The sequence below is a fragment of the Zosterops lateralis genome, assembly GCF_965231275.1.
Source record: "Zosterops lateralis genome assembly, chromosome: Z".
Lineage (NCBI taxonomy): Eukaryota > Metazoa > Chordata > Aves > Passeriformes > Zosteropidae > Zosterops > Zosterops lateralis.
Window position 1 is genome coordinate 48,444,607 of NC_139800.1, and position 144,179 is coordinate 48,588,785.

At 42.6% G+C, this 144,179-nt stretch overlaps 1 protein-coding gene across 3 annotated transcripts; it reads left to right on the forward strand.

The window, feature by feature from the left end:
• Window positions 1-855: 855 nt before the first annotated feature.
• On the forward strand, window positions 856-61,847 carry CORO2A (coronin 2A; the record flags this gene model as incomplete). 3 transcript variants are annotated; one of them, XM_083883504.1, is made up of 12 exons in its annotated part: window positions 856-995; window positions 39,097-39,297; window positions 44,352-44,468; window positions 49,327-49,476; window positions 49,933-50,112; window positions 50,913-51,029; window positions 53,242-53,346; window positions 53,690-53,786; window positions 55,372-55,484; window positions 56,570-56,660; window positions 56,961-57,226; window positions 58,767-61,846. In XM_083883504.1, 11 exons carry the CDS (start codon window positions 39,097-39,099, stop codon window positions 58,896-58,898), a joined length of 1,569 nt encoding a protein of 522 aa, XP_083739630.1. In that variant the 3' UTR covers window positions 58,899-61,846. The 3 variants fall into 3 exon arrangements, with proteins under 3 accessions (XP_083739630.1, XP_083739631.1, XP_083739629.1); XM_083883505.1 differs by lacking the exon at window positions 856-995 and adding an exon at window positions 4,914-4,950 and having other exon boundaries at window positions 58,767-61,847; XM_083883503.1 differs by lacking the exon at window positions 856-995 and having other exon boundaries at window positions 39,064-39,297; window positions 58,767-61,847.
• Window positions 61,848-144,179: the final 82,332 nt, after the last annotated feature.

Sequence of the window (144,179 nt, forward strand, 5' to 3'; positions counted from 1 at the left end):
TTCGAGAGGATAAATTGGTGGTGTGGTGCCAAACACAAATAAAGCCACTGCTGGTTCAGTAAGCCCCTGAGCTACCAACAAGAAGAGACCATGAAGCTTCCCTTCTTTACCCCTTTTTGGCCTGGGTGGTGTTGGGCTGCCAGGATCTGTATCTTCATATGTTGTAGCTAAGCCCTGTATTCTGGCATGCTGCTGTGGTAAGAGGCACTACTGGAAAGGTTGTTTCTGGCTTAATGTTTAGTCTAAGCTTGAGCTTCTCATCTAGGGTGAAGGTGAGAGCTAAGGGGCAAGGCATTTTCCATGGGTGGAGAGCAACTACACCTTGTAGCAGGAGCTATACCACAGTGGTGAGTTTCTCTTCCAGTCTGCAGGCTGGGCAACCTCCTGCCACCATTACAGACTCAAGGCCTGGGGCTTGCTCTCTTCCCATTTAAGAGCTCACTTGTGGCCTGAGAAGATGCTGAGACTTCTCCAGCTGTCTCCCAGTGCTAAGAGCTCCTGAATGAAACATTAGCTCTGTTTGGTCTAGGGGCATGCCAAGTGCAAGGTTCCCATGACCAAACCACAGTGCTGGAGCTGATATAATATAATACCATCTGAGATAATTTAACCTCTTTCCTAGAGTTCAGTGAGAGGCTGTGGCCTGCACAGAGATGCTAAATCATGAGATTATCTGTGTGCTTTCTGTTCAACCTCAGGAGCTCTCCAGAGGGGAAAACAGCACACCAGGTTAGTGGAAGAGAAAGTATCCCTAACCATGACACATTCAGGGTGAAAGGTCCCCTGCTCTGCTGCAACCAGATGTTTGCTTTGGTCACATGGTCCACTACCTTTGAGATTCTCCTTGTTACTAAATGACAACTTCCTGCAAAGTGCAAAGTCTGCCTTTGAGACTCCAGCTGTTGGATCAGTATCTGCTCTGGTTTTGAGCTTAATTTTCATGACACACAATCTCTGGCACATTCTGGGGTCAAGCTGTTGGACCAATATTCAGGGTAAGTAGAATTAAATTTCAAGCCCCCTTGTAATATCAAAATTGGCCAGATAAAAACTTTCTAACACAGTTTTGAGTATTAGAAAGCAGCATTATTTATTGCAGTCTGCTGGTCACTTGGAGAATCCTTCCTCTAACTGAGTGCCCTGAGCATTGGGTAAATGCTCAAAACTGGGTTTTTATCATACACACTGATGACATACTCATTGGCTATCCCAGCCTACTTGATTTATGTGTATTACTTCATTTTGCATAGTTGCAACCCTTACTGGAAGTCCTTATACAGTTCTCTGGGGGTTGTCTTCAATGTCCAGGGTCCTTTTTAGGTGGCTGTTCTTCAAGCCCCATTCTGAGTAAGCACAATATCATTGCTTTGCATAACTTCTGCTTTGTCAGCCTTGCAAAGCTAAGCTGGCATCCTGTTGTGTTTTGCATGACTTGTTTTGTATAATTCTCCAAAACTACATTGTTTACTTTATTTGATAAGAGTAAATTTTTTTTTCTGTTCTATTGTCCTTATCATTTGGGAAAAAAAAAGTACTCAGCCCAACATCACAATTTCAAGCTGAAAATAATGCCTATATTTTTTTCTTTTACAATGTCATTTTGTTAGTAGAAAAGTATTGTCTATGGGCAGCATTTTGCAGGGAGGAAAAGTTCCAAAGCAAAATTAAAACCAATTGATGTTTTTTTGCTGCATCTTCTAATAACATTTTTCAACATCATAAAAGCTCTAGTACATTGATGAGAAATACCAATGCCACAGACTCTGAAAAGGCTTCCAGTTTTGACACTACCATTGCAATGGTGCTTTACATCAGTTCCAGAGCTGGTGGGTGTTGTGCCCCCATGCCGCCTGCCCCCATACATGTGGCACAGTTAGCACAGTTAGTGATACTGAACTGTATGGGGCTGGAAATAATTACAGTAGGAAAAATGGGAACCAGTGAAGTTTTTGTTAAAGATGAAGCTAATTGGTCATAATTAATTAGCAGTTTCCTCCACGTGTCTCCTTTCAGAACTACCAGAGACATGTCAGGCCCCTTGTCCTCTGCAGGCAGAGATAAAGCAGAGTTCAGTGTTTGCTGCAGCATCTCCCCCTCAGTCCAGATGTACTGGGCTGTGTGCTGGTATAACTTAGCCTTGAATTAAATATACCTAAGGATATCATGTCTGCAAACCGGTCATGCCTTTCCTAGGGTTGCAAGGCATACTGTTATGCAGAAAGCTGGTTTCCTTCTGTTTCTTCTCATCCACTTCTGCAAACACTCCATGCCAGTCAGGAGCCTGCTCCCAGGAAGCTGTGCCCAGCTGGGTGAAGTGCTTCATCATTGCTGCACAGACACCATGAATGTGGCCATGCTGGTGTAGCTCCTGCAATGCAGACCAGCCACAACAGGTGCCAGCTCTGCTCTTCCAGTGGCTTCCCACAGGCTGAGATGCTGCACATGGTTTCTGGCTTAACAGTGGTGTTGTTCTATCAGGCTCCCCTTCATAACCAACTCTGCTGGAGTGGTAGCTTTCCCCTTCTCATTATTTTGCATGGGCCAGAAAGAGATGGGTGGAACACTGGCCTGCTTGGCCTGATTTCTGGCACCTAAGGGTGTGGGATGGCAGAGAGTTACAGAACACACTGCTCCAACTTCTGCTGCTGGATCTCAACAGAAAGCACTAACATATTGGTTACTGGAGGCCCTTTACACAGCAGAAATGTTGTGTGGGAATGCTCTTTCCCACAAGCCACTTTTGTGGACACAGGCTGTCAGCAGTGGTTGCTCAGCTAGGCTCTTGCTACTGGATGACCAGTTGAGATATTTCAGGGAAGAAGAGAGCAGTATTCATTCCAATCACCAAGGACACCCCAATCCCAGTCACCCAGTTTAAGACTGCAAAGGGGACTGGGGAGCAAAACCATTCACTTTGTCAGCACCTAAAACAGCTCTCAAGAATGGCACTTGCACATGAGTAGCACAGCCAGATGCCTACAGTGGACAGGGCTGTAGGTAGAAGAAATCTTTCCCCCTGCAACCTTAAACAAAGATATCTTTATCTCCCTGTCAGTCCTGAATGCAATCTTCCACAGCTTAATCAGGGCTGGAGCACAACATGTGTTAAAGGAAGCACTGGGTATCATCTGTGTATCATCAATACCTGACCCGTCTTGTACTTCTCCATAAGGGGACATGTGAGCACACACTGTGAGGATCCTGAGGAGTACCAGAAGTCATCTCAATTCCTGTAGGCAGGACAGCTGCTCCACTAGTGTCCACAATTTGTGTCCACAGGAATTCCATCCTGTGCTCCATCCGTGGACATTGGTTCTCAGCAATTGTCTGGTGGTGTATCTCCTGAAGTGCCTCAGTCTCCTGGGATGTCCTGGGCTGGCACCTGGTAGCAAAGGATGAAAATCGCTCTTAGGGGTTGCTTGCTGGTTCTGAAATTTGGCTCAACACCCTTGAAGAATTCAATGGATCTGGTCTTTTCACAGGCATAATTTTTCTTCTCCAAAAGGACTTGAGGTGTCCTGACAGGTATGCTAATGACACCACATAAGCAGTCTCCTCTTTTACTAGAGCTGGAGTCTATAGTGAGGAAATGGTCACTGTGTTGGTTGTGATCTCCCCTTGATGGAATTACCTTTCAGTGTGTCCTTACACACTTCTTGTCTCTCTCTCAGCACTGCCAATGCTTATTCTAGTTCTAGTGATTTCAATCCCTGCTATGTTGCCTGTTGTTGCTTTGTTTGAGAGTGTTTGAGACATTTTCTGGAAGGGTTCACGGGGCCTCTATCCCTTCTGTCTTTGCCTACGTCTGCTAAGGATGATACTCAGCTTCTTGATAAACAGAACTTTGCCTTGAGGAGTTAATAATTGGTAACAGCATCCAAGCTATTCTTTGGGCATGTTTTTCTGTTTGGTCCCTTACACTGATCTGCAGCATCTCACTTGTGAAGGAGTCTCACAGTCTTGTCACAGCCGGTAGCTCAGCCCAGAGCTGCCTCTGCTACCCAGTGAATGATGGGACTAAGGTATGTAGATGAGCTAGCTGTCTCAGACTCTAATTAATCAGACAGGACCAAAGTAGTGTTAGCTGAGGGGGTGGCCTGGCCAAAGAAACCTCCTCTGCTATTTCATCTTGGGTGCTGCTGTCTGCTTACCAAGTTCCTTATTCAGGGCACCAAGGAGGTTTGTAGTGCTGCCAAGGTACCAGCTGACCCCAAAGTCTGAGTGTGACCTCTGTGAGAAGCTTTCTAAAGGCATATGCCATCAGTAAAGGGCCTGCAGCTTTGGGCCAGTGTCTCTCCACCTGCCAGGGACTGCCTCAGGCCGCCGGCTGAGTCTGGCACATTAAAACGTGTTGCAGGGGTGCGTGCACTGTTCGGGATGAGCGGTACCTGGTGCTCACACCGAGGATATGGCACAGTGCGCCTGTCTCCTCAGGAGCTCTCCGAGCTAATGCAAGGCCTGTGGTACTCTCTCTGGAAGTGACGGCAAAATCCTGACGCCGTCAGGTCGATCTCGCAGGAGAATCACGCACCCCCACCTTCCACCATGCGCCTCCGGGCACAGAGTCAGGGACCCACCTGCAGCGGCGGCGGTGACGGTGAATGGCGCATCCCGGCGCGGCTGGGCTGTCTCCCAGGGGCAGGGCAGCGGAGGGGCACTCGAGCACCTTGCTGCGGTCGCGAAGGGGCTCTCCCCGCCACAGCACCACGGGAACCCCTCGCTGGCCACGGCAGGCTGCACCCAGGGGCCGGGAACTGCCGCGGGGCTGACAGACCCGGGCGGGCTCTCGGGGGCTCCGCGGGGCCGGCGGCAGATCCCGGTGCCCGCCGGCAGCTCCCGGCGGCGGGGCGCGGCACGGGGGCGGGCCGGGGCGGGGACCGCGGGCGGGCCGGGCTGGCGCGGCGCCGCTCCGCTCCGGTGCGCACGGCAGACCCCGCCGGCGGCGGCAAGGTACGGGGCGCGGGGCTGCGGGCGTGGGGCCGGGACGCGGGCACCTGCCGCGGCCTGCGGAACCCGCGGTGCCGGGGGAAAGCCCCCTCCGCCCGCCTTGTGCCGGGGGTGCCGCAGCTCCCTCCGGCCCCACCCCGCTTTGTGCGGAGCCGGGGCCGCCGCCCGCAGCCGCGGGGACACCGGGGGATGCCTTGGCCGCCGGTGCCGCGGGCCTCGGGCGCTCCCCGGTGCATGCGGCGGGAGCGGGGCGGTCCCCTGGCCGCGGTCCGGGCAGCCGGGGCTGGTCGTGCCCTCGGCGGGCAAGGTTCTCCCGCTCGCCAGCAGCGCCAGGGCTATTCCTGCAGGGAGCTGCCGGCGGGATCTTCTGCGCGGGGTGTGGCGGAGCGGCAGCCGCCCGCGGGGAGCCTCCCCAGCCGGGGGTCTGCAGCAGCGGGGCGCGGAGCAACAGGGCTTCTTGGCGACCCCGCCGACTGGTCGGGAGGGCTGCGCCTCCTGCCAGCCCTGCCGGCCGGTGCCGCCCTGCCAGCCCTGCTGGCACCGTTTGACATCTCTATAACTTCGCTTATTATTTACAGAGAAGCCTTGCCTATGGCTGTGTGTGTGATGGTTTAAATTTGGCCTTTTTTTGCTGGAGTCGGGGGGAATTCGGGTGCTTGATGTCAGGGGTAGGTCACATCTTGCACGTAGCATGATGATGGCCACATAAATGACTCTCTGGGACCGTGATCTCCTGGTGCCACTTCCCCCTGAAGGGGGAACTGGCGTCTTGAAGGGGTCTTATTTTCAGGCAGCACAGCTTTGAAGACTGCTTCTTCCGTGGGTCTGGCTTTGTTGCCGCAGCTCTGTCAAGGGCCAAGACAGGCTGTTGCAAAGGGACGTGTAACAGACAGCACTTTGAAAACCGATGGCCCGGTGAGGCCAGATATGTGCAGTGTCTGAACACATTGTTCACTTTGCAGGGAGTGGTGCTCTCCTTGTCGTGCTCTGGAGCATCCTGTCTGTTCCCGATTCCCACGCCACCCTGCCCCACTCCTTTTAATTTATACTTTCTAAGAAGACACTGTGCTGCAGTCCTTGTAAAGGGTGTTTGCCTGAACAGACTTAGCCTCTTTTGGCCCCTTGGGTGCTCAAGGGAAGTGATTTCTGCAGAGGATTCAGGGAACATTTGGGAGAAGATTGACTGATGGTTGCCTTTAAGCTTCCCCAATGCAGGCTCCCCAGTGGGTTAACAAAGGAGCAGCCTGTGTAGCCCTGCTGTTCCCTTTGTTCTTCCTCTGGCCGTGCCCTCTTTGGAGGGCTCTGATCACTCCTGGTTTGATCAGAGATAGGGAGTGACTGATGGAGGCACCAGGGAGTTCATGTTGTGGTTGTGAGCATTTCAGGAAATTCTAGAGCTTTGGGAGGCAGGATAGGGGAGAGCTGGTTGCTTCTTAGAGACAGGAAAAAAGGAGGTGTTTTCGTCTGCAGTGCTGTTGTTTGGTGAATTAGCGTTATGACATCTATTATTATAGCTTCGATGAGAAGTACTTCAGATTCATTTAATCTGCTACTCTGTAGCAACAAATCAAAGCCCGTTATCTCAGCAGAGCTGCCATAGACCTGGGAAACGTGCAACCCAGGTAGTGGTGATGTTTGGACCAAGAGGCAGACAATTCTGCTGCCTGCACCCCAACTATGCCCTAAGCTCCTCCTGGTCCCTCTCCCTCTGAGGGAAAGCACCTAAGTGTGAATGTGCCTGTTTTGCAAGTCTGAGGGTGAGAGAGTCCACTGTGCCCTGTGTGGCCACTGTGCCTGCCTGCCTGACCAGCAGCACTGACCACCTTCATCCCATTGATCCAGCTGAATGCTGACTGTGCCTGTGTAGCAAGTGGAGTTCCTGCTAGCAGGTCAAGGTATCTCCTGATGTTTTATATTTCTCATTCTCCTTTTCTGCTAGGCTAATTCCTGCCTGTCTTTTAAGTGTGCTGGTTTGTCCCTCTGAGCAAATTTCTTGCCCTGCAAATGCCAGTAATGAATAATATTTTCACATTTCTGTGTCTGCTAAATTTGTTAGTAGCTGGATAATGAGTGGATTTTCAGTTGCTTGAGTCTATGGCAGGTTTCTGTGAGTCTCTTTTTGGGTGGGTTGGCACCAGGTAGGCTGCTGTCTCTGGAAAAGGTTTATGGTGCCTCTGGAAGGGCAGTTCTCTCTTGCCTGTGAGCTGTCTGGACTGCCAGATGCCTAAATGTGGTGTGAGCTATGTTTTGGGATGAACAGTTGAGTACAGAGCAGGTCCCTGTGCTGTAAGCTTCAGATGCTCAGGTGCTCACTTACAGAGGCTTAGGGAGAGAATGGAAGGCTTTAGCATATCCCAGAAAAAAAGGTGATGGTTTGAGAGAGAGACGTTTGCCTTGGGGTAGGCTAAGCTATATTTTATGCATGACCTTGCAGGCTTCTCATAGACTATGGTCAGTTTGCTGCCTCTGACTCTTTTGTATTCCTCAATCCACAATGGCTGCATAGCATGAAGTCTTCATGGCACCCTGTGAGGTCTTGATTTCTCCAGCAGGGATTTTGATGGGAAAACTGTTGGGAAGTGGGTTGTGTTAGCCTGTGTGTAACAGAGACTCTGTGAAGAAACAGTGCAGAGGGAAATTGTCCCAGATAATTTCTGCACCATCCACTCTTGCCTGGTTCAAGGGGACTCAGCAGGTCCTTGACGGCCACACCCTGTTCTCCAGTCTCATAGGAAAGTTTGTTTGAAGTGTTTGCTTCAGCTAAAAAGCCCCACAAAACCCCAGCACCTTATCTGAATATTCCTGACTTCCAGTTATAAACACCAGTGGTCTTACAAGTTAGCCAGTGGGCTGTCTGGGTGGCTGCTGGACCTTGCTACTAAACTGCTGCTCAGAGCCAAGGGCACCTCTGGTGAGGCTGGACAGCAGCTTTGAAACAGCTGTGTCTGGCCACCTCTTGATGCACAGCAGGAGCACAGACGGTCTGGTCTCTTGCTGCCGTGGCAGGAAGGCACCAGAGCAATGGTGGTGAGGTGTTTCACATGTAGTCATTACATGGCTTCCTGTAGGTGCACATTAGCTCTGGCTATGGAGCTGACTGAAGCAAGCAGCCTGCAGCACACTGCAATTATGCTGACGCGCCTTCTGCCTCTCCTCAGGAGAAACAGGAAAGACCTTTACATCATCCAGGAGGCTGTATTGACTGAGAGATTTTGATACTCACAGGGTAGTAAGTAGAAGCTAGACTGGCCTAGTGTTTCCAGGGGTTTCCCCTCTGTGGTATTATAGGCTTGCCAGCAATTCCCTATTTTGAAAATACACCCTGCAGGGCTCTATTAGTGTAATGCTGATGCTTACTATTTCTAAAGCACTTTGAAATTCACGAATAGGACCTTCTGACCATCAGCCAAGCAAAACCCTTTCTAAAGCTTGGAGATATGCTGCTGCCAAGGGTGGGACCAATGATAGTGTGCAGCTCCAAGCCCTGTTCCCTCTTCCCTTGTTGACCTGTTCCCTGCTCTGCTTCACACAGTTTCAAATTTTCCAGAGCAGTGCCCAAAGTTTGGCACCTCTCTCCCTATTTCTTCTGAGATCCTTCAGGGCTCCAGTTTATTGAAGAGTTTCCTTCCAGTCTGGTGGATTGCTTGCTCTTTATCTCTGTCTCAAGAAACATGGACCTACCTGCCAAGAGAAGGTTGCAGCTGATGACTCTGCACTGCCTCTCTCCCTCTGTGGGACCAAATCATCTAGTAAAATGATAAGGAAGACAACGCAGAAGAAAATCCCAGTAGCTGTGGTATTTTTATCGCTGAGATGAAGACAAAGTTCATGAAAGCTGATAAGATAGCTTCCAGGAAAGCAGCTGAGGCCAAACTCCATCTTGTTCTTCCTCCTGCAGTTCTGGGAGCTGTGCTTAAACAGGTGAGGAGGCAATGCTGGGGGAGAGCTCCTCCCAGAAAAAGGTGACTGGGCAAGGCTGTCCATGTCAGGGTTGCAGTAATGAAGGAAATACGAGCCTTGTGGCTTGAGCTTGTACATAAAGTTGAGCAGGGGCAATCGGGAAAAAAAGGTGCAGGGAGGGGCTAAGGCAAATACTGGGCTTACTCCCAAGAGCCAAATTTAATCAACCCTTGCTTTACAAATACTATGATTTAAACTTGCCTTGCAGAGTGCTTGTGAAAAGGGCTGAAATCCTCTTTGGGAGAGTCTGAAATCTCTGGATCTCATGCTGTGTTTTCTGAGAATCAATGACAGGGTGCATGAGAAGTGCTTGGCGGACAAATGCTTTTTCCTCAGACATGGCTCTCTCTGTGGACTGGGATATGGACTGATACAGCAGGGGAATGAAAGCACGTACAAGCACAGGTCTGGGAGCAGCAGGTCTCTCCCAGTACTGTCTGTCCAACTCCACCCTCACCTTGCTTAGCCAGGGAGTTTTAACATGTAGGACATTTTCCAGTCTGCCAACGGAACCCCTGAAGAGCTGCTCCTGAATGCCCCCCAGTGTCATTGTCACGCCACTGATCTGTGCTGAATCCTGTAGGATTCAGCTATCCTGTTGATATCTGTGCAGTTTTGCTTTCTGGGCTGCAGCAAATTTGACGAATCTGCCAGCGCTGTTCAGCTCTCAACCACCTTTCATATGGTTATATTGAGGTTATTTCAAGCCAGTTATTTAAACCAGTGTGTCACATTGTTTTCCCTAAGCAAGAATACACAAATCTTTAAAAAATATAAACCATATTGCCTTAGAAGAGCATAGCTACCATTTTGCCTGAATTGCTGGCACAGTTGCAGTGCTTGTTTCTAGGAAGCCTAAAACTGATGTTTTTAGGAACACCGCCTGTAATGTGAATCATGCCAGGGAGGACCAGTCTTCTTGGGATCCTTGGTATCTGCTCCATAAAAGGAGCTTGTGCTGGCAACAAAATTGCAAGGTAATAGGCACAGAGAATCCAGACAGCTCTTTAGTTGCCAGAGACAAGTAGAAGAAGTCGAAGATTGTCTTGCTAACATCTACTTAAATGTAATTAGTTCACATTATTTTTCTCTGCCATTTGCTCTAATTTAATTTGAATACCAAAACACACACATAGAGGAACAAAAACAAAATCAGAATAGCATTGCTCCAAGTTCCTGCTCTTGTAATATTCAGCTTCTTCTACATACAGAGGCTCTTTTCCTTGCAGTCAGGGAGGAGTAGAGTCTGTGTTCTGACCCCTCCTGCCTGTGGTCATGGCTGTTTCACTTTGAATTTGCAAAAGGTCTTTATGTTAGTAACTGATGCTCGAGTCTTAATTGAAAAGATTGATTTTGCTAATAATAGCCTGACATCCTCCATAGAAATCTACTGGAATTCAGTGTCGCACAGTTTTAAAAATCATTTATTTAAAGGGTTAATAGATATTGAAGAGTTTGACATTTACAGCCCCTTGCATCTATTTGAGGCTCATGCCTCTGCCCTACATTAATCTCCTGTGCAGTAGTTATGGGTGTGATGCATCCTGCCAGGCAACACAAGTCTTGGAGCAGAAAAACCCAACCCCTCTATGCGATTTTATAGATAAAAGCTCAAGTGGAAAGTTGATGCTTTTGTCTTTCTTGGTCTCCTAGTTGTATTTTGGTGAACTCTTGGTTTCTGTGGAATTTAAAAGATCAAAATTCGCTTCTATCTTTATCAGTAATGGATTCTTCAGTTGGGCTGACAAACCACAATGAGAGCCAGTATCTGGAAGCAGAAGTTATTACTTGGCAAAATAATAAGGCAATTGTGTTTTTAGCAGCAAAGAGGAGGAATCGTGGGAAGAGCTTCCCAGGATGATGCATTGCTAGAAACTTGAACAGGATGATCACCTGAATAATGTCACTCAGTGCAGACAGCAGAGGTCTCTGGAAGTAGGTGACATCTCTCAGTCTGCTATTAGCCAAACAGCGGCTACCTGGCCTCCTGCAGAAATTTCTTTTCTCCAACTTGCCACTCCTAGAGCATCTCACCTCACAGAGGAGACCATACATGTCTCTCTCCAAGTACTCCGCATATTCTGCTGGGCTTAGGGCCCCATAGTGGTATTCCTGTTCCCTAAGACAACAGCTAACCTCTCCTGAGTTATGTTTAATGGTCGCTAGAGGGATGACAATTTAAAGGCAGAAATCCTCTGGGCCAGTTTGAACATTGACTGTAAATGGAGGACTTTATTTGCTTTGCCAATCTGAAGAGGGGGGGTAAGGTGACCTCATGGAGGCAGAGCACTGTGTAGGACCAATACCTGCTTTTGTGATTGGTGTGTGATGACTGAGTTCACATTTACCCAGACAGGGGCTTAGCAGGATGGTTTTCTTGCCTTTACCTCTACCCTTGGAGATTTTCAGAATTCATGTGAACAAGGCCATGAAAAACCTGGCTTGACTTAAAGGCTGACCCTATTTTGTCTGGAATTTTGTGCTATGGACCATCAGAGGTTCCTCCCAGCTTAAATTTGCCTCCTTGCCTGTGATTTGGTTGTGATATTAGAAGAAAAAACCTGCTAATGATATTAGGAGTGGAAGTCTCTGTGAGTTAAAGCAAGAAAACCCATAGCTAAAGTCCACCTAGAAAGTCTGCCTTGGTCCTTGTGTTCTGTGTTTCTTTCCCGATGTTCATGATGCATGTTGAACTTGGATGAGTGGTTAAGAACGCTTAACTTTCTCTGCAGCACACATACCTGCTTTATAGGTAGATCCACTGAATTAAGAAAAAATATCAAAGGATATCCTTGAGTATATTTTGGTCATCCTTGAGGTTTCAAAAAAAACTATTTCACTAAAGCTCATCTTGCTTTTAGCTTGGGAAATCTCTTTTTTTTGAGACCTTTGATTTGATGTCCAGTTGTCTGTGGGCTGTTACTAGAACAGGGCTTCTTAAGCCTGATTGAGAGAATGCATTTAATGTGTAAAGGGGGAACTGACAGTTTCTCTGCCTTCTCTTTCTTTCAATTTTGAGAAACCAGTCATTATTTTATGTATGGTTTTGTATTTTTCAGAAGAGTTTTACAGTGTCTTACCTACATTTCCTTCACTGACATGACTTGCAACATGAACTTCTCTGTGACTTCATGACAGCTTGTCTTACATATATATATATATATATATATATATATATAAAAGGCAGAATTCGTACTCCAATTTCTGCCTGTCTTGCAGTCAAGCTCAGTTGTGTGAGTTTGGAAGTCTGAAGGCATAGACACCATACATGGCACCAGAAGTGTTTCACACACCTTTTGTTGTGGCGTTCTGCTTCCACTGGTGCCACTGGTCACTGCCAGTACAGGCAGATGTGGAACACAGTGGTTTTAGTCTATTAGTCTGGAAATCTGCAAGTGTATTCAACTCCTGCAGAAAAGCAAAACTTCCCCAGGAAATCCAGATTTTTTTTTTTTTAAACTGTTTCTAAACCAACCCTTTTACTTTCATATCTACTGTGTCATTAGCTGCTGTCCTTCCTACGCCTGGAGTTCCCTGACATGACAGTGTCATGTAGGGCAGTGGTAGCACTCACCTGCAGTCCTTGAGCCTGCGCAAGGAGCCCTCTGTGAGACTCTTCCCACTTGCTGTCATCTCTGGCTAAGCTAGGAGCACAGTGCTGACTCTCCACTGGCTCTGACCAGTCTTCAGAAGTTTTCTGGAGCCTGAAGTCTCTCTGGTAGTGGAAAGCCCTAGACACAAATGTAATTTCATGACTGCATATAAGATATCCACAGAAAACTGCATATTCAGATAGCTGCAATGGGGCCCAGTGTGTCCTACCCAGTGCTTTACTTCTCACTCTTCTTCACACAGACAGTCTTTGTTTTTGCTGCCTAAGGCATGGAAATAGCATCTCAAGCTGCCTGGCCTGCATTATGTCAGGAATTCAGAATTCTGCTTTAATTTACAGCCAAATTTTAAAGGCTGTGCTACCTTTTTTTTTTTTAAAAAATATTTTTTCCTCCTTCCTACTGCACTGATATATAAAAAAACCCCAAATGTCTGGATACGTCTATAGTGCGACTGGGTCTTCAATGCCTCATGCAAAACTAGCTTTCTGCAGCTCAGTGGAGACCTGGTGGTGCAGAAGGGAATTCAGAGAAGGACAACTGTTTAGCTTGGAAAAGGTACGTCTGAAAAGGGATGTGACATGTGGCTTTTCACGTATGGTGGTATGATGGGATGGAGAGTTCAGATAGGGAGTGATTGTTCCTCTGTTTATCATTGCCCAGGAACTACAGGATACAGATAAACAGTGGAACGCATTGACACAGGATGTTGGGGATGTGGTTCAAGAAAAGCCATTAGATGAATCTGCAGGCAGAAAATCCATTGGGGTGGCTAAACAGATAGATAAGTCTTTTGCTCAAAAAGTCAGAGAGGCACAGATGCCCAGAGCTGGCTCAAAGGCATAGAAAAGATCAGTTTGTCACTGTGAATATCAGCTATGCTGGAGAAATAGACTGGCATGGAAAGCAGCAGTGGTAGAAGGAGAGAGAGCCTGTTGCAGGGAGGTCTGCTGAGATGTGAAGGCACTTCCAGGGGTGCTCGCTGGCTGGAAGGGTTGAAGAGAAGGCTGATGTGGTGGGACAAAGCTGGAAGATCAAAACTCATATCAAAACACATACTAGAGGAGATACATGAAGAGGCTGGCAGGAATGAAGTATACAGTAATTAAATTACTACTGTTTGGGAGGAGAGGCTGATCTTCATTCCTGAGAGGTGTGGAGATGGAGAGGTGTGAAGAATGAGACTGGTCACAGAGGAGAGCAGTGGTGCTGAATCAAATGATCAGAGATTGAGGAACACCTAAAAACAATGTAAGAGTGCACTCGGAAGGGAGGAGGTAAAGAAAATAGTCTGTATGAAGAGAGGTAAGGTTGAAGGTCAAATAGAGAGGGATGTCTATGCAAAATGACTCACCTCTCTGCTAGCTGTAACATCTGTAGTTCAAGAAAAGCAGATTTGTAGAGTGAAAGAGGTAATACTAGGGCTTTTTATATCTACAGGCATTTTGGATGTTTTAATTTGACTCAGCTGGTCCCATTAGCAGATGGAGAATACTGGGTCCTGATCTTGGAATGATTTTAATTTCAACTGGAGGGAATCCTGTCTGCATGTTTCAAGATGTCTTTGCAATGCAAACTGGAGTGCAGTGAATGGCAGCAATAAAGAGATTGGCTCCAAACCTGTGCTCCAAGTCTGAACCAAACAATACTTTTGTACTTGCACTGATGGAATCATTTCAGAGCGATGGCAGTGGTTTCCAGAAACTGTATATTTGCCAAGCCCAGCAGGTGAATGAATTGGCACAGAATCTCATTTCTCTGGCAGGGAAAACATGGGTAGTCTTCCCACTTAGTCAGCATCAATCAAAGCCAGACTGAAAAACAAAAAGCAAAACTCAACCTGCTACTGCTGCTCTAAATGGTTTATTTTTAAATTTATGATATATAGTGTACCATACTCACAATAGGGTGACATCAAACTGGAGACCTGTCCCTAATGGGCTTCCACAGGGCTCCATCCTTGGCCCTGTGCTCTTAAACATCTCCATTAACAACTTGGATGCAGGACTGAAAGGGATACTAAGCACTTTTGCCAATGACACTAAATTGGCAGGATCTGTCGACTCCCTTGACAACAGAGAGGCCCTGTGGAGAAACTCTGATAAAATAGAGGACTGGGCAACCACAAACAGTGTGAAGTTTAACAAGGGGAAGTTCTGGATTCTGCACCTGGGATGGGGCAAACATGGATGTATGTAAAGACTGGGGAACAAGAGACTGGAGAGTAGCTCCATGGAATGGGACCTGAGGGTCTTGGTCAATCGCAAGTTGAACATGAGCCAGCAGTGTCCTGGCAGCCGGGAGAGCCACCTGTGTCCTGGGGGGCATCAGGCACAGCATCACAGCCGGGTAGGGGAGGGGACTGTCCTGCTCTGCTCTGCTCTGCTCTGGGGCAGCCTCACCTCAAGTGCTGGGGGCAGTTCTGGGTGACACAATGGAAAAAAGACATTGAACTATTGGAGAGTGTCCAAAGAACACCAATGAAGATGGTGAAGGGCCTTGAGGGGAAGCCATATGGGGAGCAGCTGAAGTCACGTGGTCTGTTCAGCCTGGAAGAGGCTGGGGGGAGACCTCATTGCAGTTACAACTTCTTTGTGAGGAGAAGAGGATGGTCAGACACTGACATATAGACTCTTGTGACCAGTGACAGGACTTGAGGAAAGGGCCCGAAACTGATTTAGAGATGGTTTAGGTTGGATATCGGGAAAAGATCTTTACCCTGAGGGTGGTTGTGCACTAGAACAGGCTCCCCAGGAAAGTGGTCACAGCACCAAGCCTTACAGAGTTCAAGAAATATTTGGACAATACTCTCATACGGAGTGACTCTTGGGGATATCCTTCGCAGAGATAGGAGTTGTATTTCAATGATCTGGACAGGTCCCTTCCATCTCAGCATATTCTATGATTCTATGGTGTGGTGGAAGAAAGCATTGGCTCTTGTGCCTGTGACATCTGCCTCTGACACACTCTCTTGCTGGCTCATGCTCCAGATAAGTGGCACCTGCTGTTAAAAAGCTCAAAAGGAATTTTCTGGAGAACAGAGAGATGTCAATTCTGACTTAATCAGCCACTCAAAGAGAAAAGCCTCAACTGCAATCATAATTCCACAGCCACTGCATGGGTGTGAGAGAGTTTCCCACACTTCTCTTTTGTGTGGGCCCCTCACTGTTTTTTGCATGCAGAGGATGCTGTAAGGGAGGTGGAAGAACTCTGCAGCTATGGATTTCAGAGAAACCTCTGATGCAGCCTACTGCCTTTCAAGTCCTGCTGTCATTGCCCCCAGAAGCACAGGGATCATTTCCCTCTAGTTCTGGCTCACGACTGCGAAACTCTCAGCTGTTTCTTCTCTGGTCTGTGGTAGTAGGTACTTCTGTCCTTTGCTGCCAAAACCATTTGCTAACAGAAGGGTATAATTCTGGGAGGGCAGTTAGCGAGCCAGACTCTCTTTAGCACTGACAATGTAATAAGGAGACCAAGAATGCAAGCTTGCATCTGGAGGGAAGTAGGTCAGACATTAGAGAAAATGGCATCCTCAGGAGGGCAGTGGGACCATCATCCTTGGGGATTTTGAAGGCTCCACATCTGTCCTGATTTAGAGCTATGGGTGGGCTGACTGTGAGGCTTAACTGGAGACCACAGAGGCGGGGTCTCTTACACTGTGCCCTTGCATATGTGGTTGTGCTTTTCTTCCCGGACAAGTAGGAGCCTGGTTAGTGCTCGCCACCACCTCTTTAGCAGTTTTCATTTCCCTAGGCAGTTTCAGAGATGAGATATAGACTTGGTGTCACTGGCCAGTATATCATTCAAGCCTGTGTACAGAGCTTCAGCCTTGGGGGAATGCAGTGACATTCAATGTAAGGGCTGTATATTAAGACATTCAAGAGAAGTGTGTAACCTCCAAACCCTGACAGAACTCAGGAGAAACATCTGCACTTGGTGTATTTCCATTGCCTCGCCCTCCTGCTGGGCACTTCAGATTTTCTCATGTATGTGTTCTGGTGGTACCCACAACTGCTCAGGTAGGCAGAAGAGGTTTGAGAAGAAATCTGGCTAGCCTAATGGATCCCACTTGGACTCCTGTGGGTAAGTAACCAAGATACTTGGATTCCCTGAAGGTGAACAGTCTTGAACCCTTGAACCAGTGATACTGAAGGAAAGCCTTTGCTGCAAGGAAAGCCTTCTGTACAGTAGCCTTTAGAAGAGATACCCACTCTGCCAGATATCTGCAGGCATGGTTAGATCTCACAATAAAGACAGGGACCAAGTGTCCTTGTCTTCCCAGAGAAGATGGCAGGATACTGAGACCCAGCTGCATCATTTTGTTGGGGAGCTGAACCTTGGTTTCTGAAACCCAGAAGCCAGCTTGGTCTTGAATAGCAGGAAACATCTTTCTGTGAAACAGGAGAGTGAAAGCATGGCGTTCTAGTTTCAGGAGAAACTGCTGAGCTTGCAGAGTGTCTGATGATGAGTTTTTCCAGGCTGCCTTTCTGACAAGAAATGTGGCAATGTCCCTGAAAGTTCAACTTAAAAAGTTCCTTTTTAAGCTGAGCTTTTGCAGGTGGGGGAGGGTGGGCAGAAGAGGCTTCCAGTTTTTATTGTTCTTTGAACCAGGATTGTTTTATTTGCTTTTCTTTTATAATGAAGCAGGATCTTGCCAGCATATAAAAGGTCTCTAAGGTGGAATTTGCCATCTTGTTGAATTCAGGAGCACATTAGTACTCACAAGGAAGTTGATAAGCAATAATGTTTTCTTTGCTGCCCAGGTAACCAGCAAAGTGAAAGAGGGTATTGTGTCTGGAGAATGCTGCAAGTTAACTTTATCTTTCTGTACAAAGGCTATCTTGGAAAGCTAGAGGTGAATCAGAGGAAGGTGGGGCTTACTCTCCAAAGAGACTGGCATTGCCCCATCCTCTGCTTTGGTAATACTGCCTTCTGCCCTTCCTGAGAGCTCTGATAAGTCTAATGAAACTGAGCTGAGGTTTGGGGTTATTTTGAGTTTTGCTAGTCTTCACACTCCCATGATTCACTATGTGTCACTGTATTCACTGGTGTCCTGTAAAAGCCATGTTGACTGAAGACATTTATGTCCTCAACTCACTATGTTTCTTTCTGTCGGAGCTTGCAGTGTGTGGCACCACATGAGGCAGAAAAGGGAGTGGTGAAGGGACAGGTTGAACTGCCGAAAAAAGGTGTTACCACTGAGTGTGGAATCATCCCTGCAGTATTCACCTGTGTCTCCTGGGATGCACAAACTGACTTTGCACTGACTGAACACAAGTGTCTTCACACGCCCTGAATGGTCTGTGCGCTTCAGCTTGATTTCTAGTTGACGTTGCTTAAAAATAAAGAAGAAACTTCTCTTGTGACCAGGGGTGATTTATGGTGTTTTACTCCCTGTGCCTGAGTGAGTGGTGTGATCCTTCAAGAAGCAGAGCTCCAGGTGCTGTTGGCAGTGGAGTAAGAGTGATGGTGCCTCAGGCTCCCTTGCTCCAGGGTGAACCACTTTGGTAGCTTATGGGAAGAACGATGCTTGTCAGGCCACTGCAGGGAAGTCCAATGTCTTGCAACAGACCCTCCATGGGCACTTCACAGCTCCTGGGCTTTCTAAGCAAGCTGGAGGCTCCAGTCTGCTTTATGCCTATAATGAGGGTAAAACCAGCCTACCATGTAATTTAAAGAAGATAAAAGCCAACATCTGCCCCTGATATGCAGCCCCTCCCTGCAGCTCCTGAAAGGAGCAACTCTTGTGAAGGCTGTGAGGGTCCTGGTAGGGTAACTGCAGCCTGAGTTTCTCCACAAGACTCCAGATAGGCACATTTCCCAAGGAGGCCAGGGGATCTCCATCCTTGTCAGTAACCTGACATGTCTTGCTGTGGACTGAGGACAAGACAGGCTCAGGATCTCCAGAAGTGCCTTCTGGCACATTTTCATGGGATTCTGTGTGCTTTACTGTTGTAATTTCTCTTTTCTTCATTCATTCCAGGGAGACTCAAGTATGTATTTGGTGCCAAGATTGGAAGTGACCACAGCAATAAAATAAAGAGCAGGTGACAATTCAGTCAGTACTTCATGATGTGCACTTCAAAATGTTCTAGGGGTTTCTACTCAAAATATAGTCTTGGATTCCTCACCACATCAGGTGACAGGAGAGTTTGAGCCTCTTCAGAGCTTCCTGAGGCTGTGGTCTCTGCCAGTTTTTCTCTTTGCTCTTTGCTGCTCCTCACCATTGTTGCTGACTGTGCTGGGATGAGTTAAAAATAACCTGGCTGAGCTATTTTTATGAAGCACATCTGCTTCCTTGTCCATCACCCTGCTTTGCCAGCATAGCAGAAGAGCACAGAAGAGAAGTACTGGGCACTGGGGATGTGGCAATAACATGGACAGGTGTCATCATGAGGATGTTATGCTGGATGGGATTTGGCATTGCTACCTGCCTTGGGGAGTGCATTGTGGTTTAAACTTGTGACTGAACACAAGTGCAGCTGGAAGACTCATCAAGGAGGGCCACAGGATTTTTGCTGTCTCAGCCTTGTCTTGTGAAGAGTGGTCTTGTTTTGCTCGCCCCTGGACATATGTGCTTAAAATTATTTTGAGGTTCAGAACACTTGGTGTATCTTCCAAAGTAGAAAAATATGCATTTTGCCAAGCTTGGGACCTGGTCATGAATTTGCTCCAGTTGGGCAGCCTTGGGTTCCATCATTAGGAAGATGCTCTGAGACAAACCATGTGGTACCAACTGGTGATGATGTTTGTGGGATGTGTGGCTGCAGTAGGTTTCTGGAGCCTTTGTCTTCAGTACAGTCTGGGTCTCTGCAATGTTTGCCTTCCCTGGCCTAAGCCAATAACTGGGGGATGCAAAAGTACTGAAATATCCTTCTGTTTATGATGTGAGCAGAAGATGTCTGTGTCAGTGGAGGAGCCACTGTTGCACCTCTCCTGAGGCTCTGTCCATATGGTACCTCTGTGTAAGCCTTGATCTACTGCCAGCATGGTGGAAGGGCTGACATGTCTCCTTGCAAGGACTCACCTGAGACCTCATGCCCTGCCCCAGCCAGTGTGCACGAAGAAGAAGGGGCAAGAGGGGCTCCTGTGCACTCAGGATCCTGTTTTGTGGATGAGGAAATCAACTCGTTATTTTAGTTTTGAGTGACTCCTTCGCCTTCCTATTTCATGTCCTCTCTACTTGTGCAATGTTTATTCTACAGGCAGAGCTGTTTGTTTTCCACAGCCAGCTTACCAGGGCACCATATTTAAGTATCTATGCCATCCTGCAGAGTTGCAAATATTTTGGAGTGTTATTTAGAGCTGGTTTTTCTGATGAAAGACAACATTGCTAGAATATGTTTTTCTTTGTGATCTTGCTTGCTGCTGTCATTTTGCTCCCCAGCGCTGCTGGATCCTGGTCCGTCTGCAGTGGTGGCATGCCCTTCCTCAGGCAGCCAGCAGCCTGCATGATGTGCTGCTGTCTATGGTGACATAAGCGGTTCCCACAACTCCTGATGGGCTGCCTGGGAGAAGGGACCTTTGTGCTTCTGCAGAGGAGCAATGCTCAGACCAGCATTGGTAATGGATGTGGACAAAGCGCTTCTTTCCATCACCTCTTCTGCTTCTGAAAATACAGATTGGAGCATCTGACTGATGCTTGGCTCGGTGAAGGCTCTTTCCCCTTACCTCATTATGGGGTTGCTTTATACTGCAGGAGAAGGATGTGGTGTGTATGCTGTGTGTCTGGTGAAGCCACCATGTCCCTCTTGGGAAGGGCCGGCTGCAGGCTTGGAGCTGCTTTTAGGAAGAGACACGTGTCTATTTCTGAAAGCCGACTGAAACCTTAGTCTGAGCTCCCTTAATCTGAGCCCCGGAACGGTGGGTGTGGATTCTTATGGAACAAAAGACAAAGAAAAGCAATTGATAAAATCGAGGCCCATCGCAGGATGGCTGATATAAAAGGCTGGCTCCCAGCTGGCCGATTTAAAAGCTTCCAGTTTTGGTCGCAGATAGGGTTGTTTTTCCGATATGCCTCTGAGCAGCTGTAAAAAGGTCCTGCTGTCCGATAGGAAGGCGTGCTGAAAGGTTTTTATTTGCTACTGTGGATTGATTGGCGTACAGATGCTCTGGAAGACGTGCTGCATTATTCATGTGGTAGATACCGTTGCTAAAAGCTAATGTACAGCCTGGAGGCTGTGAGGAGTGGTACGGTCCTTTGTGTGTTTCTTGATTCACTAGAGAGCCTAGACTGTTCTTAAGCTTTTTTTCTGAATACTGAGATGGATAAAGCAAATCGAGGAATGTGAGATCACTTAGTTAATGGCTCTCCACCTCCTTTCTTGTTTACAAAAACTATTCGCAGCTTTTTTTTTTTTTTTTTTTAATGCATTATTCATACAAAACTGCTTGCTAGGCTGGCCCTGTTTGCAAGACTTCATCAGTAACTCAGTTTTCTTGTGGCACCAGCTTAAACTGCTTCCCTATCCTGGCTCAAGTGTCTGCAGTAAATGTCCCAATTTGGATTCTCCGTTAATGCATATTCAATGGCCTTACCCATGAGATTCCCGCTGCTGTACACAGATGCTGGGGCACCCAGCAGCAGCAGCAGGGCTATGGGACACAGGTCCTGTATTTCTGCACACTGTCTGCAGTAGGAAGACCTCACGCAGGGTTCAGCATGCAGTGCTGTGGTACACGGGCCCTGTTTTCGTGTGAAGAGACGAAACTGCAGCATGTAGGGGCAAAACTACAGTGTATGTGCTTGTGACTGCACTGCCTGAGATCCTTTTCTGGAGACTGAATACACAGAAGCCAGCCTAGGAACATGTTTTTCTGTAGCTCTCTTTGCTGACTTGGCAGCTGGCTGTCATGCGACGGGGTCAGGATGTCTGGTGGTTAGTTCGTTAGTTTCTCTATTTGGGGACTCTGAATTGATAAATCTCACCTCCAAGGCAACGTTTGCTTCTCCAAGGATTTTGCTTCTCAGACCACAGTTGTGGAAGAGACATCGATGCATGTATCCACCTGCCCTGCATTAGGTGCAACCAAGTAATGAATCAAGAGGTGAAAGCCACCATATCAGCGTTGTTTATTTTCCTTGTAACAATAAACGTGTAGCCTCTGAGCTTGTACTATTGTTTGAGATGACACGTGGAGATAGTGTTTAAAGCTCTGAGTTGCTGTATAATTATATGGTCTGGTTGACTTTGGTTCCAAAGGAATTTATTACTGGTAATTTCCCCTTGATAGTGGTGTGGCACAGAAGTGGAATTTGGATGGCAAGGTGCGTCTAGGGGTGTGTCACCTACTTTATTGCATTTATGCCTAGGAGAGTGTCCATGGCTTTGAGGGGGACCCAGCTTAAGCTGAGAGGCTCACAAACCATTTGGTGTGATAGGTTTGTCTAAAGCAAGTTCAGAAATGAAATGATCTGTTCTTATTTGGCATGAGCCAGAAGGTGTCTGGTGATGAAATTCTGGGGGCTCTGATTTTGTCTTGAAGCAGCAACTCAACATATACTGTGGTAGAACAGGAAACTGTTTCTCATGTGTGTGTCTTACAAATTGTAGATAACACTGACATTCCTCTGTTTGCCCTCAGGGTTGCCTTTTTAAGGGTGTACTTGTATTCCGTCTTTGAAGATGGAAGCATGTATGGGTGGATTTTTGAAAAAAAAAATAAAAAAAGCAAACTCAAAAATGTAAACCTGAGAGCATTAAATTAAATTAAATTAAATTAAATTAAATTTGTCGCTTGGATGAGGGTGGGAGCCAGCAAACTAGTCTGTAACATGGATATGGCAAGTGGACATACCAGGGCAAGTGGCTTGCCCAGCGTAGCCTAGCATATGGCACTTCTCCTATGTGCTTATGGCCCTGCTCTGACTGTGCTGCTGGCTGCAAGGAAGGGACTGGAAAAGGACAATTATCAGACATGCTGGACTTAAGAGGTATATGACTGACTACTTGCAAAGGTAGTGCATAAATGTTCTGAAGAGTGTTCTCAGGGAGCAATTCCCCACCTCTTTCCTGGGCAGGAGAAGACAATTTCTATTTTGAAAATAAAGAGCTATGGCTAGAATAAGGAGGATAGTTAGTGTTATCTGCTGACCTGTAAGGTATGAGAGGTAGTTGCTCTCTGGATTTCTAGAGCTGTTGCTTTTCATGTACTGCAAAGCACAGACACCTTTGCTTATCCTGTTACTACCACTGGGCTTTCCAGGCCTGTTTATGTGGGAATACATTTTCAGCAGAAGCTAAAGCCTGTAATTATATTAATACAATCACACCAGTATTGCTGGTCCTCCTTGCTGTGCAGAAACTAATCCAAAAGAAGTACTTCTCACAGAGGGAGCGGAGAAGATGCTTTCATCCCCATCTTGCCTTTAGAGAACAAAGACGCAGAGGGACATTTGCTGGTGTGCAGAGCAAAACCCAGTGTAGGCAGAAGCGTGAGACTGCCTGGTCTGCAGAGGGCTGCGAGGTTGTACAGTGCTGCAGGCCTGACTTTCCATAGTAGGAGCAACAAGACTTATTGCAGCCTGAGAAGGCAGGCTGTGGCAGGAAGTGTTCTCTGGCTCACTGATTCTGAATCTGGGCTCCTGGGTGTTGCTCCAGATGTCCAGTCACAGATGAGACAGGAGGTTTTCTCTTGCTGCAGATAAGGCTTTCTTGAGTGCTCTGCTAATGATACAGATGCTTGCTGTGCTGGACATGGAGCTTAGTCTTGTGTTGGAAAAACCTGCTCCCAGAGCCCCAGGAGAACAAAAGCTTGGAGATCCTGATGAACTTGCACCCCTGGTAGGCTGTGAACAACAAGCACTTTAATGTCCTGCATGCAGCCCAGTCTGGGGATCCCAGTGGATTCTTGGGATACTGGTTGCTTAGCCAGTTAGTTGCTGCCACGGGGATGGCCTGTGATCATCTTGGCAGTGTAGCCCAGTCTGGTAGGAGTCACAGCTTCCAATCACACTGGATTCTTCTAGGGACAAATGCAGAGCCCTCCTCAAGCCTGGCTGAATTCCCCTGTAACAGCAAGAAGGGATGAGTGGTACTTTAGACTACAGTGGGGCAGGTGATGTTGGACCGTGCTCATGGAAGATGTGTGGGGACCCCAGTCAGTGTGAGCTGCAGCACACATGAAGAGCTGTCTGAAATTAACTCAGAGCAATTAACAGGTTTTCTTTGAGGACTCTCCAGAGGATGAAGGAGATTGCTGAACTCTAGACACGGGGAATCTTGAGCCTCTTTATAAGGAGGACATCAGAACAACAAGAAGTGGAACACATGGGAGAAATAATGAGATGAGAAGGGCAGCATGAGCCTGGTGAAACCAATCGTGCCAACACTGATTTTGTCTTCCAGAGGGTGGTAAGCCCAGTGGATGTGGAATCATTCATCTTGACTTTAGAAAAATGTTATCTCATGCAATTAAGATAAGGGAATATGCACTATGTACATCTGTGTGTGGTCAGGTATATGTAAATCTGGTGAGAGAATTATAGAGGCGAGCTTACATGACAGTTTGGTATCAGAATGTGAGGATTTATTGTGAAGAATTTTGCAAGGTTCTTCCTGATGCTTTTTGTATTTTTATTAGCAATTAGGACAAAGGAATAAACAATAAACAGGAAATCAGGAGGAGCAGGAAGCTTGCAGAATGACAGGGCTCTGGTTTGAAACTGCCTTGATGAGCTTAAGTTAATGGCATGGGAAAATCAAGATGAGGTTCAGCAGAGAGATTTGGGTCTTCAGATAATGTAGTACTATCATACCCAGTGCAGTTCTGCAGAAAAGCATCCAAAGGCTGCATTTAATTCCAACACAACCCAGTGACATGCTGCAGAAAGATAATGATAAATATGAACTAGAGAATATCTGGTAAAATTTCCAGGAAGCCTTGGATGGTTCTGTCCATCCATGTTAGTGGAATAAATGTATTCTGCCAGTTTTAGGTGTAGCTGCTCTGGTAAAATGCAGATGAACCAAAGAGAATGGAAGCATGGAGGACAAATTTGTCAGTTGTTCAGAAAACATGGTTGACAGAAGGAGAATGAGGTAAAAACCAGGGAATACTGGGAAGCTGTGTGTAAGCTGTGGAGGAAATCTTGCTGCGGTAAGAAGGTAGAGTCTTTTGCCTGTGATCTGGCTAAATAGAATAAGAAGCAAGAGACACTGCACAAAAGGAGATTAAATTTTGACAGCAGAGAAAAGATGCATAATTGTAAAAAAATGCAGCTGTCTGCTGGGTTAAGTTTAGCAGGATGATAATGGTCTCTCCATTACTTAAGAATTTTGGAAAAAAAGTCCTTAGGGGAGAATGTAGAAAAATTAATTAGAAGGACAGGAAAAAGTATGGACTCACAAGACCTGTGATGATCTTCTTTTGTTCCATGAATTTATGCTTCTTGGAGGACATGCAGGTGTGTATACAGGGTGGTAGAAGTCTATTTTGAACTCAAGCCTGCAGCACTCAAATGCAGGTGTTTCTCATTTTTCACAAACCACTTACCCATTTGAGGACCTTCTTGCTAACCTCATGCTGTGGTGAGGAGCTATCATAGTACTGGAATCTGAATATACCATGTCATGGTGATTTTGGGTTTTGTTAATGTGGTTTGGCTTGTGAAGCCTGGCACGGGTTTACAAAAGCTGGGCACACTCTCCATCTTTCTCACTTTTATCTGTGTATCTACCATGTTCCACTTTTTACTACTTTGATGTCATTCTCCTTTTCCTAGCCTCCCCAGAAAACCTTCTCATTGCCTATTCCTCATCTAGTTGGTCTTGAATGAGAGAGTTTACACTGAGATCCATCTGTTTTTGTTGCTTCACGTCATTTGTTTGAGTTGCTGCTTGTTTTCCTTCCCCTTAGCATGGCCCATGTGACGAGTTCCTTGCAGACAGTGTTGTGTAACAGGGATATCTCCCATCTTCTTCACACTGAAAGTTCTGGTCAATGTTCACTGTACCCGTTCATGATCCTCACCGAAGAGATCACTGCAGACTTCCCAGTATGACTGAGGGTGGAGGCACCTCTGGAGTTCACCTAGTCCAGCTGCCATCTCAGAGCAGGTTCAGGGTGTTGTCTAGTTGGGTTTTGGGTGTCTCTAAGACTCCACAGCCTCTCTCAGCAACTTGTGTCTGAGACAGGCAGAGTATGTGATCACCCTCAGAAGTCTAAAAGAAGTCTAAAAGTTCCTTTTTACATTTAACTCTCTGATCAAGCTCAGGCTGAGCTGCCTGTGGTTCCCCAGATCCTCTGTCTTGCCCTTTTGAAGGTAAGGATGATGCATTCTTCCAGTCCTCAGGGATAATACCCCATTGCCATGAGCTTTCAAGAAAAAAAACAGGAGTGACCTTGCAACAAAAAGGTTGACCCTCAACTCCTGTGGGTCCATTCCATCAGACCCTTGTCCATATCCAATCTGTTTAAATGTTCCCTGATCTGATCTGATCTTCCTCCAACAAGAGTCAGTCTTCCTTGCTTTGGATTTTCTGGATCTCTCAGGGCTCCAGGGTGCCTGAAGGCTGATCTTAGCTGTATAGTCTGAGGTGAAGAAGGCATTCAACGCCTCAGTCTCAATGTCCCTCCTGCTTTTTCTAGTGCTCCGTTGCAACAAACTTCCTCATTTGTGCTTGGAACTACTTTGAGACACAACAGAGTTACAGAGTTATACATCAGGGCCAAATAAAAGTTTCACATTTTCTTTAAGGAAGTAGGTGAATGTGATGCATTTCCAAACGCTGTATACTCAAAAGCTTTCACAACCCAAGTAAAGGAATGCTTAAAATGAGAAGGGACAGCATGACCCTTTCAACACAAAATTGGGATGGCTCTATTGAGGGCTTGGCCTTGATTTATTGATATACATTCTCATGGTAAGATCTAACAAGTTGTCACCAAGCAGGAGTGGGCAGGAGAGAGGAGCATTTTCCTTTATGATAAAGACCTTCCTCATGGGGAAGCAAGAGCTGCTAGTAGGTTGAGGTGAGCATTGTGTCAGACCAACAAAGCAAAAGGATGTCTTGTCAAAGCCTCCACCACTCTTTTACCAGCCTGGCAGTGCAGTAATTCCCTTGGTGTTTTGAGGGTCTCCTCTAGTTTCTACAAACCAGGGACTGCCTCCCCACCTGTCTGGTGGTGCATAGGACTTGGTATTTTGGAGTACACACATGTAATTAGTACCTCTGGGATTGAGAGTCACAAGCCCAACCCTGCTGGCTTCCTTCTGGCTGCTGGTGAGTCCTCTCTGGAAACAAAGAGACAGTACTACCTGCTCCTGAAAGTACTCCCTGCTCTGCTGGCTCTCCAGGTCATGCATGCCCACACCATTCAGTGTGGGCAGAAGTCTGTGGGGATAGGCCAGCCTAGGGAAGGTGGTGCAGGGCATTAGGAGAGTGAGAGAGTCTTCCTTCTGGAAGTTTGCAAGGTGCAGCTGGAGAAAGCTGCGGCCACTGATTTCTCTTAGCCGCAAAGTTAACTCAAAGTTTATCACACATGTGTGATAAAGCTGTCCCTTACTGCCACTTCAGATGAAAGGGGAGAACAGGATCAGGATGAGGTCTCGTTAAATCACCTGGGACTGATTTTGGTGTGGGGATGAACAAATGATGACTGGACTGTTCTTCGGTGGGCTGACTTCTCATGCCTGAGCCAGGTCTGTGTTCTCATAAGTCTGTCCTGTCTTCCAAAACCTTTTTGGGATGAGCACAGGCTACTTGAAGAAAGCTACACCTTACTACAATAGTTGATTTAGCAAAAGCAATAGGTTTCTCACTCTGCTGTTTCTAATGAAGCCCTTTTTGTCTCCATGATAGCTGATGGCAAATGAGGACACATAGGATGGGAAGTTGCTTGTACTAAAAAGTGACACCTGCAGACTAGCACAACAAACAGACAACTTTCTCATTGCTTGTTTGCTTTGTGATCACTGTGCTCCTCTCACGGTTGCAGCCGGCAGCTCTTTCTCTGCATAAAGCAAGAAGAAAGGGTGAGAGATGCATTTGGAGCAGTGTGAGGTTGAAGGTTTTAAGGCTGTCTGGAAGCGAGAACTACCTCTGCAGACTGTTTTTTCAATGCCTATCTCTTTGCATGCTCTTGCTTAACCACAAGGGAAGGGTTGCAGTACCCAGTCCTGGGGAGAGAGATCTTTGCCCTGTGAGGGAAGCATAAATAGCATTATTCAAAGTAAATACAATTATGTGATGTGTTTGTATTTGCCAAAACTGTCCCAGTCTAACTGTGTGGATGTGGGGCTTAGTTGTCTTAGTTGATTAGTTAGCTGCTAAAAGCAGCCGTATCCCAGTGAAGCTGCTTGTATGTGAGTCTTTCTAGTGTGTCCCATGCAGGTGACAGATATCTTCTACAGGATGTGTGAGACACATTAACCTTGCTAGTGTGAGATATGTACTGCTCTGCAGTGCTTCCCTGATCAGAGCTGTGCCATGTGCCCTGATGCTGGCTTAGGTAAGAGCAGAAAGTTTTGGAGCGGCCTGCTTAGCAGATGTTTCTCTGCCAAGATTCATCAGGAAGCAAGATGCAGCAAGAGTCACACCTCACTGATCAGGAGAGGGGACAACAGTCTGCTTAAAGCAGAGAGACACTGAAACCAGGACCCTGTGCTTGTGTAAAGAATGCAGAAGCTTGGTTTGAGAGCAAGTGGCACATGTCTTCCTGCTTCAGCATAAATCTGTTGTGGGGAAAGCAGAGTGAGGAGAGGGGAAGTACTTTTTACGAAGCTCTCTGGTACAGTTTTCTCTGTATGGAGCCATGTTATGTAATTTACAGGGCATGTAGCTGGCTCTTAGGCAGAAAACCAGCAGTATTTCATGATATATTAATTGCCTTATTTAAAATGGCAAGATGTGTTTAACTGTTTCCTTTCTACAAGTCTTGGGGTACTGGGAATGGGGATGTATCCCTTCTTTCCAATACATAGCTTGGTGTTCAGTGTGAGGCAGTACTGAAACTGACTTCATGTACATCTTTTTCTTGTCATCTGGATGTAAGCATTGTCTGAGTGTCATTGACAGAGAGAGACAAGATAGCTGAAAGAGCTTTTTGAGTCTCCCAGTGTGACTCTTCTTACCTTTTGGCATCAAGTTGCCTGACTTATTTTTGGATGGGGAGGAATTGATTTTGAGAGAATAAGCAATGTAGAAGAAAAGTGGAGGGGAGGAGAGATTTTAGCGGAACAGGAGAAGGATAAGATAGATGAAATGATGGATGATTTCAAGAAAGAAGGCGAGAAGGGACCAGAGAAAATAATGGATCTAGGCAGATTCCAGGAATGACAGTGATTCTTACTTCTGTTTGATTTTATTACTTGGAGCTGAGTGGAGGTAAAGATTTTATTTCATGGACTGGTGGTACAGAACTGAGAGAGGATGTGTGTCTTCTCAGGAGTTTTCTAGCTGTGTATCTTTGTGCCACTTCCCATCTGCTTTTTTTTTTTGCATAAAGTTGGAAGTTTGAATCTCTGTGTCTTCTCCTTGGATGCTTGCAAACAGTTCTCTCAAAAGACTTGCAAAGCTGCTCCTAGGGGTTCTTTTGCCATAGAAATATCACTTAAAAATGTTTAGGCTGAAAAGGAAGAGGCACTACCAATGCAATGCAAGTTTAGCGTTCCCGAGGAGAAGGTAAAAAGGGAAATGAAGTTTTAATGCATTTGAGATTGAAATGCTCATTGTAACTTTCAAAATCCCCCTTATTAACATTTGCATTCCTTCTTTTCTCCCCTTTTAAACTCTTTTGATCCTGCGTACAAGAGAAGGAATAAGGACAGGGTGTATTCTGCTTTTCAAATTACCTCTAACTTTCAAGGGATTGATACCTCTGAATAGTCTTTCATAACTTTAAATTCTCTTGATTCTCTGGCAGTAAGAACACAGAAGAAAGAGAATCCACCTTGGCAGGCTAGATCACCTGAACATCTGAAGTGCTTTTCATATGGCAAGTAAGAGGTATTGGTAAAGTTTGGAAACCTGCTATGAACAGTGTAAAACAGTACTTAAAAGTTTTTTTGGTAGACTGTCATGTGTATGTGCTTTCCCCTGGAGTGCATTGTGACTAGGTCTCTAGAGGTTTGGCTGGATTTCAGCCTGTGTCTCCCCATGCCAGGGCAGCTTTCATGCAGGAATACATGTGGAGAATACATGTAGAGAACAGGTCTTGAGGACAAGGGAGACTTCTTGCATGAAGATGGGGGAGTGTGAAGCAAACATAACCATTATTAATTCATTGGCATATGTTTCCACTCTGCTTAGAGGTGTGCAGCACAAGAGAACAGAAAAGAATTATTTGGCATGGGGCATGTACCATGCAGATGATGGATCTGTGCAATGGAACCATTGTGCACTAAGTACTGGAAGGCTCTGAGCCCAGGTGTTCTCACCAGTGTAAGCATATTATTGTGGGTTTGGAGGGGAAAGGGTACAAGTTTGTCTCTTCAGGAGATGCTGTGCCAGATTCTGGTCTCTTGAAGAGCTCTGTCTGTTCCTTGATAATTGCAATGGTGTTTCACAGATTTCACAGAATATTTATTCTGAGTTGCAAGGCACCCACAAGGGTCATCATCAAATGCAACTCTTCAGTGAATGGCCCATATGATCCAGAGACCAAGAGCAGAGGCAGGCAGTCTGTCCCTCTGTTGCTTACCTGGAGGCAGACAGAGCTGGAGAGCTTTCTGTTAGAATTTACAAACCGTTACTTGGAGTAAAAATACTGCATTGGCTTGAGTGCTGCTTCTGCAATTCACACAACCTTTATGTGCCCTGCTTCCATGCCAGGACGGTCTTGTGAGAGATTCAAAAGATTAATCTAATGTGATGCTCTATAGGCAGTGATCTTGTGGTTACATGGGCTTAGTTGGTACAAAACTTGAAAAAATGGTTTGAATATCTTACAAGTGATAGAGTAAAAGGCTTGTTTCTGTCACTGGAATCAACTGTGAGCCTCCCCTTCACAGCCTTGAATCAGTGAAACAGTGACAAGTATTGACACAGGGGACAGAAGGGGTCAAGGACTTGTACCTTGATGGATGCATGTTGGGTGGATGCATGCTGGGTGCTGCCAGGACCCTGCTGTGCAAGAGGTACAGAGAGGGTGTAATTCATGTCTGAAGCCAGCATGCTCCCACAGAAGATGGATGCTGGAATGGGCCATGGGCAGCTCTGGGCATGGAGAACAGCTCCCTGCAAACAGGGAGGTGATTTCTAGCTTGGTTAGCTTGAAAACCTTTTTGGTGCCAGAGACCTCAGAAACCCTCCTGAAGGAGCTCCACGTGGCCTTGACAAGAGCAGAAATTTCTTGAGCCCACTGGACTTGTTCAGCTCCTGTGAGTTCTCCATATGGTGTTTTGTACCACTTTGAATGCTTTTAGGTATCCATTTCCTTCCTTTACCATGATGTCATGTGATCTCTGCTTTTGAAAGTGCCACCCCTTTTGCTCACCATTATTTTCAGGTCTGTATTTGGATGGGCTGGTATTGTCCCTCTACAACTCTGTTTTGCAGTCTCATGGTTATTGAGATAAACCTCAAGGAAATAAGGTCTGCTTGTTTTTACAATGCAGTGGAAAAGGTTTCAGCTCAAACTCTGCATCAAACAAACTGAAATTAAATTTTTGGCTTTTATTTACCATTGTATTGGCTTTCATCTACCATTGTACCACTCTTAATAATAACAACCCTAAAGTGTTAAAAACCCTAAAGTGTTCCTAAATCTTTGGAAGGAGCTACTCTGGCCAGTTAATGGTTGGAATCATGGCCATTGCTAAAAAGCTTTAATTACCACTCAGCTCTTGGTACCATAATGAAGCAGATTGTTCTCAAGTAGCTATTGAGTAGCCAAAATTTCAATTTTTCTCAAGTAGCCAAAATTTAAATTTTTAACATCCAGGGACAAAGCAGCTGAATGCTGCTTGAAATTTTGGGATTAAGTACTGCAACTGAAAATTGCTTAAAATGGAGATACTGGGTGCACTTCTGAGTGGGCTAGTGCAGCCAGGATGAGTGGGTGTACAGCCCTGCCACACTCCGGACATAGCAGACTTATTGCACATGAAATTAAAATTATTATCTGATTTCTTTTCCATCTCTGTGAGTCTGTTTTCTGTCCAAATCAGGAGCAGCTGTAGCTCTGTTGTCCTTGCTAGGCTTTTATTGAATCTGCCTGGGAAATGCCAGGAGAGATTAATGCCATTCTTTCTCCCACTCCTATGACTGATAAAAGTTTTGCTGTTGCCTAATTGGAAACTTCTTTGATGCAGTTAAAACACATGCCTTTTTGACTCTCTTGTCTCGCCTAGACTTTGAAAGCAGATGATTTATATCCTCTTTGTACCAACTTGTTCTGTGTTTGAAGCCTACTGTCATGGCTTCCCTCCTTCATCGCCACCCCAAAGTTTTTAGGATTTCTTAGCAGGTCTCACAGCTCTGGTCTCTGGTCCATACAGCTCTGCTCTGAATTCTTCTCTAACTCTCTGGCACGTCCTCAAGAGCAGTGCCCAGAGCCGAGGTCTTTTGTCTAGTGTTCATGTTGCTGGTGATTGAAGCACAAACTGAACAGAAATCCTAGTGCAGGCCAGTGGGGTGGAGCGCAAGCACACAGTATACAGCATCCTCTTGTCTGCACTCTTGTTACAGGTCATTTCTCTCCTGGAAATACAGACAACTCATGCCATGACTTGGTACTTCAGCACAAAGGCAGTCTACCTCATTTCTTGCTAATATTTTCAGAATAGGGAATATGCCTGGAAGGACAGAAAATACTTGGACAACATCCAGGTTGGTGAATAGTGGGGTTGTTCAGCCTTTCCTCTTGTATAAAGTCAGTGAAAAATTGTCACCAGTACTAAGCTCATTGTTGAATTGGGATGGGTGACAGCAGACACTCTTGGCTCCAAAAGAGTCATGATACTGAGCTCTTGGGGTTCATTTGGCAGGTTGTGACCTAGTACCTGACAGTCCTCCTCTGTGCACCTGGGAAGTAGAAAATGAATTGCCTTCCTGGCAATCAGCAGTGGGATGTATGGAAGTCCTGGCTCCCAAGTCTTCTGGTGCCATCATAACTAGAGATGTGCATGTCTATTCACAGGGGAATGAGGCAAGCTGTGCTTCATAGCTGTGCCTTTCCTGGGGTGACGTGGTCACACTGCCCAGCTGTAGTTCCCTGGGTGAGCAGAGTGAGAGATCTAATTGCTGCCAAAACACTCCAATTCCCCTCCTTCAGTGTGTGATGTGACCCCTTTCATTTGTACTCTTTTTCACCCACATCAGATACTTTTTACGATCTGATTCTGCTCAAGTGCCTTGTTCTGGTTTTTGGATGGGCTTGCTTGTGTTTTCATAATGCCTATCCTCCCCCGACATTAATTTTCTGCTCAGAGTAGGAGAAATCAGCTTGTGGATGGGGCTGAAGGTGTCAGACCACAAGCAGTTCAGGATTGTGTGCTGGAGAGGTCACCTCCTAGCAGTGTGTGGAGCCGCACCCAAGAACTGGTATTTATAGGAGATAAGGTGCCCATCAATCTTCTTTCACGCCTTTCCCAGGATGTAAGGAAAATAATTTCCTGGTCTGCTCCCGGCACTGCCAGGGATGTAAAAACCACTAAGGATATCAAAGATGAGAAATGATAGAATAAAGTGTTGACAAAGATTTGAATTTTTGCACTATTGGGACTGACTTTGCTGCTGTGAGTCTTTCACAAAATACTGTGGTGCCAGAGTAGAGGGTACTGTGGGTTTGATCTGGATTAAGCTATCATATGTCTGGGTTTCCTCAAACATATTTCACTTTTTCCATGTGGTTATTTTGTCCCGGACAGAGATAAATTCATCCAGAATTTGCAAATGTCGTGCATGTAGGTAGTGGGTTGACCCAGGCCAGATGTCTGGCACCCGCTAAAGCTGCTCACTCACTCCTCTCTGCAGCTGGATGGGAAAGAAAATTTAATGAAGGGTTCCTGGATTGAGATTAAGGAATGGGGAGTGGTCATTCATCAAATAGCATGAGGGGCCAAACAGGCTCAATTTAGAGATACAAAGTGAATTTGTTACTAACAAAATCAGAGCAGGATAATGAGAAGTAAAATAAACTCTTAAAAACACCCTTCTGCCACGCCTCCCTCCTTCCAGCTCTACCTCCTACCCCAGCAGTGCGAGGAGAATGAGGGTTATGGTCAGTTCATCACCCAAGGATGCTCCCACTGCTCAGGGAGAGGAGTTCACCTGCTGCACATTGGGGTCCCTCCCACAGGAGATGGTTCTCCATGAGCTTCTCTGATGTGGATCCATCTCACTAGTCCCCCTCAAACTGTTGCAGTGTGGGTCACTCTTCCATGGGGTGCAGTCCTTCAAGGACAGGCTGCTCCAGCCTGGGAGCAAGGCCCTTCTCTCCACAGGTCTCTCACAGGGTCACAGGCTCCTCCAGGCACCCATGTGCTCCAGCATGGGCACCTCCACGGGCTGCAGGTGGATCTCTGCATCCCCTGTGGATCCCCACGGGCTGCAGGGGCACAGCTGCTTCATCATGGCCTGCACCATGGGCTGCAGGGGAATCTCTGCTCCAGTGCCTGGAACAACTCCTGTTCTTCCTTCTCCACTGACCTTGGTGTTTGCAGACTTGTTCTTCTCACATGTTCTCTCCCTGCTCTTCTCTGGTTGCAATTGCAACTGCACAACTCCTTTTTGTTTTGAATTCTTCTTAAATATGTTATCACAGAGGAGTTACCATCATTTCTAATTGGCCCAGCCTTGGCCAGCAGCACATCCATCTTTGGAGCCACCAGGGATTGGCTCTGCTGGGCATGGAAGAAGCTTCCAGCAGCTTCTCACAGAAGTGACCCCTCTAGCCCCTTGCTACCAGGCCATGCAAAAACAATACAAGATGCAAAAGGAAAACTGGGAAGATGTTGGCCTATGGTGAAGCACATGTTCAGTCAGTTGTACAGGCATGTGCCTGTTTTTTTGGTTCGACATTTCCTCAGGAGTAGTAAATATGCTGCAGCCTAGCTCTCCTAAGAACACATTGAAGTGCTGCAGACATCCCTAGGCTTCATAACCCTTCTAGGAACTCACTCCTTTGGCAAGAGCTAAGACATTTGCAGCTATGTTTTGCAGATGAGTCATGAAAAGCTAACTTTTCATAAACAGCCATGTAGAAGAGTAAGAGCTAAAGCAGAACAAAGTCCCTTCAGTGATACTTCATTGTATTTCCAAAGACAAGTGGCGGAACCAGAGTCTCAGTCTTTAACTGCCTGTTCTTTAGAGGTCACACAACCACTTTGATGGTCATGTTTGGTAAGCGCCAAAGAGCTGAGTAGGTTGTGCGTGAGGGTATCAAAATATCTCAGTGGTTTTCTAGGCACCCTTTCAGGTGCCAGCAAGAAAATTCCCACCTATTCTGAGTACTGGACTGAGATTTGCTATGGTTTGCATTTTGATCTCGTAATTTCAGACCCTACTGCTGAGCTCTGTCTTTAAAAAAAACCAAACCATCAAAAAAACCCAACCAACCAAACAAAAAACCCATCATAACCAAGCAGCAGGTTCTTAGTTGATTCCTTTCTGCTCTTACTTCCATGACCTATTGCTGGCTGCACTTGCTTCATCAAGCTTTCATGAAGTTTCCTCTGCTCTGTAGTTGAGACTCTTACAATCAGATCTGCCTCTCAGAGTTGTCCATGTTACATCATTCTTTCAGAGCCAAGACCCAGGAATGCCTGCAGTGAGAAGCTACAGAAATTTAAACTCAGTGTCCTTGCCGTATCTCCTATGGTTGCATTATCCTGTTTACAGAGACAGAGGAGCTACTTCCTCTCTTTATGCCAGCAGTGAGGAATTCCAAAGCAAATGGATGTATCTTATTCTATTTTGTGTGAAATACTACGCATTCTTTCATGAAATAGGGTTTCCAGTGCTAGGGTTGCACATCTTAATAGTCAGAGGCTGTCTGGAAACACTGTCCAGCCTGAAAAGACTGGTATCCAACCTGGTAAACAGACATCTAAGAAGAGCTTGTAGGGATCTTTGTATCCTTCTCCAGGAACTCTTGACAGCTTCTGGAAAAGATCTACTTAATGTTTTTTGCTGGGAGAGGTGGTACTGAAAACCAAAAGGTCTCAGGGTTTGGTCCCTGAGAGCTGAGTGAGAGGACATTGCTAAGCACAGTCTTTACATCAACTGTATGGTTGGAAATACATGAACAGTAGTATAATCTGCACTATCTCCCTCCATCCAGGTTCTCCCCTCCCCCACAGAGAGGCTGGAAATACTGGGAATTAAGTCAGGATGATGAGGAGGGAAGGCAGGAGGCTGATTCCTGGATTGCAAAGGTTATGCTGCCTTCCTTCTTTCTCCAGGATGCAAAGGACTCTGCACTACCCTGGCAGAGGGTCAGTAATCCCTTCAGTCACTTTTATCGTTTTGTCAGTTCAGGGTCAGTCTATGTGGTGGCATCAGAGGCCTGAGCAGGAAGTGAGGGAGGTCTCCTGCCTCTTTGACCAGAGAGAGGACCCAGACCTCAGTTCCAGCAGCCTCTCAAAATATGCTGTCCATGTGTGCTGCCCAGTGTGCATGGGTGATCTGCATGCCTCTGTTATGGGCACCCTGGCATCTTACTGTCCCACAAGAGGTGCAATGGGCTGGAGATCCCTCAGCTCTGGCTTCAGGCCTTACCCAGTGCTGGACACACAGGATTTTCAGGTCCTTGGGCTCTGCCCGTACATGCTCACACAGCTCAAACATGGCTGTGCAAGGAGAGACCCTTTACACTGGGGCCAACCCTCCAGTGCAGGGAGAAAACTAATGCTGTTACTCCAAAAAAAGATTCAGGGAAAGCATATTGTTTCATGCTTTTGTGCAAAACATTTGATTTCCAGACATTATAAAATGCACAAATATGCCTTTTAATTATTTGGAGATGATAGTGCCAGTTCTTGCAATGTAAAAGCAATCCTGTCTTACTGAGAAAATATTGGTATATTTTTCATCACTTTCTTACCCCTCCCTCCCATTCCTTATACCTGTTGCTCTTTGCACTTTTTTGAAAATGGTTACCTATCCAAACAGCAGTTTTTATGAAAGAGGAAGAAATCTGTGGTTATCACTTCCTGTCAGAGGAACAGGTGAGAAAGCTGAGCCTGCAAGGCACGCTTCAGGTTTATTGGGTTGAAAGTCTGCCTGTATGGGTGTGCGTCTTGGTACGTTGGCAGTGGCATTTTTAGGGCAGTCCAAGATACACATGGCTGAGATCCAGGGGCCCTAAAATCATAGGATCACAGAACAGTTGAGGTTGGAAATGATCCCTTGAGATCATCTAGTCCAATCCTTTTCAAAGCAGGGTCAACAACAAAAGTTGCCCAGGACCATAGCTCCAAGGATGGAGACTCTATAATGTTTTGGACAACCTGTGCTAGTGTTGGACAACCCTCACAGAGAAAAAAGTGTTTCATTGCATATGAATGCAGTTTTCTGAGTTTCAGTTTGTACCCATTGCTTCTTGTCCAGTTGCTGGGCACTGCTGAGGAGAGTCTGATTCTGTCTTCTCTACTACCTCTTCTGAGGTATTGGTGTGCATTGATAAGATCCTTCTGAACTTCTCTATGTGAAGAGTCTTGGTTTTCTCAATAATTTCTCCTGTGTGCTTGGTGACTCCTTTTTCCAGAAGAGGCTTGAAACTTCAGACCGCACACTCTCTCCCAACTCAAGAGCAGTGTAGCTAGAATTTCCTTGCAGCCAGGCAATTTAGTTCCTTTTGAAAGATAATAGTCCTGCTGTAAGAAGGAACTACTGCATACTGCTGCATCTGGACAATACAGTGATTTCTGCCCCCCCACCCTGTGTGAGTAAACCTAACCACTAAAAGTGTAATGAGCATGAAATTATTTGAGAACACTGCACCTCTGGGGCTGTTTGGGGAGCTAGCCAGTTGCATATAACCTCAGCTTGTCTTCTGCCTCTAAACATCTCTTCTTCCAAGATCAGCTTTCAGGATTGCTGCTTCATTTTCCAAATAACTTGCATTTCTTCATTTTTGTTTGGCACAGGTAACTCTCACTGTATAAAAGATCCTTTGCACCTAATATTTTCTGTGGAAGAGATTTATTCAGCTAAAAATATGGACAAATCAGAGATAACATATGTAAAACATGCTAAGGTAAAAGAGTAACAAAGATGACTATGAAAGCAACTGGTGATCTGCCACGACTCTTACAGGCATGTGTATTTGTCCAAGGTGGGGTTGGCTCTGAGCTGTGTCAGTAGAATTGGGAGGAGGCAGGAAATAGGATAGAACTTGTGTCTTAGTACTGCTCACAGCCCAAATCTTCTAGTGAGACCCCACCTGGAATAGTGCATACAGCTCCCAACATAAAAATGGCATGGAACTGCTGGAGCAAGTCCAGAGGAGGCCATGAAATTGGTAAGAGGACTGGAGCACCTCCCGTATGAAGACAGGCTGAGAAAGCTGGGGGTGTTCAGCCTGCAGAAGAGAAGGCTGTGGGGAAACCTCACAGCAGCCTTCCAATATCTGAAGGGTTCTACAGGGAAGACTGCAGGAGAATGACTCTTCATCAGGAAGTATAGTGGTAGGACAAGGACTAATGCATACAAACTGAAGGAGTTTCTAATCTATTAGATTAATTATTATTCATAACAATTATTAGTTAATATATTAGATTAGATATTAGGAAGAAATCTTTACTGTGAGGGTGGTGAGACACTGGAACAGGTTGCCCCATCCCTGTTTGAGGCTGGTTTGGATAAGGCCTTAAGCAACCTGGGAAGTGTCCCTGCCCATGTCAGGGGGTTAGGAATTGGATGGTCTTCAAGGTCCCTTCTAACCCAAACCGTTCTATGACTGTGTGACTCTATGATTTAGTGAAATCAGTTACATCAGTTCGATTAAGCCTCACTGCTCTCAGTGAGAAGGGATTCTTATGTTTAAGACACTTCATGTGTCATTTAAACACCATTTAAAATGCTGTCTGTCAGAGGGCTGTAGTGCAATTATAAACCAGGCAAACAGGACATAATTGTCTGGAAAAAACATCAACTGTTTACAGTGACTGTAACTGTTCCTATAATCTGTCAGACTTCTTTTTTTCCGTTCATGTGAGCAAAATTTGGAATAAGTTTTGGTCCTGAACCACCTGAGGGCTAAACAAAGCATGCATCCAGACTAGCTTGTTCCCTCATCCTCTTTCATGCTTTCCTTGCCCAAGATGCTGTATTTTTCATGCCTTCTGAACTCTATTGTACCAGAATTCATCTTCTCTTAAACTTGCAGCCATGTGGCCCTGCCCCAGCAATAGGGACTGCTGGCACATGCATAGCCCAACTGGCTGGTGATGCTGAGAGCTGTCATTTCTTCCCTGCACTCTCCTCTCTCCATCAGAGATCTGCTACAAGATTATGGCAAAGGGGTGAACACCAGAGAAAACTGTCTACAGCTTGCTCTGGCTGAGGCTTGGTGTGAGCAGCCCAAGTGGAGAGGGTGAGCCTGTGGTGGGGAGAGGGGAATGGGGTTCTGCAAGCCTTGCCAGGATGTCTTGTCCTTTATGCCTTGGGATGTTGTGTTTTCTTCCTTGCAGATGTCGTGGCACCCGCAGTACCGCAGCTCCAAGTTCCGGCACGTGTACGGCAAAGCTGCCAGCAAGGATAAGTGCTACGACTGTGTGCCCATCACCCGCAACGTGCACGACAACCACTTCTGTGCTGTGAACCCCAGCTTCATCGCCGTGGTCACTGAGTGCGCGGGCGGTGGTGCCTTCCTTGTCATCCCCATCAAGCAGGTGAGACCCCCAGCGTGAGCTGCCTTCTGAGAGAGCGTCCAGAGGCTGGAGGAGGGACAGGTTTTCTAGGGAGCTAGATTGCAGAGAATATTCAGTTAATTTTGTGGCCTGAATTGCAAAATGATGGCGGAGGCCCCAGTTGCCCTAGCAGGTGACTCTTAGCATGTGTGGATTTGTATGTCTTGCATTGCTGCTTGCAGATTTTTAACACCTTGCTTCATTTTACAACTCATTTGCCTTTCTGTATAATCAGCATAATGTGCTGTTCAGATGTTCGTCTCCTGGGAGAAGCTCCAAATTAAAAAGTATTTAGTGGATACAGAAGGCAAAACCAGAAAGATGCTTTGGTGACATGGATTCAGCCATGACCCAAAGAGAATATGTTTTGTTCTGTGAAAGAATGGAGACACAGTTATCAGGCAATGAAGCTCTTAAACTTCAAGTATTGATGCTGTGAAGTCTTCCCTTTCAGAAACAAATCCCATGTATATGAGTGTTGATGACTTAGGATCTGATGAGAGGGAGAAGGTGGCCATCTGATGTTTTTTGCTTCAGTAAAATTAGGCATGCACTGATGTGGATTAACTTCAGTATGAGATTAAGATCACTCTGGAATCAGGACAGAACAGATGAAAGGCAAAAGTTCAGCCTTTAATTAAAAGTTAATTGATGGTGTTATTGCAATGCCACTTTTTCAATATATATTTGCTAAGGATGAAGGTGAACTGGTTGTGCTTGAAGAACCTAGCACAGTTTCCAGCCCTTCTGGACTTCGTTAATTCATTCTTTCAATGCTGGTGCTGTTTAGAGACTGTCCTCCTAAAATTAACCACTACCCCGTTTTTCTTGACTGAGTCACTTTGTCCCTGCAATGATGGTTTGTTGAGGCTCAACAACTTGTCTTTATCACAAAACTGCATCTGTAGGCAGACAGCTGTTGACTGTGGGGTGTGGTGTGAGACCAAGTTCTCAAAGTGGTGGCAAAAGTAGCTGAAGGTGCTTGCACTGCTGACTATTAATTTTTCTGTCTTCTCACCTCTTCTCAGCTTGGTTAGTCTTTGTAGTAGTTTTTCCTTCTTACACCTGCTCAGATACTCCACCCAGTTCTGAAATATTGCATGCAGAAATCAAAGGCATGGTAGAACTAAAAAGATACAGAAAAGCATAATTAAAGTTTGTCAGTGAGAATGTGAAAGTACTTTCATATGAGGAAAGACTTTGCAATTCAGGTGTCAATCAATCTGGGAAAAAGAGGCAAATGAGCAAGGTGTATAAAGCTGTGAAGAGAAGAAGTTTAAAGATTAAGTTTCTTGATTTGTTTGGTGAAGGGGATTCTGGAGACCAGGGAGCAGACTGTTAACAGTAGATGTAAATGCTGCTGCAGCTCAGATATAGGGCTCACTGTTCTGGATGCTGATGAGTCTGAAAGGATTAATGTCTTCAAAACAGAGCTATGGAGAGGAGTTGGTCCCTTGAGGGTTAACCTTTGGTTGTGGATCAGGGAAATTAGGTGCTTCACACAGCTGTTCTCTGAATACCATGCTGGGGGTGAAGCAGCCCAGCCACCAAAAGAAAGGGATTCCCTGAGTCAGGACTTTTGATACCAGCTACTTTGTTTTGTTTGAAACACCTCCAAAGTAGTACCATCTGGTACGAAGCAGAAACTTTTGACTTGTGCTTCTGATGTGTTTTTTTGTGGCTGCCATCTGCCCCTGTGAAGGTGAGCTGTGGCAGTGTACTGGACACCTGGCTTGTGCCCTCAGCTGCCAGGGCATCAAAGGCAGCCTGTTCTGGAGGTGTGTCTGGGACAGTATTATCCTCTTACAATGGACAGCTGACTGTGGTTACTTTTGACTGGATTCACAGGAAGCAGACGCATCCTAAGTGTGACAAAGTGTGGAGGAAGAGATCAAGAGCTAGGATGTCACACATTTGGTCAAAGCAAGAGATAGTAGCCAGGACAGGGAGGGCTGCACTTGCTGGGGAGGATGAACAATCTGTTCAGGGAGCTGTTCTTGTCCCTCCCTCCAATGCTTCTTTTAGTTCATTCTTCATGTGTTGCTACTGGAGGGGCTGCCTATCTAAGGAATGAAGCCTCAGCTTGCTCTGTTTAACTGTACCTCCTTGCTTGTTTGTTTTACCTCCTCTCCTGCTGTGTCATAGACACCAAGCTCTCTCATCTCTCCTTGAATAAATACCACTTCTTTCTTTCTGAACCAGTCTTCTTCTCTGAGAGCCTGGGGGTGAGGTAGGGCTGGGGACAGTGGAGATTATGTAGAGAGTAAGTTCTTTGCCCTAGATAACCATTCTTTCAGCAGGCCTTTGCATTGAACCGTATAAGAAACTAGGTGAATATTTGCCATCACTTTGGAAATAGTCTGTTGCAGGGTGTGTCAGTGACGTCCAGGTGAATATGCACTACTGAAACCAGCTGAGTGGAATGACAGCACATCTGAACAGAGAGGGAAGGGGCTGTGGCCACGGGGGCTGCCTGGTGCCCAGAACAGGCAGGGTGACTGTAAATCTTACAAGTTTGAGGAGACATAAGCTCAGTGACTGTAACCGAGAGACCAGCTGCTTTCCCACACTGTGGCCTGCTGTGGAAGTGCTGGAGAAGTGCATGCACAGCATGACAAGGAAAGAGCTTGACTGAGAGGAAAATTTTGTGGCCTTCATTTGAGAGATGAAGTCCTGCCTTTTTCCTTCTCAGATGACCAGTCTTGGTTAAGACCGCATCTGTCTCTTCCTCTGCCGCAAAAGGAAAGTGAGAACAAGGTCCCAAGAGACAGGAGATTATTTGTGCCCAGGTCTGCAATCTCCAGTCTTTCAATGTGTCAGTACCAGGTGTGAAAGGGAGGACATCTGTGGCTGTGCAAACCTCCTAGACACAAACTCCTCTCCCTTCTCTCTGGGAACATGGACTGTAAAATGAAACAAATACTGACCCCTCTGGCCTTACGTAACTGACTCATGTGTGAGTGCTGTGCTGGTGCCCTTTAGGTGCAGAGGTGGGGCTGACCTACCTCACAGTAATCTGCCCTGAACAAATCTGCTGGGAGAGTTTTGACAGGTGTTTTTTGTCAGTGAGCTACAAGCTTTTCAAAATGCTGGAATTTTAGAAAGGGAGTGGTTGAAAACCTGCTCACTTTCAAGCTCTGCAGGCAACTGTGGAAGTCGGGTACCACTTCATGGAATGACAAAACATGTAGTTATTGAAATAGCTTTTGATGTGTAGGATGAAATTTTCTCCAGCAGTGATGATCTTCACTTCCACATGCAGATGTGCATCTGAGACCAGCAGCTCTAGCTTTATGTCATCTATGTTTTTTAACTCTTGGGGGGCTCATGTGTGGTGAGTCCTGCTCTGTCTCAGGGCTTGTAACGGGGCAGGTGAGACTGGTGGCTGAGGGAACAAGGGCTCCTTTTCCAAAGCCTGTTGGAGAAGCTGGGAGTGGGTTGAGGGATGGGTCAGGCAAAGTGGGTTTAGGACAGCCTGGGAGTCTCCCAAAATGCAGTGGGAAGCAGACAGGCAACAAGCTCTGGGAGGGGACAGAGTTCCCTTAGGAATCAAGGTATCTGTGGATCCAGCTGTCCACTGCTTTTAGTTGTCTTCTTGAAGCCAAGCTCTGAAGCCTGCAAAAGGACACCGTGGGTGGAGGAGTGCTTCTTATTAAAGGCTTTTTTTCTTTCTTCTGCCTTCCCAAATCTCTTTGCATTGTCGCTGTTGTAAAGAGGAAATGTTTTAAACTGTAGTTTTAAAAAGCACAGTATTTTACATTTCAAAGGCCTTTGGATGTTCCATTTAAAGCAGATTAGTCCCAGTTTATGCAACAAACTTTCCAGTGAAGCCAGAATAGTTACACACTGGTGTCCTGTTCTGTATTCAAAATTGCAAAAACCTCCCAAAATTATAAGCTGGGAAAATTATATCCTATCCACAGCCTGGTTGGGGGCACCAGTGATTCCCTTCACCTCTGCTCTCCTAAGGCCCACCTCTGGAGAAGTGTAGAGAGCAGGACATCTACAGAAGTGTCAGGTTTCTAGGAGAGTGTACATTTGCAGTCATTTTGGCCCACAATTCTTCCAGGTAGGAAGCAGTAAACTGGTACGTGTCACCAGCTTGCCGTCATGTGTCCCTTCTTAGGTGGCTGACTTTTTTGTCTTGAACTGATGCCTGGGGTGAGTCATACTCCTCCTGCTTCTCACAGAGGGAAGTAAGTGTTGCTTCAATGTTAATAAAATCACCACCACCCTTTCTACCATTTAAATATTCAGACTTGACTCTCATAGCAGAGACCATGCCGGCAGTGTGGGTTTATTCAATGCAATACAGCCCCCATGTGGCACAAGGCTCTCAATACACCTTAGGGCACTTTGTGTAGGATTTGTACCAGTGCAGATGCCATCTGCAGATGGCAACCACAGATAAACTTGTGAGGGTTTTTTTGTTGATGTTGTTTTTTGGTTTTTTTGTTGTTTGCTTTTTTTTTTTTTTTTAAGAGTCTAGAATACTGATTTAATTAGGTGAATGGCTGGATTTGAACACCATCAGAGAGAAATAGCTTGCTGAACGTAAAACTTTGTGATTTGTAATTTGTGTCACAAATAACTTTTTGCTAAACCCAAAGCCTAAACTTTTTTTTTTTTCTGCTTGTAGGAAATGTCTTTTGAAGGAGAGTTTGCTGTTGTTTGTCCCTTCATCAAAAGATCTTTTGAAAATGTCAAAGATTTATCTCATTCATTGATGTTTCTCCTCCAAGTTACATTCTGGTGTCTGAACCAAATGTCATCTTCTAATACACGTGTAGGCATGCACAGAATTCTTTTGACAGCAGCATGTACTTAGGAAGGCCTGGGCAGTCTTTCCGTTCTTTACAATGGTATCATCAAGACTTGACCTGCAGGGACAGCAAAAATCTATTCTTAACAGACAGAGAGGACCCATGGCATTTGGAGGACAACAAGCAGAAAGAACTTTCTTTCTGGAGCTGCCCTGAAAATGTCTTGTAATTCCATGGCTTACCTTAGGTTTGATGATATTTTTTTTTTTCCAGACAGGCAAGCTTGACCCACATTATCCCAAAGTGTGTGGGCACAGAGGAAATGTTCTGGACATCAAATGGAACCCATTCAATGACTTTGTAATAGCTTCGTGTTCAGAAGATGCCACAGTAAGTTTACACCTTGTACTCTGTGTTAGTACCTGGCTAATTGCTTTTTGAAGAAGGAAGTTAAAAGAAACCAAAAGCTCATGGATGAGATGTGAAAGCATGCATATACTTATTTAAGAAGTCAGGTGAGAGTAAGATTCCTTTTTTTCTCCTGAGTTCAGGCCTTGTGTGATGCCTTCCAGGTGATATATCAAATCAGTGTAATGAGGAAGATCTGCTTAGTGGGGCCTTTTGTGTGCCTTTTTTTGGTGTGTTTGTGTGATAAAAACAAAATACAAGTTTAAAATAGAATGGCTATTCAAGTTTAATCTCTTTGAAACTTTGTCTTTACTTTAGAATAAAAGCTTCAACACAACATAATCTGGACCAACTCTTTCAGATTAATTCCCTGCAGAGCAGGTTTGAGCTTGTTCCTGCAGTCAGTTGCTCTGTAAAGTCATGCTGGATCAGTTGTGGTGAGGAATATATGCATCATATTGCATACAGTTTTGCAGTGGGTGCTTTGGCTGAAGTTAGTATGGTTAACATGCAGACACTATAGCAATTGAAAGATTCAAGTAATGTTTGTAAGGGACTATTTAGCTTGTTTCTATACTGAAAGGTCCCTTTTAAAAGGTCTTGTAATAAGTGTGATATTGATATCTTTGATAGTGAGGACATCAAACTAGCTACCATGTTTTTTTCCAGAGATGCCATATGAGATCCCACAGGGTTTTTTCTCACTCTGCCATACAGCATCAGGGAGGTTTTTCCTGTCATTTTCTCTAGCCCTGGCTTGGTTTACATGCTCCGCCATTTTAGTTGTGCCAAAATATCACTCATGATTACAAGCTTTTTGGATTACCTTTCCTGTTTACTGACTTGTCTTTGTTTGTTTGGATACTTCTCTGGCGCTTTTTTTTTTTTTTTTTTTTTTTTTTTTTTTTTTTTTTTTAGGCTTCTTTTAGTTTCTGAACTGATGGCAAAGATTTTATTTTATCTTCTAACCTCTATGCTGGGTTATTATCTTCCAACCTTTATGCTGTCTCAGGAAGTGTGGTAGAGCATGGCTTACTTGGTAGAGGCCACCATGGCAGAGGCCACCGCCTTGGTCACTGTTTTGAGCCTCATATGAGAAATGAACATGATCTTCAAAACATCCCACTGCAGTTACAGCTGAAGGGGAGTTTGGATGGTTTCTTTCACCCCCTTTCTAGGCAACCTGTTCCTGTTCTTCACTCCTCCCATGGGGAATTTTTTTCCTTCCAGTGTAGTTAATGACTGCTATATCCTACCCTGAATTTCAAGACAGAGCCTGGCTCTATTTTCTCAATAGTCTTGTAAGTACTGAAGGCTTTTATCAATTTACCCAGAAGCTATTGCTTCTCCAGACTGAGCAAGCCCATCTCCTTCAGCTTCTACTCACAGGGTAAAGTGCTACAGACTCCTGAGCATCCTAGTGGCCTCTGCTGGACTCACAAGTTTATCAGCATCTTTCTTGTTCTAGGGGGTACAAAACTGAATGGACTATCCCCAGCTTTCCTTTCCAGTTTTCTCCAGAAACTTCACACTGGATCATTCCTCACACTAAAAAGTGGAAACATGGAGCATGTCACTGGTCTCAGCACCAAAAGTTTTTCCCAGGAGTCTGTCTGTTACTGTACTCTCTTTTTACTGCTCTCCCATCCTCATCCTAGCACCAGATATCGTAGGGGTCTTCTGCATTGTGACATGGTGTAGGGACATCTCCTTCCTGCCTGTTCAGTAGCAAGGACAGCAGACTGTGTTTCTTGATGTGACTAATTTTCTTATACCTCGTAGCTAGACTTTAGAGGTCACTTCATCCAAGCCCTACTCAAAGCACTGGGTTGCCCCAAGCCTTATTTGGAAGAGCTGGGAAGATCTCTTAAGGCTACAGATCCTGTCGCCTCACTAGGTCCTTCTTGCAGTTGTTGAGTATCCTTCCAGGGAAAATGAGATGCCTCTGATCTCCAGGCATTCCCATATTGCCATATACATCCATTGCCTTTGATGCTCTCCTCGTGTACCTTCAAAGAATTTAGCTCCATCTCCTCTCTGCCTTCATGCTATGTAGTTGAAAGGCAGCCAGAGACTGAACAAATTGGTTTTTTTCCAGCTCTCCTCAGATTCGCTGTGCTACTGCCTCCTCATCTCATGTCTGCTGTTGGACTCATTCTGTGGGGTCAGCATCTTAACCTGGCCTGTTCTGGAGAGCTCAGATTGGACATACTATTAAGACATCTTCACAGCAGTACTTCCTCTGTTTTAAGAGGTGATGGAGAAAGGTTTTTTGGGAGTCACAGAGGTCTCTACCACTTCCACTGAGCTGGACATAAGAGGAGAAGCCTTGATTTCAGTCTGTTGTTAAAAGACTGGTGCTCTCTTCCATTTCTGAGCATTAGTAAGCCGCTGTGCAAATAAGACTTGTGTGCAAGGATGCATCTAATTGCTTACTGGGTTGGCCTTCCCTTTGAGGAAGGCTACAAGCTTCTGAGTAGATGATGGAAATTTCACTTCTCCCACATTTCTCCAATGTTTCTTGACCATTAACCAGCCTTCCTGGAGCTTCCCTTGGTGCTACCACTGTTAATGAAAATCAGTAGAAATAAAAACTTGTTAATGCTACTAATGTAGCATTAAGAAGCAGACATTCTTTATTCAGCTGGATGCATGAAATATTGTGCATGCTGACTACAAAAGAAACTCCTGTTTATATACTGTATTTTACATACATAGTCACTGATTTTTCCCTGAATAAACATACATACATATAATAATCATTTCCCTCAAATCAGTAACATATTTTCTCTGCATTTTACACATGCATTCTTCTGTCCTGGGGATCTCTTTGGTTGTCCCTGGTGGTCAGTGCAGTGACTCCCAAAGTCATACTTGACTGCCCAATCAAGTGGTAAAAGTTGGCACAATTGGGCTGGTTGCTTTCCAGTTCTTCTTCTTACAGAATGGGCATTGTGCAGTTCCACAGGCCAGTGGTTTTTGAAGAATAGGCATTGTGTTGGCCCACCAGGTGCAGACAATTTTTCATCTGGCAGCCCTACAGCTGTCTTTTGTGGTGCATAGCTGAAGCTATGTAGAATGGTACTTTTGGGCATGGGAAGGATTGTATGTTCTCTGTGAACACCGAGTTCCACTTCCCACTGCTGTTTCAGGCAGGTGTAAAACTGAGGCCAACACAAATGCCTAGGGGCTGAGAGTTTGAGCTTATCCTCTTAACCCTTCTTTTCTTGGGTTTTCTTCTAGGCAGGAAGAGTTCAACTTGTTGAAGATCTGCTCCCCTCTGGTTAGAGGAGAAACTGTGCTTTTTACTTCATTTTATCAGGCTTTCTTCAAGATGTAGCAGGGTAGACAGCTTGTTCATGGTTGGATTGTCCATGCTTGCCCTGCAGGCCTGTGTCCAAGACCTGCTGATTCCACACACTGAAGAACTGGCAATTTCTGCCATTTAATGCAGCCTGAGATTCTAGCCAGGTGCTTTTCTCTGCTTTTTTCACCAACCATTTCACAGCATGAGGAATGGATGCTTCATTCTAGGCAGTCCTTGTCAGCATGAACAAAACCCATTTTTGCCTTTTCTAGTCTCTAGCCCCATTCCTTTTGTGACAGCTGTTGAAACTGTGAAGAATCAGTCAGTCTGATTGTAGAGTGATGTTTACTCTAACTGCTGTAGAAGTTCATGTGGATGCTGCTGGACTTTACAGCCCTTATGTTTCTGGTGAGCTTGATTCCTTATTGGGATAAACACTGCTGAGAAGAGTGCTTATGATGTTTTCGAGGCAGTCCTAGAATTTGAGTTCACTTCTTATTTGTCTTAGAAAGAAGTGATCCTCATCAAGCAAACAGTAGGAGACTTGGGCAGCTGTGGATGATTTCCACAAACTGTTCCGAAGAGTATTTCACTTCAGGCTAAGAACTAGAAAAGTTATGACACAAGCATAGTAATTTTCATTAAGCCAAAGGATTAATCATCTGTTAGCATCCTAAATACGTGCTTCTAGGGTTAGCGTGAGAGAGACTCCTCTTATACCCACATAGATTCAACCCCTCTTGCTGGTTTCCTCTATCGTTTTCTTCCACCACAGGAGGACAGAGCATTTTTGTCTTCATGCAGTGTCTGTCTGGAAAGACCCAGAGCTGTAGGTGGGACTGTTACAAGACAGCAGGCTTCCAGTGCTGAGTGGCTTCATGAAGTGCTGCCCAGTGTCTCTGCTCGGGGTGTCTGCTCTGAGGCCACCTGTGTGGTGTCCTGTGAACTTTGGCAAATGGCTGTGTTGTTTGCAAAGTATTCAGCATCAGTGCAGCTTTCTGTGACACACATTTGTATAGCTGTTGCCTGACCAGAGGACTTATCAGTTCTTTTGCCAGGTAACATTGAATGGGTCCTCAGGACCAGGATAAAGAGGGCCAGTAGAGCAGGATAGGATTGAGCTTGGATCAATCACTGCTATAATATCATAGAATCATAGAATTATAATATCTTTTGGGACTCAGATTTTCTGGCTCCTGCTCAAAGTTTAAGAGGCAAGATCTGCAGGATCAGTGGTTTACTTCTTCCCCTTGGGAATTACTTTTCATAATGGTGCTGACAGGTCTAAGGGTTGGATTGCCAAATTTAAAGAAACCCTGTTAGGACTGCTATCTAAAGATAAACATATAGAGGAATTTTCAGGTCCACAGAAAAGTAAAGATACAAATGACAAGGACAGGCATTAAAAAAAGCCAAGTGCATTCCTATTTAATACAAAGGGAATAGTAATTCCAAGGCAGTTAGTAGCTGTTGGTAAATTCCAAATTAGCACTTTATCAGGAATCTGATGAAGACCCATCCTGTGCCATTCAGGTTAAAATCTGGGACATCCCCAACCAGTTGCTGAATAGAAACATTACCACTCCGAAGAAAGAACTTCTTGGGCATGCTCGAAGAGTTGGTCTGATTGAATGGCATCCCACAGCTGAAAACATCCTCTTCAGCTCTGGCTATGACTACAAGGTGGGTCTATGCTCCCAGGACACCCTGGGACACCCTGTTTGTCTGGGTATTTTGAATTTTTTTTAATTTCAGGCTCTAAGATGATACTATAGAGTTTGGAAGCTTTCTTCAGGGGGAAATTCCATGGTGACCGAAAGGTAAAAGGATATTGCTATAAGTTCAAAATTTTCCCAGTCTTCTGATGAACTTCAGTCTACTCTGCACTTGTCATTCACTGAATTGGATACAGCATGCAATGCCATCCACTTTTCTTTGTGCTAGTGCATACATCTGCACTGATGTTGTCTATTTTTATATATAAAATGTGGTTCCAAAGGAAATTAAAATACTAGACATTCTTAGCTGACACTGGTACCTATACATGTAGAGAAAAGACGAAGAAGTAAATAGAGCACACAAAGTCCCTGGTGAGTGAGGCAGCAAAGGGCTGATTTGTTTTTATTATTTTTGTTCCAGATAATGATCTGGAACCTTGATGTGGAGGACACTATTATTTCAAAGCCAGTCAAGATTCTTGACTGTCATAGAGACGTGGTCCTCTCCATGTCATTCAACACAGATGGCAGTCTCCTTGCCACTGCTTGCAGAGACAGAAAGATACGTGTGATAGACCCTCGTGGTGGAACAGTCCTACAGGTAGGTTGAATTCAGAGGTTTATGGTCCATCTGATCTCATCTCTTTGAGTGTTTCCTCTCCTAGGTAGCTTTATTGCCATAAAAGATGATGCATCTGGGCCCTGCATTGCCCAAGGCACTAAATGGTGCTGTTCCCTTCTACTTTCCACGGAACACTTGCTGTCATTATTGAAAACATGGGTTTTGTATCTTGATACCATGTACCTTGTTCCTTGAAACTTTACTTGGATTGTATTATTTTCATAGGTACCTCCTGCAGCCCTCTGAGGGACATCATGGAAGGGAATGTAGAGATCAGGTGGGCAGGTGGATGCAAGTGTACATATGTCCCCATGATCAAGGTTGTTCTTGTTTCCTGGATTTTGTTGGCTAGGTGAAGCTGGCTGCATTTTGTAGCTATTTGGACAGGTTTGTGTACACAGAAAGTCCTGCCTGCAACTACTAGAGACTGTTGCCTTGCAAATATGGGAATCAATAGTTAGGGAGGTGAGATTGACTCAGCTGGTCAGAGCAGGGTGCTAATAACACCAGGACTGTGGTTTAATCCCTGCATGGGCCATTTGCTTAAAGCTTGGACTTGATGACCTTTGTGTGTCTCTTTCAATTCAGAATATTCTGTGATCTGTTGTTGAGCTTTTGGGAATGATCCTAAAGAGTTTAGCCCACTTTTTTCAGATGCCTGTGAAATCCTGCTCACCATAGTTTAGCTGGGCTGAGCAGATCATTCAGGTAGTCATGTAACATGAAATGTAGCTATGCAACAGATGTTTTACTCATGCAATGTCCTTTCTCTTCTACAGGAAGGAAGCTACAAGTCTCACAAAGTTAATAAAGTCTTATTCCTTGGAAACATGAAAAAGCTGTTTTCTACTGGAACGTCTTGCTGGAATAATAGGCAAATTGCATTATGGGATCAAGTGAGTTGGACCAAAAATCTTAATCATACCAACTTCAGTTTTCTCTCTTTTGCTGTCACTTTAACTTTCCACCTGCCATATACACAAGAATTGATTTATAACAGCAATTCAGAAGTCATCTGTCAGACTCCTGAAAGGTGATAGGTCCTACTGCTGTGAGACCTAACTGAATTTCTGGAGAAGTTTTCAACAGCATACAAAGCGTATGCTGTGCCCATGTCCTGGTTTTGGCTGGGATAGAATTAATTTTCATAGTAGTTGACACAAGGTTGTGTTTTGGATTTAGTATTGAAAGCACACTGACATTTGGGGTGTTGCTAAGTAGTGCTAACCCTAAGTCAAAGACTTTTCAGTGTGTCATGCTCTGCCAGTGTGCAGGTGCACGAGAAACCGGGAGGGAGGATATCCAAGACAGCTGATCTGAACTGGCCAAAGGGATATTCTATACCATAGAACGTCATACTCAACTGGGGGGAGTTGGCCAGGAGCCATGGATTGCTACTCAGGGACTGGTTGGGCATTGGTCAGCAAGTGGTGAGTGGTTGTGTTGTCCATCACTTATTTTTCTTGAGTTTTATTCCCCTCTCTCTTCTTTTCATTACAATTGTTATTGTTCTATATTTTGCTTCTTTTTTCAATTACCGAGCTGTTCTTATCTCAACCATTGGTTTACCTTTTTCTGATTCCCTTCTCCATCCCACCAAGGGGAAGTGAGCAAATGCCTGTGTGGTACTTAGTTGCTGACTGTGGTTGGTTAAACCAGGGCAGCCCACTACAAGAAGAAATTGTACAAAGGACCTCTGTGTGGTTACTGTAGCTCTGACTGGTCTTACTGGAAAACTGGTCCTGGTGCTGGAAAGAGAAATGACTTCTAGAGACGGCCTACTCAGATGAAGCCCTCAATAAAGAAAAGTGTGTTGAGTGTTTTTGATTTCCAATGATTCCTGAGAGTAGAGTACTGAGGTAGTGCTTAATTGGTCATTTCCAAGATGCGATCTCTTGTCAGGATGGCTGCTAGCCTTATGGAACCCTGCTCTCATCTACCCTTTCATATGCAGTGAGGTGTTTTTACTTTGTCAGCATCTAAGTATGTCCCTCTGTATCAACTACCATGCAGCACAATCTTTTGTCTCTTTTTAGTACTGTCACGCTTTGTTACCAGACAAAGCTGGTAGACCAGGCCTATGATTTGCTATGTTTTGGCTATGTTTGGACATAGCTTCTTTGCACATGTGAGAGGCAAAGCACTATGCTGCTGTCTGAAGGCTTTCCACAATGCTAAGCAGTGCTGTGACACTACATGGGTGTCATGTCAGGGTTTTACATGTTTGGTTTAAAAACACAGTGGGAGGATTTCTGAGGGAAGGTATATAAAGCCTCCTTAGGAGCAAGGATTGGCACAGGGACTGCCCAGCAGGCCTCTTTCTCAGGTCCACACTCATCTTTGTATATAAACAGAAGCTCTAGCTTGCTGCAGCCTTCAGCTGGTCAGTTCTGCAGGAGAAAAAAGAGTGTTAAACCTATGCCAGATACGTGTTTATGTGAGAATCGCCACATGGACAACCATAAGACACTAGAGTCTGCCCTGTTGGCCCTCCCAAAATCACTCCCTTCAGCAGTGCAGGGATAGCTTTATACAAAACATGCCAGTTTTACGTATGGAGTGGTGTGCTTTGTCCTCCTACATGGCTTACCTGCAAAAGGCCAGTGGGAGGTTCTGTCCTTGCAAAGGCACCTCCTCGCTGTGCAATGCTGAGACTGCTTGGCTGATGCAGACTGCTTTTGTGGGTGGTGCATTATTGTGAAAGTATTGCCTTGACTAGAGGTTTTGATAGAACATGAGTAAAATTCAGTGTGAATTTTACACCAGTGAATGCAGCTGTACCCTGAAGGCCTCTGCATCTCCTGGGGTCTGGCCTGCTTAGAGGCAGGCAATGTTTCTTACTGTGTCTACCCTGAAATGCCATGAGATGCCTGAGATGTTATAGTGGTAGGAATTGATGTCCTGCCCTCAGTCAAGGCCTGGGACAGAGCACCCATTTCCCACCCACAGAGCTTTGCAGCAGTCTGTGCATGGCCCTCTGCTCAGGGCTGTGGGTCATTACAAAACTGTGCTCACATGCCACTGCCAGGTGGATTTAGGTGAGGTGTCCTGGACCTGAGGTGACTGACCAGTGATTGCAGCTGACTCTTTTTCCTGTGTCCTGCCCAGAATGACCTTTCTGTGCCTTTACTGGAGGAGGATCTGGATGGCTCCTCGGGATTACTGTTTCCTGTCTATGACTCTGACACACACATGCTTTATGTGGTGGGAAAGGTAAGTGCTTTCCATATCAGCAGGCCTTTTTGATTCTGCTGTCAGCCTGTGTTGTGACAGACTGAGGTCAAAGATGCTCCTGAAGCATGTTAGCCTAAGGATTTGAGCAGATGGGATAGGGCCAGAGGGTGCTTCATCATCAGGCCACATCTACCATGTTTACAGGTATACCATGTTTATTGTGGAATGATACACAGCTGGGTCCTAACCTTCCCATATAGGAATTTGAGGGTAAACATTTGGTTCGCTGTTGATCCTGCATGGCTTCTTGGGGCCAGGAATTCTTCTCAGACTGTCATGCTGAAAAGCAGGTCTGGCTGATGTTGATTTTCTTTGCCTTTAGGGTGATGGAAACATACGGTACTATGAGATAAGCCCTGAGAAACCATACCTGAACTACCTGATGGAATATCGTTCTCACTCACCACAGAAGGGAATTGGTGAGTGGCAGAATGTCTAGAATGTCTAATGTTACAAGAGGATTGTGGCTTCTTTATTTTAGAGGCTGCCGGAGTCTAGGACTATCCAAAATACCATTTAGAAAGGAGAATGGGTCAGGTTCGTCCACACAGGTTTTACAGGCGCTTACAGTCAGCTTGGCCCAGCTCACCCAAATATGACAGGGAGTGTTGCAGAGTCAGAGCTTGGAAAGGGCCCTTCTGACCAGCAGAGCATGGGCTGAGCCGTTTTACCAGTTACTGCTGCATCTCCTTTCACATACCTGGTCAAGGTGGAAAGGAGGGTAGTCTGGATTTAAAGGTGGAGAATGCTCCTTGCCATTTGTCAGTTTGCCTCAATATTTTTGTAATTGAAATCTATTCCCACTCTGTGACTTCTCTGGTAACAGATGCTCCACAGCTTAATGCCATCACTTTGTTGCTTGTATACCTTCTTTTTTACTGACATTTCCTATTTAGAAATAGATCTACTATGATTAGGTCACCTCTCCCCCCTTGGAGACCCTTGCTTATTAACCTACGTATTACCCACTGTTTAACTAATCAAGTCATAGAATTTAGCTTTCAGCCCTCAGACCTTATTGGTAACCCTTTCTTGAACCTTCTCCAGTCTCCTCCATGAGTCATATTCCTCTACATGTTTCTAGGATCATTAACACCCCTCCACACTATCTGTGGACACTCCTGCTCTTAGAGGATGTTGGTACAGATATTGGCAGCACTGAATTTTGTGCCTGCAGGTTGCCTTAAAAAAAATTAAAAGAAATATGTTATTTAAAATGTGACTGTAAGTATCTCCTCATTATTCAGTTTTTATAATCTTTCCAGTACAACATCCTTATTTCTCATTGTCATTGTCTCTTTAAAAATGGAAAGGAAGTGTACAAGTGTTTTTAAAAGGCGTAAGTGAATCATGTCTACTTCCCTAACCTGCTTTGTTCAGCTGATCAAGCATACTGCTAAGGTTATTGTACAGAACTTCTTTTCCATATTACCAAAACAAAATACTGTGTGAAGGAGTGGAGTTTAGATTCACTTTTAGATGAACATATAATGTAAAGAGCAACAGGCCTTCTTGTAGAATCTACTGCTTAATGAAGTCACTGTGTTGTAGTAGAAAACTAAGAGGAATAAACCAGGATCCTTTTCATGCTGTGATAAACAAGAAGTCTGTGCCTCAGCTCATTTCTACCCTCTAACAAGAGGGCTGCTGCAATAGTTTAGGTGTCCTGAAATCCCTTCCTAGTGATCCTGATACTCAAATCCTGTGGCATCATCTTCCAGTTCTGTTCTGTTCTGGTCACTCTATTTGGAGCCCATTAGAATGAATAAGGAACAAGAGGCTTAGCATGAAAACCATGCACCCTGTATGTAACAACATAATCTGACAGAAAAAAAAAGGTATTTTGTCTTGGCATTTGCACCACTGAGCCAGTTTTGGATGTAGATGTCAAACTGTGCTGATGCTCTGACTGCTTTCATTGTTTGATGACCCTTTTCACATGGCTGATGACATTAACTTTCCTAAGGAGATTTATACTCCATTTATTTCATGATCTTCCCCCAGGAATGATGCCAAAGAGAGGTCTTGATGTGGCAGCTTGTGAAATTTTCCGTTTCTACAAACTGATTCCAACTAAAAGCCTTATTGAGCCCGTCTCCATGATTGTGCCTCGACGAGTAAGTCAACCTCAGGTCATGTTCACATCCCAGGCAAATATCAGTGGAAAAATGAGGGCACTGCCTCCTCTCTGTGACTCTTGGAGGCAGAATAGGTAGAACAAGATATTTTCTCTCTCCTGGCATGTGGGAAATAGCTGGCCAGTTTCAGGGGCAGCCCTGCCAACAAACCCTGTCTGGGTAACTCAAGAGTTACTCAGGAGTTAGGTCTCTGTTTAATGTCTGACTTTCCAGGACATTCTGCCAGGTCTGCTACCTGTCTGTAAACTTCTCCAATAGAATCTGTTTGACATAATGATGAGAGGGAGAGGGGTTGGAGCTGATATTGGGTGGCATAAAAATATCCTTGTGGAAGGAAGAAGAATCAACCGGGTAAAAAGGAACTATGAATTAATGGGTCTTTACCCCTTGGGTGGAACTGTGTTACAGACAGTTGTTCTGCAGCATGTAAGGCACGACCTATTGCACTGAGGGTAATATAGGACTAAGTCTCAGAGTTGGTGTCATTAGAGAAAGAAACAGGCCTTGCATCTGTAGCTAGCCAAGGTAGCTTCTGTGTGACTGTGTGAGCATAGGTACATGGGAAATGTCAGTAATGTGCTCTCTACTTCCAGAAAGTAGAATATGAAAAGAAGGTATGAGTTCCTTGAATTCAGAGACACAGGAGAACTAATGTTCATTGCAACTCCTAACCAGGTGTGTTCCTCCAGCTTTATCTCCGTGGCCAGTTTCTGTCAGTTGATGATCAGCTGATACTTTGTGACTTGTCCATCCTTTGTATTCATGTATTCATCCTTAGGAACATGATTTCATGGGAGTTGAGTTAGCCTATGTCAACCTCCTCCAGTCTGAAGACCTTACTGGCACAATTTAAATTAGGCCTTCAGATGCAGTTCTTCTGAGTTGAGGTGAAGGAGCAGAGATATTCAGAGCAGGTGAAAAGACTTTATGTCCAAGCTAGTGAGTGCTCATGACACTCCCTGTGCTGAAGGGGAATAAATTCATTTCTCTACCACAATCCAGCATGATCTCTTTAAGCCAAAATCTCACTGACACAGTTACTCTGGACTTCTGTTTGCTTCCAGTCGGAATCATACCAGGAAGATATCTACCCCTTGACTGCAGCAGCCCAGCCGGCACTGACAGCACAAGAATGGCTCAATGGAATTAACAAAGGTCAGCACATGGAGGGCTCCCCAGCCCTTCAGCTCCCTAGGGCTTGAGTAAGCTGCTGCCAGCTCTCTGGCCTATTACCTGCCAGAGAAAGAGGAAAGAAGGAGAAGGAGAGACATAGTAAATATAAACTAAATAGTAAAGAGAAAATAGTAAATATGTCTGGAAACTAAATTAACTAGGCAGCTGTAAATTTTGGAAGCTGCTCCAATCAGGTTCCTCCATGCTTATCTCTGAATGAATTGCTTACAGCTGATTCCTGTGTGTGTTTTGTGAGTGTTTACTTGTCTCCTCCCTCCCTAGGGCCTCTCTTGGTATCCTTAAGACCAGGCTCTGAAGATGTGAACTCCCTACCACAGTTTCTTGAGCCAGAGCCACTTGTGAAAACTACTGACTTGAGCCGGCAACAGGAAGGGGGAGGAAGAATGCAGGAAAAGCAGAAGCCAAGAGAGATTGAAGATGGCAGAAGAAGGCTGAAAGTGGAGGAGAAACTGCCAACAAATGAGCAAACATGCCTCTCCAATGGCTTTGGCATATTTGAGTGTCCACCACCAAAAACTGAAAATGAGGTATGAATGTCTGGGTGAATTGTTGGAGCCACAGGGGACAGATGACAGATGACAAAAGGATACCATTCACGTAGTGGCAATTCATGGAGGGTTTATTTTGCAGACTGGCACCAGTACAAGCTCTTTGTTTTTTGTGGTGCAAAAAGCTTTGCCTGCCCTGAGTGCCACATGGATAGCAGGAATATGGCCCAGCAGCATTCCAGCTGAGAGGGTCTGGAAAGGGGGAGACAGTCAGCGTTCTCACTTCCTAGGCATTCTTGTGGCACAGACCTGCCTGGTGGCTGGCTGGGGACAAGGAGGTCCTTGTTACCTCCAGGTTCTGGAGAAGAAAAGGAGGTTTATGCAGGATAACCCTTTGATGAGAACTGCAGTCAGCAAGCCTGTTGACGCAGCAGGGATTTCTGTGAAAGGAGTGGGTGTAGCCCTGGTGCATCCATGTAGTCTTAACTGCCTGACTGTATTGTGGACCCTGAAACAAGAAAGAGTCTGCCTCTGCAGCTCACTGCTGAGGTACAACTTGTTAGTGCAGTGCTATTGAGGTTGGCTGCTGGCTGCAGCATGCACAAAGGAAAGGCTCTAGAAAAGGTTCTGGCGGCTCCATGATTTGTTTTAAGTCATGGAAAACCTTCTCTTTGTATAAAAATCAAAGCTGGCACAGTAGTGATTTGGTGATACATCTCTGTAGTGATTTGTCAGCCTCTCACTGTTGGCAGCTCAGGGACATTTTCAACTACATGCAATGTGTTTGCTTTTAGGAACCCTGAAATGATTTTCTACATACCTGTACTGAGGTCCCCTTTCATCTCTGCAAGAATTTAGCATGTGCACCTTGATAAGGCAGGAATTTCCACATCTGAATTTCCCTGTGGTGTGAAAAAGGATATTTTCCCACATATTTCTGCACTGGCACCCCAAGGTTACAGAAGCAGCCTTCACAGAGCTGGGTACTCTGCTGCATGCATAGTGAAAGACTATGCTAGTACCTAGTGGAAGAAGAAAAAGGACATACCCCAGGTCAGAGAAGGAGCTGTGTCTAGAGCCCAGTCTAGTGGACAGCAGCAGCACTGCTGATATTATCTGCTCGTTGAAGGCCTCCTGTTCTAATTTTCCTTATTGGCTCAGCCAGGTCCAGGGCAGGCTTTAAAACTAGCTGATATTAAGCTGCGGCCTCCCCTTTCCCCGCCAGGCAGCCGGGAAAAGGGGGCTCAGCCAGCCAAGGCTGCTCCCTGTGGACAGCAGCTCCTGGAGGCCTGGCCCACGGTGTGACCCGGTGGCCCGCCAGAAGGAAGAGAGACTCCCTGGCCTTCCCGGGCTGATTTTATACTTGTGTGACCCAGAAGTGTACACATATATTTAATTGGCCAATCTGACCATCTGTCTTGAAAGTCAGTCACTAATTGGTTTTTACTGCCCATGCTAAGCCAACACACCTCCTCCTTAGGTGTTTCTCTCAGAAGTAATGTGAGAGCTCTGGAAGCATTGTCAGGTTAAGCCTATATTTTCTTAGTGTAAAGTAAATAAGATGTGTGTTTTCTTACAGCTTTTACAGATGTATTACCGGCAACAGGAAGAAATCCGTCGACTACGTGAGTTGCTAATCCAGAGAGATGTCCAAATTAAACAGCTGGAGCTGAAGCTTAGAAACCTCTGCACAGACACAGGCAATTACTGAGCTTGCTGGCCTTTGTACCCCTGGACACAGGGGGAGACTCCAGTTCCTGCAGATTACTCCTCCTGGGTTTTTTACTAGGGGTAAAAATTTGATATTTCAGGCAGCATGGACTTCCCTGGCTTGTGGTGGTCACATTTCCCTAATCATCACCAGACAGTTTTTGATGGATTGCTGCGCTTCTTCAGGCTCCCCTTGCTTGCCTGCTCACCAATGTCAGAAGCTTGTGTATTAATGCTAGTGAGAGACTTTGGAAAATCTTGCTCTTCTGGTCCTGGAGAAGCTACATGTTAAGGTTTAGGAACAACCTGTTTTGCTGCCCCTACACATGATGGGAGAAGGCAGCTGCCAGCTCCTTTTCTCACCTTGGGGCCCAGCAATGTGGCTCCTGTGGCTGCCGTCCCCTTGCCCAGGGAGTCCACTCTGCTGAGCTTCAGAGGCACCTCTAGCTCCACAGAGATCCTTGTGCACCACTCTCACCTCACAGCTTGGCCCTGCCCCCAGGTGGTTTGGGAAAGCCATGGCTGCCCTGACCTGGTGCTGGGGATAGTCCCACTCTGAGTGGGAGGCTGCACCAGGGGTGCCAAGGGCCGGCACTTTTGTGATAGGAAAAGGAGAGTGAGTGTTGGAGGTCCTACTTTGAAAAGGTGGTGGTGTGGGCTAGTTCTCATCAGAGAAGCTGAAGAGTCTCTGTGACCTGTGAGTCAGTGGCCTTCTTTCCCTCCTTCTGCCAAAGACCAGCTGTATACAACTGGGGGTCATCAGAGGTGTGAGGACATTTAAAGCTGCACAGTGTTGACAACAGGGGAATTTGCCAAGAGGGATTAAAAGGATGAGTGGGGAGTTGGACCCCCCAGCCCACTGCAGGCATTTCAGCAATAGTGCTGGAAGTGTTGTGTCAACCGCAGTAAGATCACGGGGCCATGGCCAGTCATGAACAGCCCTCCAGGGCTGCTAGAGTATTGCTTGTCCTTAATGCCTGCAGCTGCTGCTTCCTTAGCTCTCAGGTGCCAGCACCTTGTCCCATTCCTGCAACCATCTACAGCTGCAGGTTCCCTCTTGCCAGCCGTGTTGTCCAGCCCCCTGCATCCTTCCAGGCTGCTCAGCCTTCCTCAGCCCTGTGGCCACACTGATCTGTGCCCTTCAGCACCAGCTCTCTGGCTCGATGCTGGACCTTATGGAAATGTGTTAAACCCAGGCAGAGCAAGCAAACACTGTTTAACCTGTAACTGTGCACCTCTATTGTGGCACATAGAAATCACAGAATCAGCTAGGTCCAGGGGATATGTCTAGGACACATCCTTGTCACCAGATGTGTTTTATCGCCTGCATTTTTTTTTGCTTATTTTTTTCATACAAAATAAATTATTTAAATTATTTCCAAAGTAAAATAATTTTTCTGGGGGATTTTTACATCCTTTTGAGGACTGTTTCTTTGTTATTCTTTGACTAGCATAGAGAATGGTTGGCCACTATGGTTCTTATCCTAGGGTTGTGTTGATTTCAGCATTTATGGAAAAGAAGGTGCTTTCATTTAGGCTTTGGTGAGACTATTTAATCAAAACTTCTTTTTTAGACAGTATGCCTGTAAAAGCATGGACCGTGAAATGTATTTAAATTTGGAGCTTAACTGCAACCACTAATCTTTCACATGGAAAAAACCTTGAGGAAATGGAGTTGTGTTCATAATCTGTGCCTAAATAGTCTTGAGTGATCATTTTAACAGTTTCTAAAACTCCTAAAAGCTTTGTAAAAAAATGTTGAACATGGGGATAAAAACCAAATCTGTGCAATGAAAAGCAAATATAACTGAATAATAAATATATTTAGAGTTCTACTTTTTAATACATGCAAGATTGTTGTTTTATTATTGTATTGTTGAAGTGACTGAATCTTAATCAAGGTCTGAAGAGAATGTCACCTACCGTCTCTTTTGCTTGTATCAAGCTGTGGCCTTACTTTAGTAGGTGGGTTGTACACAGTGTTATGCAGATGGCCCTGCCTTTTTTATATTTTTTCCCAGTGGCCCTTGATGCTGTGAAGGGGCTGCTGTTTCCCACTGTTCTGAATTGCTGTGTGTGTTGCCTTGAGTAAACTCAGTCCTGCTGGAGATGCATTCTGTGTGGTAAGGTGTTTGCTGCTGTCTTGCAGTCCTGGCTCTTCTCTTGGCAGTACACTCTGACCAGGCTCTTTTAGATATTCCACATGAGGAGGGTTTAATGTGCTATTACCAAATTTACTTATTTGTAGATGGAGTATTGATTTAGCAGACTGAAGCAGCATGGAAAATACAAGCACAATATATCAGCTGCACTCTCCAGCTAGATCATAATACAAACGAAATTCCCTTTATGCTTACTGCCATGATGCTGGATATCTCCAATCACGGGGAAAAAAATGTGTGGGCTGAAGCCAGCTCAAGTCTGTAGCTCTCTTTAAAAGCTCATTTTGTTGTTTTTGTTTTGCTCTGATTCCCATGGGCATGGTAGCTGTGGTGAAAATCTGAACAACCATTGCCTGTGCTCATGTCTTTGGAGCTGTTCCTCATGGTAGTGGTTTGTTGATCCATTACAGCTTTGGTCATGGAAATGTTCATGGGTGCATTTGAGATGTAATTTTAAATGTTTTTTTGTAGAATATTTTAGGCCAGTGTAAGGAGAAAAAATGGTGGAAATTGCCAGAGGAAGACTGTGCTGGGAACTTTGGGAATATGTCATCAGGACACTGTGACCTCCTGGCGTCCTGGTCTTGTAAGGAACCTTGTGCTGGTGAGAGTGTCTGGGCAGGCACTGTGTCCCTCCTCAGGGGTTGGTGCAGTCTCACTGCTCTGAGTAAAGCATAGAAAACGGCACCAGCAGGTAGATTAGTGTGGGAGGCAGGGAAAGAGCCTGCAAGTGCCTTTGCAACTCTGGTGTTACAGCTGCTTAACTGCAAAGAGAGAGTAAAACACAGCCCTGCAGTGCTAGCTTGCCTGATGGCTTTAGAGCCACACTTCATATCTTCACCCTCTGCTCCAGGACAGCTGCCAACTGCAGAATAAAACCTAGACAATAGTTGTCATTCTCATTTTATTTCTCATCTTGGAAGGCTGTACCCTTGGTGTGCTCGAGGAGCTGTGAGCAGAGGAGAACATGGAGATGATGCCCCCTCATTTGCCCTGCAGTGGGAAGCAGCAGATCACCCTTGTTGATCTTGGGCTAGGTAGCATCCATCCCTAGCATAGGGTGGCTGTGAGCTTCAGTGGGGCACTGAAGTGAAGTTGCAGTATCTGGAATTGCTTCTTGGATATGCTGCAGCACCATTTCAGAGTAGGATCTCTGAGACTGTGCTGGAGCCACTGCAGTCTGTCTGAAACTTGTCTGTACTGGGTAGCCCAGGACTGGACTTAGCACTCTTCACATGGTCTCACCAGCACTGAGGGTAGAGGAAGGACAAATTCCCCTGAGCTGCTCTTATTGCACTTCTAAATACAACTGAGGATAGTGTTGGTCATTTTTGCAGGAAGCCAGTGTTGCTGGCTCAAACTCAGCTTACTGTCCTGTGGGACCTCACAGGACTTCTCTGCAAAACTGGCTGTCATCTTCACAAGTCCTCAGCATGCGCCAGTGCATGGAGCTACTTCTCAACTGCAGGATGGTGCAATTGCCCTTGCTGTGCTTTATCACATTCCTCCCTGCCCAGCTCTGCATTTCTCCTGTTAAGGTTCCCCCAAAATGCAGCACAACTGGCTGTTGCACCTTTCATTCTTTCCACTTTTATATGCTCTCTAAACTTACTTGAGTCTGTACTGTCCCATCAGGTCACTAAGGGAGATGTTCAACAGCTTTGGATTTGTTTTGTAAACAGTTTTTGTTTTTGGTCAGAAATCCAGGCTGACTACTCCTGAGCACCTTCTGATTCTTCATGCTTTTGAAAATGTTCTCCAGGAGGATTTTCTCCAATATCTTCCAAAGGATTGTATGAGGCTGTAGTTCATTCATCTTCTTCCTTACATGGTTAAATGGCTGAGTCAGCCATTTGCAACTTTTTCCACTCACCTCCACCTTTCAAAGAATACTGAGAGTGACCTTGCAATGCCACTGGCCTTTGCCTGCCTCAGCACACTTGGGTCAAATCCATCTGTCTCCACAAACTTGTGTACAGGGTGTGGAAGTATACCTCAACCTGGTCCTCCCTATTTTGACCCTCCCTAATCTGGTATGCAGCAGATATCTACTTATCTACCTCAACAATATCTGTTTTTCTCTGCCAGCTTTCCCTCTCTTTAGAACCTGGTTGTGTTCTTCAGATTCTCACCATGGCTGCTGTGCTTGTGGAGATCAAAAGTCTGCTATGAACAGCAGCTGTGCATCTAGTGATTCATGCACATTTTCTGCTGAGTCCTGTTTGGGCACAATGGAGAAAACCATTTGGGTGCCTGTGCTCTTCAGCAGTGCCCCTCAAGCCTGCTAGTTATACTTGATAATTCTCAGGTCCCCCCTGGTGGTGTCTTTGGTACAAACATGAAAAGGCACCACTGTGTAGTAGAAAGCTAGATAAGCCTTGGTAGCCTCTGCACAACATTCTCAATGAAAGCCCGACACAAGCAGCAAACCTCCCTAAATGATAAATCTGATCAGCAGATATAGGGCCTCTGACCCCTGTAGTGGACAGCAGTGTCCTCTATCACTTGTCACTTTTTTCCAGTTGTTTTGAGTTGTTCACATGCACTTAGGAAACCCCTTTCATTGGTCCTGACAAGGTGGTACTGACACTACATGGTTAGAGCTAGCATGCTTAAAATTCTGCACCCTTGAGCTATTGGCAATTGCTGCTTTTGTCAGCAAAGTAATCTCTCTTGAGTAAGATCTTTGTGCAGAATAAGAGGAAAAAAGTTCTGAGTTTAATTTTCTGCCTCAACATGGCAAACATGCCCAGTTGTCTCCAAATCCTTGTCTGTGAAAAAATGATGCACAATGATCTGTTTAAGGAAGCTCTTAAAATGAATGCATACATAAATGAAGATTGTTTCCTCTTCTAATTTTCTCTCCTCTTGTTTTTGCATGTTTTATCTTCAGTAGAAATTTGCACATCCAATAACTCTGATCCAACCATAAACACCCCTAAGGATTCTCAGAGGAAGGGGCTTAATAGCAGAAACAGTTATCTGTGTTTTTTGTCTTTCCCAGTGCTTAGCCATGAGATATGGATAGCATATGTGAGGGGCATTACAAGTGGATAGAGGCAGCATAATTTTATTTCCTTTAACAGTAGAGAGCTTGGGCCTTCATCTGCTTTGAATGTTGCCTCATACTTTTCCCTCTGTATTAGAGTGAGTGACTGGGCTTCTGATGGCACAAAGCTCTTCTGCCTTGTGTTGGATTTGATGCTTTTTGTTTTCACCATCTTGACTCATGTGGGTATATTTGATCAGATTTTGAAAGGTCTATGGGAAAATACCATCAATACCTTACCTCAGCTTCAGGTTTATGTGTTTTACATGCCAAAGTTAAATTTTTGCACTGATTCCATATCTCTGCAGGACATGATGTGAACAAATTTGAGCAAGGAACAAAAAATTCTGATGAGTAAACCTGAGGAATAGTCTGTAGGATAGAATCACCAGAAAGGAAAGGCAATGTTTTGAATCAAACCTTACTTCCTGTTGATAGCCTTTACAGAACACATTAGCTTCTCTGACTTAATGCAATCTGGAAAGCTTAATTTCTAGGTCAGTTACAGTGTATCTGATTGTGATGCAAGATGGTTAGCTACATTTTTTTTTGCGGGCCTGGAACTATGGATTCTTCAATTTTCACAAAGATGTTCCTACAGAATTTTTTCATGTGAGTTTATCTGAGTCTTTTACAAACAGTATGTTTAATATGTCCATTCTGATTTGTGAGGCAGCTTCTTTGGGAAGATTTAAAGGAAATTCTGCTCAAGTGCTATTTTCATGAACAAAGGCACAAGATGCTTTGTCTCAGCTGGAAAAGTGGTAGAAGTAGCAGCATTTACAGCACAGTGCAAAATAAGGAACTGATTTTACTTTCTATTGCTGCTGAAAGTAAATAGATTCAAGGAAGGTAAGTGTGTTCCTAAGGCTCAGACACTGTCATTTGAAGTATGTCACATATTTTTCTACCCATAAATTTTTTTGTCTGTTCATAAACCCACAATTGCTTTTGCTGGTGGCAGAGTTAAAAGTGCAATCCTATTCAAGCCAACTACATGATGAGGGAAGGGAAGCACACTGAAAAAGTGAGGGGAAGATGAGAATGCTTGCCTTTTGTCTGAGAGGAGTGAAAAAGGATATAGTTGGCATATCACAGGATATTTTGAGTTGAAAGGGACCCACAAGGATCTCTGAGTCCAGCTCTTAAATGTATGGTCCATCTGGGGACCTTGTTTTTAGGGCCACAGAAGCGAATCATGATTCAAGTTCATACTCAAGATCTTAAAATGCTTTTGTCCCTGACCCTTATGCCTAGGGGGTTGTAACAGTTCTTTAGGAAGCTTTGCAAGCCTCTGGAAGTGAAAACGATAGGCTTGAAAAAAGTTTTTTTTGGATCATCTTAAAGACACAATAAAAAATCACATGTAGACAGTGAAAGTATCAATCATACAGAAAGAAGAAACCTTGGTTTTAGTTCAAATGACCACTAGAAGGGAGCAAATCACTCTGTTCATAGTTCATGAAAGCCTGTTCATCTTATAGTGATGGAACAGGTATCTGAGATCCTTTCATGAAAAGAACGTACAAATAAACACCTGGCTTAAAACATGTGCTTCTCTCCTCATTGAAAGGCAAATGTAGCAGACCTGTTTGGTTATTCATTTGAATTCAATACCAGAAAGGAGCAGGTCAGTGTACCAAATACTAAGCCCTTTCAGCTACTTCAAGATGACCATGCTGCTATAGAGTTTCCTCTCACAGGACCATTTTAGCTGCAGGCTCCTTTGTTTGTGCGGAGAGTATTTTTCTTACCTATCACAACAGCAGGTATTGGTTTCCTAATTTTGGGAGTATGTGGCTCTTGAAACAGTATCTTTTAGACATCAGAAAAGAAAGGCCACCACCCAGTTCCCTGGTCAACTTCACCCTCTTTTTTTTTGCAGTCAATTATTAAACCACTTGAGGGCTGAAGAAATGGAAATTAAGTGTATCAGTCTTTTCTGCCTGTCTTACTGGAGTATGCCTAGGCTCTGGGCAAGTTTTCTAATCCAGTGGGACTACTCAAAGTTCACAGAGCGCTGAATGAAATTTCCTGATGTTCAAGACAGATTCATCTTCTATATTACACCCCTAGAGCTAGACTTGGGAGTTACAGCTTTTACTCTCCCCACCTCCATGTGAAACTCTGCAGACTCTCATCGTTTTCAATGGGACTCTTGTTTCAAAGAGAGGGTGCTTTGAGCAACTTCTGTTCAGGGATACTTTGGTCAAGAGTAACAGTTGCTGTGGTTCAAATACAGGCCCTGTCTTGCAGAGACCATCAGATTTTTCGCAGATTTTTGGTTGCCAGACATGGCAAGTCATGGAAGTCTGTGAAGCAAGGCTTGTAGTGTGAACTTCCTTGAAAGTCTTGTTCCAGAGGGTTTGGTACCCTTTGTTCACAAGACTGACTCTGTACCTGCCATTTGTCTCTAGCTGCAGGTAACCCAGTGTTTCACACTTTCGTACTTTGCTGTATTGCGCTGCTTTTCACACAAAAACCCCTGTGAGAGAACAAAGGTTAGTTTTAGGTGCTTGTGCCTCTTCACAAACTTGCTTCCTAATGATTTGTTCAAGGTGGGGATGACAACTGGTGTTTTTGAGGGCACATTTTGTTCCGTGAGTCTGGGACCTTGAGGTGTTTTTTTGTCTTACTGCCTCCATCCACTGTCTCTTCTTTCAGTGGGTGGTTGCTTTTTTTAAATTTACTATGTAGCTGATCTTTGGCTATGTAATCGATGCTCCAGTCCAAAAGCACAAGACCTTGATTAAATACTTGTTTAAAATAAATTCCTCCTTCTAGATCATAGTGATTCATACCACTTTTTGGAAAACCCTGAGAGTGTGGGAATCAATGCATTCCAGAGAATTTGTGTTTCACTATCAAAATGGTGACAGATCCTTACTTACATCTGTTGCAGCTATCAGTGCCTTCAGCTGAAATTGAATGCAAAGCCAAACAATCCAATACTTCATTGATTTCTACACCTCTCTTTATGTGCTTGACTTCTTCGTGTATAGACTTTAGGTCTTTTAGTGTTATTATAAGGTTGTTCAATTAGGGAAGAAAACCCACACCTTCAGTAAACATTAACCTGAATTCTGTTCTGCAGAGATTTCTCTGCCCTAAATGTAGCATTACCTCAGTCCAGAAGAGGGAACTATTGTTTCACTTATGGTAAGTTCAAGCAAATAGTTCAGAGCATATTCTAATGTGAAGATGAAAAGATGAAAATGGTCTTCTCTAGTGACAATAAACAATGAGGTGTGAAAATTGAGATATTTAGGGGCTTTAACAAAACAACAAAATATCAGAGCATACAAATGCCATCTATCTTTGCTTTTAGAGTATTCTTACAATGGTGATTTATATAAAAATGTGTAAGTATAATTGAACTGTTTACCACAGAATAGGAACACCTGAGTTCACACTCATTTTCTGACATGTGAAATAAATTATATTAATTGAGTTAGTTTTGTAATGTACTTCGGTTTAATTTGATTTTATGCTAAGTGCATGAGCCTTTCTGGGGAACAGTAAATACCCTATTAAAAAATGGATGTCTTCATTTGCAGCTTGCTGCTATAAGCCATTGCCAGAAAGCAGAAAAGAAGAGTTTTTCCTTCCCACAAGAATCTGCTTAAATGAACATTCTGGTGATTCAAACTTAGATGTTGCAAATGCCTCAGTTTCTTTAAGAATTGCTTATTGACACTAATTCTATAGTTTCAGTTGTATTTTTCAGTTCTTGTAAGTATGTGCTGACTTAATTTAACAGCTGGTGACCTTTTAGCTAATGTTTGTCTTTGGAGAAGGGGCTTCTTTCTTACATCTGGCCAGCGATGATGGTATGTTTCAGTTGTTAACTATATTGGTTTTAGCCTATACACTCAACATTAAATAAAGCATTTGTATCCCAACATATTGTAAGTGTTCCTGTTATTGTGCATAAAATTGTGCAAATGAATGTCAAGTAACAAGTGAAGGCACAAGACAAAGTCATTGAACTGCTATCAACTTATTTGGACCCAAGACTGGGTATATAATTTAGGACTGAGAATGTGAGAGAATCGTACCTTAACTGTTGTCAGGACAATGTGTGGACAACATGTGTAGGTGTGGTCTGCCTAGCACTAGTACCTAGTACCTGAAAGCAAGTCTGTATAACTGTTGGAACTGATGCTAGCTGACCATTGATCTGTGGTTAGGTTTGAATAGAAACTGCAGTGCTACCATAAGCTGCCACTTAATGGTTTGTCAGTCAAAGCACAGCAGTATTCTCACTGCTACTACTAAACAACAAGGGAATGCATGCAGACTGATAAAATCAACCCTGTGGCTTTGTCTTAGTCCTGCTGATGTGTTGCCTAATGCGGCAGCTATTTTTATATGATTTTCTCTGCTCTCTTACATAGCCGTCACTGGTTCTTCTTGCTTACAAAGAGCAAAATCGATGAAACATATTTAAGTATAGCTATCTGGGAGATGACATCGTAGAATGACTTGTGGCTACCACTAATAGGGTAAATGTATTTCTTAAGTGAATCCACATAATATCAGCAGGACAGAGTTTCATATGCTATGTGTCAACACTGCACTTTGTAGTAGAGCTAAACCAGTTTTTAGTCTGAATCTGTGAGGAAATATGTTTTGCTAGTTACAATGAGTTTGTTCTCACTCTTTCTGCATTTCCTAAGTGATGGAATCTATTTTGTATGGCTCTGTGTTAGTTCATCCTCTTCTTCATCAGTTCTTGTATCCTCCCATTGATTTTTAAATTTTCCTTAGTAATGGTGACACAGTGGCAAGACAACTAGAGTGGTTTGCCCTATAAACCATAAAACCCCCCTCCACATTAAAATTTCAACTCTTGAATCTTTATGATTGAAAATGATATTCCAAACTGTAAGAACACATCTTAATTTGCAGTTAAGGTCACAAGACATTTCAATGACAATTTAGAGTAGCTCAATTTTTGTCAATAAACTAAGTATGATATGATTCCAGATGATACCTTGGGGCTATATTATAATCTTTCTGTTTCTCTCTTCGTTTTGCATTTATAGCTGTGTTTTTCCACCATGTGAAGATGCTTTATAAGTTTTCTGTACAAAACGGTTTTGCCATACAAGCATACAAATGTATTAAAGCAAACATGATCTGGAGCTCAAGGGAGAGTAAGTGTGGTTGACTCCCGTGTTTCTTCCCTCTTAACTGATTCCAGTTATGCATAGAGCAGAGCTGAAAGGACTGAAGAGGTCATCAGACCATGTCTCTGCCTGAGGCAGGATTAACTGCACCCACACTATTCTGGTAGGTGTTTGTGTGGCCTCTTAACATCTATGATGGAGATGTGTGTCATCTTCAGGTAATCTGTGCCAATTCTTTTCCACCTTTACCCTCAACAGGATTTACACTAATGTCTTGTTTGGATTTTCCTTTCTGTACATTCAGGTTGTTACTTTTTGTCCTATTTGGTGGAACTGTAGAGTACACTATTCATTTTTATTCTGTGATAGCACTTAGCCTTGCCAGAGACTAAGTTCCTCAGTGAAATTGCCCTTAGTTCATTCTCTTCTTCCTCATTGGATTCATTTCACTGATCCTCTGGGTTATTTTAAGTGGTTCTCTTCAAATCTTGTGATGCAACACTGTACACAGGCTCCCAGAAGACAAGGGTGCATTCAAAGGTTATCTTGGCTATAGCCATGTTTCTGAATGCCTGTATGATTATTTTTTACCTATAGAAATGAGTGGAATCATGCTCAATATATTCACTGTAAGCCTCACCTCCCTTTCTGTAGAGCTGCTACGTTCTTTTCTATTTTTCAGATTCTGTTTTCTGTGTATGTGTAGTATTTAATGGATCTCTGTAAAAGCATTTTATGAACACCTTGAAATAAAAACATGCCTGGAGGAATGGGAAGTCAAAATTCAAAATTTTACCATTAAGAACTAGCATGTGAATTCTTTTTTTTTCCTAGAGGTTACACTGTTGTTTTTAATTACAACTGGAAATTCAGCTGTCTTAATTACTGAAATCAATGAACAGTTGTCCAGCTATTTTTTCCTCAACCATTCATGAAGTTGGGTGAGTGCCTACCTGGCTCAAACTTTAATTTTCGCCTCTGATGCTGTTTATAAAATGACTTGATGCCTTGATAACTTGTTCCCTGGAAGAGAGTATAAGAATGATCTGAGGACAGACACCATAGGATGGGTTTTCTTCCTCATAATGAGGCCTCTTTCTTGAAATTTGGAAAGTCTTATATTTCCCTGCTACACATAGGTTTCCTGATATACACATAGTTGCATATAACAAGAAAAAAGATAAAGTACATGCTAAAAATATTAAAAAATGTTGGAGAAATACCATTAAGTGCTGACAGAGAGTGAAGGTAGGAAGGAGCAGGATGGAAGTAAGTCTTCCCTTTCAGTTCTAAAGTACTGACACCTGAACGACACTATCACAGGCTGCAGTGAACTCTTTGACTTGTGACATTCTTCGGTTATGAAAGAGTGCTTATTGGATAAAATTTTAGCCAAATGTGAGTCATCACATTCCTTGTAAAAATAGGTTTTTCTGGATTGGGTAATGTGGAAGATCAGAACAGACAATTTGAAAGTCCCTTTGGCCTTAAAATCATTGAGTGAGCAAAAGATCAGTGATAATACTGTTAACAATACCAAGGGCAAGTAATGTGGAAGGGAAGCTAAAACTGGAACATAGAAGATGAGGGAAATTCAGTACTAATAGACAATATGGGTTCTAAAGAGGGGAGAATGAATAACAAAGCAGAGGTTCAACTTCATCTGCTGGAGTCCGATGGAAGATTGATGCAGATTTCAAAGGTCTATGAATTGGGCTCTTGAAGTGTCCATAACTCATATAAAAACCTAAGTATATACACCAATACATGTATGCACATGCCTTAGTATTTGAAGTGCTTGTTCTGTTATAAATAATTTTGAAGGTTTATTTGGGAGAACTTGAAAATGAAAATGTGTGTTTGTAGGAGCATCTGTGGATGGCAGGGAGAAGAAACTCTGCTGACCTGAGATGTTCTAGAAACACGTGACTTTATTGCAAGGGTTGTGGGTAAAAAGGGCCTTCAGCCACCAGCCTCGGCTGAAGGGAAGGCCCAAAGAGAGAGAGAGGAAGAGAGAGGGGGTATGAGGTAAGGGAGATAGCAGGGGTAAGGGAGGTAAAAGAGCTAAGAGAGTTAAGAGGAGTCAGAGTGGTAAGAGAGCGAGGACCTTGTTACAATACGTTATATCTCCTTTTGTGTTGAATATTCTAATTTACAGTGACCAACTGGCCCAAGATACAAAATCTACAAACTTTGCATGCAGCCTATGAGAACTACTATATTACTATATCATCCTATATTCTAAACTCTAAAGACTACTTTTCTTATCTGCTTTTTCCCTGATACCTTGGCAGGGTGGAGAGGGGCTACATCCTTGGGTCCTTCTGTTTTCTACCCCTCAACCTATCTCCAGCTAATCACCATCTTCCTGCCTGCCATGATCACATCTCAAAGCTGGCTTTCATTTCTGTTTCACTCTCAGGTTTTACATCTCCAGTATTTCTTGCCAGGCAATCATACCTGCAAGCCCTTCCTGTCCCATCTTTCCCAACATGTTTCCCACATCTTTCCCATGATAGAAAGACACTACTACGACTAACACAGTTGTCAAGTGTCAATAATAGTTGCCTGTTTTCTGTACCTGTGGCTTTCTTAAAGATTAAATTAAGTAGCATCTCCTAAAAAAAACCCCACACTATGTTATCATGTTTCAGAGAATAGGTAGAGTTTAGATTTGGGACAGAGAAACCAGGAAATGTGTACTCCACCACAAAGAGAACTTATATACTTCATGGGAATGGTGTGTGAATTATTTCGCTTGTGTACTTCCTGTTAATAGGCAGAACCATCCTTTCTATTGCATAGAATATTTTCACTGAGCTGTCAGAAGAAAGTACAAATATCTCTTCCTAAAATGAGGAAAACAGACAGATTTCACAGAGCTTGATTTTACTTCAATGTGGAAAAAAAAAAGAAAGGGAATGATTTTGGTGGCAATACTCTTCTATTAAACAGGTTCAGTGTTCTGGGTCAAAAGGGTCATCCATCAATATTGCAAAGTACTTAGTGGAGCAGCTGTGGTAGTCCAGCATAGGCAGGTTACAAACCATTGCTACGTATTAGCCATCTGGGAACAATTGGAAATGCCTGCCACTGTCTGCCAGGGGCAGCAATTTGTAGGCGCTATGGTGCATTATGATGGATTAGCTCTGCATCTGAAGGTGTCATGACCCATTTCTCTGCATCTTCTTTGGGATAACATTGCAAAGCGAAGGCTTTTATTGTTGCAGTTTCAGGGTAAGGAATCTAATTTGTAATGATGCTGTAGGGCAGAAGGGAAGAAAGGCTTAAATAGCCGCTGTGCCTGTGTACAAAGCATGCACTTCAGTTCAGCACTTGGCTGCCTTCATGGTTACCTACTTGAGGGAATTCCTTATTCAGGAGTTATTTACATACTTTCATGGACATTGGAGCTGAGCCATTAACACCAGTCTGGGACTTGTTTGCTTCTTCAAGCATTGGTTATCTGCCCTCTCACTCCTACCCCTCCATCTCCAACTTGCTCTGGCTCTGGCTGACTTTCACCACTTCCATCAGCCTTAGGCTACTCTGATAGTCCTTGTCAGCCTAGCCCCTTGCAGTTCCTGCCTCAAGGAAGACACTGAGTCTATGGTATCCTCTATGTGACACTGGCTTGGACACTTGTAGGAAGTATGAGGCCTCCACTGTCTTCACCCTTGTAATGAGAACCTTTCTAAACAACCTCTGTTCCTGAGGATGGCTGATGAGGTAGTTCACCTCATCACATCTCATTGCATCTTGTGCAATGGATAACTAATCTATACAAATATAGGCATACAGACATATTTTACTCTCATGATACTTGCATGCACATGCACTGCCACATGCCTCTCCTGATGTGTATGTATGTACTTTGGTGGCAGACTTTTTTCAGTGTGCAGCTGATCATATTTACATTGTTTCTGAAGCAGGCATCAACAGGAACTTTTGTACTTTTGTTTGCTTATTTGCTTGGGGTTTTTTCTTTGTTTTGTTTTGCTTTTTCAAAAGAGCCTGGAAGCTGTGCATTTTAATTTACTTTTTCAAAAAGCAGAATAGTGTCTGGTTGTATGAATCCCAACTACCCTTTACGTCTAACCACTGTTCTGACCACTATCCAGACCTGTTTCCCTGGAGCTTCAAGGGAAAATAAAATATGGTATTTGTTAGGCTAACTACTTAGACTGTTGCTGGCTGTTGACTGATCTCCCATCTCAAGAAAATAACTACAGTTTACATGTTTATTTAAGTCTTTCAAGAAGCCCTAATTATGTTTAAGGAGGAACAAAGCAGTCTAAAATATCAAGCAGGAGGTTCCTACACTTCCATTATTTTTTTTTTTGCCAGTGCATTTCTTTGTAGAGAAATACAGGACATTTTTGAAGAAAAGGTGAATACTTTCTTAATCTCAGAAAGTCCTACATCTTCTGGTAGGTTTTGTCTTTGTCCCAACAAGCAGAGAATTATACTTTCTGGGATCAGATCCCTCTGTAACTTCTTTAACTAGAATTTGAATCCTGAACCTGAGCAGCAGTTAGTATGCATTACCTTGCACTAGTGCAAAACAAATTTGTGTCTGAACTAAGTTGTAGCACCTATGCTCTCTCAATGTCTTCAGCCCTGATTTCCTGATTACTGATTTCCTCTGAAGTGATGGATATCTAGTACTGTGAAGGAATGATAGCAGTAGCAACAAGACAAGTGTCATTTTGATGGGCTGGCATGAGGGCCTTCTGTCCAGATAATTCTGTAATATTCCATAAGACATTCTTTCCTCTGTAAGACACAATATACAGTCTTAAATTGCAGACTCCTTGTGATAAGAAGATTGATGTTATGTGAACTTTTTCTTTGAAATGTGAAGCATTATCTACTCTTGCAACAATATTTATCCACTCCTATTCACTTATTAACCTTACAGTACTTTTTGCAAGTCCATTGAGAGACTGACCATCAAAAGAAAAATAGGAAATGCAGTATAGATACCAAAATCTTTATTTGTTACTCCTTACTGCTTCACAAGTAAGTGAAATTGTAAAGTTGGGATGGGTGGTAAAGTGGGATATATAAGATATCCCAGTCATTTTATGCAGGTGCTGCGAGATGAATATTGTGCTGGTGACACGAAGGAATGAGTTACAGAGCAAGTGCAAGTACACGGGATATAGGAGAAGACATGCAATGAAAAGAGACAGATCTGACTTACTGCACGCTGCCCTGTGGAAACATGATGTTTGTGTAAGCCAGTGGCAAGTAGCCACAGATAGATGGAGTTAGTGAATGTTATAAATGCAATGGCAAATATCGGATAAATAAAAGACAATTTATTAATAACAGAATATTGAACACCAGAAAAATGAGAAAGCCACAAAAATAGGAAATTGTCAGCACCGCGCTGGGTGGATAGGGGTCCGCACTGGGGTACAAGACTCCCAAATCCACACCGATGCAGCTTTCAGTCCAACATTTTATAGGGTTTTTCTGCCCTTAGGCAGTCCAGGTGTCCAGGATGGGCTGAATAGTCCGAATTTCTTTTCGATGGCCTTCCTGGATCTCGTCAAGTCTCATTGTCTCATTCCGGGAAAGCTCTTTCTTATGTCAATTTCACAGGTTAGTCTTATGCTGATTTCATTTTGCTTGTTGCGCCGGAGAGTTGATGAGATCGCCAGAGAGTTGATGAGATTGGCATCGTCGTCACGAAGGAATTTCTTCCTTGCATTGGCAAGGAAGTGATTCTTATCGAGGTTGGCCAGTGTCTTTGTCTAGCTTGATGATGTTCATCCTGTCTTTGCAACTGAGATTGGCAGGCTGGGGGGGAAACGATTAGCCCTATACTGGATTTCACAATTTTTATTAACATTATTCCCATTACACATCGGATTATTATTTTATACACGAATTTTTACCCGAAATTTATCACAGTGAATACCTGGGGAAAGGCAACTCTTCTGTGGCCTCTTCTTCATGCTAAAAGGGTTTGTGCCTGTAGTGGGATTGTTTGACAAACTTCTGGTGTTCCCTCTACCACATAGTGAAGAAAAGTGTGATTAAAAGAAGCACATCAACTAGATTGAAATTTCAGTGAAAGTGCATGTACAGAGCACTGAAAGGAATGCCAGCTCTCCTTGCTTTAAGCCAATAAACTTTTTGTTGCTAACCTTTGAGTGTGAAAGGAGAGAAGAAAACACATAATTGTTGTTATATATAGGTTGTAATTACTTTTCAGTCTTGTATACAGAATAGCCACCATGCTCAGAGGAAACAATGGACACTTTTACTGAGAGATCCTAATGAGCCAGCAGAGCAACCTTTTTTCAGAAGTTCCATAAGAAAAATGCAGAAAAGGTTACCTGTAGTGGTATGAACTTAACTATTGCCACACAAGATAATGGTGGATTGATACAGTTTAACATGTGGCCAGAGTGTTTTGAGCCAAGTATGTCGGGGGTTAGGTTTGCTCCTTTTTTACTTTAAAGAATTTTTTCCCCATGAGTTACCAAGGAGACTGAATATTGGATATTTAAGGGTACTTGACCAAAACAAAAAGATTTTGTTTTTCTTATCTGTTGTAACCCCAGAAGGGAGGGGGTAACTGCCTTCCCTGATAACAAGTCAGCTGTTAAAAACCGGCTGGGGAATTATCATCTCTTATCTCTGCTGAGTCTTTCACTATCCCCATGGGAATATCTTTTGTTAACGCACAATCAAAGCTCATCAATGGCATGACACATTTCATCACCCTACTGGGAGATGCTCTACTAGAGATCACAAGAGCAACCATTTCTACCTAGATAAAAAGGAGCCACTGGTATCACCAGGCACTCTGGTGTTTCCCACGGGACCCCGAAAGGAAGACCGGACCCATTTTGGGACCCTTGGCTCAACAGGACCATCATCTCTGCTTCCAAGGGAGGCTCCAATCTTCCTTGACAGACACCTGTCTATTCAAACCAAGACAAAGCGTAAATGTATCAATCTCTGAGGGTCCAACCCTTGCAGATTGGCTTAAAATAATTTTAGTGAGACTGCTCTTCAGAGGTGTTTTGTAAAGTAAAAGGTTTAATAAATGAAAAATAGCAAACGTTTCAGAAAACAAAAGAAAAGCCATGGCACAGGTGTCCGAGAAAACCTCTGACACCCTGCTAGAAACACTCCAAAAAGCTCCTTCATTATTTTGTGCTCTTTTTTGAATACTTAATGTTTGAGGAGGGACAATTTGGCTTGCTGCCAGTAGGGAGAGGTACAGGATTTGAAGAGTGGTGACAAGGTCCAACAGACTCTTCCCTCTTGGTACTGAGGCAATCACTATTAGAAGGGTATGGAAAGTTCTAGGCAAACTTCCTAAAATGTCCAGAGGTAAATTGAAACTCTTTTTTAATATAGAGATGCCTCTTTGGGGGTGGGGGATGCTTTACTACAGTGGATTGCATATTAACTCTTGAAGAGGGGCTTATATGTCACAACCATCAATGCAAGCTTGGAAACTGCAAGTCTAAGGCAGACAAAATAATGAAAGAAAAAAGAAGAAATAATCTTAAGTGTGAAAAGCAAAAAACATGCTAAAAGTGTTCCTTTGGAAGGTGCAGAATTACTAACAGGTCTACAGACAAAATGTCAAGGGACGAGGCAGAAGAGGGTACAGTCAGCTCCTGTTTTTGCTGTGAAGGAGCACTGGGGTGGGGACTGAATGTCAACATCCACATTGCAGCCAGGGCAGAAGTGAGTGGACTAGGGAGGGCCTGTGAGCATTCTTTCCTTGGCCTCTGTAAAATAGACAGGACCTAAGCTTGGGCTTACTTAGAAGTGCTAATGGTGCTGGTATTTTTCAAACTGCCGTGGAGATGATGACAGCATAGACATGAAGAGGAAAACCCAAGCTGTGTGCCAGAATAGAAAATAGTGCTTGTGACTGTGAACAGGTGGATGAGGTATGCATGTAACTGTCAGGCTCAGAACATTTAAAAAGGCACAGGGGTGTTTAATGTATCAATGTCTGGAAAATTAGCTAAACATTTCTTAGAAAAATGTTAATCTTCTACCTGTGGGGAGAGACCTTACATGCCTCTTCTGCAGGTTTTATTCTCAAGAATTGGCAGACTGTTTGCTGAGGAGAAATGACAGTGAATAAACAGGTAGGATCATGCCATATCATTGCTCTCTACTCTGTTGTCCCAATAAATGTGTGTTTTGGGCCAGCATCTAGTATAGAGTTTCATTCTGTTCATCTGGAGGCACTTGGTGTGCATACATTTGGCTCCAGAGCAGACACACCAACTCTGCAGTCAGTGGAGGAGCAGCCTGCTTCTAAGGAAGGAGGATTTTGTCTTGAGTAGGAAAAGCTGTTTTTTAAAATGGTGAAATCTGTGCATGGTGTGAGGACCCTGAACGTGGTGTCACAGTGATCTTAAGGGATTCATCAAAAGGATCACTTAGAGAGATCATTCTTGGCCTTACTCTGTCTGGAGTTTTAAAACTGGAGAAATTTTCTTTCCAAAGGAGGTTATTGAGGACAAAGACACTATTGATGCTCAGTTGGCACAGTGAGGCACTGTAGGTACTTCAGGTTTGCAAAACCCTGTGAAAAGATATATGCAGCACTAATTGGCTTTTGTTATTTTCTTAGAGCACCTTCTGGAGCATTCATTCCTGTGGCCTCATTTCAGCTGCATGGCGGGTATTCATCATTAGTGCTTCTTTGCCTGCTATACAAGATTTTTTCTCAGCATTTTGAAAAGGTCTAATTTATTGTTGTAGGGATGCCTTTGGAGAAGCTGTGGCAATTCTTGCAAGAGCTATGTAAGATATAGTGACCCTTGGCTATCAGCAGCAGTTGCAGAGGTAGGAGACTAGCCAGTGTGTTTTCCACCTGCTTGCCAGGGTCAGGGACAGGTAGATTAGAGCAAACTGAAACAAAGTGACAATGATCCCAGCCTGAACACAGCAGATCTCATATGCAGGCAGATCAGGGTTTTGGGTTTCTGGGTTGTATTTGCTATTAAATCCTTTTCATATACTTCTAAAGATCAAAAAAAGGTAGCTACATTTTTTTTTCCCTTTCTCCACAAAGGATGGCCCCATACATCTTCCTGCTTCCAGCTACAAACTTTCAGGGACAAAAATATGCAGAAAATAATTTTGTAAGACTTTTATTGCAAAAAAAAAAAAAAAAAAAAAAAAAAAAAAAAAAAAAAAAAAAAAAAATCTCTTCACATAAACTTGAAAGACTTCAATATTTCAGCCATGCCGATAAGTTTATCAGTGCATCATTGTGTCACTTGATAACACCATAAAACTGTAAAAGGATACACATGCCTCACAAGCTAGTATGTAAGTGAACAGAGATACAGAAAATTTTCTTCACTGCAAAGACTATAAAAATGGTCACGGTGAGTTAGACCAAAGGTCTGTCTAAGGCAGGATTCCTTTTTCAGTCATAATCAAAACCAGGTGTGTAGAGGAAATGAGGACCAGGGAAAACATACGTGAAATTTTCCCCAGGGTCTAATTATTTGTAGCTTGGAAATTCCCTTGTTTAGAACTGGGATTGGTGTATTCTTCCAGCTTGCTAAATATTCCACAACTGGGCACAGGAGAGTAGTGGGAGATAAGCTAGTGTAAAAGCTTTAAGCATGTCCTACTGATGCCTTAAGTTTTAGCTTTCTTGTTTTCAAATTCTGTGCTGCCTAGGGGTGTATTTCTGAGCCTCATATTAAGTGTTAGTGAGCTCTCTTCACAGAATAGGTCGACAAAATAAGTCCTTTTCCTGCTGAAAACCAAGGACAACTTTCAGCCCAACAGCATAAACAATGGTGGACTGAAGGGAGAAACAAGAAGGATGAGAAGTCACAACCTGAAACTGTAATTGGGGAATTAAACCCTACTATGCAAATGGACCAAAACATAAAAGTGCAATACCTTGTGACCAGGCATCCATTTTGTGACCATTCTTAGTCCACCTTGAGTGTAAACCTGGTCAGGCTCCTGTCCTGCCCAAGGTGTGTCCTAAAGGCCTTTCAATAAATATCTACTTTATTCTCTAGCTCTGTCCAGTCTCTGTTTCAGGTCAGCCTTCCCAAAGCATCACTACTTCAAGGACAATACTTTAAGAAGTCATTGAAACAGATACCACAATGATGAGAGAGTTTAGAAAGCCCAGTCATGTATATAATTCTGCGGTTACTGCATTTTGCAATGGAAGGTGTGATTACTGGGTAAAATAGAATACAGTTTGCAATGGCTAAAATGGCCAAGAATATGATTTCTAAGCATCTTTCTCTGTAGCTCAATGACTGTCAAAAAGGCTTACATTTACTTTCTTATGTACAAGCCACTCCCTGTACTTCTAATCATAAACTCTTTGCTCCAAGAATCCCTCCAGCAAGTTCAAATAAACAAAGCAACCAGTAAAGCAGTAGCTGCATGTGAGTGCCTGGAGAGAAGGATGTTATAAATGCTGACAATAGATGGGTGCAATATATTGTTTGAGAAAGTTGTAGCTAGTTGCCTCATTCATCAAAGTGACAGCAATACTGACAACTCTCTGCAGTGCTTCATCTGTAAAAGGATGGATCAGCAGTGAGGGCTGGCTGGCAGGAGGCACTTGAAACGTCCAGGGCTTTCAAAGTCTACTTTCTCTGTAATGCTTTATTCATGCTGCATAATGGACAAGCACAAGCAGCGTGCTGAATTATAGGCTTGAGCCTTGAGATCCAGTCTGGGGATAATTTTCCTAAATCTGCACAATTCTCTCCTTTTCTGGAGCATGCAATAGCAAATCCTGTGGCAGAAGTGGAGAAGGTGGGACCTCTTCATGGCCTGGTCACTCAGAGCTGTAGTAGTCAGTATAGAGATGCAGGGCAGTTACTTAGGACAGTGGGAGAGGCCAGACTTATCTGTGATTTGCTTTTAGAGTAGAATTGGCCTGGATGTAGATGCTGATAACCAGAGATTATTTAAAGCTATAAATCAGTCTATGAGCTGTATGCCGAGAGGCAAATTAATGATGACATAAATCTAACGGCTGGTGTAGCTCAAAGAGTAAGCAAAGTTACAGTGGCATGACAACAGCAGATATATTCAGAGAGGATGTGAAATAGAGTTTAAAATTTAGCAAAGATAGATTGGATAAAAGTAGTACGTGCAGGACATGAGTGAAATGCTCCCTGACAGCACCATCAGACTTGGCTTTTTCTTTTTTATTGCTGTGAAGTTGATAGGAGACTTGTTAAGGCAGAGCAGTAGCAGCATCTAAAGCTGTATTTTAGTTAAGGGTCACTGTCAGTGCTTTCACTATAAAACTTGTTCCTCCAGATAATATTTCCTCCAGTACTGCAATAAAAACATTCATTCTGGCTTGAAAGGTGCTATATGATCCAGTTTGATCCAGGAGCACAAACAGAGCAGTGAAACAGCACAACTGGAAGGCTGCTGGAGTCAAGGGCAAGGTTTTTGTTTGCTTTCTGATCAGGCTCCATGTAAGCTGAGTGGCTGTGAGATGAATTTGCAATGCTGAATACCCAGTGTCAGCAGAGCATGAACAGTGAAAGTGCATGTTTCCCTACAGGGACTATTGTTTGAGCACACTACCTTTATAAGATGCACACTAAGTGAGCACTTTGCCAAAACATGACACAAATCTTGGTTAATAATTTCACCTCCCCTTCCCTTATAACAAATACCTATGGTGAGTAGGGGCCAGTCAGCACAGCTTGCAGAGATGATGCAGATCTGACCATTGTTTGCATCTGTCACTCCTGGCACTGGGAAAGGAGTCAAAACATCCAAATTAGGACCGAAGTATTTATTTGCCCTGAAGTCAGTACAAGGAGGAAGACAATTTCAAAGGTGAGCTGTGATATGGAAGTGTATGGTTATGAATTTATTGTCTCTGTTCAGTGGCTGAAGTGGGGTTACAGAAGCATTGCTAGTAAGGCTCTAGACAGGCCCTGCTGAGGGCCTTTCCAGGACCTGGTTCACCACAGTTTCTTACAAGGGAGTCCAGCTGGAACAGGTCCTGGTACTCTGTGGGGGAAGCTTTCTTCATGTTTTTTGAGGCTTGAGTGGCTGAATTGTGGTTCAGCATGTGGCTGGCAGAAGAGATATTTACAACTTCATGAGTGTGAAAGCTCCTCCGACTGAAAGGGAGATTCCTGTGGTGTAAGATATGTAAAATGGAGATGCTTCAGCCAATCAAGTTTTCCTCATAAAGTACAATCAGAGCAGTAAAAGCACAGTTTTTCCACCTCCTTTATTTTTCAGACCCCTAAAGTATAGGGAGACTGAAGATGTAGACAACAGTATACTGAATTTAAGACAACAAATATAGGCTTGTTTCTCTTAATTACCTTTTTTTCAGGTGGGCTTAGTCTGCAGGTCTTATAGAATGTGCAGACCACATTAAGAAAATAAGCTCCTTGAAATGGGTATTCTAAAAGGAATGAATTTTTCTCATGTGTCATAATTTTTGATTTACTTTGAAGTTTAATCAGACTGAAGTAAATGTCAGAATTTAAACTGGGTTTGATCCAGCAAGGTATACTTGAAGCCCAGAATGCCAGCCACATCCTGGGCTGCAACCAAAAAAAGGATGGCCAGGAGGTCAAGGGGAGATTCTTCTCCTTTGCTCTGCCCTTATGAGACTCCACCTGAAGTGCTGTGTCCAGCTCTGGGGCCCCCAGCACAAGAAAGATGTGGATCCATTGTAGTGGGTCCCAAGGAGGGAGACAAAGATGATAAGAGGGATGGAACACCTCTCCTGTGTGGACAGGCTGAGACAGTTGGGCTTCTTCAGCCCAACTGAAAAGAGAAGGTCCTTCTTCTCTCTTTCTGGGGAGAGCTTATTATGGCCTTTCAGTAAACTTGAAGTGGGCTTATAGCAAAGATAGAGACATACATTTTAGCAGGGCTTGTAGTGGTAGGATAATGGGTAATGGTTTTAAACTAAGAGAGGAGGGATTCAGACTAGATTTAAGGAAGAAATTTTTTATGATGAGGGTGGTGAAACATTGCCACAGGTTGCCTAGAGAGGTGGCTGATGGTCAATGCTTCATCCTTGGAAGTGTTCAAGGCCAAGTGGGATGGGGCTCTGAACACCATGATCTAGCTGAAAATGTCCCACCTTATTTCAGGGATTTTTTATTAGATGACCTTTAAAGGTCCCTTCCAATTCAACCATTCTGTGATTCTGTGGTCAGTTCTATCCCAAATAACTGAGCATACAAAGAGTTATCTGGCTGTGAAGATCTTCATCATCTTTGGTTTGGAGTCTAGTTTTGCTGTTTCCTGAGAGCAGGAATTGAGGTGTAAGTGGTCCTGACCAGTGTGGTGTGTACCTGTCCTGGTGCTTGTACAAGAAGAACTGTTCCATGACCTCCTGTGTGGTTTGTGCTGCTGAGCTAGTGGCCTCAGCCACAACTCTGCTACTAGAGAAGGGCTGCTCTCTTTGTAGTCTGATTTTAAATCATTACTTAATCTGAAGTAAGTCAAACTAATAGGGCTTTGAAAACAACCTACTGTGGCTGGCTTTACTCACTGAAACTCCATCAGCTGAACTGAAATGGAGCTCAAATTCTGATCTACTTGTCGGAAGAGGTCAATTGTGCCCAAGGGTGGGGCATGTTTGTAATATGGCACCATGTGAAGTTTTTTCATGTTTTAACATGTATGAAGACTAGTTCTGTTTGTAGTTTTATCATTCGTTTCTATGACAGTGAGTTTGGCAGCAGGGGTGTATTTTCATTAATCTGTTTTTTTTTTTTTTAATTTGCTTTATGAGACATAAAGAGGAAAAAAGTTCAGTGTGAGACAATATAATTTAGGATAGTCAGGTTTCCAATTTGAAAAGTTCTGGGAAACTAGTTATTTGATCTACAATCCTATTTTCAACTTTGGGTCCTGGTATTTTCAGAGCTACTGATAATTTGCGTATTCTAAGACAACTGATGCATTTTGTGGCACTGGATTTGTATATTTCTGCTACCCCTTTGTTTTTACAAAAGAAAAACTAATGCTATTTTGATCTTGCATTTTAATTTCTAGATGATATGCATTTATTCAGACATTATTTAAGTGTAGAGTTTACTTAATAATTCATCATTCTAACAGGAATGGGAAAGAACAGTTGCAAAATTAATCCAGTCAATCTGGTCACCCACCAACCTGGTGAAGCCCTATGACATTTTCTTAAATATGTGTTTTAAGTATGTTCAGGATTGCTCCAATAGAACTGCTGGGAGGGGGACAGATTGTCCTGATGGGAAATCCTAATACCATGCTTTACATTCCAGATACACCCCTACACATTATTCTGTGTTGGCATGATGCAGACCTACTTGCTGGGATCACAGTCCTACTGTCAACTCAACAGAAATATGATAAGAAACTGATTGAAGAGAGGGATCTGAAACAGGGCTGTGGATCTGCACACTTTCCACTAATCGCTATGGAGCTGAAATATGTCTTTTTTGTGTCTACTTGAAATTTGAGAACCAATGAGAGACAAAGCATACTATCTTTAAAAAGTACTGGTCTGGCACTACCTAAGAACTAGTGTATTTTTATGTTTGGTTCCAATAAAATCAAAAGTTCAAACATAATTTAAAAATAGCTTTTTGCTTTTTTCTCCTTTAAATCAAGATCTTGAAGTGTATGAAGGTTTGCAATGCAATTAGTAGAGACTTGGGCAATACTATTTATTGTAGAGTTACTTTAACTGTGGTCTTATAGCCATTCAGTTCTTTTTTGCTACTATGTCCTTATGATACACTAAACAGCAGAGCATACATCAAAAACATGCTTATCATTGGTATATCTACTTATATCTTACCTTCTATTCATCATGGATGAAGTCATATAAGTTGTAAATGTGACAGCAGTATATGATAAGGCCAAATTTTTTTGTGTTGAAAGTGACAGAGTTTTAGGAATAAACAATTCAGAGAGACAAAACAAATCAGAAGCATGAGGACTTGAGGAACTTAAATCCATTATTTGTAAGTGTGGCTTTAATCAGCAACCCACTAAACACCTCTACTTCTTGGAGTCATTGAGGTATGAGAGTTGTGAGCATCTCTGGGAACAGTGCCTATCACAGACCATGAATTCTTCCTCATAACAAAACCTTAAGGCACTGGTTTTAATACTAGGATACATGGATGCATGCTCTTTGACAGAATCCTTAAAAAGGAAATCCCTTGTAGAGATGCACTTTGGTGTCAGAAACCTGATGTATGGGGCGTGGGTTGGCCTGATGCCTTAAGTTTTAGCTTTTATATTATCTGTACTGCATTAGTATATAACTCTGTACTGCATTAGTATATAACTCTGAACTTCATATGAAGTGTTAGCATGTTTTCCTCACAGTTTAGTTAGACAAAACTATCCTTTTCCAGCCTGAGAACCAAGGACACCATTGCAGCTTCAGGCCCAAATATATAAACAGCAAATTGAGGAGAGCAATCTAGGAGGGTGGGACTTCATAACCAGAAGTTATAATTGGACAATTAACCCCAATATGTAAATGAAGCAAAATTTATAAAAGTGCGAAAACTTGTGACCGTCTTGGGTATAGGCTCAGCCAGGCTGTTGTACTGCCCAAGGTGTATCCTTTGAAGGCCTTTTAATAAATACCTACTTTATTCCTTTAACACTGTCTAGTCTGTGTTCCAGGCAGCCTCTCAAGGTATCAGGCCAAGCTCTCTGGGAGCAGGATGGTGGAGATGTTCCATGACTAGCACCACAGGATAGCAGATGGTGAAAGCAGACGTGGGCCAGCTCTGCACAGCTTGCAGATTTTTCCCATGCACTGTATTAGTATTGTATTAGGCTGTGGGGTCAGCATGACTCACAATGCAGTACTGGATAGCCAAAACCTCCCAGTTCCTTGAGAAACAGTGGGCACTGCGTTTTACTGCAGAGGCTGAAGCCCTGGAAGAACTTTTGGTAAAACCATACCACTTCTAGGGAATACCATTGCCAGGACACTTCTTCCATGATGTCCTATGGAGATTACTATCCTGCTTATTGGAAGGGTGAGAGATGGTTGTCAACATTCTTGTTCACACCACACCTTTGAGGACACCTTAGACAACCCAGCACTTTAGTAATTGGCACACACCCCCATATAGCTTTTGGAAACATGCAACTCATGAGGAATGTCGTAGATTATATGCTTGTGAATTTGCCATTACATAATTTGCAAAACCCACATAAAGTTACTTGGTTCCTACCTACATATATTTTACATATTACAATACAGAGAGATAGTAAGTTTATGACCAAATGATGTGTCTCTGATGAATACTATTTCATGTTAATGCAGGGTAGGAGAAAAGACCAGGAGATACTGCCTCTTAAGAGCAGTGCAGTAAGACTGAAAATATGAAATACAGAGAATGTATTTATATCCCTCATCTATTTCATTCAGTTATCTGACATGAAAAATTCAGACGGAGTCCTCTGTTTGGGACTTTTCCAAGCTTGGCCCATGTCTCAGTCAAAGACATGCATATTTGAATCAGAAAACCTGAAAATTCAATTTAAAATAATGTATTTTAGTGCATTTCTGTGTTTATAAGAAGATTCTGAGTAGTTGCTATTCAGCAGGGGACCAAAATCCCTTTTCAAAACTGTATACACCACAGAATGGAATTGTCATCCAGAGGTCAGTTGTCCTCTATGCTTCTATTTACTTTTGGGATGATTTTCAGTTAGTGTAGGCTCAAGCCCTTGGGATGTGAAAATTGTAATTAAAAGAGTGACTTTTTATGAGGAATGATGGATAGTAAGTTGTACATCACAAAATGTCTGCATGAGGGAATGACATCTAAATATGGCTACTCAAAGTATGATTCAAATTTTCTTTTCATTATATAGGTCAAGCCATGAAGTGAGACTCTGGAGGGTTCACTAAATTTTCAAGAGGTTTGGGTTCAGTTTACTAAATGTCTATGCCAGTTCCATCTCCATGAGTTTGGATTACAAACATCATTGATAGCATCATATGGCTTCAGCCCACTGATGCTTGAAGAGGAGGAATGGAGCAGCAATAAGGAACTGAGTGTGGCATTGTCCTCTGTCAGAGTATTATTTTAAGCATATGTCTCCATTTCTGCCTTTTAGAGAGGCTCCTTTTGACACAGAGTCTCACCACATGGACTTAGCTTGGCTTATGACTGCAAGAAGCAGTTTCATTTATAACTTTCCCTAGAAGAGCTGCCGCACTTTCAACTCCTTTAAATCAGAGGCTTCTGCAGCTGCATATTTCAGGGATGCAGAAGGCTGATTGTGTTCTCAATATTTCTTTTGATGTTAGGCAGCTCAGGATAAGAAAAAACTGTGAACATTCCTTGGGTTATAACTTGAATTTATAATCTTGACAGCTCTGTTCAGGCTAAGTGCCAAAAAGCTCTTGGTACATTTAAACAATGATAGGACGAAGTGATATTGTCTCCTAAGGGACAACAGGAAACAACTTGGCCTTTCAGAAATGTTACATTGATGTGTTTTCCTAGGAACATCAAGTCTAAGTATGGTAATCTCCTGGTAAAGCATCTCCAGGGATCTCAAATGAAAGAAAGGTATGATACAATAAAACTGCTGGATGGAATGAAAATAAGGAAGAAGAATGAAAATGGGAAAGCTGTTTCCCATTAGATAAACTGTAAATCTGAAGGAATAATTTCTCTATAGAAAAAGGGATTCTTTGTTCATTAAAGAGCAGTTTGAAGGGATACTTCCACAGTAATTGTTGTGTAATATAAGTGTTGTATAATATAAGCATGATGAACTCTCAGCATAATCTAGAATTTATCATTGTCAGATAATACAAATGAATTAGTTGTCCTTTATTTTTACAGCAGTCATTTCTGTTTCATCTTGGGTAAAATGAATATCAAAATCCAGTCTTGTAAGTCATGCCTCTGCATCAACAGTGAAAGGCTAAACAAGGAAAATGTGGGCTAAATAAGGCAGTTTTTATGAACAGAGGTATAGATAAGGACAGAGGTGCTTAATGCTGTCTTTTCCTCACTCTTGGCTGGTGGACTTCCCAGAGACAGAACTGGAGGAGGGTGAGAACAACCAGCAAGTGGAGGAAGGTTGAGTCAGGGATTACTTGCACTGTCTCAACACCTACAAGACTGAGGAACTCTGAAGGCTGCGCCTAAGGCTGCTGAGAGAGCTGGCCAATGGTGTAAAAGGTCACCTTCACGCATTTTTGAAAAGCTATGGAGAGTTTGGGGAGAATCCCAGCAACTGAAGAAAAGGCAAATATCAGACCTGTCTTCAAAAAAGGAGAGGAAAGATGATCTGGGGAACCTTGGGGCAGCCAAGTCTCACTTTGCTTCCTGAGACAATCATGGCATGCATTCAGTTGGAGCACATCCCTTGCTGCATGAAAGAGAAGCCGCCAGTACCATCAACCAGGGGTGAATCAGGTCCGAGACAGCTGGTTACCTTGTGTGATACAGTGTTTGTGGACAAGAGAAGAACATGGAATGTAACTTTGGGAAGACTTCCAACACCATCCCACAAGGTTCTTGAATCCACGCTAGAGATTAAAGTCTGGGTGGGTAAACACCTGCTTGACTGGCCAAGATGAGAGGGAGTGGTCACAGGCCCAAATCTGCCTGGAGGCTCATGCTACATGATGTCTTTCAGGATCTTCTCTGGGACTTTTTCTGATTACTATTTCCAGTGGTGAACATGGGAAGTCATAAGAGCACTCTGTCAGGTTTGTAGGTGACACCAAGGCTGTGGATCTAAGTTTAGTTTTTCTGGAGCCTCAGGACACCCAGCAGAGTGCTGATGAAGAGTGGATCAATGAGACAGGGACAAGCTCTTTACAGCAATTCTTGACTGCATGGAAGAAACTACTTTTTCTTTCCAAAGATAATGGCCAAGCCCTGAGGAGCTGCCCTGCGTGCCTTGTGGTCTCTACTCTTTGGAGACTGCAAACCTGGAGCTGAGCTACTTCTCTGTGCAGGTGATGAATAAGGGGCCCTCTGAGGTCCCCATTTCCCAGCAGTGCTCTGGAAAGTGTTCTATGGCTTTATGAAGCAGAGAACTATTAAGCATTGATTTTTAAAGTGCAACTGCAAGTTTCACATCAGGACAGCTGTGATTATGCAGTAGATGGAATTTTTGGCTTTTGCTTTACTAAAATATTTTATTGTTTTAGGCAGTAAATGGGATGAATCAAATCCATGACCAAAATGCTGTGACTTTGCAATAGTGAAGACAAGGGCAACCTGCTTCTGCAGTCTGCATGTCAGGTGACATGGTCTTTGCTTAAACTAATTTACACCTTTGTAATGCCATTGTAAAACTGCTACTGTCCTCATTGCTCAGCCCTTTCGATTTACATTGAGGGAGTGGAAATCAATACATAAAACTGGAGTCCCTATGTTTTTTCTCTGGCAACTGTGAAATTTTAGCAGTTTCTAGGAAAAAATACCCTGTTGGCATTTTTTTTTTTTTTTTTGCTTGCCCAAAACTGAAAGAAGTATGGATGAATAAACTTTCAAATGTCCTTCAGAAACTCCCTCTTCTTTGAGACTTTGCCAAAGATACAAGGGCAATCATCCTGATTTCTCAATAATTTCCATGGCAATACTTTTTCATTCATATTTTGGTTTGGAACTATCAGTCTCCCTACATGTCTTATTATTCAATGTTGTCTAGACAGAGACTTTTTCATAGTGCAAAGTCTATCTGTTTTGGTATACCCAGGAGATTTTACAGTGGTAGCTATCATACTAAGAAGCAAGCAGAGGCCAGCAGATTGATTTACTGTGGCAACAGAGATGAGTCTGATATTGATAGGCCTAACTGAGTGCTCATGCTTCACCCAGCAGGCTTCAGAAGGCTGCTTGTTATTTCATTTTTTGGCTTAGAATAATGTGATAAATGACCTCTTGTCTTGCTTTGTGGCTCTCTTTGCTCCATTTATTTGTTGTCATCATGCTCCCATGAATATTTCATCATTATTTCTACAAAACATTGCCCAGCAGGTTACATGAACATAAGTGTTTGAGAAAACAGAAATTGTCAGTACCAAGCTTTTGAAGAGGTTTGCCATTTATTCATAGCAGAAGGGTGGAGAGGGTCATAAGAAGATCATTGACTTAATGAAGAGATAAAGGAGGAGGTAGTGAAAGAAAATGGAGAGAACTGATCATTCTGCAAGCTGTTGTTGGCAATATAATATGTGCATGCACACCATATTCTCCTTGCTTACTGTAATTGTGACATTGTGCTGTATTTTTATAAAACACTTAGGAAAGACACTGCAGATTCATTGACTTCATTGCCCATGACAAAAAGAAAAAGATTATGGAAAGTAAAAGCAGCAGGCATTGTGCATACAGGTTATTCAAGGCAGCTGGAAGAACTGTGCATTGTGTGGTAGAGCAGTCCTGGAGAGAATGAAATACTACAACAATAAAGATATTGATGGGATCATGGCTGTGTTAGTCTAGGAAAGGTCATCTGCTCATACTTTTTACGTTATCGTGACTAACTGCAGAGTTTGGCCCCTCGCAATTCCTAGATAGGCCATTTCCTCGCATTCATATACCTAAGGTGGTTTAGAGGCTGAATGCTTGTCATGGGGTAACACAGCTTGGTTTTTAGTTAAAGGAGAAGCAGTTCTCTGTAACCCTGTAAGGATCTGTTAATATCCTCCGGAAGGGACAGAGACCTATCAGAAGCCAATTCCTAGATACTGACATACTGTTTAACCACTGAGGTAGCTGGATGCGACTTTGGGAATATGCATATAAAGTCCTGACTGTGAGTGAGCCGGCCCTTTCCCTTCTGGGAGAGGAGAAGGTAACAGCCAGTCCCCGGGGCTGCTCTGTGGAGCGGTCCAGGCTGGCCAGACCTGCCATTCCTCCCTGCTGGGGGGAGCCAGCCCTGGGCTGGTCATGCCCCTGGGTCCCGGTAGCGGCTGGCTGGGGAGGAAGGGTAGGCCACAGCTGCTGACATCCAGCTCACCCTGAGGCCTGCCCTGCTGCTGGCCCAGGCTGGAGGCGATGTCCCCTCCCAGATCCCCCAGGAGCAACCCTAAGCCCAAGTTGGGCTGGGCTCACACCATGAGACCAGAGGTGGGCAGGAGACATTCATGATCCTGGCTGTTGAGATTCCTGACTGCTGTTTCCCTGGGCCACTCTGGGCATGAATTCTCCCTACCCCAGCTCAGCAGAGACCATCGCAGGCCCTGGGCAAGATGTTAACTCTTTCTTTGACAGATGAAACTTGCAAAACATTATCTCAGCAAGAGAGCAGCCAGAGCGAACCATGGAGTGACACAGCATGGGACAGAAGTCAGTGAAGAGAGAGAGTTAAGTCCTAAGGGGGAGAAAGGGTTGAGGAGTTGCCTGGTTTGTCTGGACTTCTCTTGTGAAACCATGGAGAACGGACTAACTTTCCCTGTAACATATGAATGCTGTCTAGGGAGATGCAGAGCTCCAGTCAAAGTTGTGGACTGATATAACTGAGATTTAATGGAGAACTTTGAACAGAGGAAGATAAAGATATGAAGCCCTTTGCTCCCAGGGAAAAAAGAGATGGAGATGAAGATGAGATGAAGATGATTATTGGAAATAGAAGAAGAGAACCTTTGTTTTATACTAGAAGAGGCATCCTTAAACAGTACTCTAAAATAAGCAGAGATGACCCATATGCAGGTTGGGAAAGCTGCTATTGGAGGGGGCTTCACAGTTTGCAGAGAGTTTTGTCTGTGCAGCTGCAGATTTGTGACATGGGAGCCACCAGAGGACTATTTTTCTCATCATGACATCTCCATGGGAGTTCTAAGAGACACTCCTCTCCCAAAGAACTGATGAAAGATTATTTTTAAATGGTGAAACTGACTGAAAATTACAGGTTTTGTCTCTATGTTGTTTGTGGGAAAGTGAACACTTGTGAGGGGATGAGGAGTGTTTTGAAAGTTTCATTTTGATTCTTATTTTGTTTTTTTAGTGTGTGTTAATAAATCTATCTTTATTACATTTAAGTTTGGGCCTGCTTTGCTTTTCTCCTGATCCTATCACAGGGAGGGGAAAAAGAGAGTAAACAGAGGGAAAAAGAGAGTAAACACACCACTGCACTAAATTTGGCAAGCAGACATTCATGAACATGAAACCATTGCAATGTTAAAGCACATGACTAAGAGAGAATGTCTCGTGAGCTCAGTTCTACACTTTGCAAAATATTAATTTTCTCTATATATGTCATGAACTGTGGAAATTCATATATTCTGGGGTTATAAACTGGTCAGCTCATGAAGAGAAATTCTCCTATAAAGTGTGACAAAAAGAGTTGATATTTTTATAAGAGGTAGGAAAAAGGAAGAATTTGAGCTTTATTTAGACAAAAGAATTGAGAGGCAGCTGCAGGTCAGTGTAGTGCTTTCAAACAGTTGCTGGTTTTGAAATGGGTATATTACTTTTGGTGTTGCGAGGGTCAAAAAAATTGTTCCTCAACAGTAGAAGTTCCAGTTCTGCTTAACTGCAGGAGTTTTTTTATGCACTCAGTTGGAATGAGCCACAATTTTTCCCAAGCTTACTGTCAACATCCTATTGCCTATTCCTGACTAACCAGCTGGATTCTCCACACACATCTACTGGATTAGCAACATGGCTGGTGCATAGACCTCAGCCTCTCACTGTCTCTGTTGAATATAAGGCGTATGCATCTACTCATGTTGCAAAGTTTCTGTGGGGACACCTCTATAAGCATTGCTGTACAAAGGTATATATACAGGCTTTCAAGCCTATGGGTCAATAAAGAAGTCTAACCATGCACATAATTGTGCCTAAATAAAGAGAAGACAAAATTATCAGGCCAACTCAAGCAGAAGGTGAGTTCACAGGATAGACAGTGGCACTCATAGAAAAGCTTTGCATTCCTAATGCTTTGCTAGTTCTCTTCCTTCAAATATCAGTCAGAGCACAATATGTGGCACTTGATATTTTAGATGGGCTAGTTAGGCTTTAAGGCAAAGATCTTGAACACTATTTGCAACTTGCTTGTGGCTGAGAGATGAAAGCTTTTCCTGCCAGATTTGCTCTACATATTGACAAGAAATACTTGTCCCCACTTCACACCGTGGTACAGTTGACTCCAACTCAAGGCTGATTGCACTGAACATGTAAACAGCTCTTTATCTTACTGTGTCAATTGGCAAGTTAAGACTGAATATATAAGGAAGAATAAACCCCAACAAGGCACGGTAGAAATACATACATGCACTAAAATAATTGTAGGAAGGATGGAACACCTGTGAATGGAATGGGATGGATGGAATGGATAAAATAGCTGTGCAGAGGGAAGATGCTGAATAACATATTAAAAAAAAAAAAAAAAAAAAAAAAAAAAAAAGGAAAAAATAAGTGTTGGAGTCCAGGGCACCCCTCTGGGCGTCCTAGAGGGTCAGGGACCTTGGCAGAAATGTCTGGGACCTGAGCAAGAGGGTTTGAATCCTGGACAGGGGGGTGTGGAGCCTGTCCAGGAGGGTTGGAGACCTTGGCACAGAGCCCAGGAAGACACTGGCTTTGATTTTAGCCCATAGGAAAATCTTCCAACATTGAGAGAAGAATTACAAACCACAAAGGTGTGAAAAACAGTAGTTTAGCATAGCACAGGGTGGAAAATTGTATAGATTTGGGTTTTTAGAATGTAGGTGAATGGGGGACAAGAGGGAGGATTTAGGGCAGTGCCCTGGGTTGTTCTTCTTCTCTCTTGGCCTCCATCTTCTGCAGTGACAGTGGCACAAAGCAGCTCAAGGAGATTGGGCCAGAGTAGAAGTGACCCTTTTAGTGTAGGTAATGGGCATTGGCACATAAATGTGAATAAGAGACACATAATAATCTGTATGAGAGAGCAGCGACCCCTGTCTGGGGGGAGTCGCCTTGTGTCCCAGCTGCTGTTCAGATCCCAGCTGGGCACATAGAAAATTGTAAGATAAGAAACAATAAACGACACGAGAAATCTTGAAAAACAAGACCTTGAAGACTCTGCTTTTTTCTTGCGACCTGGCTCAGGGCTTTCAGAGGGCAAAAGACTCTCAACCGCCTGAATCTCGGGTGAAGAACCAAACCCGAGAATAAGAAAATAAAGAAAATAAGTATAAAAATAAAAAAAAGAAAAAAGAATTAAGTGTAAAAAGAGTAGAGTAAATCCTCCATTGGTACAAAATGTAACATCATTTGAATGCAACAGACTTTCATCAAAATCATGCTCTTACAAAACAGATGACTTTGTTTTACAAAATGCCTCTGTTCTGTATCCTTCATGATTAATGGGCAATTCCTCACAGTGAGTCTACAAGAACAAAAGAAAACCCGTTTGGTTCCTGTTTTCACAGAGCATTGTCTTCCATCAATGATATAGTAGCAAAATACAGTCCAGATGCACTTTTTACGTTCTCCAATTTTCTCAGTTTAGAGACATTGTAAGCCTTTTTCCCTTCAGCTGCGATAAACAGAGTACTTTACTGATGCTGTGGAACACCACTATATTTATTTCTGTCTTCTGTCCAGCACCTTATTTGTTCTCTCTTGAAGACACAAGCAGAATATTACTGAAAAAGTTTAGCTAATTTACTTCTTTATTTGTTTTCCATTGAAGAAACATTAATTCACTAGCAGCATATTGGTAGAAAGCAGAGTCTGCAGCTTTGGAGAAATGCAGCAAAGCACCAGGGATCTATAACTTTTGCTGGAGAAATAGCTGAAATTTGTTACCACATCTCTAACAGATCCATTTATGGATTAGGTAGAGATAATAAGAAAAGAGCAGATTCATATATCCGTTCTTTAAGATCAAACCTATGACCAAGAAGGAATTTTGATTTATTGCAGAACAGAAGAAACCAGTTTCTGCAACCAGTAAACCAGACCCTCAAAGGGATTAGCTCAGTACATCTGACTAAAATGTTTAAGTGTATGTTTTAGATAGACTTTTGCACAGTGTTAGTAACTGGCACTGTTAAATGGAGTATTACAGAGCATGTTGTATCACTGCTTCATGATTTCTGGTAGAGCCCACACTGCAAAAACCAAAAAATTGCTGAGTCACATATTGTCCAGTTAGCCTCTTGAACTATTATCATTTTGTTATATTTCACATTTCTTGGAAATCAATCTGTGCTAATTTATCTCTGACCAGTTGCAGATCTAGGGTTAAAATTGGGCTGGTTTTTAATTGACTTATAAAATACTCAAGTTCAAAAAGGTAGATCAGTGTATATACATTTTAATTTTATAATTTTATATGAGCTATTCTGAAATTCACTGGGGGGTAAAGCTGTAGCATTTTCTCTAGCAACTTTAGGATTTTTGAAGAAGATGTAAAAGATCACATGAGACTATTCCTTACCTGCACCTTCTCGAGCAGCATAGCTTAAAGGATTGTAGAAAGCCTCTTTATCAGAGGTTTTTTGCAGACCAACTAAGCTGGGGATGCTGCAAGCTGTTTAAAAAGGTGGTGGTGCTCTCCTTGCTTTCCAATCTGGAGACTACAGCTGTGTAGCTGAAAGAGAAGACAAATAACACTTAATAGATATAACAAAGGAAATGGTGCAAATGTTCTCACTGCTCATGTTTTCTCTTCTTATTTCTGGACATATGGGATGTTCCACAGTATTGAACACTATACATTTGAAATTGAACAGAAAAATAGTTTCTTTTTGAAAGATAACTAACAAATGAAAGCTTGTGAGTTCATAAAACAGAAGTTCCTAGAAAAGTTAGACCTTTTTTGGTTGTTACATTGATGATCTTTGGCAGCTTCTCTCTAGAAATTTCTAAAGTGTAGGAAGTGAGTTAAATTTAACTGAATGGGGTTGAAAGGCCTTTCCTTAGTGGCAAATTATTTTATCACATTGTATGTTAGAAGTTTGTTTCTTAACGTTCATCTGAAATCTACAGTATTGAGCAGGATATTGGCCTAAATGTGCCTCAGGCCAAAGGCTGGATAACAACTTCTATAAAATTGTACTTTTGCTAAGTTTTCCTGAGACTGCAAGGTGAACATTTTCTCTTTTTAACTGTTTGTTTTTAATTTCTGGATAAAATAATCACTTTAGAAACTCACTTGCACAGCAAAATTGCATGCATTTTTCTTGTGGCTGCTCTTTACAGTGCTGTTATGAAGGAAGAGGACCACATGATCTTGATGGGAAGCAGTAACACTGAATATTTTGTTCTCAGATAGAGGTATTGCACTTCTCAAGTCATCATAAAAATACATCACAGTAGCACGGTGTCAAGAGTGCTTGCATGTTTGATATTTTTGTAAGGCTAATGCTGATTCTCCTTTGACAGTATTATTATCTATCTTTCTCAGGAAAAGAAAAAAGCCAGAGAGAAAGGTTATGTATGTTATAGCACCAAGATTCACAAGAAAAATTGTTGTGGCATGCATTTTGGGGTTTTCTAAGGTTCTGTATGTTTTGTTATTAGTTTTGTAATGGTTTATCCCTTCACCCCCCATCCGCAATTCCCTGTGGTCTTTCCCTGGTGATGGATCTTTTCAACCACTGTCACCACGCCCTAAAGCCTAATAGTTCTGGTGGGCTTCAGGGTGACTCAGCCAGGTATCAAGTTCTCCACTCCCCTTTCTGTCCATAGATGGCCCTGCCAATTATCTCTTGTTCTTGGCCACTCCCCCCTTTCCTGGATTGGTTCTAAGTATCTCCTTGTCCGAGAGGTGCCCCTGGTACTTAATGGGCAAACTGAGCCCTGGATCCTCACTCTTCACTGGGCTTTAGAGTTGAATAAACCTATCTTCTTCCCACATGAGAGTCTTCCTTCTTCCAAGCTGTGTACCACGTTTCAGCCTGAGGTTCAGACCCACTGAACTTCAAAGATACAAGGCTGTACCCTTCATATGCGGACTGGTGAGACAGCTAGCTAGTAAAGCTTGCACTGGACACCAGAATAAAAAATGTAATTGAGGCATGTTGAGACTAACATGGCTTTTCTTGTTTCTCAGGTTCCCAGGAGAGTGGCAGATGCTGGTTTGAGCTTTGGCTGTAAATTAGCCACTATTCAAGCAGCATCTGAAGAACATTCCTTGCATCTGAACTAAAATGCGTTTTAGAGTTGTAAGCTCATTTTTTTGCTCTGCTTTCTACCAACTCTTTAGTTTTGGGACCTGTCTTTCATAAATCTGTGCTCTTAAGCTTTGAACTCATAGGAGTAAGATAATTTTACAAGTTAGAGGGCATGATTATGGTTGGTTCCCTTTTATGGCCACTTTGTTGATCTTTGGGATGGCTTTGTTTCCCCTAAACTTAGTGTTTGAGTCCTGTCTGTCTCCTAGGCAATCTGTGTGAACCTCAACCTGCAATCCAGTAACTCCTTCTTACAGCTTTGCTAATGGACTCATTTATAGAAAAGGCAACACACAAACCCAACCCCCAAAGGCTTATAATACACCAGTCAGAGTGTCCTGTCTGAAAAAGCATATAAGCACAGTAGGAAGGAAAGGAGAGATTTATGCAGCTTGATTGATCTCTTCTTCTCTGAATTGCAGCCCTGTTGAATGTCTTTCATCACAGAGGTGTTTCACAGAATACTAATAGGTTCAAACGAGATTTTAAAATGGCTTCTCTGCATGCCTCTCTGTACTATTTGTCTATTTATTTTGGGGACATAACTGCACTAGCACTGAAGTGAGCAGCTGGAGAGAGATTGGAAGGATAAGGTCAGTGAAAGATGTGAATTTGTTTCTATGATAGTAAATCCTGAGGGAAAGCTACTAAAATGGAGGGATTATTATTATTACTACTACTACTATTACTACTAGTAATCTACTGGCACTTCTTGCATATAATTTCAAGAAAGTGCTGGGTCCTCATGGATTTCAGCTGATTCTTTTGACCTATGAAACTTGTCTTTGAACCACCTCCTCAGCATGAGTATGCAGGGTGATTTGGGTAGTGCCTGGGGCATTAAGTGTTCTTGTTTCTCCCAATATACCTGTTCACTAACCATTTGCAAAGCCCACTCAAGATGATGCAAAAATATCTGTCCACTGATGTAAGGGACTGTTGACCCAGTTTTCACTGCATAAATTACTGTTTTCAGTCTAGAGCTTGACAATGACACTCTGTATTTTCCATGCACAGCATACACATTGCTTATTTCTTCTGAATTGTTTTTGTGCTTTAAATGGTGAAGTGGTAGGAACAAAGACAAAGGAAATGAAAAGGGGCAAACTCAGAATTCCTGCCAGCCAATACAGGATGGGCACCTTTCCAGAGCAGTATGTTACCTGAAAAAGCCACTGTCTCCACTGATTCTGAAGAGACGGGGATTCAGGATCCAGAAAATAAAATTGTTATAGCTCCGTAATTGCTATATGCTCTTTCACAACTTCGGTTTCATACTGAGTTTTGTGGACTTGGCATCAAGCCCAGCAGCAGGTGTTTTGCACTACATTGACATATAGTGTGATGAGAGCCAGGACAGAAGCATAATTTTGCAGCAGGCATGTGAAATAATTTTTTGCAGTGATTTTATACAATCCTGAGGACTACATTTTAGAAGAAGGAAAGGGCTGCTTTGATACCTGTGAGCCCAAATGACTTTAGGTGAAGATCAAGACTGGGTTGTAATATCCTTTTGTTGTGCCCAAGACTCACAGAAAGGGTCTTAGATGGCGTCATGGCTGACAAGATGTCATAACAGGCAACACAATTGTTTCAAATAACTCCTCTCTGGTTTTCTGGTTTTGTGGGTTGTTGTGTGGGTGGTTGTTGTTGTGGTGGATTAATTAATTAATTAATTAATTTATTTTATTGGAAGTATCTTTCTGATGATTATTAAGGACCAAGTCTTCACAAGTATGCCTACTGATATTTTTTATTGGTAGTGCTGCGTTAATGCCTTGAAGTCCTGTGTAACAGAATATTCCTGTGTACAGACATCAGAGCTACTGCACAGTGGGAACCCAGTGTGTTCATTGTGTTAGTAGGCATTCCGTTCACTAGTTTATGCAAAGCCTGCATGATCAGTTCTTTCCTGTCATGAGCAGTTCTCCCCTTGACTGAAGTATTCTGCTCCTACAGGTACTTTGCACAGGAAGGAGGAACAGTTTTGCCTTGCCATGTTGCAGGCACACCAGGAAGGCAACTCAGAACTCATGTTCTTTTGCATTAGAAATCTTGTCTCCTGGATAAGAAACAGGATATCTTGGCCATGGTCACAAACCTGCATTAACTGGTGCTGTCTCAGAAAATACAGTTTTGCCCTTGGCTCCTTTTTCCTTCTTTCTTCTCTCATACCAGTGAAGGCAATTGTGTGGTTGCTCAGTGGATCTCTCCAGAGAAGTGAAGCAGACTAAATACTTCCTTGCTTTTGCCTCTTAGCTTTATATTGGACTTGCTTCACTCCAAGGTTCAAAAATCAGAGATTCACAGAGGTAATGTTGGACAGAGCCAGTGGAGGATTTTTAGTCCAACCTCTCTGCTCAAGCAGGGTTCCATAGAGCATGTTACTCAGGATTGTGTCCAGGTAGCTTTTCACTATTTCCAGAGAAGTCCAGAGAAGGAGCTCAACACAATCTCTAGGCAGCCTGTTTCAATACTCAGCCATCCTCACTGTAAGGCTCTTCTTCATGCTCAGGTGGAACATCCTGTGTTTCAGTCTGTTTGTTCTATCATGAGGATGTGGTGGACTGAAACGCTACCAAGCCAAGGGCAGATGCAAAGCTGTTTATGCTGTTGAGAAATGGCCATGCTCACTTAACAAGATGGTGAAATTCTGCCTGAGGTTCAGTGTTCAGTGCTCTCACAAATTGCATTACCTGTGACTGATAGCTTCTTTGATACAGGGATGGTGATATTTCCCCCCTTTTCTGCAATTTTTCAGTGTAATTTTGAGATGCTGAGGGTAGAGACTGTCTCCTCTTAGGTATTTGTACACTATCCTGCAAAACACAGCCCCCGTCTAGGCTGGACTTTTTCAGGACTATTGCTCCTACAATGCAAAGACTAGAAGCCAATAAAAAGTGGAGGAATGGAAGTAGAGGAGGAGAGTTGTAATAACATACAGCACAGCTCTCTGCACTTTAACAGTGTTGGGGAAGGTCTGTGAAAAGATAATTTTTGAAGACATATTTTTGTTTTGGGGACCTGTTTTCTCACTATGGGGTCAGGAAGAGAAGGTAAGTCACATGTCCTTTGTGTCTGAAGAAAATGTCAGAAAGGCTTTCTAGGAAGTACCCAAAGAGGTGTATAATGACAGAACACTTCACACATTAGGTGCATTCAAGAGCACACCCACTGATTTGCTAACAGCTTGCACATGTATTGCAAAAACAGGACACCATTAATTGGCTGTTTATTTCCATCATAAGGCAGAAGTTCCTAAAATCTTATGTGTGCCATGGGCAAGATGCAGACTTCCTGCTTCTCTAGGGACCGGGTCATTGCATTCTTTAATACAGTCTATAAGCAAACTTCTTCTCATCCTGAATTGTTTTCTTTTCCAATGTGAAAATACATCTAATATCACATCAGGTCTCATAAACAATCATAAGGTAGCAAAAACAGCAAGTAAGTTGAGGAAGAGAGGAGCTTTTGGTAAGCATTTACTTATTTAATGTGATCATTCAGATCTTCAGAAGGAGAAAATAAGACTTACCTGTACTGCTATTGGAACATAAGTAATAATGTTAATGACATAGTACTTGAAAATAACTGAGACCTCAGGGGAAAGAATGATGGAGAGATATGTGGTAGGTAAATACAGAGTAAAAAGAAACTTAAATAAGATTGACAAGCAATAACATTTAATAATTTTTATGGGAAAAGTAAGAAATTACTTTAATACCATTTTAAAAGGGAAAAAACCAATCTGGTTTATACAGCTCAATCTCTTCAGGCAGGAATCTTACCTACTAAAAGGGTGATTTGATCTGGTGATTGTTGTGGCTTCCAGCAAAAGTCTTATTTTGAAAAACCTAAATTAATGTTCCTTCTCAGTTGTTAATTTCATTTTACTGCTACTGAGCAGGCAAAATGTACATGTTGCTTTGCTGGGCTCTCTGCAAAACAGTTACGTATCTGCCAGACAGAGAATTGTATAAGCTGCTGATGTATAATAGGTGCTGAACTGGAGGCAGGTAGGTCTCCCTGCACTTGAGTCAAGTCTTGCACAAGCTCAAGAAGGGGTCCATAGGAATCTCATGAAGTTTAACAAGGCCAAGTTCAAGGTGCTGCACCTGAGTCAGGACAGCCCCCAGCATCAGCACAGGCTGAGGCTGCACAGATGGAGAGCAGCCCAGTGAGAAGGACTTGGGGGTGCTGGTGGGTGAGAGGCTGGACATGACCCAGCCATGGGCACTCCCAGCCCAGAAAGCCAAACGTGTCCTGGGCTGCATCCAGAGCAGTGTGGGCAGCAGGAGAGGGAGGGGATTCTGGCCCTCTGCTCTGCTCTGCTCTGCTCTGCTCTGCTCTGCTCTGCTGTGCTCTGGTGAGGCCCCACCTGGAACCCTGCATCCAGCTCTGGGGTGCCAGCACAGGAAAGACATGGAACTGCTGGAGTGAATCCAGAAAAGGCCACCAAGATGATTAGGGGCATGGAGCATGTCTCCTACAAGGAAAGGCTGAAAGAATTGCTAGTTGGTTCCTGAAACAGCTGGTTTCCACCAGGACAAATGAGATGAAACTGCTGGTGGTAAATATGGAATAGGGCAAACAGTTGTGTGGTGCTGCCAGAGGAGACACTTCCAGTCACCTCCAGGCTCAGAGAGCAATCTTTTGACTTGAGGCTTATTTGTTTTAGACTGTCACAAATTATTTTTGATCTTTAACATAAAGGCAATATGCCTTCAGTGGACCAGTGACACCAAAATACTTTTGTTTATAAGGAATAAATGCAGTGGTTCAGTCATTATGTTGTTCATCTCCAAATATTCACTTAATTCACATCTTCCCGTTGGCTATGCTGGTAGGTAAGCCTCAGGCTGTGTGTGGTATTCTTCAGCCAGGGTGCATAGAGAAGGGACCCAGTTCCATTTCAGTCTCCTTTTTCATGTGCTGTCCTTCGAGCTGGTGACATCAGCACAAAGAAAGAAGCATTCTCAGGGCTGGAAAATAAATGTAAAAGAAAAAACATACATCCAGACATGTACATGACTCAATAGGAGTGAGTCCTTTCTTTCTCTGTTGCTTGATTCATTTGCTAAAGGTGCACGTCAGTAGGACTACAGGGAATTGCTTCAGAGGAGAGAGGCTGGCAAGATGGAAGAAAACACTTGAGGGACCTGTAAGTCATGCAACAACTTCCTCACAGTAGTAGCTGGTGAAGACATCACTGGAGAGTCCAACGAACCTGAAAGCAGAGTCCCTTTGGTCTGAGCTGAGGAAGCCAACCCTACAGATGGGATTGGATTTGAATTTTTCATGGGCTGTAAGAAAGGGACTATGTGACAGGCAAGTTACATGAGTGATTGTTGGGGTGTTCTTGTGCTGCTGAACCATAACACAAAATAGACCAAGGGAAGCTGGCTTCAACAGATTGTCTTCTCATACAGACACACACAGCACAGAGATGTACAAGCCTGGAAAGGTATTTTACCTTCTGCTGTATAGGGCTAAGACACAGCTCCTAATAACAGGCTACATGTTACCATAAAATCTCTTAACAAAGGAATTACATCTCAGGAAGAAAAATTCTCTTCATCTTAGAAGCTTATAATTCTTTCTGAGCAAGTAGCGGTAAAGAACAACCCTCTGCTCTGAGGGACTGTTTAGTTACTGTGTGCAGCCAAGGTTCCCTCCCTCCCTGGTGCTTGCTTCTGCCAGGGGCTGGAAGCATGTGGCCAGTTATTTTCCAATGAGATCTGGGTTTTAGCCCCAGGAAGTATATGCAGGGATAGAGGGAGGAGTGTTTGGGAGGCTGTGTAGTCTGTGCTCAAGGGTAAAAGCTTGGTCAGGGGTATAGCCAGCCCTGGCTGACCTGTTAGCCACTAAATATTCTGCAAAGCACCACTGAGACCAAGAGAGAGGGGAAGCCCAGTACCTTTTGAGGGGCTGATGAGACAGGACCTCAGGCTATACAAAAACTTAAGAATGCCCAAAAACTTGGGCAACAACTTACAAAGAAAAATAATAGAGCACAGCAAATGTCTCTTGATTTCATGCGTGCCTTTCCTGTAAAACCAGTAAGTCCTCAAGGGGATTGTAGATTCTCTTAAGCTTAAGGTCTTTCAATAGGATAGAGGTGGTGAAAGTAGATAAAGAGCATATTTAGCTGATAGGTGGAGGTGTGGACTACTGTTCTGTAAAAGATCTGGAAAGTGTCAAAGATTGATTATCACACAAACACACTTCATTTGCTTATTTGTTTTTCTATTTGTAGTAGATGTTAAAATACATTTTCCAACACTGTGCAACTATTCCCAGGAATTTTCTCCTTCCGCTCCCTTTTTTTTTTTTTTTTTTTTTTTTTTTTTTTTTTTTTTTTTTTTTTTTTTAATATAGTTTTCTTTTGGTCTTATCTTCTGCTGAAGCTCTACTAAAGAGGTAGTATCTTCAAGTCTTGCTTCTGGCATTTTTCACTCCTTGCATTACTGTTACATATCCTGAAGTGACTTTTGAGGGTTTGTTGTTGTCAATTTGTCAATTTCAACTGATAGATGCAGCACAGAGAGGGCAGAATGATAAGCCACGATTTCATAGTGTGTGTCTCCAAACATCACCATGGTAGTCCAGTGCAGACAAGAACATGCTAGAACTAAACCAAACAAAGACTACTGTCTTTAGAAGCTCCAGTGGGTACACAGATGTCAGTTGCAGAAACCAAAGATTCATCTAGCACGGTATATTTCTGGAACTGATGCTTTTACACACAAAACTGCTAAACATGGCCTCTTCCAGCCTTTCTTCCACAACATAAATGATAAGGGCAACAGCAGAGGCTTGCTTTTGTGAAGAAGTCACTGACATTGAGTAAGATTATTACCTCAGGTTGCATGGATGTTTGTGAGGCATTTTAGTTGCAACTGGAATGAAAAAACAGAATTGAAGAGTATTTTACCCAGATAGGTTTTACCCTATCTATAGTAATTCACCATGGTCAGTATAAAAACAGTCCTGGGAAATACTTTGGAGAAAAAATAATCTTTTTGATTGATGAACATCATTATTTAACTATGCACAATGATACATACAGAATAATTTTAGCCTGCACACTAAATGTGCACATTCTAAATTCATTTCAGTGCAAGACTTAATGAGACTGTCCTTGGCAGTATGCATCCCCAGAATCAGTTTAGCTGTACCTGTATGTCAATTAATCTCAGATTCATTACTCTCATTGACAAAAGTTCCTCCAGGCTAGCAGTGCCAAAGCTGGATGATGCAGAGGATTTTCTGTTGTGGTTGTTGCCAGGTGATCACTCAAGCAAGTACAGGTCTCAACGCTCTGTGTTCCCTTCTATGGGTAAGGAAAGATTACCAAAGAGAATTTAGACCACATATTTTTCAGCTCCATTTTTTCCTTAAGCAGCAGAGTAGATTAAAGAAGCCAGGACGCTTTCCTGAAATTTAAGAGGTGGCTGCAGAGAAAACTTGTGAGTAATCACCCTCAGGACCTGTAATTTTGCTCAGATCCTTTGGAATTGAACCCCAACAGGGATGGAGAGAAGTCAACACTATTCTTCCCTGTGTATATAAGGAGCAGGCTCTGTGTTGCTGTGGAGCCATTTGCTCCAGCCTTCCTACTCTGCATTTTCAAACCCAGCTGTAGAAAGATCACAGGCTCACTCTCACTTGCAGGGAAATTAACCAAGTTCAGTGTAATATCTTTTCAAAGGGGAATATATGCATTTACACAGTCTTTAAACAAGTTGATTTTGTGATTTCACTCTTCAACACTCACAAACTCATAAAGTGCCAAATATGTTAGTCCATGTGGTCTGGAGAGAGAGGGCAAGGAGCACTTGCTGTCAAGTCCTCATCAGATTTTTGTGGTTGTTTTTGATAGGACACATCCAGCTTACCTTTGGATATTGCTTTTATATCCTTTAGAAATCATCAGTTATTTAGAAGCAGTCCTTTGCTTTGGGTTCATGCTTACTTCATCCTTCGTAAATCTAATATCAAATTGCTGCTCATTGTCTCTTTGTCCTTTGTGAAGTATGTTTGAGGTGTCTGCTCTTGCTAGACTAACAGAAAAGATAGATATCTGTGATGTTCCACAGATTTCTAGCCACCTGTTGATTGCTGGGTCTGTAGGCTCATCAGGAGCACTGGGATGGTGATTGTGACAAAAATATCACTTTCCATAAATTTGCTTCTGGAAGTGGTGTCTTGGGAGAGATATCTGTTTCTTCTGGCATTCACATATGGAGTGTCACCATTTCTTCATGCCTTCTTTAATTATTTTGCCATCAGTCTTTACAAGCTTATATATATAACTGATGCTTATGTCTAAGTGAGATGTTTGTTGTGCTCCATGAGATTTTGGTGCTGGGTACATCTTTCAAACCTCATTGCTACTGGTTGCTGAGGTCAAGAACTTAGGCAAAACCTCATTTGAGGCCCTTAGGAAGATGACTGCCATGCTACATCATTTCTAGAATCTGTAAGCAGTGCTCTCTTAAGAAGTAAACAAGGGCTGGGGAGTGCAGCTAATCACAGGACAGGATGGCTAACTGAGTATATTCAGAGGGGAATATGATATGTATTTACCTTATGTTCAAATATAAAGTAAAGGAATAATCATGTAAAAGGTGCCCTGTACTATTGGGAAAGTAAAATTAAAGTTTTCTCCCCCGCTGACCTGAGTAGCAGCTGAGCTACTTTTATCTGTACAGTTGTTTGAACAGAAAGGAACAGGGATGGAAAAATCAATGATGAGGTTGTTCTGCATCATGTTCTGGAAGGTAATACCTCATATAATAATTAAGTACCTTTTAAGATAGACCTAGAAAATCTCTAAAACTGGACTTTTCAAGATGATGAACCAGATATTGCCAGCAAGTACAATTATATGCTCAGAGGCTGCAACTGTGAATCTTTACAAGGTCAGTATTGACTTCCTTATTCTTAGTTCTGTGCTGCTAAAACCCATCCTTCCACTCTGCTGGGTGTCAGGACGACAGCTGTGAAGTATGACTTGAAAAGAAAAAGAATGAGAATGAAGCAAAAGTCTTGCAAAAATTTGCTCACATTTATCTGGCCTTCCAACTGTCACAGCCTTACCTGATGCAGCTACTGTGCCTCTGGTCAGTTGTTTTAAAAATGAACTTTCTAATGTGAGCCGAAGTGTTTCTACTTGGCTGCAGAAGAAATAGATCAAGGTCTCTCAGACTTCCAACACTTATAATACTTCTCTTCACAAAATTGCACTGAGAAAAACTCTGCAGAGATTCTGGAGTGATAAGGGGTTATTCTCATCTTTCATCACTGAACAATAGATATCCCTGAGGTTAAGACTGCAAACTATAGTCTGGACTGGATTCTTGACAATATGATTGAAATCTTCTGTGGCCTTCAGCAAATCTGGGTTCAGTCCCATTGTCTGGGTTCCTGTGCCAAGGATCATCAAGGGTATTGGTGTTTTGTCTAGCCCTATCTTCAGTGCTGATATCTGCACATTCTGGAATTAACTGGGCTTTCTTTTAGGTTGGTAACAGTGCTGAATTAAAGCCATGAAGAGAGGTTTGTTAAAAGAGGTATGCTTTGTTACATTGCCTTATGTAACTAGAAAATGCATATAAACTTACAGGCTAACTAAGCCTTTCTCAGTGCTTAGGGAGACGTGAAAAACTTGGAGCTAAAAGTACATACAAAAAGTAATTTCCTGTTTAACAACATTAGTTGCATAAGTAACAGGAAGTTACACACACAAGAAAGGGAATTAGTCATGGAAGTGAAAAATTGCCAACTCCTAGAGAAGGCAAAGGAAGAGAAAGTAACCATCTAGAGAATGGAAGCATAACCTAAATTCAGTTATCTTGTTTACTGAATAATTCTGGTATGGCGTTTCTCATTCCCTACATTCTCCATTTGTGAAATAAAGATAGTAAGGAGAACTTGGTAATGTACTACAAATAAAATAAACTGTAGAATAGAAGTTTTTTTTCTTCAACTATTCATTTAAATATTGAAACTAGTAATTTTGATCTAGAAATCTGGAAATGGTGTGTAATGGCTGCTTGAAAAACTGAGGATTTGGATAATTTTTATTTGAATAAACACACACCTTGGTAGGGGCTTGCCAAGAAGTATTTCTAGTCTTTTGATCTATTTTTAAATGTCAGGATTTTCATGCTTATGTTGCCAGATGAACTTGTGAGAGTCTCTGTGAGTTTTTTTTAATCTCTTAAGAGTTTTTGTTAATTATGAAGGGATAATTATTTTAAAAATGTCAATCTTTAATTATAATTTAACCAGGCTAAAATTCATGTTCACGTGGTTAAACTCTCTTTTTTTTTGTCCCTTTACTGTGTTTTAGAATTGTTTCTTCCCAAAATGATGCTCAAACTTTGTCAGGTAGGAGGTGATTGTGACCAGAAAAAAACGTGCCAGGTAATGTCATAATAGCTGAACAGTATCAGTGAATATGTGCCATCCCTTAAGCCTATACTCTGTTCCTCTTTAGGTTACAGGTATAGGTGTAGCCAAAGACACCAGTTTCCTATAATTATAATAAAGTAAGCTAGTTTAGTAAATGAGAACACATTGATGTGTTGATGTTTTCACCTTGTGAAGAGAAAAAAAATGGTATTTGAAGGCAGGCACTACTACAGGCCAAGACAAATACATCAGATATAGGCAGGGGGCAATTGCCCGAGCTGCTGGGGCCAAATTCCTCATCTGTGGCTTGTCCACGCTAGAGGTGCCTCATGAAGCATGGCAGAGTGTGATTCATTCAGAGTATGTTCTCTGTATATTTCAGCTAAAACTCAGTCAGCTAGAACAATCAAATCTGCTGAAAACCAGTTCCTGGGTTGCTCACAGGGCAATTTCTTTTGTTGTTGCCCATGTTTAGGTGATTTGCAGAATAGACTTGCTGGTACACAGGGGGTGGTACTGTCTGTCCTCAGGGGCTTTTCTGAGGATGGTGTGGAGGTGTTGGACGACAAAGGTTAGGCTGGTGAGGGTGTCTTGTCGCTCAGCTTTCTGTGATTTATGTTGTGCCTTTTGAGGCAGCCTGGCTAGAAGGGCCAGGTGGTGCAGTAACCTGCCAGCTCTTCTTAGCCGTAAGAAGTCCTGTGAGTTTCCAGCCAAAGGCCTTGTCCATGCCAAACAATCCAGCTCTCCTGTCTCACTAGTAATTCCTGATCATTGTGCTGGATAGGAGTTCTGAAGGACCAATCCCAAATCTTGCTCCTGCTAGTTCAAATGGCATCATCAAGGCTCAGAGAGTGTATTTCATTCCACATTCATTGTTGCAAATTACTTCTGACTCTTTATGATACAAACAAGATTATTCCAGAGCAAATGGATTTGGAACAAACCCAGTTTTCTACAGCAATGTGGCATTTTCTCAGTATCCTCACACAGATTTTTGGATTGTACACTGTCATGCTGTTATTTACTAGGTCAAGAACCAGGAGGGCAGTACAATTAGATTGACTAAAAGCTACAATATCAGAAATGGGATCAGTTTCAATGTGACAAATCACCTCCAGAGTCAGATATGCAAACAAAATTATTGCAGCCTGTAACAATTGCAACTGAAAAAAAAAAAAAAAAAGAGAATTCACATTTTCATTTCTAAGATAAAGTGTAGCTTCTGCCCAGAAGCTACAGAAGGATGACCTCCATGCATAGATGATATTTCCTTCATACATAGATGATGTTCTACTAAAAGCTGAGATGGTATCATGAAGATATTCTCAGATGTCTGACATAAAACACTACTTAACAATTGTAAGCATATAAAACACGCTTTCATGAAAGAAAAGTTACTTCATCTGTCAGAGTCAAGACCAGAGGTGTATTGTCTTTACATTACATGGATAAAAGTTTATGTTATTTGCTTGGAAGAACAATTTGTTAATTCTGATCCTCAGGACAGCTCACTGGATTGTAGTGTAGAGTCTGTACGTGACAAAGATAAATTTGCAGTGTATCAAATCCTTATCTCATGTCACTATCCCCTACTTCTTAAAATCATAGATTTATAGAATCATTAAGGTTGAAAAAGACCCTGAAGGTCATTGAGTCCAACCTTTGGCCGAAACACACCGTGTCAACTAGACCACAACACATAGTGTTATGTCCAGTCTTTTTCAAACTCCTCCAGGAGCAGTGATTCCATCACCTCACTGGTGGAGTCCATTCCAGTCCCTGACCACACTTTTAGTGGAGAAATTCTCCCTGAATGATGGGGAATACAGGCTTTTTTCCTGAGAGGAGAAACATTTGCCATCCACAAATCACATAGAAGGATCTGAGGAAACCTGTAAACCTTTAAAGAGTTGGAGGCCATTATTCTTAGTTATAGGAAGAGCAATGGCACCTGTAACTTTGCCAGAGTGGTGCTACCTCAGAGAGGATAATATTTGATCATACCTTTACAGGTAATGGGAACACTAAAATAAAATATCATGCACTTTAGGAGACAAGAAAGTAATAAGAGATTCAGTGGCTGTCTGGTAGTTAAACTTTACCGGTTTTGGCAGAAGGTCAAAATAATGGTTATTTGAAGTTAAGGTGTGAGTTGAAATGTGAACTGTTAGGTTTCTGAGCAATTCAGAAAAATGAACTGCTTTAGGAACCTAATGTTAGTGTAAATATCCAACCAATATATCAGGTACGATGTGAACCAAGTTCAGCTGTGACAAGAAGCAAGAAAGAGAGGAAACAAAAATAACACTCCCAATAACAATAATCTTTGGCTTTTGGCTTTAGACTCCTTCATGTTAGATAATTCAGTCCTCCAAGAGAATGTCAAGAGACTACATCTGGCTGATTACATTTCATATCTTTTTTCCCAGGCTAACAAAGTCTGCAGTGCTGTGTCCTCCATGGATTTCTCTCTTTCACATTATCATGTGACAGATTGGACTATATACTGTGAAACATAGGCTAGAATTTCTTCTATATTGAAAATTGCAATGACATGTTTTGAACCTGACTTGTAATTAAGTTTTACCTTGGTTTGATGTTTAGGTTGAAACTGAGGCCACTAGATAAGCCAAGTTAGAAGAATCTGACCTCAATAATGGAGTCACAGGCTCAACTGCATGAAATGTTTCAGTAAATATAATCTATTAAAGCAGCAAGATCAAACAGAAATTGATGCATTTCCAGGATACTTGAGAGGTAAAAAAATCTGTATGGAGAAGACTGGTGATGTATCAAATAATGTGTGTATGAAATATTGAAAGCAGACAAGAATTTGACTATTTTTAAAGATGGCCAGGCCTAAGGGTGTTTGTGCACTATAGTGCCTGCTGCAAAAAGATTTAGGCCGATTGACAATTCGGCTATAACCCAGGTCCATTGTACTAAACCCCTTCCTATTGTTGTATCAGAAATCAGATTTAGATGCATGTGAGGAGCATGTCTAATGAGTGGAGAAAGACACCCCGAAGGAAATAGAGATATGAGTTATCATTGTATCTAGTTTTCACTTTTGTTTTTCTTTGATTTTAAACAGAATTTGTCTGTTAAAAATGAATTTCAAGATTACATCCCTTTTTTTCTTTGTGAATTGTTGGTAGATTTATAGAGCTTGAACCCCTGTTTTGCTATTGGAGATAGCTATATGGGACCATACTCGGTAACTGAAGGTGATTTACTTATCATTATTAAGGCACCTTTTACTAGAAGGAACATTCTTAAGTACTCTAACACTTGCTCCCATTTTGTCATGTTTCTGCTGGTGAAGTCTTTTGACTGACTTCCTTCCTTTTAGAAGGATTAATTTAATACTCATAATCACCTTTTCATTTTTAAGCTGCACTGCTTTTTTCCTACTCATTTTCTTTCTGGACATGGCAAAGCTGCAATTAATTTATTCATCCAGGTGCCTTTGCATATAGCCTGCTGGAGATCATGTCAAAAGTCTCCAGAAACTTTTATAATTAACAGTTGTAGCTATTTAGCAACTGACTATCATTAGTAGCCTCTCTGTTCAGGTTACTTAATTAGTTACAACCAACTACCAATAGGTTGTTGTTCTCTTCTGTGCAATTTGTAGTTTAGTGAAGCAGCTTTTCCCTCACCCACTTAAAAGTCTGTCGTAGGTTGCTGTGCTTGAATGATTAATACCTAAATGATTAATACCTACCTGGTAGGAGATCTGTAACAGGCACTTGATCCTGCTGCGGCAGGACTTGCTAGCAAGGCTTCTTCTAATGGCAGCACCAGAGCAATGCACTTCGCAGGCAGATCAGAGGGTGAGGCTCAGTATGATGTACAGAGGCACTGGTGGGAGAGTCACCTTTTTCACCTTGAACCGTATGGATTTATGATAAAGCTGAGAGCTTTATCCTCCCATGCGTTTATAATAAAAGTGACTTTAAACCAGCTCATTAAAATGTCACTGTGCTGCAACGGGAGCTCCTTTTCTTCCTAGGCAGATTCAAAAGATCAGGCTTATCAGATCTGTGCAGGCAGTATAGAAAGAGGACATTGATGCCTCTGGGGTGTGCTCCTCCCTGCCTCAGAGAGCATATTAGAGGAAGGAAGAGAAGGCTCTGGGGAGAACTCGTTTCTGCCTTTCAAAGGCAGCTTATAAGAAAGACGGAGACAGACTTCTTAGCCTCTAGTGATAGAACAGGGGATAGTAAGTTTATATTAATTTAAACTAATTTTTTTATGGTGAGAGTGTGGCAAAGCACTGGAACTGGTTTCCGGTACAGGTACTAGACACATTTCTGAACACATTCAAAGACAGATTGGACTGGGCTCTGAGCAACATGATCAAGCTGAAGGTAGCCCTACTCACTGCAAGGTGTTTGGACTAAACGACCTTTAAAAGCTCCTTCCAACTCAAACTCTTCTGTGATTCTAAAATTCTACAATCTTCCTCTCTTCATCAGAAATGTTTCTGCTACTTTGAGAAGTCTGCTGTGACCACAGAAACCTTTTTCTAACAATGGCTGTAGGACCTGTCGGCTTTATTTCTTGCAGGAGACTGAAATTGAAATTCCTGTGAGGGGATGTTATACTTAGCTGAAGATGCCTAGTTCCTAACAGCTAATTTGGATTACTGAACAAGCCTTCCTCTGTCCTGTGAAACACTCATTTCTTCAGAAAGCTGAAATTTTAGTGCTTTGATTTTAACTAGGTATTTAGTGTATAAACTTAGAAAAGCATTTTCTAGTGCCGGACATTTGTTGTGGTAGATGTTTGGTGAGATTCTGCAGACTACTGGCCTTTTTCCAGGGAATGCTGCACAATAATGGATACCAAACAGAAATTATTGAATACAAGTAAATTTTAATGAACAGGACTCGTGTGCTGAACATATGTAGGAAGAAGGTTTATTTATGAAGGTTCACCTGAGACTTGCTCGTGAAGGTTTGTCTGAGATTTGAACATCCCAATCTAAATGAACATTGCTGGTTTTGATATGTGCCACTTTGTCAAGATTTCTGAGCACAGATGGGGAACAGTAAGAGAAGCTTCCTTTTGGCATAAAATACCAGTTGTATTAATACCCAACAGAACTGGGTGATCTTTAAAGCAAAGTGAAGCTTTGAAGGGAAGAGTGAGATGAAAAAATTTCAAATGATCACAATTGCAATAATTGCAAATAATAGTGTTTTGAAGTGCTATGCCTATAGAATGTCTGGATAACACTGATGGTTATGTATTTCTTATTGCAAGAGGGTCAGCACTTGACTGGAACCAAAGAAACATTGATGCTTTGCATGAGGTAGCTTTTGTAGCCAGATAATAACTTGATTCTGTGTGTTTCCCAGCATATTATGTACACGGTATCTGCTTTACTTCAACTCATCATAGCAAAAGTTCTTACTTTGTACTGTGGATGTGACCAAATAATATGTGGTAAACTACATACAAAATAAATGATGATTTTAGGATTAATTGTTGAGACAAGAAGTCAAACAGTACATATGTATAACTATTTTCAGGGACTGAAGTCATGGTATGGATTATGGTTAAATTAGCTTATTTTTATTTACATATTTACATTTATTTACATATAAAATCGAAATAGGTTTCTGAAAGTCTTCATTAAGTCTATTTTAGGCTCCCCTTGGAACCAGTTTTTGGGTACTGAATATAAACTGGCATCAGCACTTTCTATGCTTCCACTGTAAATGCAGTAAAAGCAGCCATTGTGTGATGCTGTATATGAATGAAACTTGTAGGGTTTTTGAGTTATTTTCTAGCAGAATAGATGGTTCTGTGTAATGACACTTGCCTATATTTTCTCAAGTGCCACTTTGCACTATATATTTAGTTATAACACTAAATCTATCTTTTATGAATTAAGATGGCATTTGTGTTTCTAACTCCCTCAAGGAAGATGTAAATGAAGTATATTATTGAGTTGGCTTGAAAATTTCAGTTTGAGATTCTGAATGTTGCTAGTACTGTCTGTGTCAAGAAATAGAAGGTGTCCGCAATGTCTTTCCTATTAAATGCACAGCCTATTTTTTTAAAGACCTGACTGTAAATTTCTGTTACAGAAGAGTGAAATATTGGAATATCTATCATATTCTCTGTAAAAATATATATGTTTGAATAAATTTTATAGTTAAGCACACAAAAAATCAGGAAATCTGAAAAATGTTGACTGTATAGCTGAAATTTGCACTTTGTATTATATGTGGAGGTAAATTCTTCCACTGTGTCTTGGCTACGTACAAAAATATGTTCAAGTAGCATACACAGCACTTTAAACAGAACACATGAGGCAGCACAGAAGCTGAGATGCCAAATAATTTCAACTACATGTACTTACATGGCCTTTCATAACATTCCTTTTCCTTTTTTAGCCCAGAATATAGATTTTAAGTTCTTCATTTCTGTGCATCTGCCAGCCATATGGTACTGTGTCATGGTTTGAAAGCAAAACAAGTGAGAGGCTCCAAGTCAGAAATACAATTTGATAAGAAGAAAGGAAAATAAAATAAAATAAAATAAAATAAAATAAAATAAAATAATACAAAAGACCACTGACAGAGTCAGAATACAGCCTGAGCAGGGTGGTGGAAGCAGTCCAGGCGAGGTGCTCTTCCTGAAGCAGTGATCCTGTAGAAAGGTCTGGTAGTTCTGGTCCTCTGGGAATCCAGTGGGTAAGGGCTGCCTGTAGTGTCCCAAATCTGAGATTATATCCAAGTGAGAATGCTTAGCTCCTCCCCCTGGGCAGAGCATCTCACAATGGGATGATGAGTCATGCAGTGGGTCCTTGATGGCCCATTGTGTTGGTTTAGCACAGATGGTGAGGTGCAATTGGTGGTTTCCTTTGAATTGACAACCAAAATAGCCAATTGCATGCAGGGATACACCTCTGGGAAACACACAGCCTTAAAAGTTAGAAGGAAGCCTGGGCTCTCTCTTTTGCTGCCGCCTTGGCAGGAGGGGGGGCGGTCCTGGCTCTCTCCTTTGGAGGGGCCCGGCCTTCAGGAGGCCCCGGGCGCGGTGACTCCCCGGCCGGGGAGGGGATGCTGTGCCCCCGGCCCGGCCCGGTTCGGTTCTTTGGCAGCTGGAAACCCCCTGCGCTCCCCCTGCGGGGGGGAAGCTGCCCAAGGCTGCCTGTGGCCTGGGCCCTTTCCCCAGCAGGGGAGGGGAGTCTGCAGCCTGCGCCGCTCCGAGCCCAGCTCACCCTGAAGGTGACGGAGGGGTGGGGACAAGGAGCCTTTCGTCAGCCGGGCTGCTCCAAGATCCGCCTGCTTGTGTTTTTCCCCCGTTCCCGGGGCTTTTGAAAATCCTGGCTGCCACCCCAGCAGAGATCATGTGCGGACCGCAGGCCTGGGGAAGTTTTAACTCTTTCCTGCCAACATGAAGATTTTAAAACTTAGCTCTTCCCAGAAAGAGAGAAGAATGAACATCGAGAGGACCCAGCATACCAGTCAGATGGAGAGAGTGAGTGAAAGATTAATTAGAGGAAGGATGAAGGAGTTGCCTGCTGGCTGGACTTTCTTTTTTGAGCTATGGAAATTGTGATAAATTTCGGGTAAAAATTCGTGTATAAAATAATAACCCGATGTGTAATGGGAATAATGTTAATAAAAATTGTGAAATCCAGTATAGGGCTAATCGTTTCCCCCCCAGCCTGCCAGTCTCAGTTGCAAAGACAGGATGAACATCATCAAGCTAGACAAAGACACTGGCCAACCTCAATAAGAATCACTTCCTTGCCAATGCAAGGAAGAAATTCCTTCGTGACGACGATGCCAATCTCATCAACTCTCTGGCGATCTCATCAACTCTCCGGCACAACAAGCAAAATGAAATCAGCATAAGACTAACCCGTGAAATTGGCATAAGAAAGAGTTTTTCCCGGAATGAGACAATGAGACTTGACGAGATCCAGGAAGGCCATCAAAAAGAAATTTGGACTATTCAGCCCACCCTGGACTCCTGGACTGCCTAAGGGCAGAAAAACCCTATAAAATGTTGGACTGAAAGCTGCATCGGCGTGGATTTGGGAGTCTTGTACCCCGGTGCAGACCCCTGTCCACCCAGCGCGGTGCTGACAATTTCCTATTTTTGTGGCTTTCTCATTTTTCTTGTGCTCGATATTTTGTTATTAATAAATTGTCTTTTATTTATCCGATATTTGCCATTGTATTTATAACAGAAATGAACTCTGTTGATAGATTGTTCTTTAAATCATGGAAAAATATGCCTTTGGGGAGATGATTTGTGGATTTTCGAGCAAAGGTGTTTGTGATGTATGAGAAGCTCCTCCACCAGTGAAAGGAGTGAGAAGACATTTCTGTTCCTTGAGATGAGAAATCCTTTGCTTTGAAGTTGCTTATCTTTAAAAGGTGACACCCCAGATGACTGAGTTCCATGACCCATAAGCAGCCTGGGGAACTGCTAATGGAAGGAGACCACATGGAAGCAAGTTTTCCCCAGGCGGCTGTTTCTGTGAGAGTTCTGACCCACAAGAGAATTTTTCTAGGTTGTCAGTGGGAGAATTCCATGGTAAACAAGAGACTCCTCTCCTGAAAAATTGATGGAAGACTATATATTTAAATGGTGAAACTGACTGAATGTCACAGGTATTGTCTCTCTGTTGTTTGTAGGAAAGTGAACATTGGTGGGGGGAGGAGAAGGGTTTTGAAAGTTTCAATTTTTTTCTTCCTTTTCCTTACTGTGTGTTAATAAGCTATCTGTTTACTTTTAAGTTGAGCCTGTTTTGCCTTTTTCTCCCAAAATTCTATTTCATAGTTGGTAAATAAAATTTGGTGAATGTGAAACCACCACACCATTAAACAGAGATAGCTCCTAGAGGGAGTTACCTATGAGTCATGTGCAAGGCATTGATGGGCCATCAGCAGCATATAGCCCAAAGGCAGGGGGCCTGGGAAGAACACTGCCCCATCTGGTTTCAACAGTTCATTAAGGTAGTGATAGAATAAATGCTTTGTGTACATCCTACACTACAACCCAGGACATACTGTAGTGTGTTTAGTGTGGGCTACACGCCAATGCACCCACTAGAATTATTTACTCGTTCCTGCTGTGAGATATGGATTAGAAGGAGAGCAAAACAGACTCTAAACTTTAAAGGGTATAATGGATATTCTATTAACAGAATTAAAAGAAAAATAATAAGAAAATGAGAATAAACCTTCAGAAGACTTCTCCTCCCTCCACACCCTCTTTTCTTTCCCACTGACAATATAAAGAGACAAAACTTGGAACGTTCAGACAGTTTACCACCTTTAAAATAGTTTTTCTTCAGTTAGGGAGAGGAGTGTCTCTTGCCATACCATGAGATATCTCCACAAGAAAGAGTTCTCTTGTGGCTTCAATGTCACAGGGAATCAGCTGCCCAGGAAAGGAAAAATCTGTTCTCAGCCTGAAAGTCCATCTCATCTTTTGCCACCTTCCCATAGCTGCGTTCATGGGCCATGTCAATTTATTGGGGTGTTATTTTAAGGATGAGCTGTTCTAGCATAAAAATAAAAGTTCTTTTCATCCATCTCTGGGAACAGAGGTGTTCTTCTTCTATTCCTGGGTTGAAGTTTTTAATCTCTCTCATGTCTCTCTGTTTAAGCTTCTCATTGGATTACAGCTACTGCAGTATCTGCTTATTTCAAAACTGGTGCTCCTACTCATAGCTGTGGTTAAAATGGTACACCCCCCCAATGCATTCCATGCGTTACAGGGAAAAAACAAGGTCTGATACATATATATCAAATATATCTTCCCCATAGCCTTACAAAAGAATTTCAGCCCAAGACTAAGGCATCTCCTCAATCCCCTCTCATCTAGAATTTGACTCCTTCTTTACTGACCTCAGTGTCTTATGTTGTTTTTCCTACGTGTCTTCACCCTTTCCTTTTCCTGACTTGGGAGAGAATTGGTGTTTGTAGGTTCATTTGTTCTCAAGCTCTATCAATTGAAACAGTTTTTATAGAGTTCTGCAGCATTGAAAAGGTTGATCTTGTCCAGGCTCTACAATCGAGGAATTGCTGTGTCTCTCACTGCTGATCATGTGGTCCCCGCTGGCGCCATGCGAGTCGCGCCAGCTGCCGGTGCCATCCTTGCACCTTTCCCTCATGAGGGGTGCCGGAAAAAGAAAAACTGCTGCCACTGCTTTTGTCCTTCTGTCTGCAGCATGGCTGGCTAAAAGTAGCTAAGGAAACAAAGTCCATTGGGAGCTATGCCGAGATAACCATGGCTGTGTGGTGCTTCCCTGGCTGCACTGATTTTGGCTGAGCAGTCCCAGCCATGAGGCCTCAGGGCCGCTTCTAGCGCTGGCCATGGGGCCATTCCTGGGGCTGGTCCTGGAGTAAACAAGGTTCTTTTTGTGAGCCATGCTGAGATAGCCACTGCTATCTCAGTGGGCAATCACTGCCCCCACTGAGTGATTGCTCACAGAGTTGGGATAGTCCTGGTGGCAGCAGGAATCTCAGCCGAGCTGTACACTGACCTGGCCGTGCAGGCGGTGCGGGGCTGGCCCAGCCGGCACTGCAGCAGAGCCCAGCCTGGCCAGGTCCAGTCTGACATGGCCGTACGGCTGCGCAGCAGCTGGGTTGGCCAGTTACCTGTTCCCAGGCCAGGAGCCAAGAGACCTTTTCCTGGGCTTTGTTTGTTTTAAAATGTGTTTTCCCACAGAGGTGTGTTCAACTCTTTAAAATGGTTTAACTGGGTGTCAGTCTTCAAAAACAGCCAGCTGATTGGATCTTCAAAACCAACCATCTGACCGACTCTGCCAGGTCCTCACAGGGAACCACCTCCACACCCTGGGGACTCTCCTCCAACTAAAAACCCGACAATCTGTTAAACCACAACACATACTCAGTTAAAATAAAGTGGGTAATGGCTTATTGAAGAAGACAAATCCATGCCATTTTTGATCCTAGGTCATACAAAGTATTTATTACTAGATTAAGTACCGTAGTAAAAAAAGCCTATTAGCCTTGATATCATGACTGAATAAATTCTTTATAGATTTGTAAATATGCCATCAATGAATATGAAGGGATCAGTAGTACAGACCTCTGCACTTGCACTGTCTTCTTCAGTGGAAGTGCTCAAACACTTCATGTGTGAATGAGTGTACTGTGTGTTTTAAAGAGGGAGAAATTAAGATGGGGATGACTGCAGAATTTTCCAAGTAACTTGCGATTATTTAGGATTCTATTCATTAGTCTTGAGCATAGGAGCCCCAGAAGGTCTACAGCTTTACAATATGTCAGCCTTCTCAAAAGTCCAGATGCTGATATTGAAAGGCACTTTTATGAATCTTGTTAAGGGATAGCCCCCTGGACATGGCAACATTTATTAGCAAAACCCATTTTTTTTCTGTGTCTCAGCTCTACCTGAGACATGGTCCAGAAAAAAAAAAGGACATGCAATTATCTGTTTGCCTGTAAGTCCCAGATTGTCATTTTTATTTTTATTTTTTAAGATGCAGAAATGCAATCATGTTTCTCTTTCAAATGTGATTTTAAAAGGCTGAATTTTTCTATGAGAGGCAATATTGTAGTCTGACCCAAATTCACTCTTTTTGGAGCTGCTTTGCTGTAACAAGATGAACAAATGTCAATCCTTGTTTTCTCTTTTCATGGGAATAGATGAGAGTGGATATATTTCCACCAATAAGATTTGGAGGGTGATGTGTAATGTTAACATGCAAATCAGGTTGAGATGATATTTCTGTCAGGGGAAATAAAAACCCTTCCATGAATTTCCCTCATCATTCCTTTCGTTTTCTGCATATAAGCTCCATGCAAAACGGTCAGGCTGGTAATTAGGCAAATTATAGGGACCTTCTCATATGAAAACTAATGCAGTTTCCAGATAGAATTTCAAATCAAGATGCCCACAAGGAAGGCAGAAGTCTGAGCTCGTTTTCCTTTATTGAGACTGATTTACAAGTATGCAGATTTTTCACTGTCTAAACTTGACAGCAAAAGAAGATCTAAAAGTATAAGGGTGGACTTTGTTGCAATGAATAGGTCTCTGAAAAATACTTGTTTCCTAGAAAGCAAGGTATTTAAAGGCAATGTAATTAAAAAAAAAAAAAAAAAAAGTTCCTGCTTAGCTCTGGTAAAATTGTGCAAGCTGTCTGCATATTGCATGATTTTTATGAGAAGTCATGAACTGGTGAAGGTTTATCCAAAACCAGCACAGACTTGTAAAGTTGGCAGCAATCTTTCCCAAGAGAGTTTGTGGGAAAAGCCAATTATAAAATAGATTTCATAATTTCCTGAAAACTCTCTGTGCAGAGCTCTACAGAGAAACAGAACTTCTCACTTTTAAGGACACGGGACAATAATAAAGAAATGTGATCAGCTTTTGTCCTTTTAAAAGCAACATATTCAGTAAACAGAGAAGAGGCTGGGGAAAATATAGTAAGCTGTGTAAGAAGGAACCACCTCTCAAAACAATCAGGGGGAAGGTTTTGGGGTGGCAGAGTCAACAAGGAATACAATATATGAAATAGGCTAATTTTTACAGTCAGAAATATATTGACATAATATTCTTACATTTCTGTAAGATGTTTTTTTCCATCCTGCATCACACCCATATAAAAAGACTAGCCTTTCTCAAAATCTGTCTATGCTGAATGAACCTAATTTAGAAGAAACTCATTGTAAATTTGAGAAGGTTAATCCTGTCGGCACATCATCCTGTTGACTATTCCTGGTTGAGGTGTCCAGGGGTTGGTTTACAACCTATATTTAATTCTTTTCATCAGTGATGTGGAAGGAGGAATGTCATCCACCTGCTTTGGTGGGGCTATAAGGAAATCACCCTGGCCCTGGGAAATGATCTGCTCCATTTCCATTGGGCTAGGATGGAAAATCTTCCCAGACCCTGCAGCCCACTGTTTCTGGTTCCTCTTTAAATTATTAAATCATGTGTACCAAAATTTACAGCTCACACCGAGGTCACATTTTAAGCCAGCAAGGGGCTTTACTGAGGCATGTTGTCTGTGTAATACAGTTTAAGTTTACTTTCTGAGCAGACATAGGATTGATCCAGTGCCTGGAACCAACCTCACCAGTAATACTGGACAAGTGCACAGAGACACTAGTGCTCCCTGTAGGGAAAAATGTTAGCCAAGGCTAATGTCCTGAGGAGGGGACATCCCTCAATCACACTACCTTGGTGAAAAGACAACTAATTTAGACACAAAACCTATTTTCCTCACATACTTTTCTTAACCACTTAGGAAATGATCCCCAAATCCTAATTTTACTTCTGCAAGTAGGACTGATTATTTTCAGTCTTTTTTTCTCTACATGTCTGATAACTGCCTCTTTCCTTCACTATCTTGTCATTGGGAAGTGGAGCTTGAAAATACAATGATCTGCTTCCAAATACCGGTCCCTGTGATCAGTCTGGGAACATCTTTGGTGTTGGAAGATAGATTGGCATTTATGCTTATTATATTGCAGTGAAAGGTTTTGAGGGCTGTTATGGAAACTGGGTAACCATTTCCTCATAAAACTGCTTGGAGCAGTTGCTGGAGGTGTAGTGCATTCACCTCAATATGTTAATGAAATCAAACCAGATAGAAATAATCTAGGAAGGATAAGCACAACCAATATACAGGAGAAATGTTTCATTTTCTTCTTAGCCTTTAATTAAGCTTCAAGCAAAATATCTAGGGAGATCATGGAGTCTTATTTTCCTCGTTGCTTAAAGGGTTAATTTTAAATGTGTCTGCAAAGTATACTGCTGTTCAAGTGAAAGCTCTGAGTTGCTGGCAAGGATCAATGCCTGAAGTGATGTTATCTAGAGGGTAACGTTAGACAGAGAAATGTTTCTCTCATTTCTAACATGACATAAACCTATGACTTTCACTAAACTGGAGGGATTTTATTTTGGTAATTTGTATTTTGAGCATTGGCCCAATTACCTCCACCATTAATTAATGTGTTTATGTTTTTGACAGCTGAGTCAATAAAGTTAGGTTTCATAAAATATTGTACCTGTGACATTACATGGCATTTTCATTCTTAAATCCTTGAGTTTGGTAGTACTTGGATATAATGAAGTAGAATTTAATATCCACCTACAGCAGGGAGAAAGTTTGTATTTTTGTATCTGTACAGCTGCAATGATATGATGCCTACCCCTACTCACCCTTAATTCTGTTATCTTATCAGCCAAATGGGAAAGCCCTCTAGGAGAGTAATTTTATAAGCTTAGGGTAGTAAAGTGCTAATTTTCATATCACAGCTATATTGTCCTCTCTTGGTATTTTCATCCATTTAGTCGCTGAAGAATTTTTCTCCTTTATCACAGTTTTTCTGATCATTCCCAAGATTTCGAGATCTGGGTCAGCATTAATATGTATTTATTGCCAAAAGATGTTACCCAGCAAACGACACTTAATATGTGAGTAGAAGAGCCCGATGTGCTAACAACAGAGCACAGGTCTCCTTTCACAAGGACTAAGGGCATAGAGAAGTATCTGCTGACATTACTGAGAGAAGGTGCTAAGAGTGTGGTTATTACCGTCTTGCCTGAGATCATCACTGTAAATAACAGGCCATAGTTTTGGAACCTTGTGATAAAATGCACAAGATATTTTTGAGATTATAGTGATGCAAAAATGGGGTCTTTTTTTTAAGAGAAGAGGAACAGGAAATGACATGTAAATTGCTCTCTTCAGATGTCCATTGCATTTCTCTGGCCCTTTGGGCTCACAGGGATGTCTGTGTAAGAGTAGTTTTTCTAACTAATTTTATAATTTAAACCAGAAATTATTTTCTGGAGATATGGGAGGTATTTACCATAGCATGCTTGCTTGGAAGAAGCAAGACCCTTTTTGAAAATATCCAGGAGAGCTCTGTCTCTGTCTCATTGCTTCCTTGGGTTGATTTTCAGTTCAGAGAGGAAGCTTCCTGTCCATATTCCTTCAACCTGGATATTTTATCAACATCCACAGTACAGTGGCACAGTGTGGGCTGAAGAATGGGTGAGGAAAAGGTGGGGGTGCCAGGCAACAACAAGGTTGAGGTATAAGGAACACAAAATTCTTATTGCTCCTGGATAATGTGCCTGTACACACAGTGTTAATTGGAGACCCATGTCTGCATCTCAGCCAGCTGATGGACTGAACTCCCTTCTCTGCCTTTTTATCTTCCAAATCTCTAACCCAACAGGGAATTTCCTCTGACTGTGGATGCTGCCATCCTCTAAGCTTCTTCAGCCCCCTCATGCTGCCGCTATTCTGTCAGTCATGGTCTGCATCCTCTGGGGCGAACAACTTTGGAAAATAATCATCAGTTGGGCCTTATCAATGAAAGTGAAAATGAGGACTCTCAGGATAACTAATCTGTTGATGCATTGCTTACTGGTGCATTCCTAGACTCTTGGATGTGCTCAAGTTTTCACTCAACAGCTAAATCAAGCAAATTCAGCATCCACAGCTGCATCTAAGTGGCTCATTTCATATGTAGAAACACTTTGTGTCAGGTGAGGAGAAAAAAATTTTTTCCCCGGCTGGTGGATTTAGGAAGAAAAAGAGAAAGGTTTGTACCTGAGAAATCTCTTGCTGTTTTAGATAATGGAACCATTTCTTCCCATAAAGGTTTACCTCCTCAGTTTTCATGTGTGCCTGGGATGGAGAACCCTCCCACGCTCGGCAGGGACTAATTATTGAACTGTGCTCAGAAGAAGCTCTGTCACATGGCAGTCAAATGGGAACATGAAATTATTACAAATGACACTGTAGGCTAGATGCAGTAGCAACAAGAAGTCTTTAGAAATCCAAAACAAGAAAAAGACTCACTTGGTAAATACATGTGACATAATTAATTATAGAATCATTATGTCTATTTTTCTTGCCTGTGCTGGTCTTCTAGACTTAAATATTTTGCTTCATTTTAAATATTTCATTTACTTGTATGGCTTGACACAATTTTCTTCTTCTGATGTGCTTTCTTATCATATCACTGAAGAGAACTGTCTTCACTTTCCCTTGTCTTGTCCTCTTTTCTCTCCTGCTTGTTTCTGCATAATTTTAAAGGCATACTTTCTCTTTTTACTTAGAACAGTACTTCAATGTATTCAGATTGTGCCTTATTCCATGAAGAATTTATTTTGCCTCTGTGATTTCAGAGAGCCTGAATTTATAGCAGAATATCACACATATATATGGGAAACTGTAGGGAGAAATCTCTGTGAACTGTCATGCTAATGTAATTTTATTTTTAAAGCACATTTGGAGACCTGTCACTCATCATTTTAGTGCATTAGCTTTGCATTTGCTGACCTGGCTTGGAAGCAGAGGCATGGGTGAAAGTTGGCATATTCTTGGTGTCACAGCAGTTCTGCTCTAGAGTCTGCAGATCTACAAGCCAGGCCCTAGGGAAGACTCCAGAACTACAAGCTCAAACAGGAGGGATGATACTGCTGCTAGTTCATGTTTTATGCTGTCTGAGCTGAGAATGCAACGCTGTAGTGATGTAACCCAGAGCAGCCTTTACTCAACAACACCTGCTGTGTGACCAGTAGGAGTGACGGGAGCACTGGTCAAAGAGTATTGCATTAATGCCCTTTGAGCATATTCTCAGCTACAAACAGGGCATGAAGGTGCCTGTGCATGTCAAAGCTAGATCGTTCGATAATTCCTCTTCTTGGATCCAGGGAGGGTGAAAACGCTCTGAACCTCAAAAATAAGGAGAGCCCTTCACTGGATGGAGACAGCTTTGGAAAAGCAAAAGGATTAAAACCAAGGGAGTTCTGCCTATTTTTGGGTTGTCTATGTCTTTGTACTTCCACCAAGGCCAGGCTGTTGAATGTTTGGAACAACACAAGGATAAGAACCACACAGTTTTTGATGGCACCTGTGAGAAGAGTGATCACCCTGTGATCACCCTTTGATCAGTCACTCAGTCACAAGAGATCTGTGAAATGTTCTCTTAGCTGTCACAGAAATGAGACTGTAAAGATTTTTCTTTCATTATTATTATGTTGTCTGTTTATCTTAATTCAGGGACTGATTCAAACACCTTTTAACATTTGCTCAACAACACTTGTTTGCCTAATTTTCTATTAGAAAATTTTTAGCGTTCCAGAAACAAATTTGAAAAGTAGTAAAGTGGCAAAAAATGTAGACAGACTTTGAAATTTCTAAATTTTGAGAGAGGTCACCTACTTGTCAGTTGGGTGTCTCATTGACTTCAAAACTCTAAGGCTTTGTAGAGCTAATCTTCAAGGGCAAGAGTTATGTGTTCTTGAAAAGCTTATTTGGAATTTTCCATTTGGGGACAATAATTTTCAATGGCTGGGGACAATGAGAAAGCTGCAACTCTTTAGCCTACAGAAGAAAAGTCTCAAGGGGCCAATCTTTTAAATGGATGTAAGCACCTGAAGGGAGGGTGCAAAACAGACTGAACCAGGCTTTGTCCAGTGACCGAAAAACAAATCGAAACACAGGAGGTTCCTTCTGAACATATTTCCTCTGTGGGGTGACTGAGCACTGCCAAGGTTGCCCCAAGAGTTTGTGAAGTCTCCGTAACTGGAGACTTTTGTAATATCCAGTTTTTGAAGCTTTTTTGGACACTGTCCTTGGCAACATGCTGTAAGTGATTCTTCTTAACCAGGAGGCTGGAACAAATGACTTCCAGTGATCCCTTCCAACTTCAACCACTCTGTCATATGTGATTCTCTGGTGCTGTTATCACACTTACATGTCATTTATATTCATGCTTTATTAATATATATTAAAATATATAATAAATATATTAATATTTATTAATATATATAATAAATATATTAATATTTATTAATATATATATTGTTATATAGCTTGTTGTTTTGAAAGTGCTTTTGCCAGTTATTCATAAATCTGTATCTCATTCTATTACCTGTTTGAATTTGAAATAATTCATATTTCAATGGTTTTCAATTGGTTTAAAAAGAATTTTGGGTCTTTGTCTCTAGAAATTCCTGATCCTTCATGTAGCCTGAAGTTTCTGCAACAATGCAATAATCTAAAACTAAAAGTCAGTAGCACTCACATTTTTTCCCAGCAGGTTTAGTTTGTAAACATTAAAACATCCTCCTTTGCTCACAGATGAAGGACAAATTTACCTTGAAGTTACAAAAGTAAATCTCCCTTCTATCAGATTTGTTACATGGTAAGTAATTTTATTTTGCTATATAAATTTGAGGCTGTTATAGTAGTAAATGTAATTTGCCCTTTCATTTTCTTGGATGTTACATTTTGGTGGCAATGGGTCAGTAGACTTCAAAGAAGACTTCAATGAAGATATGATTCTCCCACTCTGCTCTGCACTGGTGCAGCCTCACCTCGAGTCCTGCGGGCAGTTCTGGGTAGCACAGTACAGAAGAGACATTAGGCAATTAGAGAGTGTCCAGAGCAGGGCTACAGAGATGTTGAAGGGCCTTGAGGGGAAGCCTTATGGGGACCAGCTGAGGCCACTTGGTCTGTTCAGCCTGGAGGAGACTGAGTGGACACCTCACTGCAGTTAAAACTTTCTTGTGAGGGGAAGAGAAGGGGCAGACAGTGATCTCTCCTCTGTGGTCACCAGCGACAGGACTTGAGGAAATGGCCTGACACTGAGTCAGGGGAGGTTTAGGTTGCATATCAGGAAAATGTTCTTCCCCCAGAGGGAGGTTTGAGAACTGGAACAGGCTCCCCAGGGAAGGGGTCACAGCACCAGCCTGACAGAGCTCAAGAAGACAATACTATTGAGCACATGGTGGGATTCTTGAGGATGGTGCTGTGCAGGGCCAGGAGCTGGTCTTGATGATCCTTTTGGGTCCCTTCCAACTCACCATTTTCTATGGTTCCTTGTTCCAGGGTACTTTGTAGTCTCCCACACTGAGCTAATCTAGATCAATTCACAGCTGGAAACAAGGGCACTGAGGATGGTGAGAAACGCAGCAAAACAAAAGGCTGCCACTAGCTGGTGGGGTTAAACTCCCCACTAACCTACACTGGAGAAAGAGACAAAAATGGGGCAGACTGGCAGAATCAAAATTACAACAGATAAAAAAATTCCTTGACCACTAGGCATGTAGGTAGCAAGACAGTAAAGAAATGTTGTTAGACCAGTAGTTTGTGCTATTTGATACAAGGTGCAATGATTTCACATGGTGCTTTTACATGCAAAGGATTGTATTTAGTGTTTGAACCCTGTATAACAGCACGACATACTGTTTATTCTTTGCAATAGTGTAATCACCATGCTACAGACTTCCTAATGCTCTGCCTTGACTGCTATCAAAGGAAAATATCTGACTCACAATAGAGCATAATAATGAGAGGAGCAACTCAGATGACCTACTTCTTAACCACTACCTTCAGGCAGTAGCATTTCTGTGCCTGGAAGCCTTGAGGGCAAGCATCCCACAGCAACCCTGAGTTAAGAAAGTGATGAGGTATTCTGGTATCCTGACCAGGAAGAGGGCTGCACTGTCTGAAAAGAGGTGTGGGAGGTGTGACTTTGGCTGATGTTCCTTGGGGAGTTCTGCTGGGGAGTATAATTTTCAGAAATTTAGAAAAGGGAAGGAAAATAGTGTTTTTTATGACAGTTGTCATGAAAATAAGTTAATTAAGCCAACACATATGTACACACACTGAAGAGCAGATCCAGAGACATTTGCTATGGTGGCTTACTTTTGTATCACACTGTAATTCACCCTGGGGCTCTGAGGGAAATGTGAATGAGCAGCAGTCATGACCATAGCACCTCTCTGAGCCAGAGGTGGGGCGCAGAGTGCAAACTGTCCTGTGTTTCCACAGCTGTTTCAACTGAGAGGATTTTAATATGCTTTTGGCTGTTGCACCAAAGGAGAATGGCAGGAGAAAAGGAGTCTCCTGTGTCCTCTGGTCTTCCCCTCTGCATCTGTCTCTCTCCATCATGACAAATGGATACCAAGAGAGAATGCAGGAGAGGAGCTGAGCAGCCTGTCTGCTCTTGATCCCATAAATCATACATATATAATATGTATAGTTTCAGCTGATAACCCCTAAATGTGATTAGGGTGAGGAACAGGGCAGGAAGGAGGGTGTTTGGTGTCTTGCAGTGCTGCAAAACAGACCATGTTTAATTGTGACCCTCACAGACCCCCTTGTCTTTGGCTTCAGCAGAAACAGGATCTCACTTTAGAAGGAGAATATCTTCCTTCAGGAAAGATAAGGCTTCATGCCCCAGCACTTGGTAGAAGGTTCTTCAACTGCTGTTCCCATTTCTTCACAGGAGTATGAGGAAGAAAAAAAGGTAATTAAAATTATCACCATTGCTTTTGCTCAAATACAGGAGATGGGAAAAAACCTCATAGATTCAAAAGCATTTTTCTGCTTGCTTTAAAAATAGATCTTGTCATAATAGCCTCAGGTTAATTATAATTTGCACCTATTCTGAGGGAAACTGAGGGAAAGATACCTGTAGATTATCTCTGGATAAATGTATTTTATCTGCTCTTTTTAAAGGCTGAAGAACAGCAATGGAAAGATTGCTTGTATTTCCTTGGGAGCTCCATAACCTGCATTTTTGGACCAGCTCCTTCAAGTTACTATGATTATCACTAGTACTATCAAATTGAAATTCATGTGTAGGACCTGGTTTCTGTCCCCCTTCTCTGCCCCCATCTCTCCCTATTTCCCTGCTCTTTCCCCTTCCCCTTTCTCCCCCCTTCTCTTTTTCTCTGCCCTTCCCTCTTCCTCTCCCTGCTTCTCTCCTTCTCTACCTCCATCTATTTCCTTCCTTTTTACTCTTTATCTTCTGCCCCCACACCTCTTGCACTTTGTCTGTCCTGCCTTTTCTCATAAGAAACTATATTGGCTGGTAAAAATCTTCCTGAAGGGCTAATTCAGGGATATAGGATAATATTCACAATAGATTCTCTTTCATTCAATTTGAAATAATAAAACATAATTTATACAACATAAATAATGTTAGCCTCCAAAAATCTATGACAGAATGGCAGTGTGTCTTTGCTTGAGCACAATCTAAAACCTCTTGTGTGAGCTGATCAAATTAAATAAAGCTCCTGTGCTGTCAAAGTTTGAAATCTACTGGTGTGCCAACATTCATTCTTCAGCTCCATATTTAGCTTTCCAGGCAGACAAGGTCAGCTGTATCTGATTGATTCAGCTTCTGTCTTATAGCAATACCAGACACTTGTTTCTCTGAGAAAGAGGGTGTTTTCGCTTATTTTCCTCCCACAGCAGAGCAGCTGATTTGGTCTCATTCCACCAGATGGCAAGCTTTAACCAAGGGAAAAATTTTTTTTTTTTGCAACTATCCATTTACGTTAGGGGAGAGGGGGAAGTGAGCTTGGCTTCATGGTTATTTTGGGATTTTTTTCTTTCTGTTTTAAAAAATGTTTTTACTATAACAGGCATCTTCTGGCATGATTTGTAGTGTTTAGAAAAATAAATCAATAGAACACTTGCTGTCGACTATTGAGTAACTGACAGGTGTCATCAAGGGAAGCAAAAAATGGTTTAGAATATATGGTCCATCCCCAAATTTCACCTAACAGATAGAGTCAGTGCTCCTAAACAAACAAATGAATATAGAGATCCCAGTAAAAAATGAGAATATATTACTAAGCTCCCAGTGCTGCATAACTGACTCTGAATTCTGGTTATCCCCAGACCCCACATTAATCCTTACCTTTGATTCTCTGGAACTGCTCTGCCATGTATTTCTGCTATTACAACCTGCTCTTAATGCATGGACAATGCACAGAGCAGAGAACTGTGCTTGCTCTGTTCAAGCTACATTATCTCTTCAGTCCAGGGCAGTCTTTGTCTCAGATCTCCTGGGAATGGAGTTAAAGTCTGCTTGGATTAGTGCAGCAGATTTTATCTGCTGTGTTAAAGTTAAAGGTGCTGATTTTCACTCATTTTGTTTTATGGATTGGCTGTTCCAGCGTCACAGGGGTAGCAGTTGTGTCACCAGATTTGGCTTGGCACTGGTGACTCTGCTATGGAGTGTTAGAGCAATGAGTGAAGACCAACTCTTCCAAATCCAAGCTCAGCAGTTTGGCCCTGTGGATACGGAGACATCTTCTCTGTCTCCAGCAACAACAGCTCTAGGGCACTCTGCAGCCTTCGGGTTAGAAGATCTGGCACAGGTAAAATCACAGTTGCCAGTACCTTCACTACTCTTCCACTTTTCTTTTCTTTTCTTTTCTTTTCTTTTCTTTTCTTTTCTTTTCTTTTCTTTTCTTTTCTTTTCTTTTCTTTTCTTTTCTTTTCTTTTCTTTTCTTTTCAATTAGCAGTTCTCTCCTCCTAAGGTTGTGGGTACATCTCCCTTTGGTAACTGGGCTTCAGGTAAATAGCATAGTGGGAAACCTGGCATCCCTAGGGGTTGCTCTGCCCATCCCTGTAAACAGAAAAGTGAACAACAGTAAACAACAGTACCCAGTTGTTCAAGAGGAGAGACATGATTGGCTAGCATCATGAAAAACTGCAAAGGGTAGAGGGTTGAAAAGTCTTCAAATCTACATTTCTGCTGCTGACCTAATGACTGGAGAAAAAACATTTTTTCCTGTAGATTTTTTTCACGTAAATTACTCTTCCACTATAAACATCTTTACAAGTTTGAAAATAGCTTTACCTTTGTCTTTACACCTGTTTCTTAGCTCTTTCTAAAAAATAAAGTTATATAAAGTAAATCAATGCCATAGACATTTGCAAGATTATGCCAGATGAGCCTGAGGGAAATTTATGCAACAAACACAATTATGTGGCAGTTTGTAGAGTAGTCAAAACTTGTGAGCTCCAGTTCTGAGACTGAAAAATACATACATACATTTTAGCTATTTTTGCATTTCCTGGTTCACGGTTTTAATTTTTTTCTCAATATCACAGGAGGTTGGAAATCTTTTTTTTTTTTTTTTTCCAAAAGTGGGAACTCATTCTTCTGTTCTGACTCCTAGAAAGGAGGCTTTACAAAAGGCTCAGGATTGATTATACTATGAAGATTGAAGAGATGCAGCAGTGCAGACTGCAGTGAAATGGAACAGCTAAGGAGTACAGGTGGCAGCCTGTGGATGTCTGGCTCTGTATTTATGCCGTGAGGACTTAGCTTGTGCTTCATTTCTCTGAGGGAGAGGATTATGGGCTTTGGAGTTTTGTACTGTGCCTGGAGTTTGTTTAGTCTTAGATTTTTTTTTTTTCCTTTTTGGATAAAACACTGCAATTTCATGCAGCACCTCTGCCAGAACTCCAGGCATGCCTGGGAAAGTTGTGAATTCCCTCTGTGACTTGGGCATCCCTGACACACACACATGTCCTCATTCTGGAAACAAGCAATATCTCTCCAAAGCCATGTAGGTCTGACCAACAGCATGACTCATGTCATCTTCTTTTGCTGTCACTCATCTTACTATCCACTTACTTTTCTGAATTAAGGGAGCTTTTGAAAGCATCACACCAAGGTGAGAGAAGGGCAGCCAGGTAGGAACTGCTTGGTGCTTCCAAAGGCAATGTGTCCTCTGAGAGATATAGGAACCCACTGCCCTTCCCAAGATGTTCTCAGCAGAGCAGTAGTGTGCCAGCTTTGCACACTTCTAGATGTAAGGACAGCGAGGCTATTTTTGTGCTAGGTCTCCCTTCTCTGCTGCTACTCAAAAATGCCACTGCAGTGGTGTAGTGGTCACAAGATTTTTTTTTATTTCTGCTCTTGCTGTGGGCTTTGGCTCTGTGAACTTTGCTTTGGCTTTCCCAGTGTGAGTTAATTTAGAGATCACTTGTTTTTGTGGCAGAATGCAAGGGCGGAGACTAGCATGATGATTTTGGAACAAGACCACAAAAAAACAGGCTAAAATTGCCCAGGATGGGAAGTATTTTTCCTTCATTGCATCCAGTAAGTTTGAATACTGTACTAAAGTGAAAGTCCTCCAAAACCTTGAAAGTATTAATGTCTTTAATGGGGTTTTAATTTTACTATTGTCTCATATGTGAAACTCTGCTGAGTCTGAATTTCACTTCATAATGGCTCTTCCGTTCTGAAAAAACTTAACTGTAATAAAGCAATTCAAATCAAAATTCTTTTCTGCTAAGAAAATTCTGTAATAAAAGTCCAAGTAAATGTAAAGGATTGAACATCCTCGTAATACCTTTTCAAGGGTAGGAATGGATTTAAAAGTCATGCATCTTAGTTAAGAAAATGCCTTCAGTTCCTCTCTGAATGGCATTTTGCAGTCTGTAGGGTTTGTTTAAGTACTAATCTATCAAGCATGGAGAGAGCTGAGTCACTGGTCTAAGTAATTTGTGGAGAGGAGACAACCTTTCAACCTTAAATAAATCTGAGCTTTCTTGGAAAGAACTGCTTGAATCAGAAGTGCTGGGCTGGCAGGTGGCTGAGACCACATATGATGTTTGATCTCAGAGGCGTGGAAACCATCAGGCCAACAAAGGTATATAAAAGATCCAGTATCTGCAGTAGATTCAGAAAGATCGCAGTGCTGCAAATGAAGGTGTGGTAGAGTTTTTGAGAAAAGTGCTAGGTGCACTTTCCTTGTGCTAAATCTTTTCTAGGATTCAGCTTGCAGTTAGGCTAGAGTCAGGGTCCTGAAGTAAATGGACCTGTGGTCTGCAATGTATGGCTTCTCTCCTGTTACATGTTTGCAAATGTTTTCTATCTTGTTATCTGTTGACAATATTCTGAAATCTCATATTTTGCTTGCTGAGATAAAAAACTTTTGCCACTGATGCACGCTCCTAGTCAATCTTTCTTCAAATAAATGTTGTTTTGTTGTTACTGCCTCTCTCTGCCACTGCTAAAATAAATCAGAATCCCCATCTCAATGCCTGTAGAGACAGGAACATTTAATTTATAGCAATTTCCTTTTCTCTTCATGGTTTCTACTAAACAGAACATGCTGGGTCTCAACCTGTGTTTGCATTTATGCTAAATTACAAGCAGAACAATCAATCTCATGCTGCCCACAGCTGAACAGCAGCAAAAAAAGAAAACTGCCAAGGAAATCTTTCCCAGCCAGCCAGCTTGTTACTTGTTTCTTGTTACTATACTTTAACAGATGGCATTTAGCCATCTATTTATTTATCATGGTGCTCTTGGAGTGCCTTCCAAGAGTTGTGGAGATGAAAAGAGGATCTTATCCTTACACATCTTGTGAATCTTCCTTGCAAGGTAGTCCCAGATAGCCACTTCTCAGGGCAGGTCAGGACAGGCACTGAGAGTGTCTGGGCAGTATCTCCTCTTTGAGTGCTCAAAGAGATGAAGACAGGACTTCCCTTCAAACAGGACTGCTACTGGTGGGACTTCCAGTGGGGTGGCTATTTCAAGCACTCATTCCTTACAATTGCAGTCCTCCTCGGCATGTGTGTGTGCCTGGTATCCACCTCACTGACCAAATGAGTGGACAGAAGGTGCCTGGCTACAGGAATGATCTTAGTGCTGAAAGGCTGCTGAGACTGAGTCTGCCCTGACCATTCCAGAGCCTGAATGACATGCCCTCTGACCTGCCACCCACCAGCTGACCTGCTACTCGTAGGTGAAGGCCCTGCTAGGTCTCTGTGCAGCCCTCCTTGCAGAGCACATGTGGAAAGGTATTTGCAGCTTTCGCCTTGGGACTCATGCTGAATTTAAACAAGCAGAAGAGTATCTCTGTGATCCTTCAGTTAGCAGCCATATCTTGCAGAGCAGCAGAGACTGACTGAATTGGCAGGATTAATGTGACTCCAGGGGGTCTCCCTGCAGCTAATCAGAAGACACTGGTCCTAATGAATGAAGCACAGTGGAGACAACTGGTTACACTAAAGGCAGTGAATATCCCCTTTATTGTAGTTACAGTGCTAGTGATTAAAATATTACTCTGTGATATGCAGCTAACTCTCAAGCTAATTCTTGAGTTGAAGAAGGAATAGCTCATAAAATGTCAGCTTCAAATGTAATGGAAATCACTGCTCAGGATACTTGTATTTTTTGACCAAGGGTGGTGCTGTGATTGATGCAGGTTTTGGGGACTATGGTTCTAGCTCTTGCCTGTCTTCCATGCAGATTCTATTCAGAGCCTGCTCCATGCCTCAGAAACAAGTAGGTTCAACAGAAGTGAGATGAATTAATAATGTCCCCTCCATAAACTGATGCTTATAATCCTGGCTGTGATTTCCTGTTATGTCTTCCCTTCTGCACAGAACTTTATTCCCTAGTGAGATGAAATAAAATGAATCAAACCATTGTCAAAACAATTCAAAGTGCTTTACTCCTTTAAGCAGAGGGATCCGCTCTATAGCCTTCTTTGCCTGTTAACTCCTAAAACTGCTGAAGGAACAGATGGAGGGAAGAATGATAGTGTGTCTAATACTATATGTTACATTTAAGTCATGTGTTTGTTTTATTGGTAACACAATATCATGTGAAATATGCCTTTCTGTCCTGACAAATACCCCACCTCAGAATAAATCAGAATCTCTACCTGCAGATTATTGGCCAGCCTGCAAATAAGCTATTGAATAAACCTCCATGAAATATCACATAAAAGACACACAAAAAATAGCAGCTGCGAAGAATGGGCCCTCAGTCTCTGTTCAGTCACATGGTTAGACAGAGATGCCAATCACACAAAAGGTGCAGCACAGCTTCCCTGAAGGTATCAGCTTGTGATTCACTGCTCTAATGACACAAAGTGTTAGTGGATATGTTTGGGACAGAGTCCCTTGTAAGATACCTTGATGTAGTGGGTAGCCAACCAGCGAGGGTCCTTGGTCAAACAGCAATTTCATGGTTGCTGAGTTATGTATGTATGTATGCATATAAGACCAGTAAGATTTGTTTATTCTGCATAGCAAAGGCTTTTCTTTTTTTAAAAAAATATTAAATTGTTGCTTCCTACAGAGTTCTCTTAACAACTCCTGTTCATCTTTCCCCAAAATCCTGTAAGTCCATGAAGGAATAGAAAAATCTATATTTACATTTCCCTTCTGAAAAAGGCTAAATATGATAATGGTCAAGAATATGTTTTTAGCAAGGAGTAAAATTTTATTATCCATCCTGTCCTTAGGAAAACCTACTTTTCTCCTGTCTTGTATTTCTAGGGGTTCTTTCCTGCATTATCTATGTTATGCTAATAAGTTCCTAACTTCTACTTGCTCTCTTTCCCTCTCTCCTATTTAATTAACATGGTGAATGTTGTCTTTTGTCTTATGGTTACAATGAACAAGGCTCCTGTGAAAGCAATGTTTTTTTTAAACCTTTTTAATTGAAATGGCATGAATTCAAAGATTGTCAGGCAGTTCTAGTAATTTTGTCACATGAAAGTTGCTTTGGAGGCTTTTCCCCCAAAGCACACTTAAAAACCCCCAAACTCGCTTTTTGCTTAGGCAGCTACTGTTGTGCAAAGGAACATAAAAAAAAAAAAAGCTGAGCATTAAAGAATAATTAAATATTTTCTAAATTTTGGCAGTTGCACATAGAATGTTGCATTCAAATGTGGATGCACTCTAATTCATACAAATGTCCTTCCTCTAAGGTAGAAAATAAGCCTGAGATACAGACTCTGTTTTTAAAGATTGCTGCTACATTCCTGTCCTTGGTGTGTTTCCAAAAGTAGTTTCCATACCTTTTTTTCCACCATGTAATGAAATCTTCTCCTCAGCAAGTGAGGTCTAGATATTTTGCTCCTGCAGGTAAAAGCACTTTCCTAGTTACCAGGATGAGGAGGGGCTGGGGTGGGTGACATATCCAACCCCACTGATGCTGGATTACTCATCCATATGGGAAGCAAACCACAGGCTGGGGAGGACAGCAGGGAAATGACAACCAGAGCTCAGCCAAGAGGGGGTGGACACTGATTGGTTGCTTTGTTTCTTTGTTGTTGTGGCTCTTGTGATTCCTGACCCTGATTTCAACTGAAATTTCCATGGTTTTGCTTATTTGTCTGTGTCAGATGTTTTTTCTCAAAGGCTCCTTCAGCTTCTGTGGTGTTTTCACTTTGTTCACATAGCCTTCTACCTGTGCACTGTGTAGTACACTGGAGTGCTGAGGACCTCTGGAGCATGACGTTCATGCAGAGTGTGGCTGTCACTCCACGAAGTACATTAACAATTGTTATTTAAGTTTTCACTTGTAGACAAATCTGAGCAGATTGCAGTAAGTTGTTTAACAACAGCTTGTAGTAGATGCTTCGATTTTTTTTCCCTCTAGCACTCATAAGCAGCTCAAAAACTCATTTAGGCACCTTCCACTATAACTGTAACCTAGTGCAGGGTGTTGGCTGCAGAATAGAGCACCAAACACGAGAGATGAAATGCTGCACTGTGTTTCTCTCCACTTACACTGCTAAAGCAGATGCAATTGGTTGTGAAAGAGATCTGGAGAAAAGACTTTTTCACTGCAAACCCAGTGAATCTCCTCAAACTGAGCTATAGGCCATAACTGCAGAGTTCCATTGATGCTAAAGTGTCTGAATTCAGGTAACAAAGTACTGCCTTTGCCAGAAGCACCAACAACTGTCCCAGTCAGCATAAATCCCCTGGCTCCTGGTGCTGATACTTTTTTAACAGAATAATAACAGAGGGCAATACTAAAACAAGGCCTTACTCCAGTCATTATCATGATTACTGATATTCTGAAAAAGTATAACATGACAAGTTTTTATAGTGATTTTTATCGGAGAAAAAGCCATGGAATTTTTCAGCTGCAGAGATGCTTTTTAGTAAGTCTGCTCCAGACTTCTTTTACTGCAAATACGCTCTGCAGACATAACTTCATTTGATTCACTAACAGTCATGCCAATTATAAAGTAGAGGCATTTAATTACAGTGCCTGCAGCTTGTGAGGCTTGGTTCAAAGCCGACCAAAGTCAAAGGATGCTTTAAAGCTGAATGAAAGAAGTTTGAAAGACAGCAAGGATCCCAAAGTAAGCTGTGACTACTGAATCAAGGTTGGAAGTGACCTCTAAGATAATCCAGTCCAAATATTCGCCAGGCACTGTCACTGTAAGGGCCTGAACCACTAAACCACATCCCCCAGCACCAGATCCAGATGCCTCAAACACCTCTAGGCATGGGGACTCCATCACCTCCTTGGGCAGCCTATTCCAATGTCTACACATTTTCCAAAACAGGAAAAATTTTCTGTAAAACAATGCTTAAGGTTTGGAACTGTACTTCTAATAATTTCTATTTAATGGGCTTCTCCTTCCTTGACATAGTTTATTGTATTACAATATTTGTTCCTGGGTCTGATATGTTAGTACCTTTAATTTATTCAAAAGTGAGATTACTCGCAAATATTCTGCACTGGGTATTGCTGGATTTCTTGCATTTCTAAATTAAAACAAGTTGCTTTTAGGAACTGAAAATTTAATTTCATGTATATTCTAATTGAGTTATGCCTACTCAGCAATGAAACACAATGCTAATTTGCCTTCTGTTCTATTTTATGTTTTCTCCAGGTTATCATGCTTCAGTAATACAATATGATCATACAGCAGATTAAAAGGCATCGTAAAACTTTTGTGCTTTGCTCTTTTGAGCAGATGGCCAGGCTGTGGGTTAGTGTTTATCAGTGCAAACCCAGTGAAACCAGTGGGTAAAGAGCATTTTATAGAAACAATGTCTATATGTCTCAGAACTGTGAGATGTAATAAGGCTGGACATGGTTCTTGGTTACCCTTACCTTCTGTAAGCATTTATAGTTGAGGAAAGGGGATGCAGGATTTCTGCAGCATGCTGCCATTCTGATTGGGTAGAATGTTTACTCTCAGCTTTTTTTAAAGACAGTGACCCAACCATGAGGTGACATGAAGTAGACTGGTTTTGACAGCAAAATATTGTGATTCTGGTTAATTTTCCAAATCTTTATATTTCCTTATTAGTAAATGGGATAACAACATGTTAAATGCCACATTATTGGGGTGAGAAGTCTTAGTTTTGACTTTTGCACATGGAGCAGCAGTCCATAACTATGAGAAGTAGGTATGTGCAGAGTTGGGTGGTGTAACTGAAAAAATTAGTTTTTCTCCAGAGACTGGTGTGGCTCCCCAGAAGGCTACAGCTGCTCCTTAATGAGCAATTTTTGTAAAAATGAGACTGATCAGCATTCCTTTTGCCCACTGAAGGAGCTGTGGGAGAAGAGTCATCATGGTTTTCCACATTAGAGGTCTCTGTTTTTTCCCCAGGATGATGCAAGCTTGGATGTCTATGCAAGCATCTAGTGAGCCTCTGACTACTGTGATATCCTCAACATTTCTGCAGTGCTATTAATGTTCCTGACATTTACTGAATTATGTATTGAGTTATTGCTAATCAGATGAAGGTACAGTATTCATCAAATAATCCAAGTTTTTTTAAAAAGTGATGCTAATTGTTAATGCAACAGCAGTAAGGAACCACTGTACCTTGGAGTCACCCTTGAAGGTATGAAGAACCTCCTTTAATGTTGGAAGGTGGAACATCAACTTAACTGAAATTATTTTGTCATTTTTTACCTACGAGTTATTAATATTATGTAAATTCCTGCTGATTATTTACAAAGTTGGAACTCTTATGATGTCTCTTTAAACAAGCTTTCACTTGGGCTTACACAATTAAAGCTTATATTTTGATTTGTGCAATGCAATTCTGAACAGTCCCAAAAAGTCAGAAAAACTTGAATCTAGTACCTCTTTACTCTGTGAGCTGATCTGCCTGTGCTCTCTGGATGGGGAAGGAGAACTTGGAAAATCAGGAGCCATGTCTATAGACCATCACCATATATTTAGTGTACTCTTCTAGGAGTGGAAGGAAGAGCTTGATGAAGCTAAATTTGTTAAATTTAAAGATCTCATGTTTCTACAAGCTATCTCCATTTTCCACGTTCTGGAAGTAGTTCTGCTATCTTTAATACATAAAGCCTTAGCAATTGTACTCTGTTTGAGTTCTATAACTTAAATCACGACAGAGATACTGTGAATTATCACCTATTTTGCAATGATTGCTGTTAGCTATTTTTAATAGAAAATAAAGTAAAATTTAGTCTATATTTGTCTGTAACACTCTTTTCCATAGTCTATTTCATAGGCATTTGGACATTCTGCATGTGGTAATTACTGTGGCCCAGTTCCTTGCAGTGTCAAGACATGTACTTAGTATGAGTGAGGTAATGGAGCCATCAACTTTCACATCAAACCATGAATTTACAGAATTTCTTTTTTTCAGTACTGTCAAGGCGGAACTAAGTTCAGTGATTTACATTGAGTCTGGTGTGGTGGTGCTTAAATTCAATTCCAATTGGGTTTTTACTGCTCCAGTTTGGTTTTATAATTTGTGTTTTATAATTTTGTAATTATTACTATTGTTTAAGATGGCCTCTCCTTCCCTCTCCTTCTCTCCTTCCCTCTCCTTCTCCCCTTCTCTCCTTCCCCCAGACTTTCCCGCCAAAACCTTGGTTGTCCTGGTAACCCTATCCCATAATAGTTGTTTACCACCTTTCTGTTAAGTGTCAATCTTTAAGTTATATAACTTCCCCACCCCCTCATCATGTATTCCTCCTCCCCAAGTTACTTATTATTGGTTCAAAAGTTGTGCATCCCCTCATTATACATTGGCAAAAGGTCATGATTGGTCCCACGCAATCCCACCCCTGTAACCCACTCAATAAAAAGCCGTGCCATTTCGAGGCCAGCGTCTCTCTCCGGAGCGCTGCCTTGGGACCACGCACCCCTTGGTTGCACACCCTGAGAGTCCCGCCTTTCTATTCTGCGCACTATCCGCACCGTGGTCGAGTTTGCCCACGCCTCTGGCAAAGTGGCCCCTGGATGTAGTGGCGGCAGGGCTGGCCGGAACTGCACCCATTGGAAAGCCGAACCACTGCAGTCTGGTATCAATAGTGCTGTTTTTTTCCAGAGATGTGCCTCTTCCTGTAGTTCTTTTTGGAAGTGGGAGCATGAAGAACTTGTGCTCTGCTTGATTTCATCAAAACAGCATTTGATTGATGACTGGACCTCACACTGTTCTGATAGTGGTCAAGGCAGCTGAGACAATCTGGCTGTGGAGGGATCAGAGCTGTGAAATTAGATTCTATGTATTGATTGAGATTGTTCTGAATGCCACCAACATCATTAAGATAAATGAATTCTCCAACACTGTGAAAAAAGGGGACTAGTGTTTAGTTTCTTTCAAATATTTAATAATTATTGATGTTTCCAATATTCATATCATTGACTTACAGGATGGATTGTAAAGAAGGAAGAAACATTCATAGACACAACCCTCAGTGTAAATGAAAAGCAACTTAAAACTGCAGAAGCCTTAGGCTATAACCTCCTACCTATTCTCTGCCACAAGAAAGATCTGAAATTGTAAAAAGATAGGGCAATATTGCAGTACAGCTTGACTGAGACATTGAAGTGTTCCTTCTCATCTAGAAGTTGAATGAAATGATAACGATTAATGTAGCTTCAGATGTAGTTAACCTGATGAGGTTTTATAAATATTCTCAGGATATCTTCTCTGTGAACCATTAATGTCTGGACTGAAATTAACTGATGTTTGGACTTGTAATAAAAACAAGAAAGTTTTTATCTCAGCTTTATGTCAAGGTGATTTTAAGCAGACAATGATTACACTGTGTCCTGGTACATGAGCTGTAAGAGCACAGGTTGGAACGTTCTAAAAAAGAAATGGAGTGGTATACTCAACAAAATGGGATAATTGCAATCCAGTGGAATAAGCTCTCTGTAAAATTAGAACTGCATTCAGTCAGGCAAAGTAAGCAATTGCATTTTCATAAAAAACACTCACATCTGAACTGATGTTAGAAAGCTGAGTATCTATATCCTGTTTTCTGAACCAGACTGTTGCAGTGAAGGAGCAATGCAGAAGCATGTCCTTGGTGCAGCATTTAAGTTCTTATATCTGTTCTCGCCTCGAGCAAGATGAGTCCCATTACAATTTTTTTCCTGCTAGGCTGTTTCACTTTCTTGAAATGTTGGATAAACATCTAGGAGCAGAGAAAAGATGTTCTGTCCACACTTGCGTCTCCACAGATCTAGGTTTGCAGTAACTAAAGGGAACTTTTGAAACACACTTTCTCATGTAGTCTGGTCATGCAAGAAATGACAGACAGGCTTGGTCACTAAGCAGAAAACAGAGAAATGTGAGGATACTCATGCATGCAGACCACTCAGGCTTACTATGATGAGTGTGCTGGGACCAGTTGGGATGCAGATGTGTTAGGACCAGTACCTCTGGAGAGGAGATCTGGAGGCCTGTAGTGGAAGGAGAAAGAGGCCATCATGAATGGACATTTACTGAACCCAAAGTAAGAAGCCGGAATTATGAAGGTGATGAACTAAGCTGGGACTTCCCCTGCTCACAACAGAGCATGCTTGTACATACTCTGCTTGTCACCACAACTGGTAGCCATGCGAGGCCTCTAGAGACAGCAAGGATGAGTAAAAAAAAGGTACTGCTGCTTGGGAGCCTAATTTGGGAGGACTCATGAAATGTGTTTTTCACACAACTAGAAAAGAAAAACTTTTGTGCTAAAATTAGCTGAGCAAGAATGAAAGATTTGTAGTAGTTTGTAGTAAGAAATCATATATGTCGGTTTGGTATCACTGTGCCATGCCTGGCTAGCAAAAACTTATTAGAGTCAGGGTGTTTAGGGGTTCTTTGCTTCTTCTCTTCTCCCTCATACAAAGCAGCACCTCCACATCATGATAAATCATACTGCCCATCTGGCCACCAGGTCCTGAGTGAAGTGCCTGGTTCATCCACTCAGTGGCATTTCCCTTGAAAATTTCCAAACTTAAGTAATGCTGCAATTTTTTTTGCAAAGTACTATTTGTTAATGAATTGAACTCTGGAAGAAAAAAGCAGGCATTTCCTACAAGCAGCTCACTGTCTGTGGAGCTCTTTTGGAAAACTGCCTTGATGAAGAGTATGAAAATCTGGCTCTGTGCCTTCTGTCCCCTCTGTCTGATGCAAAAAGCAAATTTCTTTCATGTGCCTGGTTGTTACAGAGACCAATGACAAATGTTGTGCTGATTCAGATGTCCTGGGTTAGTTCTTTTCAACTATGCACACGTCTCTTCTGTCTCCCCTGAACCTGAAGAACCATGGTTCTTCCAAGCTTGTTTCTTGGCTAGCTTGCTCTTCAGATATCATATAAACGAGTTATTCTTTTGAGTCCAGATTTCAGACAGAGATATGACTTTACTTGGAAGAAGGAGCAGCTCACACTGGTTGGTAAGGAAGGTGTTTATTCGGGAGTGTGAGTATGAGTCCTGATTTGGGCTCTTGCCCTTATGAACAGGGGCATTACTGTTGGAAATGAGGGGGAGTGATTTAGGTACAGGGGGAACTGACATTGCCATTTTGGGGCAAAAGGGGTGTGGGGATACCTGAAAACTTGGCTGAACCATCTGGCTTTGCCAGGGCCATCAAGTACTGAGGTGTGTCTATAGATAAGGTACAATAGGAGATACAATAGGCTGGGACAGGGCGATTGAAGAGATACAATGGAGAGGGAGAGGCCTATTATGCGGATAACGTCTGGGATTAAAGGAAGGGGTGTGGGGGTGGATGAACGTTTACAGAAACTCAATAATAAAAATCATACAGAACTTTAGAAAACCCAAAATGCACACTGCAACAAAGAATTGCAGTGATAACACATCTAATTTTTTCCTTGTGGTCAGAGGCTGAAATGGTTAAACTAGTCTAAATGCATAACCAGCCCCACGACCTAATGGCAGCTTCACACATTTTAGGGTGAATGTATATGGATGTTGGTTTTATTGCTCAGGGAAAGCACTCACAGGTTTCAGCCTATGGACTCCCCTTCAGATAGACTGGAATGGGAATTTCCATGAGTAGAAACAGCTGGATCAAACTCTCTGTAAGTAATTAGCACACAGGAGAGACAGTTGTGCTTGCACTTTATCAAGCCTCTTGGTAAGATTATGTACTCCAGATAATTAATCATTACATTTCCCTATACACATAATTACCTCTACTTTCTTGCTCTCCCACCTCCACACATACAAACAATTCATATGCATGTATTTACAGAGTAATTACAGAGTACATATGCTGTGACTAAAGGCAATATAAACTGTGTTACCCTAATTACAAGAAAAACCCAAAACAAAATACCCAAAAAATGAAAGCCAAGCAGGAAACCACATCACTTCCTTAACTGGATCAAATCCCTTTCTCTTCAGACTAATAGCAAGCAAAAAATAAACTCAAATATTTTGTACTATGAGCCTGGCAAAAAATATGAGAGTGTCAGCCAGCCCAGCAGGTCCCTTGGTTGTAAATTATTTAATATACGGGACATAAATCAGAAAGCAATGTTACTTGGGACAAGATGAAAGAAATGCTGCATCTCAAAGTTAGAGCACCATTTGGGTTTAGTTCCCTTCCACCAAATAAAAGAAGCTCCTGGAGGTATAGCTTTGGTGGAAAACACCTGCATCCCACATGAAGTAAATACAGGTATGTTTGCCTTCTGAAAACCCTTACTGGCTTTGTTTACGTGAGGTGATCTGATGTGGCTCTTATAAAAGGAGCAGCACTGCTCTCTCCTGCTGAAGTCTCACATTTCCCCATGATATTTTGATATATGACCTGTGTGTTTTCCATGTCAGACTGCTCTGATGCTTTCCTCCAGAGATCTTGGGCTCAAAGCACTCCAGACTACTGGCAAATGAAGTAATTCTGTGGCATGGGGAGAGCAGGATCAAATGGAACAATTCTGCATTTTCTTGGAAAATATTATTGGGTACCTGGTGTGACTTTTGAGGATGGTCCTGCTGAGGGTCAGGATGATCCTTGTGTGTCCCTTCCAACCCAGTTTATTCTGTGATTCTGTAATCCTTTTGTCTGAGCTTCATGAGACAGGATAGTAAGAGAAGTCAACAACAAAGAAAGAAGGTGACATTAAAAGGACAAATTGCCCAGATTTATTTCATTCTGGCACCAAAATTGTTTAGAAAGTGCCTCTCACTTTTGCTGCTAAAAGTCAGTGGTGAGAATACACTTTCAGCTTTTGGCTGACAAACAGTGCTAAGAATGACTCATCATTAGATCTAAGAGCAGGCATAGAGCAGACATGGTTGGCTGAAGTTTTTGTGCATGAGTGGACCAGCTGGGAAGGCCTGTATGTATCCTATGTACCCTGTGCTGGTCAGGAAGTTCAACACAAAGGGCTGCTATTTCCACATCTGCAATTCCAGACAAGTTACAGTAAGGTCTGCCTGAAGAGGTCTTAGACATCAGCTTCAGCATTAAGTTGATTTTCTTTTTGCCACAAGAGGATGACTAGGATCCATCATCTCTATGGATGTCAATGCAATTGTTCTCTGCTATTCACACTTTGACACCATTGCTGGTGGGCATTCTCTGGACCTGTCTTTGTAGAAGTGGATGTATTGCCTTGAATTTTGAAGTGCTTCCTATGCTAATATCTGTGAGAAATTTAGTGTGTTTAATGGAAGTCTTAATGTTAAGAAAAGAAATAAAGTATATGTGTGACATAGCAGAGAACGATCAGAAGCAAAAAATCCTAGAGCTGTTGAGGGAAAAATATGTCATAGCAGAAGACTGGCAGGGAAGACAGGGAGGATACCAGAACAGAGAAAGGGCAGAAATTAAGATGAGCAGAGACAGTCTGGCAGCACAGAGGTAGGGATGGCTTTGAGTTATTGCAATGTGCTTATTGCTAGAGACTGTAAAAAACCTCAGAGTGCCAGGATCCCTGTTGTGTCAAGCAACAGGGAGTTAAACATCCTAATGTCTTACAGCAGCCAACTGAGGTTGATGGCAGAGGCTGCTACAGACTTGTGTTCTATCAAAGTGAGTATGGGCAATAACTCTCCAGACCTTCACACTGCTTGTAACATTGCTACTGGGGCATCTGTAGGAACGCAGTGAATGACCATGAGATTATATGACACACTTCCTTTTTACCACAATACTTCGCACCTAGTGGCAGAAAGTTAGGGCTCACCATCTGACCTTGTTCTGGCATGTACTTTGACTCTGCAGCCTTCTAAGCTAGTTTGAAGTAGTCATTACACCACCATTTCCTGTCTGTTTAAGAAGAAAAAAATTATCTCCCTGGTTGCCTGAAATTCAGAGCCTGACTCAACTTTCCTGCAGACCATGCAGCTTTGGATCACCACAGTGCCAACCTCAACTCTTCAGTGTCTGGCCTGAGTAACAGTATCTCATTAATTAATACACAAGCTGTGAAACGGGATTGAAGCCAGGTGGCTTGAAATTTTGCAGTCTTTGAGGGGAAATTCTGCATTGTGTAAGGCTGAATACGCTGGTGATCCCAGCAGAAGAGAAAGTCTGTCTCCAGTTGAAACTATGCTCTGTTTGAGCCTGAGAGGTGA